This window comes from Oxyura jamaicensis, chromosome 8, assembly GCF_011077185.1.
Source record: "Oxyura jamaicensis isolate SHBP4307 breed ruddy duck chromosome 8, BPBGC_Ojam_1.0, whole genome shotgun sequence".
Classification (NCBI taxonomy): Eukaryota; Metazoa; Chordata; class Aves; order Anseriformes; family Anatidae; genus Oxyura; species Oxyura jamaicensis.
Window position 1 is genome coordinate 6127880 of NC_048900.1, and position 125863 is coordinate 6253742.

General features: G+C 39.1%; 5 long non-coding RNA genes across 5 annotated transcripts in view; 2 read left to right on the forward strand and 3 right to left on the reverse strand.

Moving 5' to 3' along the window:
* The window catches only part of LOC118170787, an 81672-nt gene extending 46843 nt beyond the window's left edge, over nt 1-34829 (forward strand). Inside the window, exons 4-6 of the long non-coding RNA XR_004752883.1 lie at nt 31171-31255; nt 32245-32416; nt 34067-34829. This is a non-coding gene — a long non-coding RNA (uncharacterized LOC118170787). The remainder of the gene's footprint in view (nt 1-31170; nt 31256-32244; nt 32417-34066) is intronic.
* A 28068-nt stretch (nt 34830-62897) lies between these two features.
* On the forward strand, nt 62898-89378 carry LOC118170425. Its single transcript, XR_004752709.1, has 5 exons — nt 62898-63006; nt 80426-80532; nt 84267-84439; nt 85347-85427; nt 89220-89378. It is a non-coding gene; the product is annotated as an uncharacterized LOC118170425 (long non-coding RNA).
* Nucleotides 67156-78136, reverse strand: LOC118170424. Its single transcript, XR_004752708.1, has 4 exons — nt 78112-78136; nt 77827-77962; nt 71607-71720; nt 67156-67891 (listed from the first exon to the last, which is right to left on the reverse strand). It is a non-coding gene; the product is annotated as an uncharacterized LOC118170424 (long non-coding RNA).
* Nucleotides 89379-93377: 3999 nt separating the features above from the next.
* On the reverse strand, nt 93378-106927 carry LOC118170406. The gene is made up of 6 exons (XR_004752702.1): nt 106641-106927; nt 105936-106042; nt 100779-100881; nt 95826-96039; nt 93744-93905; nt 93378-93610 (listed from the first exon to the last, which is right to left on the reverse strand). It is a non-coding gene; the product is annotated as an uncharacterized LOC118170406 (long non-coding RNA).
* Nucleotides 106928-107471: 544 nt separating this feature from the next.
* Nucleotides 107472-121375, reverse strand: LOC118170407. Its single transcript, XR_004752703.1, has 5 exons — nt 121233-121375; nt 116060-116318; nt 113169-113250; nt 109577-109714; nt 107472-107582 (listed from the first exon to the last, which is right to left on the reverse strand). It is a non-coding gene; the product is annotated as an uncharacterized LOC118170407 (long non-coding RNA).
* Nucleotides 121376-125863: the final 4488 nt, after the last annotated feature.

Genomic DNA, 125863 nt, shown 5'->3' on the forward strand with positions numbered 1-125863 from the left:
TAATCATTCCTTCCCAATATAAATAAGTTAACACTGGTAAATCCCAATAAAAATAATATTCCTAAAGACACTTTTTTGTGCATATCTAGATGAAATATCAAGAGTTTGAACTTTTGTATGCCTTGCAAATACAGAAACCACTTAAGGCCTGCAACACCACCACTGTTGTTTTGCTCATATTCATTAAGCAAATTCTCAGTTGCAATGTATTTGCCTTTAACCTCTTTTATGCTCAGTAGGAGCCATGCGTGCTGCTAACCAGTTCCTCTTTAGCATTTTTAAGAACTTCCTGATTTGGATGTGAAGTTTTATTATGACAAAAGTGGCAGGTTTTGTCTAGCCAAGTTATTTTCTTGCTATTTTTAGGAACAATGTGCTTGTGTTGTGCGCCACAGAGAGGCACTTAGATGAGGCTGGGATGAGCAGCTAATCAATCATACCTAGATAATAGACATCAGAGATATTGCTTTGCAAGGTTTACCCTCTCTGATTTATACTAGGGGGCTGTTTTTTTATAGGACTTTTAGAATATTTGTGACTGAATAATGCTTTTATGACCAAGCCACAAACACCTTGCCATTATTTCTTTTAAAGCCGTCGATCAACAGTTTGATTAAATTTGTACATAGTTTGAGTGCATTCAGGCTGGATGCCATCAAGTGCAATGAACAGAAAGTGCTTCTCAAATAGTGGTGTGGGGCCTGAATTGCTATTGACCATTGCCTTGTAGAGTCATTTACAACAAGGGGATGTAAAATACAACCAAGTCAAAAAGGCAGTGTTTATCAGGCAGCTGGTGCTCCTTTTACTCTGATATGAAAGTCTGCATAAACTTCAGCACAATGGGGACTTGAGCCAATGGCCATTAAACAACAAGGAACTCTCAGCTAAGACATTTCAATTAATTTTTTGCCTGCTTCACTAGTTCTGAAGTGTTTAAAATCTTCATGTAACTCAGTTGCAATACAATTACAAGGTTTAAAAACTTGTGAAAGTGAAAAAAGAAATGCACAGCCACAGCTGGTGTATTAATACATGTCTGTCTTTGCTATTTTGTGGGTAAGCAGTTACAGGGCGGGGCTGCATTTGCATCTATCTGCTATTACTTTGATGATCAGCAGCTGGTTACTTCATCCACTTTTGGGTCCTATAGTACAGGAAGGAATGGATGGACCTGGAGTGAGCTGCGGGCACTGGGGGACGTGTCCTGTGGAAGAGGCTGTGGGCCCAGTGTTCCTGCAGCAGGAGGGAAGATGGAGGGGGGGGCTAACAGCAGGAGACACAGCCAGGCCATCCCTGAGGTGCGTGGCAGGAAAGCAAAGGGCTGGCCGTAAATTGAAGCAGGGAGTTCGGAGTAGATATGAGGAAAGAAGTCAGTGTAATGGAGCAATGGAACAGGTTTTGGGGGATGCTGTAATGGCCATCTTGGAGGCTTTCAAGGCCCAGTTGGAACCTGGCTTGGGTTCAGTGCATTTGGGTTCACTGCTTTAAGCAGGAGGCTGGCCTAGAGAGCCCTGAGACCCCTTCCAGCTGGAAAGGTTCTGTGACTGTTTTTCCTGACAGGATTTGATGTTAAGTATGTCCTGGTGAATATTACTGAGGGTTTTTTGGAAATGTCAGGGGGGATCTGGATCCTTCAGGAGACTTTGCAGGTGCGTGGAGAGGGGGCTGGAGCTTAACTGAGCTGTCTTACAGAGACAAATTATTACCAAAGAGCTGTGTCCTCAGGGATCCATTCTCATTTCTAGTCTCATTTATCTGAAGGGCTTTCGTTACTTCAGTATGCTCATTAAAATACAGCCAAAGCATGCATTCTGCCATTTGATGGCAGTGTAGAACATAAAGCCACCAGCAGGGCAGTTGCAGCAAAAGCTGTCGGGATCTGTAGAAGGCTACTTCTGGGTGAATGATCAGGGCAAAATGCATGTGGATATGAGGAAGATGTGATCAAGTTCCCTTTAACTAGAGTTTGGGCTGATGAGACTTGACTACCCTGATAAGATAAAAACAAGACATTACAACAGAAGCAATGGAGCTTCGCCTGTAGCTTACAGACAAAATTAAATAAAATACCATCTTAACTATATCCTTGAGGGAAAACTACAATGTAAAGTGAAGAGAACTACATGTTCTTCAATGCTATGCAGAGGAGGCATCGTAATGAAAAATCTTATCTAACTGTTTGTAAACTAGTGTTTTGTCTGGAATCCACCAGTGAACAGGCTATTCTGATGCCCTTCTGTTTGCTTTGGTCACTCTGGTCCTCATGGACTACTGCTTGCTTCAGCTCCAAAGCACCCTTCCTAACTAGGACATTCTTATTTAAACCCAACATCAGTCTGATATCTTGGTAAGAACAACTGATAATGCTCAGTAGAAATAGACTGCAGCTTTACAGTGCCTAGCTTTATGACTGATTACAAAACATTTACAGCAGGTATGGCCAGTCAGGCTGGTGGAGAGGAGCAACATGCCGATTCCCTCACAAAGTCTATCAGTAATGTCTCATGCTTCCTTGTAAAAACCTTTGTATTTTAACATGTGAATTAATATCTCCTACTGTCTCAGACTGCATATCCCTGTATCGAAGTCCAAGAGCTATGCTGGGGAAAGACCTCTCTAAATAAAATAGTCCTGCATTGTAAAAGTGCTTCTGATTTTCCTCATTTGTTTATTATGCTATATGAAAGGGAGGTTATAAGCAAGTAGGCAATGTTATTTTGGGGGCTGTGGAAATAAGTACAATTACTCTGAAATAAAGCACTAATAAGAAACTGTCACAATGTAACAAGAAAAGCAGTGCTGTCAGTCCTATCCCCCTCATCTGGATCTCAGCAGCTTTGCCTTCAGATGTGGTGGATATAATGATCCACAGTGGGATGTGGAGGGATTTTCTGTATGGGTCATCAGTGTGATAATATGAGACTATTCAAGATGGCAGCAAAACTTTAACCAGAGTAGTGTTAGAGATCAGATCCAGTAGAACTACTGTTACAGTTTAACTTAGCTCAAATGCCTTAAACAAGGTAGCCTGGAAGGAACAAATAAAGTAAGATGTAAAGACCAGTACCAAAAATACAAGTACTGGAATGCTAGGCTGTGTTAGTGTGATACCTAGTGCTGTGGAGGGCACATCGCAGCAGTGAACTAAATACAGAAAAAGGCATAGATCTGGCTCTAATCTGTTGCATTATTGCAACAATTAGTAATTGATGCCTTGTAATGCATCTAGGACTCCTATACAAGATCTGATTTTTTTTTTTTTTTTTTTTTTTTTTTTTTCAGTGGAGCAGCATATGGTGATCATGCATAGAGATATCAGCATGAATGCTGCTAATTCGTGGCATTTCTGTAGTGAAATTCTGTAGTTTCTTGATTACTTTGGCTGCTACATCTCATAGCATCTGTGGTTTCATACAATACAACCTTGGTGGCTTGGTGATCATCTGGTGTTTTCCAGCTTAACATGATCCAAAATGAACGTAACAAAGTGTACACTCAGAGTATACACAGAGTATACACTCAGAGTATACACAGAGTATACCCAGCAATGGGCTGGGGCAAACCAAATGAACAGCAAATATCTTAAAACATAAGCACCTACTGAGCTCAAGCAGAACTCACAACTTTCAGATATGAATTTTTTGGCACTCTAAAATATACTCTTCATCTACTTATTGCTGTGAGCCTTTTGAGTTGTGTACTTTTTGTTAACTGGCCTTTATAGGTAGGTTAGTACAGTAGTGAACCATGTAATGTTACTGTACTTGGCAACTTTTTTGGTTACATCTGCCCTTGATTTACTATGAAGTGTTTTGGCATAGGTAATCTCCTCTATTGATATATATGTCAGTGTTTGCAAATAGTATTCCTATAAGCTTTTCTCTGTTTTTGTTTCAGAGGGTTTGAGCAGTTGTGTAAGGCACCAATTTGCATAGTACAACATAGTTCAGAAGTTGTTGGTTTACCAGAGATGTGAGATGCTGTATATCTCTGAATGCCATGATGTGACCCTGTGGTTGTGGTCTAAAATCATCCTAGAACCCAACGAACAAAACCCCCCTCAAGTTTCCATAGCAAACAGCTTTCGGTACTGATTTACTTTGTAGAAAACACTTTTCAGCAGACCCTGTAGCTGGGGCCAACTTCAGAACCAACTTTTTCATGGCTCCCTCACCTTAATGAACTACATACTAAATTACCTAGCTAGAATAATTTAATTTACAATTTAAAACCATTATACATATCTAAGGACCAAGTATTTCTCAGGGGAGAAGATACTGAAACAGACCACTACAGAACTTCTAATCCATTGTTGGTAGTGGAGTGACACCAGTGTTAATGTGATAACATTCTTTGGGTTTGTCTCTTATAGTCTCAAAAGAGAAGTGAAGCGGGATACAACCACTGCCAGATACTGTTATTCTTTTCCAGTCTTGCAGGTGTTGAATATCTCATTATGGGACTGATGAGAAGCTGAGTATCTTCAGATGCTATAGTTTTTTGCACAGACTCAATACATAGAACTACTACTCCTCAATATTAGCTATACAGATTACAACCAAAATAAATGCACAAAAAATATATATATGAAAAAATGGGATCTATATCAAATGGAAAAGCAGGAAACAAGCATGTAAGGGTGATCTAGACATTGCTTCTTTCGATAACAGTCAGACAGCTTCCTTGCTTGCTGATGAAAGCAGTGATATGGACAATGTTATGTCCAGTAATAAGCAATGATGTGAAAGGAGATTTAATTTAAAACATTTGATACATTAGTTTTAAAAGCAAGTATATTTTCCAGCGCATGTGAAGACCATATTGCTCTTGAATGTTTGCTTAGTAATCTGGGTGTAGCTATAGCAGGTAAAATTAACTTCATTAATTAAAAAAAAAAAAAAAAGTAATTTAGAAGTTCAGCCTTAAGCTTAATTTCTCATATCAAATCATGCTAATGTATAAGCTTAAGGTAGGATCAAGACTGTTTTAGTTAAGTTAAGCTAAGCTTGAAGGTAGGATCAAGTTAAGCTTTAAGGTAGGATCAAGATCCATTAACAAATAGCTGAAGATTTTGACTTGTTAACCTACAATATTACCAACTACAATTTATTCTAAGTCCGGAGTCATTTGAATTAAATTAGAAAAATAAGCTATCGTACTGAGTCCCCACATTACTGTGATTTCTAGGTCATGTCACACCTTGGTGTAATAGGGTGTGAAGTGTTTCAGTGACTTGCCTAAGATAGTACAGTGACCCTATGGCACAGACAAAAATAAAACTCTAGTATAGCTCCTGATCCAGTGACCTATTCATGGAAGCATTGCTGCTGTAGTCTCTCTGAGAAGGAAAAAACCTTTATGAATCACGAAAGATACAATTTTAAAACATGTTTAGAGGCAAAGGAGTATTGCTACTAGGTAATATCTACTATTATCTTTTTAGCCCCAACTCCAAGTCCATTTTGGCACAATACTGTTTTTTTTTTTTTTTTTTTTTTTTTTTTTTTTTTATGACTGATAACACCCTGCTTTGGATATTTGTGGAATAATATTTCAGACAGGGACACTGTTCTGTACACAGAGTAATTTACTACAGAGAATGCTGACTGAGATGAAAGTCATGGAATCTCCCGGCAGGCGGTCTGTGGTGCGTACCTTTGCATCACAGTGAAATAATAGTAACGGATTGCGTAACCCTGGGGTGGGGTCTCTGAGCTCTGGCGTAGGTCTGGAGAACTTCTCTGGGCTTTAGCTAGAAGATGGGTTTAGAGGCAATCAAGCCTATACTGTTACTGTTGACTAACAAGAATTACTAAGGGTCACAGTAACTACTAAGGGAGAGGAAAAGTGGCAAATCAAATTGCTACATGTAAATATATTTTCATATATCTACATATATCAACACAATACTTGAAACAGCTTTTTAGCCACAGTAAAGGACAACAAAGGGAGAGAAAAATCTCTACAGTGCTGCTGCTAGGAAAAGCAGTGAGGCAGAGCTTCTGAGATGCTCTGCTTGCTATGGAGCAGTGCCTCATTCAGCTCTTTCACACTTACTATATCCATGTCAAATGTCAGCTTGAAAAAGACAGGTCTGAGAGTATGCACATGTGTATAAGGTTAGATGCCAGCTGCATACCAGGCACTTGAGACAAAAAAGAAAACTCCTGACTCAAACAATGCTTCCAGAGCTACTGAGATAACAAACTGAAATTCTTAAAGTGCAGGATGTCCTGCTGCAAGAAGGGCTGTTAAGAAGAAGGTGGAAGGAAGCTGGACAATCCCAAAGAGAACCATTCACACAAGCTTATTTTCAAGACCAAATCTGAAAACCAAATGTGCAAGTAAACTGTACAAGAGAAATTATTGCAGCTGACAAACTTTGTCACCCCTTATTTTAAAGGAGATACGGCCAGTGTTGGCAGTTTCATTGAAGGCTCTGCATTTGTTCTTAGATATTTGATAGGTTTTCATAAAATGAAGGTATGCAATTTATATCCCCAAGCTAATAGAAAAAATAGCAGTTCTCATCTAGGCTTGATATACATAAATACGCAACTTTAGATACACAAAACAGCATTGAAAGAAGCCTAGGGTCTGCTCCTACTCCCTTCCTAACAACAAAAATTCAAAATGTGCTTTAGGTAAAATTTTAGCTTTTAGGATTTTTTTTTTCTTATTGTTAAACTGTTCTTTTGTTTCTTTTGCCCAGTCCTCCTATAGTCATGTGAATTGTTACAGAAGAATTTTACCAACAAGTTACTGTGCTAGATACGAACACCTGAATATGAATCACAATGCCTAACAAAGTTTGCTATTTGTGTGGATGTGTATATAAAAATGCCTTTAATAAAGTCAGTATTGATGCATACAAACATGTATACATACTTACAAAAGTGCAAACACTACAGCCATTTATTCTGCCTAGTGATCTATGGGGGGGAAAGGAGGGGGAAAATAGGTTTAGAAACACTTCAATGAACCGTCCAATAAAACTGAATTACTTCATTTAGCTGAGGGGGAGTTTTTGCAAGTAACAGCACAGAGTAATGTACTTGACAACAGAAAACAATGTTAGAAGACTGCAGTTTGGGGAACATAAGGAAACAGCTTGTCTTAGTTCATTAAGATACACAGGAAAATGAGAGAATATATATATATATTATTCCAATCAATATTCATACATCTGAAATCTTGTACACCCCCTGCCCCGCATTATGCTTTCAATTATGTTGGAGAAATGTCCCAAGCCGATTTTTCCTGTTAGATGAGTACAATAGGATGGAAAAATATTAAGCTGAAGAAAAAATCCTGGAACCTTCTCACTGGCATCCATGCAATGTAGTTCTCAAATATCAAATGGATGTACATGAAAATTAGCTCAGGCTTTGCCTTAGAAAAGCACGGGGGGGGGGGGGGGATGCCAAAGTTCCTATCCTATGATGCAATAACTGCTATTTTATTAGCAGAGCTTCAGTTTTCAGTTAAAAACAACCCAAACCTGTAATACATTCTTTATTCTGTTTGTGAGGTGACTCAATGCTTCTTCATGGAACAACTGATGCAACTGTTCAGATATTCCTTACGAGAGGACAGTTAAAAGAAAAAAAATACCAAGAGTGGAAATTCAAATACTTTGTGTAGTTAAGATTGATTTATACTAGCAAGAAAATATTTCAGACTATCCCATTGCTGGTTAAGCTTTTTCCTATTTATTCTACACACACGGAAAAGTAATATAATCTGTGGAACATCAATCATCCACCAGGCCCTGTTTCCTCTGCAAATGCTACTTTGTTTTAGATTTTCCATGCAAGCGCCCTTTGAGCAGATAATAGCGTTTAAGGTATTTGCTCATTAAGCCAAATGCACAAATGATTTTACTGTTGTATTCTCCCAATGTATGGAGTAGTCTGCTACATCTTAAATGTGATGGGCATCTGTGACATGCAGAGACACGTATTTGTTTTGCATCTATCTGTAGATAAATGTGTCAGTGCATTAGGAGACGTGACCTAATCAGGTTAAATGTCAGTTTGTTACCCACTAGGAGCAAAATGAAGTGGATGCTTAAAAATTGACTTCTCTATGTCAGTCTGAGATATGAAGGATTAATTATACCTCGTGTATCGAGACCAGAGCTGATGGCATAATTCAGGTTCTGCTATGGTTCTGGTTTGCTTCTACCATCAAATGGTTTGCTAACGATCACAACATTTTCAAGTGACTGTCATTTCAGGAACATTGAGAGTTAGCACGTTAATACTACAAAACTAATTACACATGCTGGTTTTCCTGACTTGCTTGGAGATCACTGCTTTTGAGGAAAAATGTGCAGATTTCACATTGTTTAAACTTGGACAGCTCTTCAAAATGTGTTTACATACTGTCTGGGTATCTCTGTCATTTGGATAGTCCTTTTCATGACAACTAGAAAGACCTCACATCTGTACAGGTAACATTTTTTGTTTGGCTTCTCTAAAAACACTTTTTCATAGGTTAAATACCTCCTGTTATTTAGAAATGCATCCTGTCTGGATTCTCCTGGCACTACTTTGAGGTATTAAGTGGCAATTTTAGCTATTCTAGTGATCTTGCAGTATCATTTCTAGTAAGAAATTATATTAATTAAATAAAAATTATATTAAAAACAAATTACTTTTAATGACTGACAGAATAAAATAACTAAGCCTCTGCTGAACCTTAAAGGCATAAAATATCCTAAGTACAGGGAGCCCACGCTTCAAGTACAAAACCGTTAAAAACAATCAAAACCTCACACTCTGGTAGTGGCCTGGCACTCCTGTTTTATTGTAACCTCAGTAAGTATTTTGCTTGCTTCAAGATCTTTATTCAGGCAAAAGATTAGTTCTGTTCAACACCTTTAAAGTTCCATGGAAGAGCTGAATGAGCAGCAGTACAGCCATCGCTACTGGGGCTATAGGGACTGCCTGACGGTGGTACATGGTGAAAAAAAGCTCTTCTGAATGTGAGCTCCTAAGGAGAAAAACCTTTTTCCTTATGTACATTTATATGTAAAAGAAGATATATGTGTTAGATATGTACTAAATCATTATATTAATCGCTTTTATTCACTATTTCTCAGAAAGGGCAGAGCCAGGCACTAGAACTACCCTGACCAAGCTTAGCTGTTTTTCCCTGTAGGATCAGTGCTTTACCACTAGACTGGTGAATTTCTTCTCTTTGGGATCAAATTCCTTGCCACTGTGATCAGGCAGTTGTAGGGGAGGCCATACACATATAGACTGCTAGATCGATTGTCTGTTCTACCTCCTGTACCTTTTAAATGCCAGACAGACCAGCATGCTTTTCCTTGCGCTCACTGTTTGTTGTTTTGATCCGGACTAGTATTCTTTTTCAGGCTGTAGCCAACAAGTGTTGCTCCTGAGCTGAATGCAGGAAAACACCCTGGCCAGTGATGGGTTACTGTGGCTTAAGGTAAAGTTTTTTCCTGAGGGCTGTTAAGAATTTGCATATGCTGCTAGACAGGAGGGTCACTCCTCCTGTCTGTCATGCTAGGATAATCTGCACTCTGAAGGTGTCCTAGAGAAGGAAAAATATGTTCTGGTATTATATAATTAGGATAAGGCAGGAGAAATATTTAGGAAGTGTTTTATTGCCCAAGGGCAGCTGAGCATTACAGAGAGTCATTACTGAGCTCTACCAAAGACTTTCTTAACTGAATATGAACCCTAGGAGCATCATCAGGATTACAATGATTTCCTCTTGTCATGCTGTGCATGCCGGGGAGAAGCACACAAGATTAACAGTGTGCTGAATGTAGGTGGTCTCTGAGTGCTCTCATCTACTGCTGCCCCCCCAAAAAAAACATTTGTAGGTGGATAGAGTCTCAGATACTTCGAACTGTGGCCTATTGCTAGCTCTTTTCTGCACTGCCCTTGACAAGTTTAATAAATTAGTTTATTACTGTCATGTAAGTGCAAGAGTTTTGGTATAACTTCTCCGTTCTCTAGTTCAGCTTTGCATCTGGATGGTTGTTTGGAAGCCCAGCTCTGCAGCACATCAGTGGGACAAAGGTGTTTCGTAAACTGACCAGCAGTGCAGAAGCAATAATAAAATGAGTGAAAGAATGAGCTCGAGGGAGAGCCTTCTTGTGCAAATAGGATCTCATGTGTAATAGTGTAGAAACATGCCACAACTTTTCTACCTTTCTCTGCTGGAAGCTTCGTGCTTGGGGGATTGGCTTCACACAACTGGGTTGTAAGTCTGCAGGGTGCCTTACTGCTGGTTTGCTTTGGCTTGTCTGGGAGGCACGTGTGTTTCAGAGTATGGCAGGAGATGTAAATTCCTCCTTTTTAAACATCAGGTTTCTATTATCTGTTTTGTGGTGTAAAGCAGTTCAAGTTATGGGTTTGAGAGGAATCTAATCATCTAATGGACCAGTTGAGCAGTTGTGGGACTTTTTCAGGATTTTATCCCTTGAAATAAACCAATTTTACAATATTTTGTGGCTCTAGGTGTATGCGCAACAGAGGGAATTTTCAAAGTGAAATTGGTATGTTTTGGTGTTAAGTTTAACAACTCCTTTTTTTTCATTCTGATTTCTCATAATCGCTGTTCCTTGTGCATTATTTTTTTTTTTTTGATTTTTATATGTGCTGATATGTGAGGTAGATGCTTATGCTGCCACCTGTGTAAAACAATAAGGCTGTGCAGCTTCAGGGATGAACTCATGGCAGGAGCAGCAGCATTTAAACTAGGGCATACGCTGAAGCATAATCTCATATGCCTTGATATAAACTGACCTGATATGTAGCTATTAAGAAACATGAAGCATGGACTGCTAGACCAAACCTTAGTGAAAAACCATCCCTATTTGGGAGACCTCGTAGGTTAGAAAAGTCAGAATGAGCTTTCTGACTCCAGCCTAGTGCCACTTGGGGTATGCTGCCTCCTTCCCTCTGCTGGCTCAGGTGCTGGCCTGCCACCCCTGTGCTCTACGGTTATCGGGGAGCAAGACAGGGTTGTCTTCCTTTAGGACAGAGAAATCAGTCTAAGCTGGAGAACAAGAAGGATCTGGCAGTTCAGGGAACATATAAAAGCTTTAGAATGATGTGAGAAACAGAGAAGAGCCCACGTTACGTGGGACTGCTGCTAGTCCCATCCGAATTATTACCAGATAAGAAAAAATACAATCAAAGGAACACCATAATGTTGCCAGAAGCTATGCAGTGCAGCACAGTACATGGCCGTAAACTTGATGGTTATAAGGGTTTTCCCTGCACAGTTACATACTGTATGACTGAAAGGGACTCTGAGCCCATCTGAAATCTTTTTATAATAAAGTATTAGAAAAAGAAAGGAAAACTGGAATAAGGAAAACTAGGAGAGCTCTTTGTGTTCACTTTTTCCTGAGCTATGAGGGGGGGTGTACCATGAACTCATGGGGGACAGCGATGGGGAACAGTAAGTCTGTGCCCCATAGCCACAGTCACACACAAAGGCAGAGACTAGCTCTTCTTCCTACGGTCTGTGCCAAGAAGAGCCAAATACACCAGCAGACAGCTGGAGACTGGGGCATTCCAGACTATCCAGGTATATGGATTTTCTTCCTAAACAGACACTTCACTAAATGCCATGTCCTGCAACTGAGTCTCACTCTGTCCTGCTCTCTGACCCCTTTCCTTTAGGAAACACTCCAGCAGTGTTCAACACCAGAACTGTGACTCTTGGGTGTGATGCCAGTAGTTCCAACACTATCTGGCAGGGCTCAGCTTTCTTTTCTTTCCTAATTCTTTCTTAGTCAATTCTTTCTTAGTCTTGCCTATCAATGGAGCTCTCTTCTTCAGAATGCATTTCTTTTTCTTTTTCTTAATAATTCCTTTGCTATAAAATTGTCATAAATCCAAAGCGTTAGAGGAAATCCTCATTCTAATTTTACTTAGGCAACTACTGAAATCAGTCTACGATTCTTTATTTTAGCACCAAAAATCACACTCATAAAAGATGTTGTAGTGTGCCAAGAGCTGAAGTGAGACTGAATAATAATCCCACACAAGCTGATGACTGGGTGGCGCTCTGAGAAGAGGTGATGTACTACAGCAATGTGAAAAATGCCCACAAGCTAAAAGTTGATGTAGTTTTACTTTAAATATTGTAGAGGAAATAAAAGAAGTCACAATCTGCTTTAGTGTAAATGAACCAACTCAGAATCTTCACTGGCAGTTTTAAAAAACTGCCTGTTTTACTTAAAGGCCTAATTTGGCTCTGTAAGAACGTACTCAATGCAAAGACACTGTAGAAGGAAGCTGCACACAATGCCTTATACTTCACTTCTTCTATCCCTTAAACTCTTACCAGGGGTGATTTGGCCAGGACACACACAGCGTAGCTAAACTTCCTTCTTCAGTATTGCACTTTTTTTCTTTTCCCTTTTAAACACGTGTTTTTTCTCTCCCTCTCATACAAGCAGATGGTCTCCAGTTATATGCAGGAGCTCCTATTCCCTGGGTTGCTACGCAACAAAATGCATCCTATCTGCATCCTTTCTGTGCTGTATCCCGTTTCCGTTCAACAACTCAAAATAACCAGCTTAGTGCTTCAACATGCTGCTTCCTCTTTTCTACAGAGTTGAATATCTATCAAGTATCTTCCTGGGCTTCCTATCTCTTCCTGTTACAGCCTTGAAAAAAATGTGTTTGCCCTGAATTGATTTTCCTCATCACTTCCTATTTACATCAGTCCGCTTAGTGCTAAGGCAGGCAAAACATACATAAATGAGTCACGCAGCTGCTAGCCCATAAAAAAAAAAGTGTCAGCCAATTGTGTGATGTTTGAAAGCAAGATTCTTCATTGTTGTCAGGTGTGGGGTTCCTGTTTGTCCTTTTTATCGTGGCTTTGTTTCCCTGCTGATACCAGAAAGTTGAAAACAAACTTTTTCCTTTTTTTTCTTTTTTTCCTACTGGACTTATGAAAAGAATTTAATGCTGATCAGACTAAATACAATTACTCTGTACCTTTATTAATTTTTTTAGGTGAACTTAATTCCCAGATTTACCTAATGTTGGCTTTCCCCATGGAAGGGAATGCCAGCTCTGGAGAACCTCTCTGCCTTATTGCTTATCTTACAGATAATTTAGTAGGTTAGAGGACAGTGATTTATTTGACCTAATTTGGGCACTCTGAAGTAGAGCATGTGGTGGGTCCTCAGCAGCTCTGCTTCCTCTAGTCAATGGAGAAAGAGAGGCACCTCCAGTAATTGAATTGCAGTAATTCGTTCCCTGAGATAGGTGGGATGAATTGTAGAGATGCAACTTCTGGTCTGCAGCTATAGAAAGAGTTTGGCTGATAGCTTGGCTGAAATGCCTTGTTCGTAGATTGCTGATGCGAACCTGGGTGTTAGCAGACTTCTTCTTTGTATCATTGTGAAATATTTCTCTGCATTTCTCCAAAATAACTTTAATTTGTTGGTATCCCTTGCCGCCATTTCCAGGGACAAAGAATCCAACTAATGTTTTGGGGAGGAAATGAAAAATAGCTAACGAAACTACAGGTATGAGTGACCACCCTGCCAGTCTGGCCTTTCATAATTGTTGTTCAGAGGTAAAGCTAAATATCACTTCTTTTTGTAGACTGCTTTTATCCTATGTAATAAACTTCAGTCTTATGTTTCTGGAACAGCAGTGTGCTTTAAAAGCAAAACCACACTTTTTTTCTAATGGCAATTCTTGTGTTCAGATAATGATGATGCTAAGACTAGGTGAGTTTCAGTGACTAAATGTTTTCTTCCAGCTTGTAGTTGCAATGAAGCTTTTGGTAGAGATTATTCAAGGCAGAGTTTCAGGATGATGCTTATCCAGAGTGCTTTTAAGCTATGTATGCCTCAGGAAGCTCAAACCAAGACTGCTGCTACTCTTCTTTGGATGGTGGTAGCCTGTGCACAGGCTCAGTTCTGCTGGAGCAAGTCCCAGGGCTACTGCTTCTCCTCCACCTCCCCAGTTTGCCACAGAGGTGAGGAGGAGATATGTATTTGCTGCTTCCTCCACTGTACACCAAAGTTTTGGTTGCAAAGTTTTGGTCGTTCTGCTCGTTCTGAGACAATCTGCACAATGTAACGACCTTGATTGATTTTTGCTTACTACAGAAATAACAGTAAATAATACACGATAACTATATTCATTTATAAAGTGCTACTTTCAAAATGCCGTACAATAAAATTAATGTGCAGAGGTTCTGTAATTGCATCTTTAGGAAACTATTTCAGTGACACAGAGACAGCATGGTTGCTGCAGTTCAGCAAGGCGTGGGAATTGCTGGATGCTATCTGAAGGGCCATGGGTGTGGGAAGTCAGCCTGGATGTTTGCTGTGCTTTCTTCTAGCTTAAATGTCTTGGAGACTGTTCGTTAAAAATAAGAGGTGAAGAATAGGATGGTTATAAGGAGGCTGGCAGAGGTCATCCTTTTAAGTACTGTGGATCATTTTCTAATATCATGAGAAAGGAGTAGAATTAAATTCAGGCGGTTTGAGGAAGTCCTACCTGATATGAACTTTCACTGTAAAGATAAAATTGCCCTTGCCCAACGATGATGGAAGGATGCCTCTAGACAGGTGTCAGTTGCCAAGGTGGGATGCAAACTGGAAGTTAGATGGTGGCCCATGTGATTTAAGAAGGAACAACAACAAAAGCAGTGCTAACCCATACTTCATTCCTTTATTCTAATGATTCTGCTCACAGCCAAACATCTTTTCTCACGTCTCAGGATCTATGCACACAGGTATTTTGGAAACATAGGGCCCCAGAGTCAGTAGATGTAGTTCAGGCCTTATTGTTAGGACTATTTAAGAAAGTCTATCTGGGAATTCATACTAACTTTACAATATGACTGTGTGAAAATCAATGATATATCAATATATGATACTAACGTGTAAACAAGCTATAAACAATATTGATAGAGAGGCCAAGTTCTAACTTGCTCTGCTGGAATTTATTTGAAATTCATGAAGAGAATGAGTCCCATTAAAAAAATAAAAAATAAAATGTACCTTCTCATGCATGCATACAAGTAGGGAAGCATTGTGCTGCCAGTTCAGCTGCTTCAGATGCAAGCTAAGAGTTATGGCAAGTGTCCTCAAGAACAGTTGCTCCCAGCCGTGGTGGAGTTCCTGGCAATCTTCAACTTGTGCAGATTGCTTTCACTTCTTCAAGACTGGAAAAGATGACTGGAAGCTGGGAGTTAAACTGGGAGCGTGACAGCTGTGTGGGGTGAGTGTGGAGTCGGGCTAGCCAGCTCGATGTCAATGTTCAGGCAAGGCCATGGTGGCCCTCTGAAAGCTTCAGAGCAGCTTCAAACTTTGCAGGGCATCATGTACACAGTATGTCCTTGGGTATGGTGTCTTTACAATTGTGTATGTCCTTAAAGAAAATGATTATGGTATTCTATCATAATGGTTTGATTATCTTAAGTGTTCTTTGTCCCGTTGCTGGAGATCATTTTTTTGTTTGTTTTGTTTTTGCTTGTTTTGCAGATTCACTAATCTGCACACAATTCAACCGCAATTGAAGGAGCAGTGTAGTTACACAAACATGTTACCTCTGAGTCCAAAGTAGTACTTCTCAGTATATGTTTAAAATATTTCTAATCCAAACTCTGTAGAAGGTGCTCACAAGGGACAAATAACTTAATACTGACATAGCCTTAAATATATTGAAAAGACATAAATCAGAATAATGAGATTCATAGATCTGTTAATATTAATAGGAAAACCTTTCGGGAAATGTAGAGTAAAATCAAAGAAAAAGATGAACTTGAGATGTAAGCAATGGCTCCAGTTAAATGAATAAAAAATTGGATATTTTGTTTCAATGCTTTCTGAAGTCAGAGAAAGTCATTACATCCTCTTGAAACTGTGCTTATGTCTTTAATACTGTCATAAACAGAACACAAATATTAGGAAAGATGCAGCAAAGGTATCTCCAGAAGCCTGCTAATAAATGAAAACCCTGGAACTATTTGTTTTTCGCATCATGGAATGAGGAAAGCACCATGAAGCCTTTCTTTCAGAAACTCTCCAGAATCGATAGACTGATTCTATGCTGAATTTCAAGGCTATAAAGCTTTATTAGCAAGAAGAATATGTATATTGTTATTCATCTGTTCACACTGCAATGGTTAAGGGACTGTCAGCATTTCCTTTAAAAAAACCCCTATAATTTAACAGGAAATTCTAACACACAAAAATGCATTCTAGGCTGCATTTGACAAAGGGGCTTCCTTAACCATGTTTTCATAATTAATTTTGTTTAGATGTTTTATAGCTTGAAAAAAACTGGACAGTCGCTTCCTTAGAGGTGCATGCCATCTTATACCCACTGCGAAGTATTCCTAACGTCAGCAAGTGCAAAAACAGTGCTCTTCATCTGTCCCCTACCTGGCTGAACCCCCTCTTGCACATCCACCACCACCACAAGAAAGTCCTTACGTTGTCCTCCTTCCACTTCCAGTTAGCATGTCCTTTTGACTTCTGTGTTATTTACCTTTTTAGGGCTGCTGCAAACCTTTACTACACAACACAGCGCAATGTCTTCTGTTAAAAACACGCGTTTTTGGCTCTTTCATGGTGTCGAGGGAGATCCTATATGCAAAGATCCTCGGTGGACTGGAAGCACTGCAGCTTCCAGTTACCCCAAATAAGATGTTAGAACTGCTGCAATGAGTGTGTTGGATGAGGATCCAGTTCTGGCTGAGGATGAAGCACAGATCCACTGAGCCCAAGGTGGTGCTGGGCTGGCCCAGCCTCACCTCCCCCTTGTACAGGCACTGGGGTCGACCCCATCCTCTATCTTGCACTAAATTCAGTAACTGCTCTGATGTGGAGAGACCTCAGCATGCTTGCAGATGCTTCATGGTCTCCTCTTCAGGTAGTTTACTCAAATGGCTAATCATCCCCTCTGCAAAAAGCTGCTTTCTGTCTTAGCATCGACAGGTGCTTTTTGATGTAGCAAGAAGTGTTTTATCACAAGTGATTTAAATAGACGCTCATTGCACACGTGTCTAAAGGCAGAATATTTCTCAAGAGTGCTTGGGAAAGACTTTATTAGCAAAGACAAGTTTGGCTGTTGGATCTAACATGCATTCATGCTTCAAGCACGTTTGTGTGTGGGGATACCATACCTCTAGGATATCAGATAAAACAAACTTCTGTACTCGAAACTGATAAACTGCACTTGTCAGTGTGAGAAACAAGATAGTTCAGAAGTTCTTATGTTTCCTACCCATATCATAAAATCTTCAACAAAAGTCTCAAAAATCTGTTTGATTAAATTTGTTGATTTTTATTTTTTATTTTTTCCTGAGGAATCTTAAAGTGCAAAATACTTGAAAAAAATCTCAGGTTTTCCATTTCTTAGTTGAACTGTCTCCATGCATAGGTGAAAGACCATAAAATACTGTTTGCCTCATCTTTAAAGTTCCCTCAAAGACAGTTCTCATTCATGTGTGGCTGGCTACCGTACATCAACAGTGTTTTCAAATCTCAGATCAATATCCTGGATGTTTTCAGAGAAATTAATTAGTCTCACTGAGGGGTTATTTTCCTAGGTTGGAAAAAAAACCCTTTTCTCGGTTTGATATTGACTACATAGTCAACTGGATAGACACAATATTTACCCTCCTAAGAGGTCAATTTAAGTGCTCCAGGCAATACAGTAAGTCTAAGAACACACTTTGCTGCTGTTTCATTTGTAAGCATTGAATACCCACAGTCTTTGGTTAAGTAAAATTGTTTCAGGCTACTGCTACTACAGGTTTGCCCCTGATATAATATGATTCTTAAATTAGTTGTTTTCTGTTTAGGGATTGTCCCTTCTCTAGCGTGAGTATATCTAAAGAGGTCTGTTGATTTCAGTGCACGCAGACAGACTTTATAAAGAGGAAGCTCTGTGATCAAATAAGATTCCAAAGTATTGCATATTTTTTAAAAAAATCTTACAGCATGCATTACGAAATCATTTTTGACTACAGAACGCACTTATATTTTCATTTTTTCACACCCTTGATTATATATTTGTAGCACTTTGCAGCATAGGACTGACGTAACATTTGTTAGGGAGTCAGAAGCTGCAGTTCACATTCGTAAATGAAGTGTTCCTGCAAGAACCTTCCTTGTCCACTGTGTAACTTCGAAAGATCCACCCTTTAAGGCTGCAGAGAAAGTACATTTGTAAGATGTTTATGCTGTATTTAGAGTAGGGCAAAATTTCATCAGAAATTGATGACTTAATCAGTTTCAGACTTTTCTAGAATTTGGACTAGTGTTGCAGGGCCCCTCTTCTAGATGTGCAGGGCCCTCTATGTGTCTGGAAATTGGAAAATTTCATTTTAATATTTCATAATAATTTCTTTGGTTTTATTTCTTCTGCCTTCCCTCCACAAACACATTCTTATATATTATATATTATAAGATAAATTGTGACCTGAAAATGAAAGGAAGCATGTTGAACTACTCCTGAGTTTTAATCACTAGTCTTGAAAGTCTACAATTTCTTTTAGCAAGTCATCAGGAAATGAAACTGGTGATTAAATCCTCCCTTTATATGAAAAGTCTCAGCACAGCTGAAGCTTACTTCCTGGGAGATATGAACTGCAAGACCACTAAACTCTGTTCTTTCTTTTTATTTCATTTTAAATGTTTTGGATCTTCCAAGAAACAATGAGACTTTCCTCTAGCTTAGTGTTTTGAATGCTTTCTGAGTTGATGGGAGGTGTGGATCAGCGTCCCCTTTTGCAGAAGAGGAATTCAAACCCATGCTGTTATCTGTGGAGAAGTACCCTTACCTCTGGGGTCCTCATGGCCTGGCAAGGTCTGCCTCTTTGGGATTGTTATGTTAGTCCTCAGTTATTTTCATTTTGTGACTTTGGAAATACCTGAATAGTTCTGTGCTGAAAACCACATTTGATGAACGCATTATTTGCTGAAAGAATTCCCTAACTCTGTATGAATAATCATGGGTTTAAGTAAATCCTCTCTGGAGAGTTTATCAGATCACTTTATTGTGCATAGAATAAAGTTAGAAACTCAGAACTTGTTCTGCAGTCAGCTTCCTGCCTGCCTATTAAAAGTGGGAAGCCCTGTTGGGTTTTCCTTCCTATGACAGCTTGCCCATAACTCTTTAATCAGTTTTCCATAGCTGAGAAATGTTATTGGTTTTGTTTATCACTGAGAACTACAAGTCTGTGTTCTCTTCTTGGTATACCCAACATGAATCATGGTTTATAAACATCCTGTTGGTATTGATGGAGTAACCGGGGCTGTAATAAGACTTTGATCTTTTCAAGCAGCTCACATGTACTAAGGCACAATGTTGGTAGAGTCTTCAAAGTGTTAACAAAAACTACAAAAAAATCTTTTCCATGAGTGCTGGATGTGCAGTGAATACACTGAAACATTATTTAATGTGCCACTAGTGTTTCTGAGAACACCTAAAAAAAAAAAAAAAAAAAAGACACATTTTCAAATTCCAGCATAAAACTTAAAAATAAATTTAATAAAATTATTCTGTAGTTCTGATCTAGGGACTATGACAACTGATTTGAAAATCCCCTCTATTTTACAATAATGTAGTCTAGAATTTCGATTCTAAACATAGACCATTCATAAAACAGTCAACGGTTATGAAACAGTTTTTAAAAGTATCTTCCACAAAAGGTTTTTTTTTTTTCAGACTAGACACTCCTTTAAAGATGACCCTGTGGAGTACACTAGATGGGACAAACAGTGAGAGACAAGTTTCAGATTGCTTTTGAATAACATCTGAAGCTTCACGGTGGCCTCTTTGATGTGACCCCAAGGGGACTGACCACCTCTGTTGCTTTGTGCAGTGATGATTTGTTAATCAGGAAAACAAGAAATACAATATGGCCTCCAGTGAATCTTTAAGTAATCTTAGATGAGATTTATATATGTTTTGGGGTGATTTTTACGTTATTCTTCACACAAAATAAATAACTTCATCAACATTAACTGCTCAATTCTGTGTATTTTTTTTTACATCTAGTCTTCCAAGATGATGTATTTTTACCATATATATATTTTACCATTTTCTGTAGGCTGTATAAAACAGGTTACATTTTTAAAAGGGACAATCAATTCATATGACCACTTATTTTGTACTGCTTTACAGATGTTGAATTTACTCAGGGTTTTTTGACTTCACGAGTCATTACTGATTTTTGAATACATTTAAGTCCCAACTACTATAGCATTATCCATCTATGCCCTTATTTTTCCCCCCTAAGAATAGGCAAATGAACAAACTGTTATTCTTTTACAGACATTTAGGAAAGACAAGGCAAAGTAAACTGTCTTTACAGGATAATAAATGCTTACCTCCACATTTTTTCTTGTTTCCATGGATTTCAATACTGATCAATGAGGCAATGAGATATTTTTCAATTTTTATACTGGTAGTAAATCAGTTGTGCTGCAATATTCTAAAGTGGCTGTAAATACCTTCCTCTGTAATTTCCCAAACATTAAAAAGATATCTATTTCTTCAGCTAGGCAGTTAATGTCAAGAGGATATATTGAATCTCAAATTTGAGTAATGAAGTCCTGGACTGGTAAGCATCCTGGTATTTAAGACATTTGCCAGTCATTTGTTTTCCTTTTCCGAGAGTGATTACAAAAGAAATAATGAGAGGATAATTCCAGGTGAGACTACGGAAATGTGAGGCTATCTAGCCTGAGCCATGTTCTTCTTCTCCAGAGAGCTCCAAACCATCATTAGTGTAAGGTTTTCTTCACCAATGAGATTTTAACTTAATTTTCATGATTTTTCTAGAACAAGTATCTGAAGGAAAACCCATCACTGTTTAGGTAAAATTATAATTAGAGAAAAAGTTGCTAGGGAGTTCTTAAACTATGGATATACTTAGGTGAAGAGCTGAGTGATTACAAAATGTCAGCTGTGTTCAGATGAGGGCACAGAGTTGGGGTCAGGCCTGTTACACAGTTAGAAAGGAGTTTTAGGTCCATGGAATTATGCTGGTTTGAGTGGTATGGGAAAAACTCAGTGCCTTCTGGACTCATCTTACATATTGCTAAACCACTACAGTGAATTAACTTTAATAGGACTTAAAGCTCTTCCTAACTCTTCAAGACCTGTCCTCAAATCAAACTTTTAGGATTTAACCCATTAAGTGTCAAGAGGCTCAGTTCTGTGACATGCTGAACATCCGCTGAAAGATGAATGTCATAAAATATTTCCAATTTCAGTCATCACCAGTGGAGCTATCAGAAACACAGGCACAGGCAAATATGGGAACACGTGCCCATCACACCTGTGGGTTTAGTTGGGTGAACTGCCTAGTTTCAGAGCAGCAACCTGCCTAAGAGGTGTGGTAGAATACAATGACCAAACACTACGACATCATTCTGTTAGTTTAGGACACTATGACATCATCAGATTAAGAATTCATCGTCATTTTGCATCCTGTTGTGCCACGTCTTTCACCTCTTGTTTTCTGACATAATGAGGTGGGGGTCAGGCTAACCGTCCTCTCCTCTGCTGTGGAATCCTTGCCCACCTGCACAGCAGTACCCTGCCAGGTCACAGCACGGGGCAAACCAAAAAAAATCACATCATTACTAGCAGCATCCAAATGCATATGCAGAAAAGGGGGAGTATAATCGAACTGCACAGGCTAACTTTTATTTGTCCTGCAAGTTTGATTTGTAGAGTTCATTTTTCTTTCAAAGCACGCCTTTGCAATGCAATGCCATGGTAAGGATCTGCCTACAGTCACCCAGATAATTGTATTTTTACCTAAATGCTAACGCAAACTCACAAATTCCACTTGGACTCAGTTCTGTTAAGTATTTTGAGATAGGTCCTTTCTTTTTCAAGTGAAGTGTTGCCTTTTTTGCCTTGCTTACTTCAAATCTACCATTGGGATTAATTTGGTTATTTACTCTCAATAATGGAAATAAGTCAAAGGGGAAATGTTTTTCACACTGAGCAGGCACCATGTTTTTCTGGTATGAGCATTCTTTTCCTTTGTTTTTGAAACAATCTTTTGATTTCTTAGGCTTTCCTTTCATGACATTTAGGAGAAAAGGAAACTGCTGTTGAATACGGGATGCCTGGGATTTCTGTTTTATATTATACTTTTTAAATATTTGAACTCTGCTTCAGGACGGAACAAATTAGAGCTGAAACTGAAGGGTGGGTAAGTAGTTTCAAGGTTTCTTTATTTGATTTTCAGAAGTCTATATTTACCCTCCTCCAGTTTATATGTGAAGTACCTTTCTGCTCACTCTAAACAGTCTTTTTATTGGTAACTTCTAATGAATAATTACCTACACAGCAGCTGTTAATCTTCTTCATTACTCTGTCTTTCCAAAAATAATAAAAAAGGTCATTCCTCTGCTGTGTATTTTGAAAGACATATGAAAGCTTTCCTCCTGAACTGTTTTATTTTTGTTTATTTTTTTTTGTTTATTCATCTGTCTGTTTCAAAATACAGTTTCTATGTCTTGATTTCAGTTTAAAACTCCCCTTAAAGTGGCATGTTTTCTCTTTCTTGGTAAGGAGCAGGCAAATCCTAGATCCGTATGTTGCAGTTCTGTTCGGTAGAACACATGCAGTGCTGGCACTGCAAGCTGGTACCTCCCCTGAGTCCCAGCTTGGCTCCGCCTAGGAATTAGTGCCCAGTTCATATCCTTTCAACAAAGTGTTGTATAATCTCCTTGTAATTGTATTGGGCATATTTGCTGTACAATGGAAACAAACTTCAGAGATTCACGTGTTCCATAGAAGGGCAATTGAGATGAAACTCATTTCCTAATATATTTTATCTCTGCCAGCAATTTGGTGGTTATTATATACAGTAAGCAATAAAACTAGTTAAAAGATCATTAAATAACTCCCATGAAGTTATAATAATGCAATAAAAGATCTAACCAATACCAAGTGCCGTGCATCTTGGAGCTTTTTAATCAGTCTTTTCCTGGGCTGCAGTCAGACCAGTGACCATAAATGTACCAGCTATCCCATCTCCAGCACCACATTTCCTGCTTTGCTGGGAGTTTTTGGGCCACCATGGAGAGAGAGCCAAAATCTTGTAATACTCACTATGGTGTGCCAAGCAACTGTTCAAAGCTAGAGAAATTGCTTTGAACAAGGCAGAAAGAAGTTCTGGTTTTAAACTTCCATATTAAAGTGGTAATGAACTGCATTTTTGTACATAGCTTTGAAAATCCCCACTGTGGAATCATGCACTATCAAGGGTCATTTTAATAACATTGATTGTTAAAAGACACAGCTCCCAGTGTAAAACCAGAACTCATTAGAATTCAGGATAAAGCTGATTACAGAGGAATACGTAAAATTGAATATTAAGAAGATTAAGAAGAGCTGGGCATCAATGCTATATTCCAAAGGGAAATCCATAATGTGCTTACTGTCCCAATCAGCGGTACCCAAAGGCAATGTGTACCTCTGTGAGTGTACCCTGCTAGAGAGGGAACTCTGAGAGTTTGGCCAAGGGTAACTATAAATATTAAAACCTTTATTATCAATGTTTGATAGAAACATAAAAAATTTATAGTTGTGTACAAATTCTTTTGCAGAGGATACGCATGAGATTTTATAATGCTCCTGATAAGTCACTCTCACTTTTTTCCTTTCAGACAAAATCTAATTATTTCTGCCCAAATTTTTTTCTTTCCTTCAATGGAGTTAGTGTCATCCGAAAGAAGCAAAACAGAATGAATAGCTGAAGCCCTGTATAGAGCTAATAGTAGATTCTGTATCAAGGTCATTCAGATGGGCTGCTGTGCTATGTTTTGTTTCTTCTTTTTCTTCTTCTTCTTTTTTTTTTTTTTTTTTTTTAATTTACAGTCTTGTAGCCCCTCTGCCTCCTTTTGCTATTCAGTAAGTGTTTGTCACAGACTCTCTTATTTAGAAACAAATGCATTCAGACATCTTTGGTACTTACAAAAGCATAGTCTCAAATTGCAGCAATTATTAACATAACAGTAACACACAAGAGTTGCTCCAACATATTGCAAAACCTGTGAAGCTTTCAATGCACTCTGTAACTGTATGAGATAGAAATGAAAGGCAAATATCTACCTAAATGTAAATTTCCCCCTCCCCATAACATCTAAATGGAATTACTTTCCACATTGTTGAAAAGATTCATTAAAGGGACACAGAATCTTAAGAATGAAAACCTCCTTGTTTTGTAGTGGGGAGCTATATGAGACGTGGCAGCCTTTATATATTTAAAATATGATTATTGTAATTGAAATGTAGAATTAACCAATTCTGCGCTATTTATGATAATGGAACATAAATACAGGCCTCCTGCACAATACAATGTGCCAAGAAACTAACTTAGAAGAGGTTATAGTAAGCCAAAGCAGATGTTTATTAATTTTCCTAGTAGCATTACAGGAATTAATTTTCTAGTTCTGTTTTGAAGTACACCAGAAATCAGGTAGGGCAAATCAGCTCTCCATGCTTTACTACTGTTTTCTGCCTTCTTAGTTGATGTCTTTTAAGAGATCATAATGCCGGGCTCACCAAGACCCTTTCCCTGCTCCAAGCATCACCTCCAGTGAGGCCCCAACTCTGATGAATTTCTGTGTGGCCCTCTGCAACACGTAATCAATAATCACCTCTTTGGTTGGTCATGTGCCCTGTGCAAGTATATGAATGTTGTTGAAGGAGCATTTGAGACACCGAAAATGAGAAGGAACCAGTCATTAAAATATCTTCCTAGGCTTCCTGTCCTCCCGTATCATTTATACTGCTATGCCAGCACAGCCCTCTGCGATATCGTGGGCCTGCAGAAAATAATGTGAATTGTTTTAGTTGTCAGTGAAACTAGACTTCATGGCCAACATGGTATGTGGAGCTGTATAAAGCTGTGTGGATTTTCATATATTTTGAGTAAAAGTGCACTAACCTGCCGTAGGTACAGGTTTAGACATAGCAATGTGTTCATGGTGGCACTACTATTGCACTGCTACCTTACAATGTTCAGCTCAGCTACATTGCTGTAAATTTATTTAATTTAGAATAACAAAAGCCATGATAGTATTAAGATAATCAAAACGATATGAATATCTAAAGTTTCCTTTGTATAAATCACTCTATTTTTGAATAGACAAGGACTATAATACACTGTGCTGCAACCTAGGACGAAGTACTGTATGTTGTAAAGAGTTTCAGTCAATGTCCATGGACCCTCTCAGCTGTAAATGAATGTTTTTGAATAACACCAGTAATCTGAAGGTAATTAAAGTAGTTTATGCAAGGTGCAATAAACAGCTATTGTTGTGTCTGCAGAACATTACTTTATGCTATTGTGAAGATGATGTCTTTTTAGCCTCCTAGCTGTTGTGAAAAAAAAATCAGAGGCCACTAGTCTGAAAGAAACAAGGACAAGATAATAACTAGAGACGCAATTAATGCCTATGCTTTGGAATAGTACAAATTGTTACAACAATCACAGAGCAAGCTGTACAGAGGTTATAGGAAGGCAAGTTAATGCAATGCTTAAAAAAAGAATTAAACAAAGAGTGTTAGAAAGACCTAAATTACAAGAGCAAAGAAATGAAAATACAACTTAATAAGAAACAAATGTCGCATGCTGTGTATTAACAGTGGAATGCTTGCAGAAAATATGGAAAAGTCTTTGTTTACTCAACCCTGACTCATGGGCAAAGGTTTACATAAACTGGGCTTCTTTCCTGATCACAAGTATGTGGGAAGTCCTATGGGGATGGGTAGTCAACAGGGCTTCTCAGTCACTTGAAATCAGGCACATGTTTGGACTCAGTCATTTAGAGTAAAAATGTGGTCCCATAATAGTCAGCAAAAAGCACCCGTTTTATTACTGGGGCCAGAGTCCTACTGATGTACCAGGCTCTTCCTCTGTTACCAGTACTGGCCTCGAGAGCAGCAGCACAAAGTCCTGAAGTCAGGATCAGCCTTGGGATTTCAGCCCTTACTCCTGTACATCAGCACATATCGCTGTGTGTATTCCCAAACAGTTTCTGGTGCTCTCTTTCATTTATTTGCAGGAATGAGCTCTTGTCTTATGTGCAAAGAATACAGATAGGATGGATACAGAAGGATACGGAGTGGCAGTAAACATTGTCATTTATGAACGTACAGAGCAGATCCTGCTTTCAGCTGTGCCCTTTCAGCTCCACTGAGGTTGAGGTCATCTTGCCTCTTACCAGGAGTCTTAAGCCTGCACCTCTTCCAGAAAGCCTGAGAGTCTTTGGGCGGATAAGTACCATGACCAAGGAAGTGGGGGTTTATATAGAGGAACGCCTGAGTGGGAAGGGAAAAGTCACCTTTAAAGGATGACAGCAAGTGATGTAAGCCCTTACTGCAGTCTGTGGTAATGAAAGTAACTCAGAACAAATAAGTATCTGACTCAGAACCAAGATGCAGCTGACCCAGTCTGAATGGGAACTAGATTGCAATTAACCTATTGCATCACTAATTTAACCTTCCCAAGGGAAAGGGATGAGAGTTACAGATTTTTTTTCTGCCTTTCAAAAAAAAAAAAAAAAAAAGCCTAATAATTCAAATGTCTAATGTTGGTAAATGTGCATAGTAACTACTTGATGGATTGAACTTATTCCCCCTTTTTTTTTGTGCTGACATCCTACACGCTGCACAGGGAGATTCTACAGATGTACAGAAATGCTGCACAGGATGGGATGTTTCTTTATGGCATTTCCGTGTGCTTTAAATCTCTGAAGAGTTTTCTGTGTGTGTGTTTTATATTGAGTCATTAAGTACAAAAACAAACTTATTCACAAACCAACTTTGATGTAGATTTCCTGTGATTTATCTCTGCTGTCTATAGCATGCACTGAAACCCTACCTGATTGTTATTAGCTCCCCAAATATTTATATCATTCCAGATAATCAATGCTTATCACAGTTAATACAGATGTTACAAGTTCCTCAAAGAAAGGCACTGTCAGCATAATAGCATTTTAATTATTGCAGCATATGTTTTCAAATGGGCCTTTTGTTTACAGTATCAATTAAACAGAGTAACCATATATATCTAATTAATAGATGGTGTTAAAATTATCGTACATGTAAATTACAGCTTTTCCCACAAAGTATAAGAACCAATGTCTTGGAGGTATTAATGCTCACTTAATTAATTTAAATCATGTTGCTAGTGCTGTTTTCTGTTCTCATTCCCTTGCGTTTGCACTCTCTACAGGATGTTTTTCATTCAACTGCTGTGTAAAACAAATTTGCTTGTGGGGGTTTGGTGATATAAAGTATCTGGCTGGCACCACTACATTAGTTATTCTACATGCAACTGAAAACATAAATGCAATGTTTGGAGAAGTAGAGATAGCAGCATCTACTGGTTAGAAAGACTCAGAAGACATGGGTTTTGTTATCGAGTGTGCTGTAAGTTCATGGGGAAGTTCAGCAGAGAACATGCTGAGCCCTTCTGTCCCTTGGCTTCCCGGCTTTATGCAGCCTCTTTACTCCCTGCATCTCTTTGAAGTTCTCCAAAGAGAAATGCAACGTGTTTTGTTGTCTTATTTATTTATTTAAAAAGAAATTTCAGAGAAAATTGCTGTTTTACCCACCTTGTAAGGAAGACTTGACATTCATCTATCTCCCTAATAGAATCCAATCTAAGAACTTCACAAGAATATTTCTATAGGCAGTTCGTTCATGCTTTAAAGAGGGAAATGATTTTTTTGGTCTCTCTCTCAAAAAAATGTACTTGCTGCAAAAGATATCAGGAGAAAATTCTGCATTAAAAATATTGTTTATTTACTGCAGTTCCTAGTGGGAGTTTACCATCACCTGCCTGTCAGAGAAGGACCTGGGAGTATTGGTTGATAGTCAGCTGAATATGAGCCAGCAGTGTGCTCAGGCGGCCAAGAAGGCCAACAGCATCCTGGCTTGTATAAGAAGCAGTGTGGCCAGCAGGTCCAGGGAAGTGATTGTCCCCCTGTACTCGGCTCTGGTGAGGCCGCACCTCGAGTACTGTGTTCAGTTTTGGGCCCCTCGCTACAAGAAGGACATGGAGGTGCTCGAGCGAGTCCAGAGAAGGGCTACGAAGCTGGTGAGGGGTCTGGAGAACAAGTCTTACGAGGAGCGGCTGAGGGAGCTGGGACTGTTTAGCCTGGAGAAGAGGAGGCTCAGGGGCGATCTTATTGCACTCTACAGGTACCTGAAGGGAGGCTGTAGCGAGGTGGGGGTTGGTCTGTTCTCCCACGTGCCTGGTGACAGGACGAGGGGGAATGGGCTAAAGTTGCGCCAGGGGAGGTTTAGGTTGGATGTTAGGAAGAACTTCTTTACTGAACGGGTTGTTAGTCACTGGAATAGGCTGCCCAGGGAAGTGGTTGAGTCACCATCCCTGGAGGTCTTTAAAAGATGTTTAGATGTAGAGCTTAGGGATATGGTTTAATGGAGGGCTTGTTAGCGTTAGGTCAGAGGTTGGACTCTGTGATCTTGGAGGTCTCTTCCAACCTAGACTATTTTGTGATTCCTTGATCACCTTGACAGAAAGGAACAATCCTTTTCTGGGAAAACAAATCAGTGTGGTGATCTTCCATATGTTAACTACATCCAACTGCTGCAATTTAAAATCTGCTTTACTTGCAATCTGAAAATTGCAGGTAAAAGTTACATTTTGCCATGAATTATTATTATTATTTTTAATAGAGGAGCCTGCCATGTCTGGATCTGAAGAGATTTTGGAAAAACTTAAAATATTTGCTAAGTATATAAGAGACATACCTTGCATTCTCAGGGACATGTTTTTTCTCCAATTAAATGTATATATATATATATATATATATATATATATATACTCTTTTTCTGATATTTGATAGCCTGGAGGTTTGAAAAAAAAAACAAGGAAGTATTTCCCAGGTACAAAGACTATTGACCATAGAAATGGTTTAAAGCCAAGAGAAAGACAGTGCAAATGGAGGAAAGAAAGACTCCTACCATGAGATTTCCCAAGGATCTGGATATTGGCCCCTTTATACATTTTAGCATCTTTATATTGACAGGAGTACAAGAATTGATGTACCAGCCATTTGAGTAGTCTGACCTTCAATGGCAACTTCATTTTGAGCTATAGTAGAAGTCTTATGTACCTGTCTTGTTTACTCGCTGTAGCACTGGATTACAATGCCAGACATTTCTAGTTTAATTTACTAAATACTTCAATAAAACATTTAAAATACTGTTTAAATACATCTTCTCATATTCTTGGTACTTCTAACTCACAATGCTTACAATATTCAAAGTTTTCTTCCAACTCCTGGCTTCTGGAGTCAATGGATTACTTGGAAATTTCAGCTACTGTCCAAAACACAGGCTTCAAAAACACCTGTGAAATAGGAATTTTTCAATTAAGATTCAAAAAGGATATAACATTAAGTTATCTGTGTATTTAGAAGGAGAGAATAGGCTGGCCAAACATGTATTTGAGAATTTATAATCTGGATGTGGATTTGCCTGCTATTTCTTAGCAGATATGCAGACTGAATATTTTACATGTAGCTCCGGGTCTCTTGACTATATTTCTAGACTATATTTCCAGTTACATTATCTTTCAAAGGCATGTCTTTTCTGCTGGAAAATGATCTCTTATATATCACATTTACTGTTGGTTAGTAGAGCTCAAGGAAGAATTTGGATCAGCTTTTTTTATTTTTTATTTTTTGAGTTAGGCTATTTTCCTACAGTTTATATATATATATATATATACAGGACCTGTTCAGAAACACTTTCATTGTTGTATATATTTTGGCTTTATGAATTCTAAGGGATGTATTGAGCTCACTTGAATGGTTTCAAGATCATTGACCACCATCATGACTATTTAAAGATGCAAACTAAAAATAGGCTAAGGTGAAGTTGACTTAGTTCAAGATTGAATGCTGAGTTTTATTCCTAGGGAAAAAATGCACATATATAGATAGTCTCGGATGCAGTGGAAATTAATCCTTTTTGTGATTCATTTGATTGCTTTTGTACAACAGCTCTGCTGAAGGTTTCCGGCTCATGCTGTGAGAATGACTGTCCCGTCCATGTACAAATTGTACCAAATCAGGGTTAACATTCGGTGCTCTGATATTATGTTCACTTCCTAGATGCATCAATGAGAATAAAGGTCTAGCCATTGACCTGGAAATGTAAAAATAAAATAAAATTGGGGGAAAAGTGAGAAGACAATGTTAGTATTGCAAATTCCATTTTAAGATTAAGGAAGTAGTCATAGGATGTAGTTTTGATCGTGCATGTTCCTCAGTTGATTTCTACTTGCTACATACCTTCATCATCTCTTTTACCCCTTTAAAAATATAGCGAAAGGGTTTTAACTCTGATACTTAACTTCAAGCTAAAAACCCTTATTCTAATGTACAGACGTGTATTTGTGAGCTGTATCCTCACTGAATTTGTCTACTGCATTGATCTCACTGAGCAATAACAGCAGGAGATTCAGGGCCACTGAACTTGTGTGCCCTAGAAGGGCAGTAGATTAACAGTTGATCCACTGTTTTCTTTCAGCATAGATTGGTTCTTCTCAAGTAAAGTTTTAGGTCACTTCTGGGGCATCATTGCAGGTAAATGAGCACAGATTTTATTAGCCTCTCTGGTAGATAAGAAGGTTTTAGTTTTAATGAATGCAAGATCAAATATTTGACAGAAAGTGAAAAGCAAAGACTGGAGGCATATATCTTAAAGTGAAAGAGGGAGGAGAATGAGTTTGAAAAGCATAAAACACATTGTTTAGTCAAAAAGAATGCTACAAAGGTCTCTGCGTGAATCTTGGGTTCCAGGAGTTTCTGCCAATTCCTTTTATTACTATTTCAAGTAACCAGGTACATATGGCATGTTTGTAAGTAAAGCAGTCAATGAAGTTAGTTACACCTCTGCATTTATTACCTTACCCCTGAGTATTATTAACTTTTACATTCCCCATAAAATATAATTTATCACTTAAATAATTTGCTTTGTGTCAGGGTTCAGTGTGCTCCAGTGCTTTCCTGCTCATTAAATGAGATATTTTTACTTAATGAGCCCAGAATGTCCTTTGCATTTAACATTAGAATTGATTTCAAACACTCCATTTTTATAACATATTTGTGTGTAATTTCAGAATGTGGACTTCATCCCACAATCTTACACTGAAGAAAAAATGAGCTACAAAGAATAATGATCCATGAATTCTAGAGAGGGACACAGTAAGTATGGGTGAATAATTTGAAAAAAAAAAGAAAAAAAGAAAAAAACTCCTCACTATTAACTACCTGTACTTTACATTCTTTGATCTAGTTTGAAAGTTTGACTTATTCTTTGGGTCGGATGTTGCAGTTATCACACACACAAATTTCCATCAGAAAGTGTTCTTTTTGAAGACAGTGAGATGCTGACTGGTATGAAATTAACAGAATATAAAAATAATCCTATCTTCTGATGTCCTCGTGTGATATGCCGTTTCATGTAACGGGTATTCTTTCAAAGATACGCAGTTCGCATAGAAAATACGTATTCATAGGATAAATGAATATCATGGAATTATAGCAATATACTTCTAATAGGGATCTGATTCAGCTCTTTGTGAATACTCACTTAGCAATTAATCAAAAAAATGTAAGTAGAGAAGTCATCTGTTGTGCAGTAAATCATTTACTCATAACAGTTACTAGAACAAAAAAGCAACCCAAAATTCTGAGTTATCTCAGGGATTCTAGAATAACTACCGTATCATTGCACTTTAAATTAAATTTTGCTACCAGCTAGATCTCAGGGAGTCAATAAGTAGTTGAATCATGGATTCACAACTGGGTGTTTTTTTTTAGTTCCATTACAACAAAAGTAGCTATCTACACATCAGCAGCACACCAATAAGGTGCCGAGTGCTAGTCTGATCAGTCAGGGGCTCTTGATCCATGGCAATAAGCATGGCAAGAAATGCTCAATAAAGGATAGTAAAGTTGAAATTTAATCCCATACCAAACGCTAATATTGTAATGTAAGTAATTTTTATTCTCAGTAAAAAAGTCAAAAAAATAGTAACTTAGAGAATAAGCAAAAATAAAACATTGGTATTTTTAACTGAAATTAGAAGTTTTATTTTCAGACTGTTTTCAGCCTCATATGTGTATTTATCCACTGTTGCACTTTCTTGCCTGATTAACGGCTTGGGCCTCTCACTCTGACTGTTCCGCAGGGCTAGGTGCTTTGGCTGGACTTCTTTTCCTATGGGGCATGTGCAATCATACAACTGCTGTGAGTCAGCTTGGTGTGGTGGAAGCTTATAGTGTGAGATGTGCAATGGTTACCATGGCGTAGAGTGAGCGAAGGAGCATAAGCACAAGGGAGCACAAGTCCCTTTACTGCAGGTAGGCAATCTGTGCCTGGGCGTAGCTGTTCAATACCTTCTTCAACACACCACCATTGTTGCCAAGGGAAATCTCAAACTTCTTATTCGACTGACAGTACCATGTTATCAGATACTAGGATTTTAAATAATGAGATAATAATACTTTATGAGGCCATGTCATGCCATATAAATCAGGGAAAAGAGGAACAGTTCCTTAACTGTGGTAATAGGAGTAGCATAGTAGTGTAATTATCCATACAGGTGTACTAAATATGAAATCTTTATCTTTGTCATGTAGTGACAGAAAAACAAACATAAAATGTAGAATCAACTGTTGATTATAATTTAGTGAAGGGTGAACACACCCAGGTTACTTATTAACACTTTCACATAATTGTACAAGCTATTAAGTAACAGGCAGCTCTGATACGGATTGGAGAAGCAATGTCATCAGATGGGTAAAGTATAAGGAAACCTACATTCTTCTTCTGGTGCTACCAGTGAGTGCATCATGTTCCCACAGAAAATCACTTTAGTTTGCTTCTTCTTACTGTTCTTTGTCCATTTTGTCTGTTTAAGCTGCAGGAAGTTAAGACTGGTGCATTTGAACCTGTAGCCCAAATTAAGAACATTTTATTATTATTATTATTATTTTTTCCTATTTTTCATTGTAGAAAGAGAGGGAAGAGTTCTTTTTATTTTTATTTTTATTTTTTTTTTGTTTTCCCCTCAAAAAGTAGTACTACAGTTTGCTCCAGAGAAATACTGAAATATCACTGAAGATACTTATTTAAATCCATAATATTGTGGCATATTTATACGGACTGAGCGGACCTCAAAAGATAAAAGATATCTTTAGTACAGAATCAGAAAAAAAAAAAGTGCTCTTCATTTCATTACAGTTTTCAGGAGAGGTACAAGGTATTTTAGGAAATTTTAGGAAATTAGGATTATTGCTTACTGCTATGTTTCAAACTTCAATGCCAAATAATTTATCTTTTTAAGAGAAAAAAAAGTGATTTCAGCAAAACAGCTAACTGAAATTGAAATCCATTAAAAATGAATTATCTCCTTTACTCTGGGCAAATGATAATTTGGTTGCTTAAAATAAAAATAGTGTGGATGCCTCAGTGTATACAGAATGGAAAATGTGATGATTTCACCTACTTGAGAAATTACTGTGATGGACCAGCAAGACTTCTGGGAGAGGGGTTTTCTTTGTCACTGAGTTAGAGTCAAGACTGGCTCAGGAGTTGCTATAAAACAGAAAGCTTCCTCCTCTTTAGCCTGTACCAGTCTTACTGAAAATGAGTTTTGAGAAAATGCAGGAATACTCTATAGGGGTCGCTCTGTCTGTTCCTGTGACTGACCAAGACTTTCCATTTTATTACCTTGTGTACAGCTGAACATGGTACAGATAATTTTTCCCACCAGGGAACTGCTAACACTGTTTTTTGATTGCTGTAATTTTTTTGGTCGCAGTGATTTGGCAGTGTGAGTTTAAGACTGGGTAAAAGTATGGTTTCTTGTAGAAAGGCTCTGTCAGACCAGACAAAACCTGCAACTTACTGCAAACCACACAGGTGATGTTTTGCAAAGCTGTTGTCATTGTCCCTAATGAAAATGGCCTGACAAGCGCCTGCAGCCCAACTGGAGGATCTGCATACAGGGTTATCTCAGGAAAGTGAGGAGTGCATCAACCTAGGCTAATACTCTGATATTCTTCTGCTATTCATATTTGCAAGTCTGAGACGAGAAATAGTTAGAGGGGAGATGGATGTCAGATGGGTACGTGTGTCCTTTAATCTGTATTCAGTGCCTGTATCAAAGGCTCCAATATGTGCATGTGTAGGCAACAAATTTCACGTAGATTTATATTTGGTTTATAAATCCACCATTCAGAGTTGAGAAATAATCTATGCAGTTTCAGAAGAAGGTAAGATAAAGGTGCTTATCAGATTCCTATTGGGAATGGCAATAAGTAGTTTATAGCCAGTTTCAGTTAACATAAGCTTTCCATAAATAAGATACATAACTTTTTACATGTGTAGACTAAGGCCAAAGGCTCCCTTCACTCTTTGCGAGCACTGACATTAAATTTTTTATTAGTACCCGTGATGAATAATGCACTTGACTACAGTTTTGACTGTACCATTGAGAGAAACTACCATGTATTTCTTGGAGATGTTCATAAACAGCCAAGTTTAATGCTGAAAAAAGTTTTTTTTTTAATTAATTACTTCTTTTCCAAGTTTAAGTTTTTTTCACCACTGATATGTGCACCCTTTCTTGCAGCACTGGTATCCCTGTTGCTGCCATCATATTGTTTGTGTTCCTGTGGCTGGCTTTCAGGCTGTCATTTCTTTATGTCCTGAGGCTATTGTGCTAGACTTTTACAAAAGAGTCCTGGATGTAACCTTGCTGCTGTCACACACTTTGCCCATGCTGCAAACACTCACAAACTCTTGCAGAGAAATGTACACTGCAGTTCTTAAATCTTCTAAACACTAAGGATTGTCTTGGTTCGCGTTACCTGCCTTGGTGTGTGAGTTCATTTTGTGGGATTTGTGCATTCTCCTGCTTTTATATCCCAGATTCTTCACACTTTGCTATGAGTCTATTTTGTTTGCAGTGCTCCCATATTGGTTTCAAATCAACTGGAGAAACTTCCCTTCATTGCAAAATTCCGGGCTTCATTTTAGATTGTCCATAGCCTCTTTCTGGGTATTTTGTACCAAACTGCAAACACAATCTGCCTTTTTGCCAGGAAGTTAACACTTCTCTCCCTATCGTGAGATCATTGTAGTTCAGGCTGAGATCAATTACAGACCCTTCTGTGTTTTCTCTCTTTGTATTATTTGTGTGAAACTGAATTTCGTGGATTGGGAGCATATTGCTTGTTGACTGATTCAAATCTCCTTCTAAGCACTGGAAGTTTTAAAGGAACCTGAAAGTAGATATTTGCTGAAAGCTGCGAGTAATACAGGGCAGACTTTTATAGTGTCCCAAGGTCCTGAGAAGTGAAACTGAAGTAAGAAGTGCTAGCCAACCAATACATTTGATCTGAAATTCTGAATTTTCTGAATTTTGATCTGAAAATTGTAATTTAATTACAAAAAAAGAATCTGTCAATGAAGCAAGTCCTGGTTTGTATCTTAAAACTTTGCCAGTCTGCACCTGTTTCCTTCTTTTACACATTAAGTGCACAATGACTTCATGAGGAAAATGGGCTTGATTCTCATTAGACATTGTACTGTAATAACGGCTTAGTCTCACTCATATTTTATTCATTAAATAATATTTGTCAATGTGTTTTTCTATTTTAAACTCTTACTGTAAAAGAGAGCATTATCACCTACAAGCATCTGATTCCTAGAGTGAATGCCAATACTATCCAGTCATGCCATAGTCTCCTAATTATGCTGAGGGTTTCTTTCCTAACAGCATTTATTTTAGGGTGTCAACAATACTTCAGTTAAATGTAGTGTAAAGTGCACTTATTTAGCAAACTTGTCCTTCAGAAAAGGGTTTTTTTGTCTTTAAAACACCACTAGATTCTTTCTTTCTGTCAGTGCAGGATACAGTAGAAATCTTAAATCAATAACACTTTTTATTCCTACGCAACTGATGCATAACATCCTTCTTCACACAGAGGTTTAATGTGTTGTAAATTAATTATCTGGAATGAGTACAGGGTCAATGGACCTTGGTATGATTGGGTTGTAATGTTAAAGTGTTCCATTTCCTACCAGCCCTGCTCAGCTCTCTTTCTGAGTCTTTTATATGTGTCAGTTATGCCATCTTCTGCAGTTTGTTCCCTTAAGTGTTGTTAATGCCCCTCTAGGGCTTGATCAATAGGAAAAATTTGCTTTACCATAAATTTGTCCAACAATTTTCTTTGTTCTGAAGACAGAGTATCTTCATTAGCTGTATAATGTTCTTAGTAAACTGCTCTGACTCTTACAGAAGCTTAAAAGAGTAGCCTTTCTTTTAAACCATATTGAAATTGCAAAAATTTTGAATAAGCAGATGCAGACTTAATTTTTGATTTTAGGTACCTAAAAATAAATCAGCTACGCTTGAAGTTTCTGACAGAAGAAGTTTTGCTTTACTGCTTCTATGCAGTAAACCACATAGCTGAATAAAACTGCTATTATCTCTGAAAAAATGACAAGAGAGATTCTCAACCATGAACAGTGCAATTAAAACAGGTGTTCACTGGGTTGAAAGTAGTCAATTTCCTTTAAAAATCAGAGAGGCCACCTCCATTTTTTTTCTGAAGGCAGCTTGGCTATTAGTTGCTAGGGTAACAAGATCCAAGATAGTGAATAAGGCCTGTCCACGCTGCACAGAAGTATGGGGGTCAAAGATAAAAACAAAATGATGGTAGGAACATTCAATTATAGATTGTTTCTATTTGTTTATTTTTTATTTTTTTATTTTTTTACTGGAAGAAGTATGGTCAAAATATGCATGTTCATAACTAAGAAGGTACCGATACTGCAGCATTGAAATCGTCACTGCTGAGTAACAGAATACACCAAAGTATTTAAGTAGCAAACACGTCTAATCTCACTGAAAAAAAAGAGATACTGCTTAAAACTCATGGCATGTTGGTGGGATCCATTTAATGTACTGTGCTGTGTCAATGTCACTTTCATAAACTTTTGCTGAAGTGCTTTTCCTACTGTATGTTGAATGATGTTGTCAGGACTGTGAGTCGGGGGTACGGTGGATTCGAGTCTACTTTACTTCCCTTGATGAAAAGGTCACTGCCACTTGTAAATCTGTTTTACTCCCTGCACAGTTGTTAGTGTCAAAGTCTGTCAGCTCTGTGGGATGTTAAAGTTATACAACTGTGGTAGGAACAAGGATCACAAATTCCCAGGTGGTACGTCCCAAGAAAAAGTCTCTGATCTCTGTGTAAAAGTTCTGTAGAAAGTTTTTCATCCAGGATTGTCAGCTCACTTTGGCTTGATTGCAGAAATAAACAACATTTCTGTTTCATGCCTCCCATCTGGTGGGCCTTCCCCGATGATAGCTCATCACAGGGCCACTTATTATGTCTGTAGCCCACAGTTGCAAGTGAAACAATCTCCTTTGCTTTATTTTTTAAGGCTACGAGGGCTCCAATTAGAGCACAATTAAATCTTGGCCTGCGTTGCGTTATGTGATTATGTTTTGACAAATCATCACAATAGATCAGCATCACAAGGCCTCACAATTATTCTTAAATTTGAAAAATACAAGAATTAAACAAGAAAGAAAACAACTGACCAATGTGGGGGAGGGGGGAAGAACCCCCCCAAACCAACTTTCTAACCAAAAAAAGTAACTCTTCTTTTTCCCCTTAGATCATCTGAGCTGTTCTGTGTGTACGTAAGGGAAAGCTATAATTCAGTGGGTAGCCAGTACAAGTGGTCATAATTTACTAGTGAACTGCAGCAAATGCAACAAGAGCAAAACCAGCTGGAGTGCCAACAGTGGATGTGTCCTGAGTTTGACTGATTGCAACATAAAGTGTTTTTGAAGTTTTGTGCTCTGACTGAACAGAAGATGGACATGAAGTTCTTTGCATGTGAAGTACGGCCAGCGCTTTTAGGTGGTCAACTGTTTGCTTAATCCAAAGGTCTCTGCTAAGACAGAGTCTTGAGTTTTTCACGCTGTGAGGAATTTCCATGTGGCCTTGCAACTAAATTGATTTTTGATCTGAGCAGAGTGGTGCGCTGCTGAGGAGACAGACTGGGACCCGAAAGGGGCAAACACTGAATCTTTTTGGCTTGACTTTCAGTCAAGGTAACTCACTGGGGTCCTGAAGGTGATGCAAGTAAACATCTGCCAAGTGAATCTCTGTGTCAAGGCAGCCATTGTGGGCCAACTGGGGTAGGCAGCTGTGGGTGCGTGTAGATCAGTGTGCCAAGGAGCTTGAGAAGGAAGAGGGGACACCAAGATTCTGGTTTCATTTTGCCTCATTTTTGACCAGAAAATGCTCTTCATCCATTCCTGGATCTGACTTTAAAGCTGCTCCATACATTCATTTCAATGACATGAAAACAGAATCCTTAATATGAAGGTTTTCTTACTGTCTGTGAATTTGAGTGACAGATGAGCAAACAAACAAACAAAAATCACCCTAAAGTTTTAATTACTGAGGAAAAACAATTCACTTCCATCTCTATTAATCACTTATTTTTATAGATATCTTTCAAAATGTCAGCCAATTTGCCTTTAAGATCACAAACATTTCTTAATTCTCCTTCCCTGGCTCCTGAGGGAATTAGCATATAAAAATTCACCTTTTCCCTTTCTTATCAGATTCATTTCTACTGTTTGAAATTGCTAAAAATCAAATCATAGATATTTGTACTTACATAATTAGAAAGCTGAATAGGTGCCTGTCATATCAGTGCTCGTGTTTACCAAAGACTCACAATGTTAGACAGAGGGCATGTCTGAGGAATGTAAACAAACATCCACCTTATCAGCACTTTTACCACTGAGAAATAGAAAATAACATTTCTTCCTACCCTTCTGCCCTCCATTATCCCTCCAGTTCCCTAGGATTTGCTCAATCTTCACATATTTTCTACTTTTTAATTTTTCTAGACACATGTAGATTAAGAACGATTAAGAATGGTAGGAGTGATTCACCTAAGCAGGGAGAGAGGTTCCAGACTCTCACGTCTTCAAATACCCAGAAGATGGGTATCTGGTATCTAGCTTTTTTATCACTCAGAAATAAAATGAAGGAATGCATATATGCTGATGTGTTTGTATACACTTTGGGGACAATTTAATCCTTTATAAAACTATATTTTCATAAAACAAATGCTATGCATATTTCAACAGAAAATTACATATCTGTTTTTGAGAACACAAATCCTGGCATCTGAGTAATCAGATTTAATTTGGACAAGTCATCTACATATATTTCTGGGCAAAAAGGGAATAAAGCCTAGGGCAACGACTCTGCTGGTATTTAGAGAGCTTTGGAAAAGTTGCTCATTGATCAAACCTACTGACTAAATATTTGAGATCATTTACAGACAACAAAATGTTTAGAGCCTTTTGTGGGACTTGCAGACTTTCTGGAGAAAAGGTGTGCCTATGTGTACAAGTATCCTGTAAAAATGACTTTTCCATCCCCTTAATACATTCATTTTAAATACTGATTTTTAAATGCTTATAAAGTAATGTGGTCCTTCTGATAAATGAGAAAAAGCCTAAGTGCTCCTTGAGTCCATGAGTCTTACTTAGCCATCACATTCTGCATGAAAAACTAATCTGAAATTGCCTTCTTGGATAGCCACTTTGCAGTTGTCTTGTTTGCTTTTGCATCTTTCTTGCCTGAACACCTGCACAGCAGCATCTCCCAGTTATTGCTGATGCATGTCTCTTACATTTAGTCCTCGCCTTTCTTCAAATTTGTAGTTGTTTCTTTACTGCTTCCTTTCATGACAGACGTAATTCCACCCCTGTGGACTTCCTGAATATCTTTCTTATGTCAGTCTCCAGAGCTCTGGCTATTTTCTCAGAGCCTGAGACTATTATTATGCATCCTCTCTCTTTTGTTGTATTTTTAATAAAGCTTTCAGCATAAAATGCACTGAAACACCCTTTCACCATGGTTTTCCAGCTCGTGTCTGCCTCAGTCAGTGCCATCCAAGCCACAGCCTCTTCTGTTTTCTTCTTCCTTATTCAAAGAAGGTATTAACTCTTTTTAACTTCTGTTCTTAAATCTCATCTGGAAACTTTCTTTTCTGTCTTTTCTTACCAGGTTAGTATTTTGGAGTGCTCTGTCAGCTGGACTTGCATATGCTTTATTTGGTAGATGCAGTGACACGCTGGCAGGCCGCAGTGCAGCTTTGCCGGGTACTGCTGTAGTGTAGGCTGGATGCAGTTCGAGGATATCTTTTCTTTTGGACTCTTAAGAGACTCCCCTGGGGGAAGACATACCTTTTTACTTCCTTATTGCGCTCTAGTCTCCAGAGCGAATATTGACTTGGCGGAGTCGAACTATTCCTAGTTTTGCCTGAGCTGTTTACATTTGTGTGAGAATAAAACCATTTGATATCCATAACGTGAACCAGCCTAGGTGTGAAGTTCCTTGGGCTGTCCAACCCCACAATGGGAACCTACTTACCAGTCCTAGCACGTGAATTTACGTAAAAATTCCCTGTGTGAATCCTTACTGGGGCAGCTCAAAAAAAAAACAACAAACACTTATTTGCGTGTCCAAGACTAAGGGACTTAATGCAGACATAAAAATTTGCAGTACGTTTGAAATACACATGGAGCATCAAAATGTTGTTGTTAGGCTGTATTTTTTTTGAGAGAAGTATGGATGCGTGAGACCTGCGTCAATGGTTATGGAGTGAATAGACATTTTTAGAAAACACGGTTCAGTTTTAAAAAGAGGCTCACACAGGACAAGAATGAAGTCCCTACTCTTTTGGGATGGGAAGCAGGATCTGATAAGGAGTAAAAAAATACCCAGGCCAAATCCTCCGCCATTCTCTTTCATGATAAAAGATCATCTTTCATAAATTATCTGTTCTGAATGGAGGCCCTCAGCTACAATAGTCATTCAGGCTGGGAATGAGAAAAGAAATGCTGATCAAATTATACTGAAAAAGAGAAAAATTTTAAATGTTCTTAATTTGTGATAAACTTTCTGCTCTGATAAAACCAAGACCAAAACCAAAAACTTATCCTTTAATTTGTAGAAGCATAAAGTCTTTAAAAAGAAGGTGTCACAAAAACCTGTAACACTTTAAAACCAGGTTCACCTAATTGCTTTTCTGCAGGCATTTTGAAGGAAAACAATTAAGATGAGCTAATGTATGCATAAGTGCTAAATATTTGAAACATTCACAGCCACCGCCACATGACAGCAACCCAGCCCTTGGGGTCAGGCTGTTCACTGGTAATTTCAGTGTGAGGAATCTCTGGCTAGCTAACCTGCTGGGGAAAACTGCCAGCCCTTCATTCCCAAACCAGCATATACTGTGCCACGTTCATTCAAAGAAGCTGGGCAACAAACCCATGTAAACTGTCTTTATTACTAAGATACAAAGCAGACTGCTTTTCCAATCTGCTTCTTCTGGAACCACATATCACATCAGTCTTTTTATTGTTTCAACTTCAAGCTTTGGGTATGGCCCTACATGTTCAGTGGTATTCTACATTATTTATACCAACATTTTGATGTATTGTTTTTTATTGCAAAAAACAGTGACACGAGTTCCTTTATAGAGCTGAAAAAAAAAAAAAAGAAGAAAAAGAAGAAAACAAAACCCTACATCATTTCCATACCCTCATCCTCCGCTTACAGTTGTGATCTAGGTTGCCCCTTTGGTTGGTATGAATAACAGTATGAATAACTGTGCATTTGCAACATGCGATCAGATTTTACTGCAGGAATAAAGCAAGGTCAAAATAATATCTAATGTTCAGGCAGCATGCTGGTTCTCTCCCCATCAGCAGACTATTCTTAAATAAAGGTAACAAATTAGCATTAAAAGCTCTCCGCAACAAGATGTGCTAATATCAGACTGGATGCTCAGTGACCTGTGCAGAGAAAAGCAAATGTAATACATGGCTTTCTAGTGCTCCCGGTCCCAACTGCTGGGGGTGTCAATTATGTCACTACAGCTTTTCAGAGGTGGAACCGTCATGACTCAAGAAAATAACATGAAAAAGAGAAGAAAAAATAAAAGAATAAGCTCCAGATGCAAGACGAGAGAGTGTTGCAAAAAGAGTGTTTTGCTCCAGCACTGGGTTTGAAGGGGCTGCCCTGTTTAGTGCAATGGGAACCAGCTTCCCTGCTGTGTCCTCTGAAGTGGCTCATTGCAGAGCAGTAATACTATATCTTAATAAGCATAACACTGTGAACTGAGGCATATTTTTAAGTCAGACACATGGGAGGGAAACAGAGCAGAGCAGACCTGTGTTATTTTTAATGGAGCATGTGTTTGTCTTGTAAGTGTGTCAGAAGAAAAGGAACAGTTCTCAGGTTTCTTCTCACCATGTCTAATGTGGGATGGGCACTCTGCCTCTCCAAGTGAGTTTAGTGGTCTTTGATATTACAAATGACACAGGACAGTCTGGACTACACTTGCACCACACATTCTTTTCTACTGTTTATGGATATCAGTGTTCATTTGAAGCTGTCCTTCAGATGAAGTGCTTTAAAAACCACAAAGATAGTTTTCATTAGATAAAAAAGATGATAATGAGACTCTGTCCTTTTCCCAGACTTATTTGAGTATGTGGTGGGGGATGTGTTCTGCAGGAAAACATATTTCCTTTTACATTCACCTGGAAGAGAGATCTTGCAGTGTGGAATTGATAGCTATCATGTATACCGTGCTGCGACCACTCACCTCTCATTCATAACATCAAAACCAACATTAGAGTAAAAATGTTTACAGTGAAATTCCAAAGGGCATTTTGAATTTCAATTAATATTGATAATGGTTTCTTTAAAAAGTCCTGGGTCAAGATGTATCTTATAACTCTTTCCCACATTGCACAGAAAGTATATTCTGTCTTTGTGATATGACTGGATCTAGTCTTACGTCCAGCAGCCAGCTGAGGCTGCTTGTCTATTATAGTCTCTTCCACCATTCCTAACAAATGAACAAATAGCTAGATGCCCTGTGAAACATTTTAAATAGAACTGTCTCCTGGAAAAACTCTTACTGACAGAGACAGGTTCGATCCAGATCAGGGGAACCTGCTTTGGGATAGAGAAGATCAATACCGGTCACTGGCTTTTTCTTGCTTGCTTGCTTTTTTTTTTTTTTTTTTTTTTTTTTTACTAAGAAGCGGTGAGGTAAGGATTATGATGAATAAAGTAAAGCAGAAAACAAGCAATCTATGAACTGAAGTGCATCCTTCTTATTAAACCTTATTGTGCTCTTAAAGCAGTAGCAGAAGCTGTTGCTATGAACTCTATCATGCAAGAGGCTTTCAAAAAAGCATTTAAAACTATATATTAGCTAGAAACCACTTTGTCCACAAATTCTGAAAGAGCTGAAAGTAGCTTTTGAAAAGGAACCAATGTATTTGAAAAGGAACCAATATATTCCATGGCAGAGTAAATTAACTGCTATTTTTTACTTTTTGAAGTGTTTGATCAAAATCCAGTGCTGAGCACAAGTGTCTTAAATTAATTCTATTTAGTGTGCTTCTCTGTTGGTTAGAACCTGGATCCTCTGACCTGGATCCTATATTACTAGCTGCCACACTTTCCTGCAGTCTTCTCTGGTATATGCATGAGAATTACATGTTTCCAGCACCAGCTGGAGGCGCTAAGGTCACGTTTTTATGTCTGGAAATAATGCACAAGTTTGTGTCAGCTAGACAGATCAAAATTATGATTGCTTTCTTTTATTCTATTTAAACAGCATTATCTACTCTGATTTCACTTAACAATGAAGGTGCTGATTAAGAGGAAAGAATAGTCACCAAGACCAAATCATTCCAGTAATGGAAGATTATAAAACAGAACTAGACTGGTTTTACAAAGCAATGCTAGCATTATAGCCACAATATTCTCCATAGCCTTTGGCGAGGTCCAGGAATTCAACCTACAATATAATCAATCCTTTACAATCCACAAGCACTAAATTCATCATTAAAATGTTGTTCTACCCTTCCTAAACCTTCTACGTAACAAGCATCTGAGTAAGATGAAAGGCATTTATTACTGGTAACAGCCTTAAGGAAAGCAAAAAGAGCAAATCTGGAAAACATATGCATATTTTTCTGGAAATGGGTACTGTTCATAAAACATTTAGCGAGTTCAAGGTCAACTTGTTCTCTTTCTATATACTATTCATAACAGGCATTTGACAACTCAGTGATAGTCAGTCTAGGAGCTGAACTGAATATATTGGGTCATCCAGTTTAAATAAAACCTAAATCTCCATCGTAGAATGATCATAACAAAACCAAGAACAACAAAAATATTTCCTGTTTCTGACATTGCAATTAAAATCTAACAAATCCAGTTACAAAAGAGAGGAAATAGATCTAATGTCAGTAAAAGGGAGCTACTTCAGCAAGCGTATGTGTAACTGACAGGAGATTATGGTCCTTCACACCATAGTGTGAGCTTTCTTCTAATTTAAGTGAAATGTTGTGATCCCTGAGAATTCCACAGATCATTTTATTTTGCAGTATACATATGAGAAAGGGCACCATGCCAATAAGACATTCAAATTTTGCAGTTACAATTATTCTGGACTTGCCTTCTCTTTTCACTCTCTACACAAGACCACCCTGAAGCCTATTCCCAGTATTGACTGTTTCTCAATATGCTCTGTTCTTCAATAAAAGGTATTGGTGACTCTTGTCCTACTGAAAAGTAACAATATTGTCTTCATTGGATTGGAATCTTGAGATTTTCATCTAATTTCAGAGCTGGTGAAAACAGCAGCCTGGAGAGCCAGCCAGACATATATTTTGGAAACCTCAGGCATCTTTTGGATCCATGCAAATTCTGAGGCCGAGTCCTTTTGTAATTTCCATATTATTTCTCCCTGTAGTTGCTGTCACCATCAATCTTAATTTAAAGAATTTATTCTCTGTCCATGTATGGAAATGCATGGCTTATACCCATCTTTTATAAAAAAAACCTCCTAACTAAATAAACAATAATCCGATACAGTATATGTTGAAGACAGATGGTCCTAAACAACGAGCTCATACTTTCTCTCCACCACTTCCAAATTGCAAAGCTATTTCTAACATAGTGAAAGGACATCATATCACCGATTGCCTTCTCTGTTTCAACAAGATATACAATAAAAAACAACTAGCAATTGTTTTGTGGGTGGGTTCGCAGATTAAAGATCAACTATAAATTGAGAAGAGTATCAAGTTCACAATATACTTTGTTCCTTTTTGGAAACCATTACCTGGTTTTGTTTTTAAAGCTGCCACAAGTTTTCAACAGGATTCTTACTCTAAGAGCTCCATATCTTTCATCAGCTAGCACCCACTGAATGACTACCATTGAAGTTAGTGTCAAATTCTTCTGCAGACATTCAGCTGGACTCTCTGCAGGGATTTAGCGGAAAGGACTCACTGGAGGAATGATATTCCTAACAGTCCCACCTCCCCCACCCTGTGTCTTTCAAATATCAACTGTAAATATTTTGAATATCTTCATTATTTAAAATTTTAGATCTCTTCCCCAATTTTGTAAGGTATTTTTGAAGTGGCTTTCTGCCTACAGTTATAATGTATGCCTGCAGTCCAGGAGGACAGCTGACGAGCACAGTGAATCTTGCTCTATATTTGGAAACATCTGCTGTTTCATTTCCATGATGCACAGTGACGTGCTGTTTCAAGAGGAAGAACAGTCAGGTACAGGAGGCATTAGTTTCTGGTTATTTAATATGATGCTGAAGCTGGGATTCCTCTAATCTAACTCTTCTAAATCACCCTTTGCTGGTACGTCTCCATTGAGTAAAGGACTCCCAAAGAGCTGCTTAATGCCTCTGACTGTCAGACCATTTGGCAAGGCAACAACTGCCACCTCTAGTGAGCCTGCCTTTTCTGCTCTTCTTCCAGGTTGTTTTCTCATTCTCAAAAGAGAAACATGCAGGCAATGTAACCCCGATGTGGAGGCAAAGCAAGTAAATTGACTGGTGGGACTTGTGTTTAAGGAGTCTCTGGATTCAAGGTGACGTCCTAGGGATATAGGAAAAGTGTTCCTTTACTACGTGTTCTACAAAGCAGTCACACCAAAAACCAGCTGTTTTCAAACACATAAAAACCAAGATGCATATTAAGGGAAAATGCCCTTTGATGAATCAAGAAAATCTGGCAAAATTTTGTTCATGATAGTGGCAGAGGAAATACTGTTTTTGAATAGTCTATAAAATAATCTGAGCTGAAAACTGTTGCACTACTTTATGGGTAGGTGAAGCAAATGATTACTGTCTTTGGTAGTAGGGATAGTTTTAACTCTTATCTTCAGCTGACTGAAAAAATACCTATTTCCATGGTGATCAACAGCTGATGAGTGCTGGATCCAGGATGGTAAACTTGCTACCCGTGTGGTCTGATCCAGTGCTATTATGCTTACGGACTTTTGTTCCCATTAGAAGACTGGAGTTGAACTTTGGAGAGGTTCAGAATCAGACCATATTTCTTTTGTTCTTTTCAGTAATGATTGTTAACGGTAAATTTAAATTAAATCCAGAAGAGAGCATGAGTGCTTAGGAAAACCGGGCACTTTGTGTGGTGCTGGCTGGGGTCTGGATAGATCTCCTGAGTTTGTCTGTCTTCAATCACACTGAGTGCACAGAAATTTTAGACAATGTTGAAAAAATATTATTTTGAGACCCGTTTGTACTAATTTGTATTTAAAACTCCCTCATGCATTCATTATGTAGAAGCTTTACAATATATACATAACTTTTAGAGCAATGTAATTATGTAGGCCATGAATTCTTTAATTTAAGAGGCTGGGACGGAAAGAGCTGCCTATTTCTACAAGGAGGGTAGACTTTCTTTTCCTCTTTAATTTAGATATTGGTGGAGTCTTTCTTCAGCGGAACGAAGGAGGAGTACATTTTGATCTGATTCAATTTGATTTGTCTGACTTCAGAATCTCTGTGATCAAAACTACAAAAATCAAACTATTCTAGAAGCTGAGCTGAAAGAAATACAATATGGTTTAATATAGCAACATTTTTTGGTCCTAAATGTTATGTCAAGGCTGTCTATCAATAATTCAGCTCCTATATAAAATATTCTTGCAAATAAGATACAGTACTTCAAAGGACAAATGATCAGCGCAGATATATTTTCAAAAAATATCCGTCTCACTGTTTACTCCATTGAAGAGTGAAAGAAACCTGAGGGTGAAAAATAAAACAATGCAAGGTTTTGTGCTTGGAAGGAAAAATGATTCACATTTGGAACAGGTAGACTTCTAGCATGGAATGTGTCTTAATTATTCTATTGCCTTTTCTAATGCTGTAAAAGAACTTACAGCAGATAAAAAGTGCCAAAAGAAATTAAACTCCTTTAATGGCAAAAAAGCTTAACTATGGAAGAAATGTATTACAAGTGTAGTGTGAAATAATGAAATGGGCTGTGCTGAGGTAATGAACTCCAAAACGGAGAGCTAGAGATGAAAAAAAAAAAAAAAGAATTATTTCTTAAATCTCATTTAGAATACACAAAAGAATCAATACTTTGAAAAAAATCTATGAATTTGCCCTGAGGTGAAATGCTAAGGTGATGGGAAAAGTGTTTATTGTAAGATGACTATGTAAAATCCCTGCATTCACAGAAGCATGTTTCATGATTTTTTTTCCAGCTTGTTTCATGTTCACTTACATTATTTAGCAACGGGTTACATCTTCAACTTCGAAACAAGCTGAAGTGGCAGTCTTCAGCTATCCATAAAGGATGGAGTGACTGCTTAGACCAGTGATTTTTAAGAGGTATTTTTGTTTTTGGAGTGATAAAAGTTGTATCCCAACACCTGCAGCACTGCCTTCCTCCACTTTAATAAGATATGATTTAAGCATCTAGAATCATGAGACTGGCTTCAAAGCCGTGGGTTAGAATTTAAGTGAGTACATTTGGCATGTCTAACCTTCCAGGCCTCGTGGTTTTAGAAGTTACATTCTAACTTTTCCCCATGATCATGAGTATAGATGATTTTCTTCAGTAAGTACCAAATTATTTTACACAGTCATGTGACTCTAGAAATTGATGCTGAAGTACGCCCACCATAAGAAATACCGATGCTACAGTAACTTGTGGTAGCGTATTGTTTTAAGTGTCATTTTGAAGGAGAAGGTTAAAGAATCAAACAAACAAAAAAATGAAATACTTTCTTCCACACCTGTTTTTATTTCTTTCAGAGATTATCTCTGTAAGAATGATTTTTTCCTCCAGGCCTTTTTTTTTTTTTTTTTTTTTTTTTTTTTTCCTTTCTTTCTTTTTACAGCCAGATCCCTGTTAAACAGGGACCTCTGGCTGTTCCAGACCTCTGGCTGTTAAATTTCATTTTCATATCTGTATAAGGAACAGTGAAGATGAAACCTCCTGAAGAAACTACCAAAGCTTGCTCTCATCCTGCAGGGACATTTTGGTGGGTTTCTGCTGCAGGCCTTCGCACAGCTGGGGAAATGGGTATTTATCCTGGTTTCCCTGAACCTCTACTAATATGTCTTTTTATCCAGACTTGTTTGTTTCTCCAGAGATCATTAGCACTATTGGTGATACACAACTTTATATTCCCCTAGGCAGCTAGCCAACTTTACTGACCTAAGCAGTTATGAACCAAGATTTCCATGTGGCCAAGACTAAAAAGGGAATATCACCTACGTCACAGAAAGTTTCTGAATTGGGAGAATGATGGGGCCACCTCACAAGTGAGAGATCATACATCATTTCCAAGGACCCCATCAAACATTCCAGGGGAACAAGACTTGGCTGGAGAAAAGGGCAACTATCTTGCTTCCTCCCATTCAGGTTACCCCATGGTCCTCATGTGCCTTTCAGCCCCCACGGAGCCATAGCATTTGAGGTAGGCTTCAAGCTACATGTGCTTACATTTTGAAAAGTGCTGTACATGCCTATGATCAGAAAATGTAGATGATTTCTTCAGGGAACTGCATGCTGTGATACTTGAGCGTACTCCAAGGGAGGCAATGCAATAGTACAACTAGAATGCATCTACTATACCTATTGGATAGGCTCAACCTTGCCTTGGTAGTTAGTAAAGATCTTAAAAACCAATATTGATATGATGCTAGTGTAAACTGTGAAAGTAATATTATCCAAGTTGCCTCAACAGCCACAAAACAAATAATCCCAGCAAGGGATTGCTGGATCCAAAGCAGAATAATCAGTGTACTGGTGAAATACAGGAACTGAATGCACCAGTGAGTACAGATGAGCCTCCCCCTTACCCCTTATTATTCCAAATAAGAATGGTGAATTTTCAGGTTCATAGTGTTGCTCCTTTCCTCCTCTTGCTTCATCTCTTTACTCCTTCCCTCTCCTACCCTTTCAGAGTGGCAGACAGTATCACTTCATAAGATGTTTTGGTGTGGGTATGATGCTGAAATGGGATTTTTGTTTTTTCATTCTTTTGGTAAGGGAAGCTGAACAGACTCATACAGACAGATGGGTGAAGTGAAATAGAATATTTCGGAACAATCTTCAACCTTTGATGAGGAAAATGAGATACAGGATGCCTAATGTGTCATTGACATCCATGAACAAAGACATAAAAACATCCAAACCTTACTGTGAGAAAGAAAGTTAAGGGGACCCCATGATGACCCACAGCTACAATTAGAAGGGTGGCCCTAGTGGCCATCAGGACTACAGGGATCCCACTTAAGTATCCCTGTGTGGCTGCAGGAGAGGCTGTGCCTGGTGCACGGGGAGCTGCAGAGAGTGTTTGGTGAGTTCCCCGACCGATGTTTTCCTCTTGTTTCTGCACAAGAGGTAATATTGACTTAAACAAAAATCATGTAAAATGGGTAGAACACAACTCCATGTTTTCTAATTTCTGTAGTAATTTCATGATTATGTTTCTAAAAGAAAGGACGCATCTTTATTTTCATAATTAACAGGAAATACATGTTATACATTAAATGTGACACAAGAGAGATGAATTATGCAGTAAGCTCAGTGTGTGCTGATCAGCACAAAGCCCAAGGCACATTCAGCAGAGTTTCTATGAAGATCTGTAATGAGTTTCAAGTACATCATTTCCTGATGGAGGGTAAGAAAACATCCATCAATGCTAATTTTCCCACAGTTTTTAGCTTTTTATGAATACTTTACAGCTTACAAAAAAAAGATGAATTTCTAAAGTGCAACTTGAGAAAACTCTTTTAGTAATTAGAGAGCATTCCTAGCCAAAACTAATGAGGTCTGGTTCAAAGTTGACAAACCCAACCTCTGTTTTCTTCCAAAGGCTTATATCGAATCTCCAAATCTGATCGTGGATATTTTGCTTTCTTCTTGAACTCTAAACCAGGGTTGTTATTGTGCCTTCAAAAGGTCATTTCAATTTGAATATAGGTGGTAGGCTCATTCCTGATTCTGTATTAGTGTTTCACAGGATTACGGATTTTAAATGATATGAAAAAGTAAGCTTCTGCTTTTGATTGGAACACCTATACAAAGCTTGAGGGCTCTGTGAAGTAATGGTGACTTCAAGTTGTGCACTTGGTCATATGCACCAGTTTTCTCTTAAGCTTCCAGAAAGCTGTTGCAGCAAAGACATTCAGACATATTAGGAGTAAGATACTAGATTTTAGATAGCGACAAGGAGAAGAAGGCAACTTTTTGAGTTAGAAAACTGTCCATTTCTTATTGAATCTATTTGCTTAGTTCCAGACTTCAGAGAACCTAAACCCAAACCCTGTTAATATTTTCCAGCTAATGTATGCTGCTTATTTAGTGAGGAGACATTAAATACTTTCTCTTTATATAAACACAATATTAAACATATAGTATAAACATAATATATTAAATATAAAAATAATTCCTGTTATAGCACGGTAATTGATCCTTTAAGATCCTAGTGGTTTTGGAGAATTTAGAGGTGCTTGGGTCAAGAGTTCTGAAGAGCTTTCAGAAATAAGTGCTAAACTGGTTTATATGGAGGATACCTCAGAGTCTGAAATGCCTATATGGTTGGACCATGAGCTTACACTAATAAATGCATCAAAGCAGAGCAGAAGGCCATGCTGCCTTTCACAGTGTGTGGGGGACAATTATAGAAAGATGAAATCAGCATTCCCCCTACCAGTTATGCCATCTTCCTTCTTCCCACACCTCAGTAGCAGCAACAAGATGAACCACTGTCCTCTTTGCTCAGTAAAACTTGCCCTTACTGGAAGCATCTTGTTGTTATTTGACTGTGTCTGTCTCCTGCTTACGTCCCTCCATGATGTTAAATGGAAGATCTCTCAGGTCACCACTCTGATTTAATGATAATTTAAGATGATATTTTGCGAAGATAGAATTAATAATGTTTAAGCTTCTTAACACCGACTTCTCTCCATCATCTTTCACTTGAACTAGAAGGTTTTTCTATATGCACTGAGTAGACTTTATCTGATGAATCACATAATCAAAAGGCACGATCTGTTAAAGCTAAGAAACTGAAAACACCAAACAAAATAACTTCAGGTATACATAAAAAATGAAAATTTGCTTTTAGTAATTAAAGTCACTTGAATTCTGCAAGTCAATCCTCACTTTTCAAATGTGCTTCAGTGGATATTCAGAGAAAGCAGGCTATAGTTTCTCATATGATATTAGGAAAAAAGGCTAATTTAATATTGATGAAAGTATGTAAAAAGAAGTCGTTCAACTCTGGAACTAATACAAAGGTATTTTGTGATGCAATAGGGAATAGAAAAATATTATTGAATATTATTTACTTATCTTTCAAGCGAACAAAACTTTTGTAGTCTAATATCACACTCATTGCCCTGTTCAGTAGTTAGTATGTCAAGTGTGCACACTGGATCCTACATTATGCTGAAAAGCTCAGGAGTATATCAACATTTGCAGCATAAAAATGTCTTCCCTTTGATCATTCAAGCTTTCCATCACCCTAGGTGGTCCTAACTAATAAGGAACTGTGATCCTCTTTTACTATTTGATTCCAGTAGCCATGCAACAGACCACATCCAATTAGTGCTGGCCATTATTGTTTTAGTCAACTGCTAAAACACTTGTCTATGGATTCACGATCTTGTCTGTAAATCAGTTCCTTTTAACTGCATATTCATATATCATGTCACGATATGAATGGGAAACAATATTTCTTCCTCTCCTAAGGATTTAAAAATTCAATGTCTTTTTCTTGGAGATATTTTTTTTTTCCTCAAGGCAAAAAAAAAAGTGTGCAGGTGTTTTAATATATGTAATGTATATCACTGAGTGGGAGCCATACTCTGAAGTTCCATGCCAACACATACTATGAACAACATAAATCTTTGATTTTCACTGGATATCTGTATGAAGTTCTTGATATAAGAATCTGGTTTACAAGTCTGATATGCCGGTGTTATGCCCAGGCAGTCAGTGTTCAATCCCATGTCTCTGCTTCAGCAGTTCTGTCCCTTGTCTACCTTCTTATAGCTGCTGGGCACTAACATCCCTACTCACTTTTTGTATTGAGAATTCAGAAAAATACACCTGCAGAGAAGGAATTAGCATCCTCAGAATTAAGTACCCGCTCATGGTAGCACTCTTGCCAGACAGCTATTCTGTAATGGATTTAATAAGGTGTAGTGCATGTTCTTGACATCTTTGAATGCAGGTGATCGCATACAGGACATCAGGAGTTAAGGAGAAGTTATGACAGCAGGATCACAATCACATTGAGCAGATGTCCAGCTGTGGAACAGGATGCTGTGCATGTTTTGTTTAGATATTAGGTTTTAATGATAAAGGAAGAGGGCTTGATGGTAAAATTCATTAGCATGGTGACAGTTCCTAAATTTTTGAGGGAGTTTCAAGCAATTGCAACCAGGTGGGTCCTCTACTAATTTCTTTCCTGTATTTAAAATAAATAATTAAGTAAATTGAATTTGAGACTATTGAGAATGAGGAAGTTGCCAAGGGGAAATTGAGGAATGACCTATAGGTATAGACCCAATCTCTACAGAAACCTTAGACCTCCTCTTGCTTAGGTTATAGGTTGCTTTCATTTGCTGACCTAATAATTTTGGAAAAAGTGTGTTTGTGATGAGATCATAGCAGGGTAGATGTTTCAGCTATGTGAGTTGCAGAAAGCCCTTTGGATGCATAAATATTTCCCATATTTGAAGTTTATGATAGTGACCTCCTCTCCTCAAATCTCATGTAGGTAGCAGTATGCACCATGATCTCCCAGTACATGCCATGCCATGGCTTGTGACTTAGAAGCACCGGGTACTCAGTGGTTCCTGCTGTAGTGTCTGCAGCACCTATGGCTGACCTTAACCTTATCCTCAGCTCAGTTATTCCATCAGGATACTTTATCAGGCTGAATTATCTGACAGTAGGTCTTCCCAGTGCTCTGAAGGTCTCATGTCAGCAACCTGAAGCACTAAGTGCTGATTTTCAGCACTAGTCAGCTGAAAAAAAAGTCAAACCTTTATAGTTTCATTGCTACACAGTCCCTTAATTCCACATACTCCATAGAGTTTGGGTTAAAACCTCCTGCTAGTGGGACATACAGATTTAAGAATTCGGTTTACTTCCATTTTAATATATAGGTGTAGATTTAAATATATACAGATGTGTTTTAAATATTTGTAAAAGAAAAAGACTTAAAAGAGGGGAAGTGTCTAAGAGAGGAGTGACAAAATAGATTTGCTCTGAACTGCCTAGGATCATTTAAAACCAATGAATTAAAAATCAGATAGTTGGTGAGGGCTATAATTTACACTACAGAGGTGATAAAGCCTTTTGTGTTCATATTTACAAAGAAAGCATTAAACTACTGTGATTTTTGATTTTTTTCTCCCCACTAGGGAGAAATGTGAAACTCAATTTTACCCCCGATTGGTAAGGTGCTAATTTGTCTGACAAGTTGCTGGATTCTCAGCATGTTTGAGGTATCCTTGATGTATCAACACCTTCATGCTGAATGAAGGATTCCTTTAATGTGTAAATGTTTAGTACATATCCTATATCTCATTAGCCAAGAACAATACAAACCACACACAGGCAAGAAGGGTCAGAAGCAAGGTCCAGTCAAAGAAACCATCTTTTATGTTCTAATTAAGTGAGCAAACATTTGGAATACATCTAATTTGCAAATAGTTCATCAAAAAATATGCTTGATCTTCATGGCCTAACGTGTGTCATAAAGTCCTGATAAGTCTAATATTCAACGGTGCATCCTGAATCAGTGTCATGTTGTAAAGTTGTTTTAAAGTTCTTACTGCATGCAATATTACAAAATATTTATTAAGAGTAGTAGAAGCAGTCAATAACCAAAACAGAAAGGTATACTTCGCCAAATTATTTCTGTTGTTCGTCTAAACCTTGGTAAGTTACATGTAACTTTAGAAATTCAGTTTCATTGGCTCTCTTGTGAAAATGAAAACATTTCCTAGGGCAATACCATCTCTGTATGAATGAAAGGTGGAATGGAGATTCCAAAAGTGTAACAACATTAAAAAGAAGCCAAGCCGGTGAAAAACAGATACTTGAAAGAAAAACTGGTTGCTACCATAAATTTTTACAAGGAATAGGAGGCACAGTTGAGTGGCACAGGCTGCTGAGCATGGCTAGAACTCCAGTGCAGCCCAAATGCCTGCTGTGGAGAGGGACAGGGAGACAGTGGTCTCCTGCAATCCATGGTCTAAGGTCACAAAGTTTGCTACGTTTCTCAGTTACTGAACTAGAGTATTAAGAACATGGCTGTAGATGTGCTATATCACAAAGGGTTTTTGCCAGTTGAGCTATAGCTACAGCTCAGCTGACCATCTGACTAAAATATCCTGCTTCTCAGCAGAGCTAAATAGTCTGTACAGACCCATTTACTGGTACAGCTACACTAATTATTAGACTGAGCAATACAGAGTATGAGTTCGTTGCAGTAGGTGAGTATTTCTGGGAAGTATTCCCAGCTTGTGGATTTTTTTATTTTTTTAAATCCCTATTTGACAATCCTGGGTACATGTTTCCCAGGAGAGGAAACATATTTTTAATACTGTGATTGAAAAATGGGTTTTGTTTGTAGTGCTGGTGAGATGCATAAAAATTAACTGCATCTATTTGCTTGTTATGCAAGTTTTGAAACTTGGTATTTAAATAAATCCCCATGATGTGTTTTTGATATGATTTTGCAAATTCCTTTTTCCAAGTTTAAAATTTTTAGAACAGCTCCCTGTGTCCTGCACCAGAGGTGGAGCAAAGTATTGGTCACCTGCCCCCTCTAAGGAAGGGCACTGAGGTCTGGGACATGGGGTCAGAGTCTATCCAAGGTGGCCTCCTCCCACCTCCTGGGCACTCAAGGCTCTCAGCCCAATGCGCCCCCATTGCCCTTCCCATCCCTCTGCCTGCCAGCAATCGGGTGGTGCTGGGAGGCTGCCCAGCAGCCCCCAGCCATCTCCCAGGCACTGCCGGGAGTGTGGCCCTCATGTGGCCCTTGCCAATACCTGCTTCTCTGCAGACCATATGAGGACTCTGATGTGCTGCACACTTCTGGCTGGCTGTGTTCCAGTGCTGTGTGAGAGACCAGAGAACCTCTTTTAATTGCTGTTTATCCCCACTCCATGAAATCAAATGCCATTTGTCAGTCAGTTGCAATAGTGTCCTCATCCTGCACATGGGTTCATTCCTTCTTTCTGCTTCTCTTTTCCAGAGGTTGATCCCTTTGAACTGCTGAAACCCGATGACTTGCAATCAATAGTCTGTAAAACAATAAGGGCAGCAGTGTGAAGATTCGGATTTTCCTGCCTCTAGAAGTGGACCGCTGTGCTGGACCAGTGAGGTGAGTCTGACTTTAGCTCACTGCCTGATAGAAGAACAGTGCGAGGAAAGGGATTAAAAGTACTTGGAGACGCGTTGAGCTGTTAATACAGTATCTGTCCCTTCTTATATATAGATGGGGGAAATATGGCTGCATAACCTTCAATAGGTGTGACTGATAAATGTCATTTTCTTGTTCAATATTAAATCACTGACGGACCCTTTGACTGGAGATTTGTTTTCTAAGGCCCACATTCTACACTGTAACCTTGCAAAATGATTAGGGGCATTTACCAGCCCAGTCATAAGATTGGTCTTTCCAATGAAGGTGAAACAGCAGTCCAGTTTTATTTATTTATTTAAAAAATGTTTTCTTACCAATAAGATTATACTTACTTGTTCCACGCAAATAGAAATTTTAAAGAATTGCATAAATGGCAGAAACGTTATACGATGTCATGCTTTGATATGAAATACAAGTTTGGATACAATTCCTAAGATGGCCTAAATTCAAGCTTCTAAACTGGATCTCAAAATAAAGCTGGCACCAGCAGCTCTGGGCAATATAACTTCCATGCACGGGGGGGCACATGATGTAATCATAAGTAGCACAGAAAGAACTAGCATCATACTTACCTACAGTCCAACCTGCCCACCTCTGGGTTGATCAGTGCTGGCTCATACATCCATTTTAATCTGGCTCCCCTGAGTGCAGCAGGACCTCACAGTAGCTTGGCTACACCCAGATTCATGTTGTACTCAAAAAAAAAATATTAAAAAAACAAGAAGTAAGGATCAGGCAGCCAGTCAGCGAAATGATGCTAAGAGAGAAATTTTCCTCAGATTTGACAAACTGGCATATACATGGCCTCAGGGGGTGCTGAGGTATTCAGAAATGCTAGAGACAGTTATGTCCACACCAATATGGCTGTTATTCTTCATCTAAATAACAGAGAGAGTATCTGCAAGATTTTTTTTTAAAAAAAAAAGAAGAAGAAGAAGATTTCCCTAATATGTGGGCAGGGCTGGGATCACAGTCCTGCATTGATGGAATAGCAGGGAGTGCCCGGGGTCAGGGGGTGAGTGGCAGAGCTCTGTGGGGATGGTTGCAGGGGGCCAGCTCGCGGCACTGCCCCAGCCCACGGGTTAGCAAGGCAGGGTGAGCTATTCATAGTCAAGAACTTGCACACACAACACAGCCCTTAGAAAAAAAAGAAAATAAAGATTTTTTTTTTGACTAAAAGGTTGAAGTTTATGAGGTTTGAGGCTATTGTCTGATGAACAGTTTGTCCAAGAAGTTATTGCTAAAGTGATTACTGAGTGTTGAGGCAAGTATTCCAATTTCATCAGATAAATCATGAGCAAACCAGCCACAGCAGCTGGGTGACATGTTCCTGTGTCTGATTGGCTGATGAGAACTCTCTGGATTAGTTAACTGTAAAAATATTCATGCTCTCAAAGTTGCTGTAGGCTTTGCATAAATTCACTGTGTTGGTTTCTAATACTACTTGGAACTAGTAGAAGTTTCTACTAGTCAGTTTTTTAAGTACTGTTAAAAAATTATGTGACATTAGTGTTTGTGGCTTAAATCAGAAAAGCTGCAAGAACTAACCAGCCTTCACAAAGTTCAGTTTCTGCCTGGCAGAAATTATCTTGCATCAATTTGAAGAAAACCTACTGTAATGAACTCTTCTTGTTGAGAGTGACCAAAACAGACCATAGGAAGGAGCACAGCTAATAAGGGAAAAAAAAAAAAAAAAAGGCTTAGGAAGACAGACGAGGTACTTGAACAATTTTTTCATGGACACTTTTTTCATGGTCACAGAGTTTTATGTCACAGTAGCAGTACTCTTAATAGGATCAAAATTCTGTCTCTGACCTAATAGAATAAGGACAAGCATTTACATATTTAACTTCAACTTAGCTGTCCGTACTGCTAGGAGTGAGAGGTAGAAGAACTTAATTACACTTAGAGATCTTGTGATTGTTCTCTTCCAACACAATTTTTCAAATCCACAGATAAAGTTATGTTTTTGTTAGGGTACTGATCATAGATGGTACACATATCATGGATCAAAGTAAATATTCATTTCAGATCTGAATCTGACTATCAGATGCCTACACATTTATTGCTGCAGATTTTGAAAAGATTTAGTGGAGTGCATGTGTAGAATTGTGAAATCAGACCTGGGTCCTTGGAATTGCTCATTGGCCATAAGCTTATGGAAAGAAGAGCACTGCTGTTTTCCTCTGGCTCATTTTTAGTTTTGGGATTCCAGTAGGCAATGCTAAATGTGAATCCCCTCAACGCTGACCCCTCCTGCATTCCCATATGCAGCTGCACATTCTGAATGCTGCAAAAGCACATCACATAGCACAGTGGGATCTGCAAACATTTATACAGTAGATGAGCCACAGTAACTGTTCTGGTTTGAACTGGGTATCTTAGATAGTTCATGCAAGTTCATGTACAAAAAGCCATATGCTGAAATGAAAATATAAAGAGGTAGGAAAAGAAAAAACGTGCCTTTGTTTCTGTGCAGCATTTCATAGCATCACAGAATGATAGATTATCCTGAGTTGGAAGGGGCTCACAAGGATCATTGAATCCAACTCCTGGCTCCACACAGGACCACCCAAAAATCAGACCAAGTGTCTGAGAATATTGTCCAAGAGTTTCTTGAACTCCAGCAGGCTTGGGGCTGTGACTGCCTTCCAGAGGAGCCCGTTCCAGTGCCCTCTTCACCCTCTCGGTGAAGAACCTTTTCCTAATATCCAGTCTGACCCCCCCCAGCCCTGGTGGCTCCTGGGTGTGCCTCAGCTGCTCGCTCTTCCCAGATAACGGGCACTGGAATATAAAATTGCTCTGACTCCTTTTCTTCCCATGGCATATCAGGGCATGCAAGTATTTAACATATACATTCACAAACCAGCAGCCTTAGCACTGTTTTCTCTTTTCCTAGATTACCTAGAGCTTCAGCTCATTTACGGCACTGTAATTCATTGACTCAGCAGCACAGACAGTCAAGGATACACCCCCTGGGTGCTTCATTTTTTTCCAGAGAAGTTCCCAGGGTGCCGAGGGTCATTTTCAAGGCTTGTATCTATCTAAGGCATTTGAAGGTCAAACCCAAGTGGTCTGTGGAGCTGTTTCATGCTCTGAAATCATGTTCTTCCAAAACGGGTATCTCTTGATATGGAAACAGTATTCTGGATGTGGAGATAACAGATTTTGCCCTTGGGAGCAAGCAGGGTGACCTTTTCACTCCTGGATGGTGGGTCTTGGGCACAGCCTTCCTACCAAGGAAGCCACAATCAGCCAAACACCCAGGCCTTACAGAAGGCAGCCTGGCAGCTCAGGCAGAGCCAAGCTAATGTTGAGCAGAACTTAAATTACTTATTGTAGTTCCATTCAAACTGAAACTTCGTGTGTACCAACAGTATTCAAAGCACAGGATTTTGTTTCAGTTTTTTAAATTTCTAAACAGAACTTTGGAAGTAAAGCAGAATGTGACTACTGGGCTCTGAGCCTGTGAGCAGCGTACAGCCCCTGCTCTGCCCAGCTGCCCCCTGGCACAGAGGAACCGCTCTGGTTTCTCAGGGACATTTGGATGTTAAATTCATTTCTCGCAGTGGCCTTTCCCTCTTCTCCAGTCTTCTTCAAAATGACCAGCAGAACCAAAATCACGTTTGATTAAAAGAAAGAGAATGAGCTGAACTCCTAGCAAACAAACAAAAACAGTTTGAAATTTTTACTTCAAAAGCACGGCAGTAGTTTACCAGCACGGACTGACTTCATTAATATTGCCTTGTTTGTGCTGTTACCATTACAGTTTTTTGGTGTTGTTGTTCAGAAACATTTTAAAGAGCCAACTGTTGTAGTGCTTTGAAATCTCTCTGCCCAGGAGTGCATCTTTGCATTCATTTCCAAAACAATCAGCTCTTCCATGTGGAAGCTCTGCAAGCTGATGCAAGTCCATCAGTTGTCAGAGACAAATAAAAAATAACAGGCTTCCTTATTCTACACCACTTTGCTTTTCTTCTCGTCGTCTCCTTCCACGTTTCCATATTTGCTCTCCAGCAGCAGCTACAACAGGCATGTGATGGGGTAGCACACACACACATGCATTCACGCACGCATGTCAATAGGCTGAAAAAAATAAGACCACTGCCTTATAATACCCCTATATATTACTCTCGTATCATTTTTCCTTTCTCCTTATTATCCTTTCTTCCTTTCCCTGTCCTTTATATCTGTACATCTTCTCTGCTAGCATTTAATAATGCTGTTAACTGCCCCGACGTTGTGAATCCAGGGCTAACGGTGACCCCAAGCTGCTGCCATTTCCAGGGCCTCTTGCCGCTGCGTGCGGGCACTGCTTTTGTGGTGCCAGACCAAATGCAGGAACCCGACATCGGAGCTGTGCAGGACACAGGGAGCTGACCTCCGTGAGGTTACCCTGAAGTCCTTCTGCCCAATTAGATCCAGAACCAGGCCCTTATATCTTCAGTGTACAGCAACTGAGACCTGATCTAGAAGAACGCCAAGTAAGAACGTGTTGAAGGGCGATGAGGTGAGCAGGCTTTTGTGCTGTGCTCTGGGGTCCTGGCAGGGCGCAGCACTACAGGAATGCACCCAGGCGAGCACCCAGGCGAGCCCAGCTGCCTCGGCATCGCTAGCGTGCGCTGAAGTCAGGTTTCACTGCTTGTGTGCACAGGCTGCTTGGGTTAATAACGTGAACAGACAGCAAGCAAGAAACATTAATGCAATGTTGGCAGCGAAATGAGCATCATTTCCTTGCTGAAACATTGTGTACACCACAGACACTGCAGTCTGAACAGAAGTTTCCAGTCCTGAGCGTTTATGTAGCTTGCAAATACTCTGTTTTACAGTTGCAGTTTTTTGCTGAAATGAAAGAGTGGAGGTAAAGTAAATGCGGATGCAGATGTCATCACAGCAGATCCGAGAGGCTCCCACTTCTGAGTATGCTCCCACGAAAGCCTTTTTGGTGAGTAGCCCCACGCACGGAAGAACTTGGGATTTTTCAGGGTGATGGTGCGGTTGCAGGTACCGCCCTGAAGGGACGGGAGGAGCCCAGCGGCGAGCACCGAGCGGGCGCAGCGCGCTCCAGCCCCGGCTCCCGCCGCCCGCCCGCGCCCGCCCTTGGCAGCGCCGCGGCCGCCACCTAGCGGCTGTGCTGCCCCTCCGCCCTGCCCTGCCCGCCGGCTGCCCTCCGCCTAGGGTGGACGCACAGCGCGGCTTGCCACCGAGTCCCCTGTTTGGACCGTCTCGATGAAGTGCAAAGTGGGAGGAACTGAGCCTTAAGAATCCTGCTGTCCCCCGCCCACCCCCCCCCCCAAAAAAAAAAAAGAAAAAAAAAGAAAAAAAAAGGAAAAAAGAGAAAAGGAAAAAAAAAAGGAAGAAAAAAGAACCCCGCCACCAAACAGACTAAAAATCCCTCCACCAAACAAACCAAAACAGCCCCCCCCCCCCCCCGCTGATTTCCTATTCATTTTCATTTTTGCTGCTTTTCCTGTAGTCATTTATACTGTATTATTGAGACCCTCATACTCTGACACCATATAGCAAGATAAAACTAAAGCAGGTTTTTATTTTTATTATTTATTATTATTATTATTATTATTATTATTATATTCACTTTTGCCAACTTGGTAAAGCTACTGAAAGCAGCAGTAAGGGCACATGCATTTCTAAAGACAGGCTTTGTAACTTAAAAATGACAGCGGCTCTAAAATACAGAGCTGTTCTATAGAAAAGCAAGTAAAATAACAAAGTACACTGCAGTGCGGTTGTTACACTGCTGCCGTCAGTCAATGTAATTCCTACCAGCTAACAATAAAAATGTTTTGACATGCAATCTTGTACACACTTCAGTAATAGTTACCTAACAGGAACTTTCAGCCATGGAAATATTTCTTTTTCCGCTGCCTTAGAAGCATGAACATTTTGATGTACCACAAGTCCTGCTTTACAGGACAGCTGCCAATGGCAGCAGCCACCAGAACCAGCTTTGTGACTGGTATTGTACAGAAGAGATGTACAACACAACGGTTATATTTCCTAATAAAAAACAGCTTATCATCAGGGACAGAAGGCTTTAGTTTCTTACAGAAAAATACCACCAGATCAGACGGCGCTTGTAATGGGAAATGGAGGCTCTCCCAGTTGCCTTTGGCTAGTTAAGTTCCTTTCAGGCTCCAGCCTGAGCCGAGGGGTGAGGTGATTACGTGCTGGGTGATGATGGAGCTAAGGGGTGCCCAGCTTGTGCTTAGCCCCATGGGCATTAACAGCACCCAGCAGAAGTAGAGGCTGACGCAGTGATCATGTCCACGACTCCTCCGTCCCCAGCTCAGGAAGGCATAGGCACCCACAGCTGCTGTGACGGTCACTCCCGCCGTGCTCGCAAAGTAGCTGGATGGTGCAGGAGTGCTGCTGTGCTGGGCTCCCCACCACACTCCTTTTGGAGTCACGCAGCACTGTGGTTTCCTCTCCCCATGGAAGAGCTCTGTAAATGATTTGAAGGTTCAGAGTTCAGGGGTGGTTTGGAAAAACACCCGGCGGGCTGCAATGCCCATGGGGGAGCGGTCTTGTTAGATAGGTTGTCTCTGGGTATTTCTGGCATTTCACCTCCTGACTGAAGTCAGGAAAACTCAAAGAAAGAAAAAAAATATGGAAAAATACATCCAGACACTTCCAAAATTGGAAACTACTTTCCTACCATTTAGTCAAAAGCACAAGTCAGTTCTTGTTTTAACCACCCAGTCCTCCTTGGAATAGAAAATATTCAATGCAGTTTCCTTTCAGATATCAGATAAGCAGCATAAATAGCCACCCAAGAATCAGAGGTGTGACTAATTCCCATTCATTAGAAGTGTGCAACATAAATAAATACTTGTTTTTCTACTCATTAATTATACTGGGATGCCTCCAGTTCTGTCACATGTATCCATGTCTGCTTCCACACTGTCGCCTGTGAATAAATTTGCGTTGCCACTCTGCAGGTCTGTACCAAGGAAGGGAACCAGGAAGGTCTGTGAGCCACAGGCATCTCCCCCACTGCCTCTGCCACACTGATTCCTGGGGATTGAGGAGGAGAAGGGCTCCAGAGGGTAAGATACAGCCACTAATTTTGTTACTGGCATAACATCATGTGTCTGAGGTTCAATTCCCAGATGGCTTTCCTAAGCCATCAAATTGCAAATACTGCTGGGGAGTTTTGCAGTTCACCTCAGCAGTATATGTAAACACTACTTAATGGATGGCTTTAATGCTGTCTTCCTGCTCCCAGGATTTTTCACTGCAGTGTTGGAGCTTTCCCTAGGGCTGTGCACAGTTTGCCATGCATCCAGAGACTGGGGAAACTGTGCCATTTCAGTCCAAGTTATGTTTTTTAACTGAATTATTATTATTATTATTAAGAACTTCAAGTAATGAAATCTAAAACTTCCCTTGTATCAGTTTTGAGGGGAAAGTTTCTCAAACAGGATGAAATGTCTGTATAGGAAAAAAAATTCAGTGATTAGGGCACTTGCATATGGGAGCCCTGCAGTCAGCAAAGAGTGGTGATTTATGAAATAGTAAGCCAGCAAGGGAATCAAGCAGAGCAAGGATTTGAACCTGCTTTCCAGACTAGTTTCCCAATCATTGGTTCATGGTCTCAGTATACCCTGTTAGTGCCAATCCATTTTGTAGAGCTAGCTAAATATCCATTAAGTTTGGGATAAAAAAACGTAAGACAGCAGTTACAGTAGCTGCATGAGATATGGGCCGATCATGCTCAAGCCCTTGATTCACGCTGGTCAGAGGAAAGGCTCGTGCACAGGTATCATCTCGCATACAGTGAGCTTATGCAGGACATGGCTCTCCATTCAGCATCACCCAGAAACCAACACAAATTCCTCACGTTTTTCTCTTGATTCTGCCTACCCCAATGTAATGGAAATTAATAAAATTAAAAAATGGGCTGTACAATTAAATTCCCATTTTCTGTCCTACATCTCATCACCGTGTAAGCGTGATTTTAAATCGTCCAGAGTGTATTGCTGGCTATTCCAGGATTACCCTGCAAGAAGTAATTTTTTTTAACTTTGAAATTAAAGCTGGTGGGAATGGAGATATAAGGGAATATAATATTAATTATATTAACAGAAAGTGATGGTGCAAGGTCAAGGGGAAGTGCAGAGCCAGAGTGCTCAAAATATCATCAGCTATGTCACGAAAACAGATGCGCTCTGGTGCTCCTCCTTTCTGCATATGGGGAATTTTCTCAAGATCACGATCTTCTTTGATAAGTGCCTCAAAGGTTTTTGTCCCATTCTTCTACTTTCTACCTTTCAGAAGGGATCATGTATATTTTTCCCTTTTCCTTTTGTTACCTGTTTTTTAAAAAAAAAAAAAGAAAAAAAAAAAAAAAGAGGCCACAGCATGGGGCAGTGGCCCAGCTCTGCCTGGTGCGGCAGTGCCCATTGACAGCAACCTCACGCAGAGGGCCTGGTGCTGAGAGGAGCAGCTCAGCATCGCCTGCTGCACACCTACCTGCCAGGGAGACGTGGTCAAAGGAACCTTTTCAGGTAATCTGCTGAGCTGGATGGTGGCAGTAGCCCTTTAACTTGAGGAAGACAAGGAGCAGTGAGGCCTCCCAGGCTCCTACTTGTGGTATTTCATCTGCTGGATGCTGCAGATGCTGTAGGCTCAGCGAGGACCACAGGAGAAGCTAAGATTAGTTTTTAGCACAATTTTATGTTTTTGTGTTCTGTTCTGGGCTTGTGCCAGATCTTAGTGTTACTCTAATGATACCTGTAGGGGATGTGTACACTTGCAAACGCACTTTATTACAAAAATCAAAAGAGAACAGACATTTACAGCTGATAATCCAAAATGTAAGTGATCTGTCTGTTGACAGAGAGGTGTTTATATGACCAGAGATTCAGAAAACACCAACAGGTCGGCCGGCCTGCCCGCAGCAATACCGTGTGAGGTACCGTAGCATGCTGCACTGCCTAACTCCTCTGACCTGAGCGAGACGTGCCCCACAGCCGTGCTTCTGTGCTGACTTGAAGCAGAGGGAGCATGCGCTGCTGTGCTGGGCTTTGTTCCACAGGGCTAGGCTCGCTATCTAAACCATATGGTGAATTATGAGCGTGTAAGTAGGAGGAAAACTAAAACATATTTCACTGGATTCTAGAAAAGCTCTGAATGGCTGTCATTTTTATTGAGGTTTTGTGTGTTCTGCCCAAACACCACACAATTGTGCTGTAGCATCAGAGTAAGGTGAGCTACTGCACTACACGTTGAGGGGTGACTGCCTCAACTGCAGTGGGTGCAGCTTGTAGCCCTGACTCTTAGAAATCGAGGCTGATGCTCAGAGATGAGTTTCTGGGTGGTGGAGATGGATTGCTAAAGTTGGAGCTAGACAGTTCCTTTTCCTATGTATGATGGGTTATTTCTAGTGATTTGTAAAGCTGTCCAGGATGAGCTTTTGAGATTCAGGTAGCAGCAACACAATGGCTCCTACGTTTTTCAGCTGCACCTGCAGGTAACAGTTCTGTAGGTTGGCTTCACTGGTGATTTGAGGGATGACACCTTCTCCTGAAATGACTGTTCACAATGACTGTACTCTGATAATTATGTGGCATTTATGGCCAGAAACTTGAAGCAGTGTTAGATGATTTTGAAGCTCTGTTAGTGCTGAGAAAGAGTGCAAGGGGAGTTGGAGCTTGGATCGCAGCTGTAATGCCCTACCTGCCCTTGATTATATTACTGAAGCTCTGTGGGATGCGGTTCCCTTGAAAATAGAAAGTGGTGGCATTTGCCTATCACAGAACAGCACAACAGGCTATTAACTGAAGCGGCTTGTATATGTGAAGATACACTGAAACTGCTCAAAAGCTCCACTAGCTAGCTGAGTTTTAGCTTCGCTGCATTCCAGTGTAACAATTGCAATGGTTCATCTTTAATTCTTTCTTCTAGTCTATGCACCAAGCTTGCCAGCAGTATCATCAGGAAAGGAACTCAATTGTCAGGGTTTCTGACAATTTGGGCTTGAAATCATTGTGGGAGAGCTTGCAAGATTTTGCTGTCTTCAAACCAGAAATGCAGTTTAGCTTCGGTTTATCTTTGAACCTAACTTCAATGCAAATCTTAGCTTCACGTACTGCAGTTTTGACTTTACCTAATAAAAAATACACATAAAACAAGTAAAAATAGGAAGAAAAGACCTACTTTGCAGAAAAAAATGGCTTGACAGTAGAGAATAAGGGAGCCTGACAAACTTGAGGTGTTTGTTCTTGTTCAGCTACAGTGAAGGCAGAATAGGGATAAATTACTCAGTGAGCAAATGTCTTGTTTTCTCAGTAACTCCACCTCTTTTGGGCATCCTGCCCTGTCCCCACCCCTTGCACTTGTCTGCATGTCTTAATGGCAGTATTCATGCAGCTGGTAATTTATGTGTCTGAGAGAGAAGATTTACACAGAGCCTTCCCTTCAGTTATTCAGAAAATTTGAGATACAGTATGGGATTAGAAAACTCTAACTTAAAAATCACAAACGTCTTGAGGGCTGGACTTGAGTGAGAGAAACTTTACATGGAATAACTCAACCAGAAGTTAGTTCCTAGGCCTTCACTTTACACCTAGTTACAAAAGTTTGTCTTCAAAATAAATACAATGCCTATTGTAACATAAGCACACAGTAATTTGGCTCCGACTGAAGCAGTTCGATGTGCTGCTCTGGAAGACAGACAGAGCTGATCCAGTTACTGAAACCTACTTGATTCAGTTGGTGTCTCGTGTCATAAACACGAATTGTTAATTTCATATTACTCATAACAGGCGCACTGTGAATGTTTGCAGCGTTTATAGGATATCAGTTACAAATGTGATTATACCAGCCATTCCTCAGGACTGACACCAGTTTCAAATTAGAAGCTGACAGGCCTCACCTGCTCCTGAGTTCACCGACAGGTCACCTTCTTGTCATTTTGGCTGTCCCCCCATCAAAATGACATCTGTGTTCATAAAGGGACAGCGAGGGACTCTAAGTTGTTAGAATTGTTGAAGAATAAGAATAAGGTGTCATCTACTCCAATAATGGAGTGCTCAACTTTGGCCTTTCAGATGGCGTGATGCTTGTAGCACCTGACAATGTTTCCAGATACAAGAATAGCTGGTTCGGAGGGGCAGCAGTTGTTCCCTCTTCTACCCATGGATGCTAGGCATTCAGCTCAGCCCTAGCCACAGAGTATAGACAACCCCAGAGACGAGCAAAAGGCTTCAGAATACCTTTACTTTTTACATAAAGGAACAGTACATTAGCTTAAATTGAAGCATTCAGAGGAAGTTATTACACATTCAGATTTTTTAACAACCTATGAAAGGCTAAAGGCAAATACTGTTCAACAAACAACTGGATAAAATACATTCTAAACCTTTACAATTTGTTGGACATTTGCATTAATTTCTTTACATGCCATTTATGTAGATGCAAATCATAAATTTATGTGGAATCATCCTGGCTAATGAGAATCCATTCCTTCATACTTGCCCAGTTAATGTAATGCAGTTGAGATAGGGCAGTTCAATTCCTATGTCCTGACACTTCTCAAAATTAGGAAAAAGTCATCCACCTTCAAACACAGACTTTGGAATTACTTTGTTTCTGTCATTAAACAAATGGAAACGTCAGATCCAAACAACTTCAAACTTTCCAGGCTAAAGATCTGGGCTCCCCTAGATTTCCAGTTTATTAAATAATGACATGCAGCAATATAGGTGTGCCTCCTATGGAACAGCTGTACATGTGTGTTCTTAAGGGATGGGTTTTACGGGGAGTTAAGCAAATGTATAGATATAATCCCATTGAAATTGCCTGCTCCGTTGCTGCTGTGTGCAGAGGAAGGTCTCTGGGTGAGCTCCCCGTCAGGGGACATTAAAAGCTTTTCTCCTTGCAGCTCCATGTGTTGGACAGGCCCATTCTTGCCTTCAGCTCATGTGTATGCTGGTGGGAAAAGGGCACAGACATATTCGTGAGAGGGTAGGAAAGGATGGAAAGGATAAACAAGATGTTGAATTGCACTTTGCCAAATGAAGGGCTCAGAGCAGCCAAGGAAAATCTTTTTTCTTTTCCCCTCACTAAATTAGACCTTTATTTTTGTCTTAGACACTGTGACTAGCAGAGCTGTAAGGACATTCACAGTTATCATAGCTGCCATCATTCTCTGAAATCTGTCCTTGATTTTATTTTCTGCTCCAGGAAATATTATAGTATTGTTATTTTATCTATCTTAAATAAACCTAAGGCCAGACTCCTCCTGGTGTAAACAAATATGACTTCAGGAAAGCAATGCTGATTCATGCCATCCGTGTGCCTGATTCTTAATATAAAAGGGAACATGTTACTAGAGAGTAAACAGAAGCAAACCTATGTAATAGAAATTCATGTCATCAACATAGACAACCCCCTCCAGTGATCAGCAGGAAAAAAATACCCAAGGTAGTTTTACAGAAGCCACCACTTTTTTTTTTTTTTTTTTTTTTTTTAATGATTTGGATATTGATCATTTTTAATCTTCTTCTCAGAACAACCGGGAGATCTATTATAGCTTGAGCCAGCCATGAAAAGCGGGTCCGTTCTTTAACCTGCACCAATTCACTTGGACATATTTTATATCTCCAGGGATTCAGCCACAAAGTCCATTAGAGCATCAGATGCAGTGAGGTCAAATCAATTGTCCATACTGCAGACAAGGTAACCATCATTTACTGTAATTCTCCCCCGTCATGGTAGAGGAGAGGAAAGGTTAAAAGCTGTATTACCACGAGGCTGCCTCATCTATCTTTTAGTATATTGGTAATACCTAAACATTGCTTAAAGAACTGAATGTACAATCTTAAATCTGTGTTAAACTGGATTTCAAGGTTAGATTGCCAAATCAAAAATTTGCTAATGATATTTTCTTCAAGGAAAAGCAGGAAAAAATACCTTTTTTTTCATGAGAAAAAGCAAAAAGCTTTAAATATATTGTCACTTCTGACATGACCCATCCAAAGCAATACTGAACATTCATCTCAGAATGACCCGAATGGCTGATATTTATCCTTCCCTATACATAGATATATTTACCTATGAAGTAATTTGCTGTCATCTCTTTAAGCTGGAGATGCTACGACAGTCCAAAAACAAAAGAGGAAGTAAATTCAGGATGTATATTTTGCACTGTAAATCAAGTCCTTCTGTGTTTGCACTCTAGGATGGGCAATAATAATTGACTGAAGCAATCACTGCTGTGGGAAAACAAACGTCCTGGCAGTGTCGCATCTGAAGGTCAAGCCTGATGACATAGTAAGCACCTGAACTCTCACTGACTCCTGGGGAGGTGGCGGTCGCTGAGCACCTCCCGGAGCTCGCCTGGCGTGGACAGATTTACACAGTCATTGGGGCTGGGGGTGAGGATGCTTTTTCTCCCCCACCTCCCTCTGTTGGGGCTGCAAAGTCATTTATTTCCATTACACTGCCATACTCTCTGGCTCCTCTGCTCTGTGTTAGCTGCATGAAACCAGAGAGAAAATGCAGTTCTGTGCTTCCAGAGACTGTATGTTCCTCCTCCTTTGAATAACTGTGCTGTCCCCGATTCACTTCACATGAGCTGATGTGTTGCTTGCATGCAGGGGAACCATGCCCACCCCTGCCATGCACGTGAGAGCTGTAGCACTGCAACCCAGTCCTTGTAGGACTCTGTTGAAGTGGGAAGCAATAAATCCAGCCTTTTCTAGGTTAATCTTTTCTCTTTCCCTGGATTTCTATAATCCTGGTCTATTTTCATTGAGAAAGTGATTGAATGAAGAGCTACTTAGATTTTACATATTATAGAAATATTTTAACATCTGTAGAAATTAGTCATTTTTTTCCTGCTGTCTCAGAAGCTAAGTTGCAGAGCAAACATAAATGTGCATTTAAAGTAGAGCCAAAGAAATGAGGAACAGCAAATAGTTGCTGTTACTAGTTGCATATCAAATATATTTCTATGGCTGACATATTTCATGGTATTTGGAGACAATGGGATGAATACAGTGGGAGTGGAAGAGCTGATGATGTAGGTTACAGATGAATAAATATTTTTTATAATGAAGCTTATTTTTAAATGTTAGGGTTTAGTACTCAGCATAGTAAACTCTAATTTCAGGTAATGTGGGTATTCAGTAACCATAAAAAGAATCTGCTATAAGTTTTGTATGTGCTGAAGGAGAGAAAAATGTGCTTTAGATTAGGTGTTACATACCATTCACTTCGGTGCTTTTCCTCTTCTGTTTCCTCTTTTTATCACTTACCTTAACACTGACTCTCTGTGGTTCCTTTTTCTTAGTTTATTTTACCCATCCTTTCTGAATTCGTCTCAATGCATGTCTACTCACAGGTCTTTCACTAATCCTCAGAGCAGTGCATTGTGCCGTAGAATATCAGTGCTACAACTATAAATCTATAGTGGGTAACTCCTTACGAAGTTAAGTACCAGAACAGCTAATGTTAATCATTTGTATTTTAATAAACAAAATATGAAATAAATACATAAGGAGAATGTAAGGCTAAGAAAGAAAGAAATTCATCCCAGAGTCTGAAAAGAAAGGAAAAGTGAAAAATATACTTTCCCTCATAACAGCACAAAATTAGGACTGCATGCAGTTTGCATGGTCTGTTGCTTTCCTTGTTCCGGAGTACCTCTCAGATAGCTCGCAGTTTAGCAGTACCCTCACTGCTGGTACGTATTCTGCAGTGCTAATTCAGAGAACGGTCCACTGGGTTATTTAGCTGAGACTGGAGTCTCAAAAGACTCATCAGACAAACTTTGCTGTTCTTTGGCTTCAATGGACATCACAGCTCTGGCTGAACGACCACTGAGCTTAATAGAAAGGCTTTGGATCTGGAAAAATGCTTACTGAAATCAATGAGAGAGAGAGCTTTAACTCCAATGGTTAACACTTCATTCTGGACCTTTTCTCAATAGATACAGACATTGGCTCTGCAATGCCTAGTCATTTTATAGGATCAATACGACAAACCTGACTTGTCCAATGGGTGTGTGTTTACTATGTGCTGTGTTAGCATTACAAGTCAGATCAGACTTTCGAAAAATGAGTATTTGATTTTACAATAATTCCAGCCTGTGCAGCCAACAATTTTTTTAAGGAAATCTGTTTAACCAGGAAAATCACTAAGGAATTCCTTAAGAGTTATATATAGCTCTTACTTGACAGACTTCCTTAAAGAACTCCTTTTTCTATGTCTACAGTAATTAAAATAAAAGTTGTCCTTTGAGTATTTGCTGTTGGCAAGATGTATTTAGTTTAATTTCCTCCAAATGCTAAAGAGCTTGCTACAGTTACAGAGTAGTTTGGTCTTGTGAACATGAGATTCAGATTCTCAGAATTTGTCATAAAGTAATATATTCAAGCAGGCATTTTTGATTCTCCTGGTCACTCTGACAGAGTGCAGTAATTGCCTGCTCATTGCATCAGTAGTCACTGTCCTGGAAGCCGAGTTAATGGCACGGCAGCTGCAGCATTACAGACAACATCAGTGCAGGGTTTGGGGGACAAAATTCCTCTTCAAGTAACCAAAAAAGGCAGGCCTGATTACAGAAAATGGTGACATTAGACAGAACTGTTCTGAAAACATGCACGAAACAAGCAGAAGTGCATTTGAGAGCAAGTCTTACCCTGGGTGCGGCTTGGGTTATGTCGCTGCTTGACTGTTTCATGTTAAAGATGAAACACAAGAGTTCCAGTAGGAGGTTACCAAGGTCATCTCTTCCTTTGAAAAGTAACATACTCTGTTAAAAGTTGAAATGCTTATTAATGACAGACATCGTGCATCTGTATGCAAATGTTTCCTACAGTGCTATATAGGCCACCAGGGAAGACTTTAATTACAACTTTAATTCCTGCTGAATTCCTGATGTTCAAAACATGAAAAAAGGTGACAGTATTTGTAGCCAAATGAAAAACAAGTAGCTTAGAAAGACACACACAACCACAAACCAAACCTAAGTGCTTAATTAAACATTTTGGTATTTGCTTTGGGATTGGATTTTGGGCTGAAATTTCTTGTAACAGTTCTTCAAGGGCTAAGGGAAAAGCATGGCAACCAGAGTTCTTGCTTTACACAGATCCATCTACTTTGCTTACGAGCTTGTTGACTAACTGTCATAGCTGATGATTAACAGAGTAATGTATATTTCTCCAAACCAGCAAAATGGTGAGAAAATGGATCAAAATGAAACATTATGGTCAACCATAGAGTCAACCGGAGAGGTCCCAGATGACTGGAGACTTGCTAATGTGACACCCATCTGTAAGGGCAATAAGGAGGAGCCGGGGAACTACAGGCCTGTCAGCCTGACCTCAGTGCCAGGGAAGGTGATGGAACAGGTCATCTTGAGCGCAATCACACAGCATGTGTGGGACAACCAGGTGATCAGGCCCAGTCAACATGGATTCACAAAAGGCAAGTCCTGCCTGACCAACCTCATCTCCTTCTTTGACCAGGTGACCTAACTGGTGGATGAGGGAAAGGCTGTTGACACAGTCTACCTAGACTTCAGCAAGGCCTTTGACACGGTCTCCCACAGTATTCTGGAGAAGCTGGAAGCCCGTGGTTTGGACAGGTACACTCTTTGCTGGGTTAAAAACCAGATGGATGGCCAGTCCCGGAGAGTGGTGGTGAACAGAGTGAAATCCAGCTGGTGGCCGGTCACCAGTGGCATTCCTCAGGGGTCGGTGTTGGGGCCCATCTTCTCAGAAAGAGTGGTCAGGCATTGGAATGGGTTTCACAGGGAGGTGGTGGCGTCACTGTCCCTGTGGGTGTTTAAGGAAAGGCTGGATGTGGTATTCAGGGACATGGTTTAGTGGGTAGTATAGGTGGGAGGTGGTCAAACCAGATGATCTTGGAGGTCTTTTCCAACCTTAATGATTCTATGGTAATCTAAAAGATCTTCCACTTTACCACATGCCCAGTTTAAACAAATTTGTCAGATTAATTCAAGGATAATTTTTCCAAGATTTTGAAAGATAGCAAAGCAGTAGAAATATTTCCATGAATTAGACAAAGAAATCTATTTGGTGTTGTCCTCAATGCCCTCACTTCCAACTCTGAGTTCAGAGTTAATATCCTTTGCTGCTGAATGGAAATCTGAAAGAGAAATTGGCTTTAAACAAAAGTGAACATAACCAATTTATTTTCATTACTGAAGTTGAGGAAAATGCAATATGTGTGAAAGGAAAAAGTTATGTTATTGGAATAGGAAGCTTTTTTTTTTTAAAGTAAAAAAAAATAGGAAAAACAAAGAAATTAGATGGCTTTAAATATAATTTTTAAGCAGGCAAGATATCCCCAGTACAGTGTGGGATATAACATTAATCTTAATCGTCTGTGATCTAAAAAACTGTGTATGTTTCCTCATAAAAACTTTCCTCATAAGACTTTGCTGCATTACCTCATTTTTACCCACAGAAGGCAAACTGCTAGATTTTTGGAGACTACTAGCAATGTTTTTATTCCTATGACAACTAGTTCATTACTAATCTTGACCATCTCCCCAACGAACTCATGAAGAACTTTAATATTAAGAAGCACCTCATAAATCATTTACAATAAACCTGAAGGAATATTGAGCATTTGTAAATATGACCTCCTTTTGCAGGATTTGTCCTGTCTTTTTTTTTTTTTTTCCTTAACCTTTCCTCTAATTATCTTTAAATCTCCATGAAAGTAGCCAAAGAAACTGGAACTGAGATCTGTAGTAATATTAGTCATTTTACTAATGGATATTCTATAGCTTGTCCGTTTTTCCACTTCCTCTTACCTGGTCCCTTCATAACTCAGACAGTTAGACAGACTCTTAATACCCTTTGGTTGGAGCCAAGGGGTCTTACGAATGTAATTTATACAGTAGTTGTTGATTTAAATGGCAAAACCCCAAAATCTTATGCTTTTTAAAAATGTAAATCTATCTGGATCTCATTAACAGAGGTTCTTGACTACAGTAGATACTCTTTAATTTTTTCAAAAACTATTCATTTTATTCATGAGATTCAGCTGTTGTTTTCCCAAAATACTGTGGAATCTGTTGGTTTTTGTCCAGTGGATTCAGCCTAGAGTAGATTCTAGATTAATAGAATGTAACAGTAGATTTATTTTAATTCTGAGACCGAGAAACTTCTAAGAAGCAGCTATTAAAAAAAAAAAAAAAAAAAAAAAGATGGTTAAAAAGGGTAGCTGCATATTAGAGACAAAACTTTGCCCATGAATAAAAAGCTTTGCTACTTCACCATTCCATTCTGAGTGTATGGAAATCAAAACACAGCATGTTTGCCTTATCTGTAATATCTAGAAAACCGATGTGAATGAACCTCCATTTGGAGGTTCAACAGCTGAGGATCTCTGATGCTAAAAAAAAATAAATTGTGTGTTAATTCGTGGATAAAGCTATTCTGATAAAGGTTGTCACACTGTTTATTAGTGGAGTCATAACTTGAGGAGCTACAAGGTTGCACTGACCTACTTCCTGCATAAATTTTGTCACTACTCTTTGAACGTCCTAAATGAGAATTGACTCATACTGGTGGTGAAGTATGGTACAGGTTTATTTTATTTATTACATTTTTGTAAAATCCAACAGTATCTACTACTTTACTTTCGGATTTGGGATATCTGAGAAGTATGGTAAAGCAATGCAGGTGGTGTTTCTTTTTGTCTCCTGCTGCTCTGTTTAGCACATTTCTGCTAATGAGACATAAAATGTGCAGGTGGGCTTCAGGAGCTCCTATTGATATTTCAGATCTCTCAAGACATGACCGTCTACCAGATACTGTTGTCACACCTGCCACCTATTTGGAAGGATACGGGTTTTCTTTTAAGAGGTTTTACCAGTTTAATGCAGAGAAGTCCATGGAAACTGCTTCTTCAGCTTAAAGGATCTAACAAGATTCAAGATTCTACTTGGTTCCTCTCCCTGTTATGTTCAACAGTTTATAACCGCATTGGAAGTGTTCATAAAGAAGACCATAGTGCAGTATAATCGGTTCAGATATAGATTACTGTCTCTCATAGTGGCTAAGGTTGAAATAAAAAATGAGGTATGTCTTATTTTGCACCTACGTATTTTATGAGCAAAGCATGATTTTATTACCCCCACAGAAACCCCTTGCGGATATCCATACCGTGTCCTGCACTTGGTCTTGCAGCACCTTGCTTGCATATTACTAGTTAGTGTACATCTTCAGGTTTGGCTGAGAAATTCTGAGATATTTGGATAAGCCCTGAAATGAAGATACAGAGCACCAGGCCTGCTCTCTTTTGCTTTTTTTTCCTCGCTTGATCATATCAACTTGTTTTAAAATGATGTATTTTGAGGGCAGTATAACAGAGCTCTGAGGTAAAACATATTTTTATCCAAAGAAAGATACAAAATCATGGAAATGATACTGACTCTGCCTTCCTTCCTTCTTTGGTCTTTTTGTCTTAAGCATCTGCATTATTGGAGGATGATACATTAATCACACAGCTCACAAGCCAGAATTGTATGTAGCTTGATCAGTTTTGGGGTAAAATTTAGCTAGACTGCCTAAAAATGCTTATTGGTCTCTATGGATTTGTGCTGAATTTATTTAATATAAAGTGCAATATAAAAACCCCTCTCTGCAGTTAATTAGCCTCCAGGTTATTGCAGGCCCAAAGGCATTATATTTGAGTTGTCACTGCTACTTGCAAAGATCAGCAGTATTTAATTTTTGTGCAGCACAAAGTAGATTGCATGTGCTTATCTGGCTAATGTTAGTTCATTGTTTTCAGAATCTAATTTCATTTTTAGTTTTCTTGGCCCTTCAAGTTGCTGCCAAGCATCATGAACTTTGCTGAAATCAGTTGTGTTCCACTGAGATAGTAGCAGTTGAAATGACAGCAGCAGTAAACCTGAAGGTTCCTCCAGAATGATGCTTTTGTAGCTAGCGGCAAGATTTGTTTCCGTTACGTTATAAACCTAAAACAAATAGGGCTCATTCAGACTCCTTTGGGATTGGGCAGACCTAAGCTTATTAATTATTCCTGTTTCCTAAGGAGACAGCATCAGCTTTCCTTCATTTGATAATCCTGTTTTCTCAGAAAACGTTTACACATGTTCCAATACCAAGTTAACAGTGGCAGGAACTCTTTAGTGGTTAGAGAAGTGGCAGAAGGTTAAATCATCTGACTTTGATGCTATGTTGATTGTTTACCCTTAGTGTACAGTAACATCTTAAAAAAATGAAGCAAAGTGGGTGTATTCATTACTGGGCAAACACAGCTGACAAGTTAAAGAATATGCGACTCTCTTAAGCTGAGACCAAAGTGCTTCATTTATAATGGAGATTACGGTAAGAACCAAATGAAGTTGTCTAAGGGAAAATGATGTCTCCTGAGCCTTCATTCTGGTTTGGCCACAAGTTAATAACACAACCAGCACTTAACAACAAAATGCGGGACTGTATTATCTTTTAGCAAATGCCAGTCATGTGCAATCCAAACAGGTCAATTACTAGCAAATCTCCGAAGATCTCCTGAAACCTCAGAAGAGTTAGAGATGCCAAGAAAATGTCTAGATGCACAGAGACACAGGAACAGAAATAGGGCACAAACCAATTTGCAGAAATGGAACTTAACCCTTAGAGGGAAGAACCCTGGCTGCTACATATTCATTTCCATTTCATTAAATATTTATGAGGAGACATGCATGTAATGTGATTCTAAATTATGGAATAAGCAAACGGGATCTGTGCTGTTTCACTCATGTTTAATCTATTTCTTTCAACTTTTCTGTATCTTGCAGGAGTAATGGACAAATGTTCTCTTTGTTTCTGTTTTTGTTGTTGTTTCCCACTAGCATGCTAGATATTTGAAAATTAACACGATCTCTTAAATGATTCTAAATCAGCACACACAAAATAGAGTGTAGAGGCCAATGATAGCCTATTCTTCAGCTCAATACGCATGTCTAAGACCTATTAATATTAATGAAACCTCCACGCAAGCATGTGGGGATAATTGACCCCATTAAATTCCACTTACTCATGAACTACTTTGTAAGGTTTGTTCCTTAGTTATTGTAGGTTTTATCAAGGATGAAAGTTGGAACAGCATGTATCCCAACAGAAGACTATTTCAAAAATAGCTTTGTGAAAATGAAATGTAAGTACCACAAAGAAACATGTTTTCATCCAGACTTTCACTGTATAATGAAAATAACTTTATCTTCCTTTAAACAGGATGGTAACATTAGATATTTTTCTCTTTCTTTGACTAGCTTTCATACTAAATGTTAGCATATTGCTAGTAAAGTAAAAATAAATAAATCGTAAACCCAAGTTTTTATATAACGTGATGATTTAGTCATGTGCCAACATGCTCCCCTGTGAGATACCGGCTAATCAGCACTGGCAGCTCCAGTGGGAACTGGCAGCTCCCACCCCCTAGCACTTTTCTGTTTACCTAATTGTTCTGAAGCTAGCCACGATGCACAAACATGTATTGTGTTTACAGGATGGTGCACCTCCCTTCACCACAACAGCTTTGGGATGACGGTCAGTGCAGCCCCATTCATGCCTCTGGGTAGGATGAGGTCTCACACTGCCCATGTCCCTCGGCACACGGAAAGGAGACATTCCTACACTGATGGCTGACAGTGTTGTCTTAAGGATTTTGTTTCCATTCAGACATTTGATTTATGTGAATGTCTCAACTGCAGCATTGTGACAAAAAAAAACATGCTCAGAAAGCACTGATAGAGGAATGCCATTAACTGCATCTGCTCTTACCCCTTCGGTAACAAACTCATGGGAAGAGGGGGAAGCACAAGATAAGTGTCTTCCCGGTGTTCATTAGAGAGACCGGTAACATTTACTGACCTGATGTGCTCAGCTGAGATCACCAGAAAACTTTACTCTTCCTCACATAATCTTCCTCACATAATCCTAGTCACAGAGTTCCCAGGACCCAGGGAGATTCACAATGCCTGGAGAGTTCAGGTGTCTCAGTCCATTCCTGTGGAGCAAAACACTGGTGGGGCTCAATTCTCCGCCCACATTTCCCTCCACCATACATACTGTACAGATATAATTTGGGGCTGTGACCTTCAGAGGTAGCTAAGGAAGGGAAGGATGGGAAGGATGAACAGTATTTCAAACACATACCTGGAGATCTGGCCCTTGAATTTTTTTTCTGCCATTCTGGGAATCTTATCTTCACTGAGTTTTTTTAAATGTTTTTTCCCATTCTGTCTGAAAAGGGGAGTAAACCAAGAGAGTTATTCTGTTGTCTGTTTCATGGCTTATCTCTAAATGTATGAAGTTCACTCGAGAGAATGCGTCTAGCATCTCTCCTGATTAGTGCTAGGTGGAATTTGACACTGTAGACAACCATATAAGAACTACTATTGTCTTCTATCAAATACATGGTATGTTCTCCCTGACCAGGAATGGCTGATCTCTTTCAAGCTGATCTTTTCTTTAGAAGAAGCAGTCTGTGCCATACAACTGGTTTTGCATTTACGTGCAACTGTAATACAATCCTCCCAGACATGTAGAGGAAGAAGGAATGCTAGTGATAGAACTAGTATTGATGTAGCTAGTACTTTGGAATATAATTCAAAAGAATTTTCCTGACAGTATTGTTACTATTTTCTTGGTCACAATCTCAAACAAATCTCACAAACAATAAGATCAAATCTTTCCCCAAAAGAGCACTCAGACAACATAAGTTGTTGTACTCCTTATTCTTTGTGCACAATACAGAAATTAGTATTTTTACAGTCTTTCACCTGGTGTACCTTTTAAATCCCCTTGCTCAGAGCTCCAGTGCACCTGAAGAAAGGCCCAAAATCACGCTCATCTTCAGCTGAGTCTACATAAGAAGCAGTGTGTCCACAAGCTTCAGACACAATGCTACCTGCACCAGACCCAGAATGAATAATCTCCAGACATAGTTACTGGCACAATTAGAGCAAGAGCACAGCTGACTGACATACTCAACAAAAGAGCTTTGGCAAAGGTTACAGTGGAAAAGCATATAGAGGAAATTCCCTCTTGGCGTTGAATGTACCCTAGTAAAAGCAGGACCTACTACTGATTAACAAGCTCAGACTCTGCAGACCAAATACCAAAGGATGAACAATGGCAATAACATTCTGTTATGTCTCTCTACGGCATGCATGCAATTTATCATTAACTTATATTCCATGGGCAGCTCCAGCAGTACATTTTCACAGTCTAATTGATGCATATGAGATTTGGCTTGCAGCTTTCAGAAAAAAATCACAAGCAAAGAGAATTCAGTTCCATCCAGCAAGGAAAGCAAAGCCCAGCAATATTAGTTACAACTGCGGTTGTGTCTCCAAGGGTGCACATTTAACTGGGCAGCTGGGGTTTCCTCATAAAGCATAGTATCTTGCTGATTTCTCCACAGAGCTCTACTAGATTTGGGAAACATGACTGTCTTTTACAAGAGGCAGGAGAACCCCTCTCTGAGGAATGTATTTTTCCCATGTCAATCAATTTGATTCTTTTTCCACCTTCTATCGGTGTGTTTGCTTCAGAAGTCAGGCTTACTAGTTCCCAGTTCCCAGGGTCACCTCTGAAGCCTTTCTCACAGACTTGCATCTTCCTTTTCCCTACCTGTGGTACTAAGGTCAGTGCAAACAATTGCTACTGGCAATTTCACGAGTACATTCAGAAATTGAGAGTGAATGCCTCTGCTTCAGGTGTTGTACTTGTTTGACTCTTCAATGTGGTAAAGTCCCGAAGACACTTTTGGTCTGAGAGGAACCTCCCTGTCCTGATTACTGATACATTTACTTTTCTTGAAATTGCTTTCTTTTCCATAACTGCTCTTTTTACACCTCTGTCATGTGTTGGCACCACCAGTTCACTGGTAGCCTTCTATAGGCTGAGGAAACTAAATACAGTTTTATTATTATTAGATTTCTATGTTTAGCAAGACACTCTTAAAAACATTGTTTTTATTTATTTATTGTGGTTTTAGTTAACTTCTATCAGTCTATTTCTTCATTGGACATGACTTACTTTCGTTCATGGCTTTTTACTTCTCAAAGCCTTAGTCTCTGCTGTTTTGACAGGATAACTGCTTTTGATATTTGAAGAGGTTGTTTAATGATACACATTGATGCTGAATCTTTATTATTCCTTTAAGGAAACTCTGTAAGGACTGTCCTAGCTGCTCCTTTATATATTTGACTTTGCCATTTTAAGGTAAGTTGCTGCAAAGCTGGTATTTCTAACTTTGTCTTTCTGTGAGGAGTTAAATTTGAGAATGGCAATATTAGTACATAATTCTTTCCCTTGTAAATAGAAAGTTGGCACCTTAGCTCTGCTGAGTGTCTAACCACTAAGTGGTATTGGCATCCAAGTATCTCAGTTAGTGTCTTAACATCGTCCTTCACTCCTCACATAAGCCTCAGCCTTCTTATTTTTTGTTATACTGTCATTCCAGAGCTGAATGCTGCAGCTGCTCACTGGAGTAAATGGACTACTCTGGCATGCAGCCACGCTATTCTACGGCAGCCATGGAACAAGCTCCTCGGGGTTACCCACTGTGAGGTAAGATGCTGGGCACATGTGCTAGAGGAGGCATAGTCCCAGTGGAAGGAGCTGCAGACACAGATAGTAGCTTGAGTTTCCAACTTCTCAAGTCCAGTGAGAAACAAAGTAATTTATTATTTTTTTTTGGTGAAATGCAATGTGTGAGGAGACTTCTTCTGAACTCAGTACTTTCATTTTACACTTGACCTGCTGGTAGGGTAACACAGTATGCCATTATCTGATTTCTCCAGTCCTTACAGAAAAAATACTTCATAATAAAAGCATTCACATTCAACCATACAACTTGAGAGTTTGCAGAACTGTTGTGTTTCTAATTCTGCAAAACATGACTTTATTTAGATAATAAAATAGCCATAAATAAAGAGTTCACAGGAGCAGGCTGACAAACTTTTTATATGCTTGGTATGTGTACGGTGATGTAGTTTGTAGTGCCAGCACATTGCTCAGAAGAGCAGGTGGTATCCTGCTTCCTATTATACCACTGTCAGCCCAGAGAATTTCCATTGTCTATATTTCAACCAGTTCAGCTAAGATAAAGATCTCTATGCAGGATTTCACAGCTTCCTTTTTTTCCACTGTATAGTATTAAAAAAAAGGAAAGTACTATAGGAGCCAAATTACTTTCAATATTGTTTCTGATAATAAATAAATGCACTGCAAATGGTTTAGTGTTAACCATTAATCATAAAAAAATCATAAAAAGGGCTGAAATAGATTACAGTAAGGTATCAAGCCGTCCTCCTGCACTATTATGAAATTTAGGCATGTGACACAAGATGACTTCCTATCAAGACGCCTATCAAGATGACTGTCACTGGAAACCAGGCAGGGTAGACATGCTAGGTCTCACGATGAATGGGACTTTGGATCAAGGCCCCAGCCCTTCCATTATTTGTAATAAGAATAAATAAAGATGGAATTATAATAAAGAAAAGAGAGAGGGCAGTTCTGGGGGGCAAGTGAAACAAGCATTCAAAAAGCACATATACAAGAACCACAAGAAAAAAATGGGTAACTGTAAGCTGTGGTGGGATGGCAGAGAGGTGGGATGGCAGAGCAGGGTCTGGGAACAAGCACAGGCGTGTGTAAATGCAGGCTTGGACTCCCAGCTCTAACCTGCGGACCTGAGTAGCGCAGGCAGATGAGTTGGAGCCCTCCCAGCCCCGGCAGTGGGGCCCTGCCTGCCGTGCTGGCTGGACCCAGCAGTCCTCACCACGTCTGTGTTCCTGTGAGTGCAGCTGCCTTTGCCTGAAAGGGAAAAGAAAGCATGAAATATATCACAGGTTGGGCGGGTACAGCAGGTGATGCTGTAGCCTGTGAGTACATGCCAGCCCAAGCCCCATGAGGGTTCAGTTACCTGGCAGAGTAGAGCAGGTAAATTGAACTGAAAGCCCACAGACAGCAACAAAAGTAGGGCAACATCCGCACATGAAGCTTGTGCAGCTTAGCTTACACTAATGGAAAAAGGGATTTGAATAGCTAAAACCTACTACATCAAACTGAGATGAAAACACAACTCTAAGTATATAATTCTGGACCGCAAGAGGACTGGTAGAGAGGAGAAATGATACCCATCTTACTCCTGTCCTGGACAATTTGCTTTTATACCCCATTTTTTAATAACACAGAGAGATGCTGTTATCAAATCACATCTTTTTGTATGTAAACTCAAGAACAATTGGAAACCTGGTTCCAGGCTTAGGAGTGAGATGTATATATGTACCTTCATGGCACGTATCAACAGCACACACATACTTATCCCCAGCCCCCATGTTTCTCTGCTTCCAAGTATCTGTATTTCATTATGCACTCTCACAGAAAGTGATGGCAAACAACTACACAGAAAAAAAAGTTATTAAAAAAATCAAACCTGGTACAAGCTGTTTCTAAGAGATAAATATAAAACTGGTATTATATTTTGAACTCTCAATTAATCAAATACTGTACATGAAAGAGCAAAGGGCAGATTCTGCTCAGATTTGTAGCACTGCAAAAAATCTGAAAAATTTGCTATTACTCTGTTCATAAGTACCACAGAAGAATCTGCCATTTTCCCGTAATGGAACTGTATGAAATAATAGAACTTTGAATTTCAGGAACTTGTTTCTCGGTGAAGATTCTCATTTCACAACTAAGATTAGCTGAACTCTTCACCCACTCCCACAAGGGAGAGGGTGCCCTGCAACTAGACAGATGGCTCCTGCAGAAGGTCAGCAGAAATGTTCATGCATACTTATTTTTGCACAATATTCATTGATTCAAACTGCTTCTGAGCCTCTCTCCCCCCGTTTTAATAGGAATTTTATCATGTTTTTAAATCTTTGCCAATATCAACGTGGCCAATTTAATTTCACACAAAAAAGTGTGGGAGCAGCAGTCTCAGTTCCCCTGGATAAACACTGCCCTACGTGCTGTTTGTGTTTGACTATGTCAGCCATGAGCTCTGTCAGTATGAAGTCCTGCCAGGCAAGACATAAATCTTTTGTCAATGAAAGGGGAACATTATCAGCTTCTCAGCTGTTTCTTTTCTAAACAGCTACCTGAGGTTTAACATAAACATTCAACATAGTTATATAAAATAAAATAAAATAATAGTAAAAGAACACTTTCTCTCATGCACTGAACATTAATGGCAAATCAGAGAGAGCAGGAATCAGTCTTCACGGCAGGTCCCAGCTCAATCTAGAAATGTGGTTGTGCACATTTGGACTTCCGAAGAGGTAGAGACTTTAATAACACTTTGGCTGTAACACACTTCATGCCTCTGGAGTCTGTCCCTTGCAGTGAAGGTGCCAGATTAAATCCTGAGAAAACTGGGTAAAACTGCTGGGTTAATGAAGCAATCTCCCCAGGAATACGTTCAGTCCAAGCATGGATACTGGAAGGGGGTATGATGAACAGGGATTCCTATTCTCAGTGAAAGTATTGTTCCCAACTATCTTCATGTCTAAAACTATGAAGAAATTAAACTGCTGAACCACCAAAGACCAACAGCCTAAAGGTTCATTAATTTAGTAGCTCTCCCTGAATCCAGTCAATCTCTACTCCATTTTCAACTCCTGTAGATGTTGAATTTGGAATTCTAGACCCACTCCTGAAGTAAAGTAGCAGTTACAAAACCCACAGAACTGTGGGGAGTACAGAGCAAACAGGATCCACATTGAGATATGGCTTCTAGCCATCGGGTGCTCTGACAGCTCACTGAGAGCTCTACCAAGCCATGCCGGGTACAGAGAGTCAGCTGTGCAGGATTAAGGCACACAAAGGAAAATAGCATGCAACATGCCAAAATGCAGAATTGTGCCTTAATCTCAGATTTCAAATTTGGATCTAAATGTATTCAAAGCTTGGGAGAAACATCACTAAATGAGGCTGGAGAGGGACTATGTTTTCAGGAGGTGCCTTTCTTTATGTTTACTAAGACCTGTGCTTTTCTCCTGATGCCCAAGAAGTCTGATATCAGCATGACGAAAATGATGGATTATTGTCCTGCTCTAAGGTGCTAGTATCACCCATGGCTCCTCCCAGGTAAACAACCCATCCCTAATTACTTTTTCCCAATAGTTCCAGTTTTGTTACCTCCATGCACAACTTTGGTATTTGATACCACTGCAAGGGGAGCTAACCCTTGTGATATGTGCTAGGCACTGTTGGCCTTATACTAGCCCAATCCCCAAAACGTCTCCAATGCTTGCTCTTAGATTTCTGTGAAGTTCGACTGGTTCTCACAGAATGTCTCCTTAAACACCTGTGTAATTCCTCTCAAAACCATCTTGAAATGTGCCAGCTTCTTACCCTGGGATCTGTTATCCTGTTCGGTTCGGGGCACCTCAGGCTTCCATCACCTGCCTGCAGCCCTGGGAGTCAGCACTGCAACCTCAGTCTGCTGGCGTGGGAGAGGAAGGTATGTATTCTGCTGGGACTAAACAGTCCTAACTGCAAAAAATAAAAAGAAAAACTTATAAAGCTTGTGGATTGCAAGTGACGGCCTTTTCTCATGCTGATTAGTTTCTGATCACTTACGGAATGAGTTATTAAGTTGTAGAAGAGGATGTGCTACCTCGTCACAAATAAAGGTAAAATGAGAGCTTGAAAGGGTCATAAAGATGTTTGTGATCAGTCTATGGAACTGGGGTTAAGAAAATTACAGTTCAGGAGAAATGTCTCTGAGTGAGGAAGAACAGAAAACTAAGTGAAACCACAGTGTTTGTAGGAGCTGTAGATAAGATTATACGCATTGGATTTACATAGGTCCTCAGAGGAAAATAAAAACATCTCAGTGTAAAAACATCGGCTACAATAGCAAAGGGGCTAGGCTTGCAAGCATAGGTCTTTTTATATGCAATTTGGAAAAACAAGTTATGCATACATGATTTGTTGTATTTTTGTTGTAGAAGGCTTTAACCCATTTTTATGATTTTAGGATTAATAAATGTTATCCAAGTCAAGCATAAAACAAGCAGCACCTCATTCAGCACACTCACTGGGATTTCCAGTGTATTTATCATTTTCTACTGGGATCGTGGTTATAGCAATGATTAGAAAACAATATGGCAGGAAACTCTTGATGTTAAACATTCGAGTTATGTATCACAGATTGTCTCAAATTCTCTGACTTTTTAGATTTAAATCTCTTCAAAGTTTTCCTGAAGCTTTTGGCACGTTTTCTGCAAGATATGTACATGAGAGACAGAAGAGTCATGGAGGACTCTTGCTTTCTGTTATTGTTTAAATGCTGATGCTTAAGGTTTAAATTTACAGAGAACAAATCATTCTACATCAAAACTAAGGTGTTGCATGTTTATTTACAGACCAAGCTCCAGTAGTAATGTGCATTTGTCATGGAAACTGATTTGAATTTAATTCTAAACCCTGTTTTGCACCAGGAAAATGTGAGTTTCATTTTACTCGTCTCTGTTTTCAATTATAATTTGACAAAAGAAATAACTGCATTACCTATTTGATTTGCCAGAACTTTATCCCAGCACCACCTGTTGAGCCCTCGGCACTCGAATCCTGACATATAGCAGAGAACAAAATTATGCGGTTGGCATACTAACTAGTAAGGATGCCAACAAAAGCATAATATAGCCTTTGTACTCAAAGTACAACAAAATATATATTAAGCTACCAACTGCAAAGGTTTAAGAAAGCCACATTTAATTATATATGAACATATCTTTCCAACAAATAATTCAGTAGAAAAATGGTATGGAAGTTAGAAAGGACCCCTTTTGTATGATTTGCTTGGTAAATAGTGCAAGCGTAAAATAAATAAAGTTTCACAATACCGTAGTAGATTTACATTAGAGATGGCAAGAAGATAGCCAGCTAGTTTATACAAATAGATGGGTTCAACGCTATCAGCTTCTCAGTTTAAACAAAATGCCCCATGTTCATTTCTAGTGGGGGAGCTGATTAGCACAGCCCTGGTCTCCCAGGAAGGTAGAAGAAGGGGCTCTCAGCACTAGCCCCGACCAACACCTCTCTTCTGCCAGCGACTGGGACCAAAGGAGTAAGGATCAACTGCGTCTCTGAGACTGTGTCTCTTTGCCACAAAAGTCATCACGATTGCTTTCCTGGCACCAGAACTCTTCTGACCCGAGGTCTGCACAAAAGAGGGGGTAGAACTTGAAAGGAGATAGGATGGCCCAGGAGGGATGAGGCAAAAAACACCGCTCCCCAGTTCTGCAGAGGTCAGAGGAGCTCTGCATAGGGGTCTCTAAAGTCCCCTCGTGACAGGGGGCTCACGGACTCAGCCCGTGTGGGAATGGGCTTTTAACCAGGATGTGAAGATGATGGGTTCAGTTTTCCAGGGCCCTGACCTTCCTGTGATCTTTCCCAGACAACAGCTGCATCTGCCCCTAGGATGGGCTTTATTTCCCCAGAGTTTGCCCAGAAATGAGTGAGATCACTACAGACTTCATAAGGGAGCGTTTTTAAGTACTGATGACAATAACAATTTACATATTTTTGTCACCCTCAAAAGCCTAAGGACAAATTAAATCTGGAAATTTGACTGTAGCATTGCTACTTCAAAGAGACTGTTGGCCAGAAAAATGACTTTGGATGGAAATGAGTATGTTCCAAGGTAGGAGAAAATGAAGAACGGAGTCTTGCTCCTGTTCACCCAGAAATCACCGCAACTCCCCTCATATGGAACCAAGGATGAGGACGGGGTGAGACAGAAAGAGCTAACTGACACACAGGGGAGGGAAAAGTTTGGGAAGCATAAAGACAGGTTAATTGCCAGTTTCCCAGTGTTGCAGCGATTCTCCTGATGCATTTGTGCAGGGCTGAGCACTAAGGTTTTGATGTCAGCTAAGGCTTTTGTCAATGTTAGAGTATAAAGTATAAATGAAAGACCACTAAAACTTTGCATAAGAAACCAAAATGCTGTAAGTTAAATAAAATACCTAGAAAATCTTTGAGAGAATTCATTGTTGAGACAATGAAGGATAGCTTTAAAATAGCATGGAAAAAAATAACTAGCTTTGCAAACAAGCAAAACAACAACAACAACAACAAAACAACAGCAGTAAATCACAAAGTAACCAAAGGATTTTACTTACTAAAGCAACTTTTGCACTCTAAGCTATTTAGCTAATTATCACCTAAATGGATGAAGTATCTCCTGCTACCTGCTGGCTATCACCAGGCACCATGTTCTGATGTACAATTCTTCAACAGTATATATGCAATCAAGACAGTTTAGTAAGTGAGAAAAAAATCCAAGAGAAAGTGGAACTTTTCAAATTGTACCCAGAAATCTGTAGATATGAGTTTGCATGTGAATTAGTTTCGTACCAGTATATTGCAGTAACCAGCATTCAGCATAGATGTGGAATCTCTGCCTTTGGAGGGTTCAACCTGGCTGGACACAGCCACGAGCAACCTGATGCAATGAGACCTGCTTTGAGCAGGTGTTGGACCAGATGACCTCCAGAGGTCCTGTGCAGCCTAAATTATTCTGTGATTCTAAAACTGACCCAAAGATAACAGATTTTTTCCCTTAGAGATGTTATTAAGTTAAAAATAACTGAAATGCAACTTTATTTCTTAGTTATTTCAAGGTTGGAATTATGTATTTACTATTAATAATTGTTTATAAATTATATCTTTGTAATCCATAAATGGTCCTACTAATGCACAATGGGTGCTAATGGTGTAATCCCAATTAGACAATAAGAAATAATTTGCTAAAACTCTAAAATGGTGGCTTGAAACTTAGACCAATATCTTAATTATTCTACGCTAAAAATGTAAAATGACAGCTGTTAATGAGAAAAACTTCTCCACAGAGTTGTAATAGCAACTGTAAAACGCTTGCTAAGAGATAGACCACATTTAGGAAAGCCAAATCTAGTTGATCTTACCTTCTCGATTCCAAATATCCTTTGTGGTAACTACATTTCATTTAGGAAAATAAGACTACAGGAAGTACACACATAGCAGTCAGTTTGGCATCTGCCACTTCCAGATTTCTCAGATGTTTAGCAGCCAAGAAAATGTTCCAGCATTTAATTAATTTCAGATAGCTGATCCAATATGATCTTTACTCTTGATGAAGTCTTTAGATGAAATATCTGGATGGTGTTCCAGTAGGGCACTAAATAAACCTCTTAGAATAGAATCCCTCATCTTCTCCTAATTTTTCCCTTGTTCAAAATAACTACAAATTCTGAAATCACATCAGGGAGCTTTGATAATGTTTCTCATAAACCATTAAGAAAACTCATTCCAGAAAAGCATGTCAATGTTTGCTGCCTTCTTCGGTATCTCCAATAGATAGAACTCCCTCTCCCTCCTCCCCACCCCCTGCCCCTTTTTTTTTTTCCCTCCTTTTCAAGTAGCCTCTCAAAGACACTGAAAAGACACTGAAAATACCGGGACACTTCGTTGTCTGTCAGAGATGCAAGGAAGCTGCGGGTGGGTACATCAGAGCCTGAGAGCTCTACAAGGGACTTTTTCAGGCTCAACTGAGCTGTAGGGAATGTAATGAACCCATCTGGAATATTTGAGGATATCATTTCAGCTTTAAATTGAAAATTTTACACATAAAACAATCATGAAAATTGTGAAAATTTAGAGATTACAGTGAGCTCTGCAAAAGGCAGCACCTTTTCAGGCAATCTTTGAAGTCTGCTCCAAGTAACCCAAATGCCCCAGATATGCTCAGCTCCGTAGTCTTTCAGCAGGTTATTGCTTCTAGTCCCGGGTATCATTATGTAAGGTGGGATTCACTATTGAATTTAATCCCATTGAAATCTGGACCACTTTGGAGAATTAATAATTCTGGAACTAAATATAAATGTTTCTCATATTGAGTACTCTGATAGCACACGCACTTAGTTGAGTAGAAACCTGTGACCTCGGGAATCCTTTCACTTTAAGCTTGAGTTTGCCTGTCAGTGAAGGTGACTGAGGTCAGCTGGCTTAAAATGACTAATCTATAATCTACACTTCCTGAAGGGATAAGTAAATCCAAAGAGAGAGTCTCATAAATTCCTAGAGAGATCTTGGTATCATAAAAATAGATATGACAACACTCAAAATTTGTCCTCTGTCTTGACACACAGGAATCACAATCAGTTTTGGTGAAGTTCCTCAACAGGAGATACTTCCCAACGTGCAGCCTGCACCCTCCTTTTCTCATGACAACTTGTCACTGATCCTTCTGCCAGCTTCCATTGGTAGTGAGGTACCACAGCTGGGCGAAATAATAGATGTGGGAAAGAAAAAGAGCAAGGTGTGTTTTCATGCTTCCCCGTCTACTTCACTGCATCTCCTCCTTTACATCATCGTTTTTGAAGATGCTTCCATAGAACTGCCCTGGGGGGATGCCGGGCACAGGCAAGTATTTTTATAGAAAAATCCCAACATTTGAATAGGATTCTCTAAATACCTCTCTAGGAGCTAATGTATTTAGGAATTAATCTTGGTATATATATATAGATTTTTTGATCTAGCTACTTAAGATCTACATCAAGAGTAATATTCGCTATTGCATTCTGCAGAGTCTTTGCTCGAACTTGTCCTGTTCTGCTTCCTGCCCATCATAATCACATTGTTTCTCCTGCAACCTGAGCCCTTCTCAGTTCTGGAAACTGGTTGAGATTCACCCAATACTGCTTCCCAACAGAAAGCGATTTCCTGTCTCAAATGACTCAACTGTTGCATTTAGAAGAGAAGGAATTTAATTTCACTGTCATCCTCTGAGCTAGCAAGATGATTCATCGGTTTGCATACGTACTGAAGGCTGCCAGTGAGGAGCATGCTTTGGTAAGGGGCACTAAAAAGGGTGATGATTTCATTTGGCAGCACCTAGTACTGACTGTTTACACTGGCACTTACCCATTTAGGCAGCTATGTAGACTAGGGAACTTAAGAAACAGGCATGAAATTATTACCTCAAATTGTCTTCAAAGACTTGTCTTGATTTATGATTGTCTTAGAATACATAAACACATTTTACCACAATGATTTTACCCGTTTCAAGGGATACCCAATACACAAGGGATTTTTTCCCTTCGTATGGCTGTAAAAACAAAACCACCGTGGCTCTTGCCAAACTTGCTCAAAGTTTACATGGATTTGGTTGGACAAATGTGGTGGAAAACTATATCCAATGTTTTGAGTCCTGGCCCATTCACCTCCTTATATCTCAGTAGTGCCTCTTCCAAACTTTAATGCAGATTTCTGACTGAAGTTTGTTTTTGTTTGAATTACAATATTTAAAAATTAGGCTATATGAAATAGGATGTCATTTTGGCTCTGTAAAATGCAGCTCTTCCTGACTTTTTTTTTTTTTTCCTAATTGGAAACAGTAGCCAGTGATTTCTGCTCTGCTTTTCTTGGATGATGCTGTTTTAGGGTTATCCATTACCTGTAGGAGCAGTTGTTCCTCACATGCTATTGAAATAGATCATCCTGTGATGGAGGTGGAGGTGATGCAATGTTATACTCACGGCATCTGGTAGTGGCAAAAAAACGTGGGGCTCATCCTGTCTAACTACCAACTTCGCTGAATTTCTGTGTGCCGAGTACCCAACTGAAACCACTGCTGGACTTTGTGGTGCATTGTGATGTGTGTTATTTTCAAGAGCTATACAGTAACGGAGAAATTCATGTTTCCCCTTAAGTCTCGGAGTGATACAGGAGGAGAAGGGAAAATAACTTTTTCCCAACAATTAAAATATACGTTTCAAATATTACCTTATTGTGCATAGTTATAAACAAGTACTTTTTTTCTTCTTTTTTTCTTTTTTTTTTTCAGTGTTTTTGGAAACAATCGCAACATAAATAGTTGTCTGGAAGGAAAGACTGCAGACAGCAGGCTAGGACGTTTGCTTGGTTCTTTTTGGCACTCCTGATACTTCAACGCGGGCTTCCCGGCCCGTTGGTAGGTGCGGGGCTCCTGCCGGGCGGTGTCAGCAGTGCCCACCTGTTCCCGCAGCGGGTCAGCCCTCCGAGGCACAGCTCAGGGCAGCGGCAGGCTGGCTGCCTTGAGCCTCTGCTGCCCCAGGAGATGAACCCGAGGCCGGGGCGGGCTGCGGAACCCGGCGGCGGTGCGGAGACCCCCGCGGCAGGAGCGGGCTCGTTCAGCCCGCCCCGAGCCCAGCAGAGAGCGCTGCAACACCGCGCCTGCCGCCGCGCCCGGCACCCGTCTCTTCATTTATGTTAGCCGAACGAATCGCCGTTCTTGCATTTTTTACACATCTGTGGCTGAAGATGGTCTGTCTAAAAAGACTGTCCAAAGAAAGGCTTTGCATTTCAGCAGTTTAAATCTTTTTGTGCCTTTCCTCTCATTTTTTCCCCCCTCAGCTGAGAACTTTTCTCTTGCTCAACCTCAGGGCTGCGCTGGGCAGAAAGCGTAAGCAGCTCCCCAGGCGCACAGGCTACGAGGGGCACACATTATCCAGCTCCTTCTGCTTTCTGGGTGATGCCCAAATCTTGGAAACTAGCACAGGTATTTCTAAAACCTCTCCCTGCAATATCTACACCTGTAGAGAGGAAAGTAAATTTGGTTTATTACCTGGTGCTTCCTCTGCTTCCTGGTGTTTCGTATTGCGTCATCTCCAGTGCTTCTCTGAACTTTGTTTCATAAATACCTACATAAAAACAAACAACAAACAAACAGCACATGCAGAAACCCCTGGGTGCATTTATATTATTTCTCTACTCTTGGATTCCTTAATATGAAATAACCTGAATCAACCATTTCGTTTTACCTTTCTGTGCTTAAAACAATAATGAAATATGACAGTTTATGGCTTCTCTCCTCTGGATGGCAGTAACTCCTGCTTAAACGTTCATGACCCATGACTGCAATATCCCACAGCAAGGGATTTCCTTTTCTTCCCAGTGTACGATCCAAAAGAAACATTTTTTTATTTTTTTTTTTAATCTAAATTTGAAAGCTAAGTAAGCTTTCAGATCAGGAATCTGTTTAATGTAAAAATCAAATTGCATGAGCTCAATGTATGAAAACAGAACAGGAATCAGAAGAAAGGAATTGATGCTGGGTATTTCTAGCTATTTGTATCCGAATACCCGTTTCATAAAACTTAACAAATGTTCCTGAGAAAATCAAATTCCTTTGGCATTAGACAATGAAGCAATACAAAAGGTACAAAGATGTACTGGTCTGAGAGTGTACTGTAATGCCTGCCACTTCAAAATGTTCTCACTGTAACAGAGCACATCTGGATTTCTGGACTGCTCATTGCAACGTGAAATTTTGAAACAGAAAATACATACAGTAAAGGTAATTTCCAAACGCCCACTGAGCAGACATGTAAGTTAGTTTAAACAAGAGAGAGAAGAGGGAATTTAAGCCCTCCTCCCTCCACAGCTGACCAAATAACAGTTTTTCAGTACCGGAGTGACGTTTATGTGTACGACTGGGGTCCAGGACTAGCTGCATTGCCTCCTAGGGCTGGTAAAAGCGATGCAGTTCAGAGCAACAACTCCCAGAGATGAGAGCCTGTATTTATATGACCGAGCCCACACTACAGGCAGGACCAGAGTCCCTTGACATCCTCCCGCTGACACTGAGTGGCTGAGGTCTGACCTGCAGCCAGCCAGCCTGATTTCTGGGGCTCTCCAGCTGCCGGCTCAGCAACAGCCACCGGTGCGGCACCGCCGTGGCATGAGCTCTGCTTTTTGAAGTCATGGAGGTGCATTGGAATTGTTCTGCTCCCAGCCAAATTCTGCTTTGGCTTTGCTTTGAACTTGTGCCTCAGCAGCTGGCTTCATCAATGCTACATCACGTTATCATGCTCTGTATCCTAACGTACATTGCTAAAGCAGGGAAAAAGTATTTGACCCTACATGAGCGTTCGGTTCTTGGCCTGGAGGCTGAGATGGGCCATGGGGGTCTAAGAGCGTTTTTGAGAGGTGGGCAGAAAAACCTGGTTTGTAGAACTGAGAAAAACCTTACTAACCACATCTTTTCAGTGGAAAAACAAATGCCAAATTTTGCAAGTTTGTTATTTTTTCTAGAATCAAGGCACAGTTTACATTCCCCCTCCCCCCCAAACTGCTGGTGCTCAGAAAAGCCACTTATTTATACCGATGTGTCTCTACTACTATTGTCCTGATATTCAATAACACAGTAAGGTTTTGTCCATTCTGCTATTTTTCCTACATCTCAAAGAGGGAAGCAAAACAGTTTTGTGTAAACAAGCCTGTCCCATAAAGGGTCCTACCTAAGAATTGGAAGTCCTCTGTGGTAACAGAAACATCAGCTCAGCACTGAAACAATCTCCTTCAGGAAAACACGGTGTCTCCTGGGATTCTTTCATACGTAAGGGAGCAAATTTTGTTACTGCCCTCCTGGAAAAAGAATGGCACCTACTAGCTGACATGAATTCAGCCCCAGAGTGTGAAAGGCAACAGAGAATCAGCGGCACACCAACTCGGCCCTCTCCTGCCTGATGGTCCAAGGTAATTTGCATTGGCAGCATGGCAGAGGTGCTCAATAGGATTTAAAGACTAAAGATATCACTGGGAGATAAACTGCAAATAACTCTAAGCTCTTGCCCTGGCCTATTTATCTGGAATGCCAGAAAACCTGAAAAATAATAACGTGGCTGCAACTAAGAAGGTGATAATAAAGCTTGCCACAAAGCTGAACTTCAGCCTTTCAAGAGATGAATAAAGGTAAATAAATCATCTGTTACAGCAGTTTTACTGCAGGTCCATACCTTTGAGATTCTCTGATCTGCCACAAAATTTTCTCTGAAGACTTCATTAAGTTCTGGTCCTGGCACCAGTTTGTCAGCAAATGACAAAGCACTCTGAGACACCTTCCCCAAAGGTTCCTCTAAAGCACATTTGTGAATGCCTGTTACTGTTCGTACTGACTTCTGAGCTCAGAAAAGAAAGAAACAAACAAAACAACATAAATCCAAGTAAAGAGAAAATACATGAATGTTGGCATATAGAAGTTCTTTCCTGTCCTATCAAACATAGCTCCCTCTCCCCACTTCAATGTGTTAGTTTGCCTCCCTTCATTCTGGTCGCAGGTGAAAAAATGTCAGACATAAGTACAGAATATTAAGTGGATGAAATGGTCCCTGCAGATTTATTTTTACTGTATAATTTTCTAGCCATATGATTTGTTCGAAGTGTGGGAAGGAGGTTTCTGCCATATAAAACATAGCTGGGCTATGTAAATCTCTCAGAAAATGCACCTTGCCCTATGAGTAATTTGAACAGCATTCTGTACAGCCTCTTTTTTGAAAAAGATGTGATTCGTTCATCTCCTCTTTCCCTTAGCTCCAGTGTTCGTACCCACTTCCTGGATGGTGATATGCACACATGGCATATCAGAAGTACAGAGAGAACACATGCCACAATACATAAGTTTTAAAATTGTATTTTTCATCTTCCTGAAACACTAAAATGCAGGCCAATGGAAAACAAAACACTTTCCTGCACAGTGCAGGGTGCCACTGTGACAGCTGAGGTCAGGAGTAGAGAAAGCATGCAGAACGTTTCAGGCTGAGGTCCAAAGCCGAGAAATTTCAGGTTTATTGTGAGGACAGAAGAGCACTGTGCACTTGAATTTCTATCTGTTGGCACTATAACTAGAGACAGCTAGTCAGAAGGTTAGGTTGTAACTAGAGCGCAGTTTGAAAGGAGATTTCAAACTGATTGCAAATTCCTTTTCGTTACAAACTCCTAAATTAAGTGAGATTATCTGAAAGATAGGTTTATTTTGAATCCTGAGTCACTCTTTAAACTATCAGTTATGGGATATGGTCATTTTGAATTATAATTTAGAAAAATATGTATGGGATTTGTGCTAGCTGACCTAATGTCAGAAGTTACAGAATTGCCAGTAGTTTGTCCACAAAAACACTCACTCTGGACTCATTTTAAAATAAAGAAAAATAATTCAAAAATCTGCTGGGAACAGCAGTTCCGTCTCCCAGACTGGAGATGTTTTGCACCCCTAGAACAGAACTTAACTGCAAGATGCCTTGTTCTCTAAGAAATGCAATGTTTCTTTGAAATATTTCCTCCTACTTCCCCAAATTAATTAGCAAGAACAGAAGTCCACAGCCTTACAACAAGACATCAGCTTTCTTGCTTTCTCATGCAAATGCAGTGGTAGTGGAGACTTACAGCACAGTCCTCTTGCTTGGAAGGAGGGTAGGCTTTCCCCTTCAGTGCTAGGATAATATTGAACATGCTTTCTGCTAAGTAGTACATTGTTATTGAGTTCTCTGCAATGTTATATGAAAAGACAATACAAATAATATCACTGTTACAACTGCTTTCAGGTTTGTTTCATCTGAGCAAGGTCTTTTGTTGGCTTATCTTTATGTGCAACATCAACATGATGATTCTACCTTCAGGAATCAAAGAAAAGAAGTTCATCTGCATGGGATATGCACTTGTTTTTAAAGAGCTGTTTCTTTTTTTTTTTTTTTTTTTTTTAAAAAAAAAAAAAAAGACTATGGGTTGCTGGTTGCTGGAGTTTCCCAAGGCAGTTTTGCCATTGTTGATAATGCATTAATCACAATACATCAGCATGCCACAGAAAGAGATTTTCCAGGGTTGGCTATGCCTTTTGTATAGCACTAAGCAAGAATGACTAAGGCATAAAAGGGCATACTGTGGTGAGGCACTTTTGTGAGTGAGGAGTGCAAGGGCAGAGAAGACACATGTAAAACTAACACCTTCTGCAAGCCATGAAGAAGTCAGCAAGAAAAGAAGTATAAAGGGGGAAGCAATGTACAGAGGCATGTACAGAGAACAGGCATGCATCCCAAAATCACCTGTAAACAGAGCTGGGAAAAGCCTGAGGAACCAGAAAAAGGAAACTCTTTTTCATGTGATAGCTGCAGAGATCTGGTTACTTCAACGTCCATGGGCTCCCTTGTGCTGAAGTTGCTGAATCTGAAGAATTTATTGCAGAACAATCTGAGCAGTATCTTGAATCTTGAAACTCAGTTTCACACAATTAAACCGCAGCACCTCAATGCTCAAGGGCTATAAACAAAAAGAAAGGACAGAGTCAATTTGCAAGAAGTATATGTCCTGTGGTAGAAGTCTAACTTGTATTTGAACTCATTTGCAAACTGGTTTCTTTGCAAATCAGTAGTATACAATATTTCCTTCTGCTCCTGTCCTCCCCACCTGTACTGTATGTACTTACACTATCTGGTTTGATTTCCTTTGCTCTGCCTCCTACTATACTCTATATGTTAAGGTCCCAAAGGAGCCTTCAAATTTACAAAACAGTCCCTGATATAGTTGAGTTGTAGTGCTACTTTTCTGTGAAACTCTAATTCATAATTTTTTTATATCCCCTCCATTTTTTATACATCCCCAAAGACCCCTCCTCTTCAGGTGGGTGTACATATTGGGGTGTTCTGAATTGCACCCAGGTGATCAAGGTCTCAAGCAACCATTTCAAAGGTCAAAAATTGCCAAGGTATATAATTCTTGGCTAAGGGGACTGCCAACGCTTTGCTTCAGTAACCATTCAATCTGAGGGGGCAGGGGCTGCTTTAGCAATCTAATGTCATCCATCAACTGCCTTTTAGGACGTATCTGAGAGCTCATCTGCATTCTACAAAGCAGCTGCAAAAAAGGACCAGTGAGGCTAAATCACAGATCAACAAGCCATTAGTGTATCTGGCACATACTTTTCTTAGATTTTATCCAAGATTAAGGGTGGGTTTTTTTGGCCATCTTTGTTGGCAGTACAGAAGAAAGAATGTCATTTTGCACGAGTTACAGAAATACTCCCTTTTGACTGATGGGAGTTGTTTGCTTTAAGCAAACTACATAAGATTTACATAATAAGAATTAATACAGGAGGTTTTTTTAATCAAAAGTAAAAGATTGTTTTTGATTTCACCTCCTTAAATAGCATTAAGCCAAACTGTCTGATGGCTTATGAATAATAATAATAGGAATAAATATGCCTTGTGTATGAGCCCCTGCTGAAACCTTGGATCAGTTATACCATTTGGGAAGAGACAATTGCAGCTGAACATTATGCACAAGACTTATCCCCACTTCACTTCTGATCTGGCCTATTTTCCTGTGTTCTCATCCTCAGAATCTAGATAACGTGGTTTATTGAAGATAACACCTGAAAGGTCTTCCAAAGAGTGCACGTCTGTGCATGCAAAACAAAGCAGCTCAAAGCCCTCTTTCTTGCTCACATCACCAGAACAGACACAGAGGGAAAAAAACCTCTCTACGACCTGGTGTTTCCTTTGCTGCATCTGTGTGTCGGTGTGTGACTGGCATGAATAGCAGGAGGGGACAGAGTATGGCTTTCAAGCTTTAAAGCTTAGCTCTAGACAGGCTGCCTCCAACAGGTAAGTGAAATGAAGGAAGAATGGGTCTCTTTTTATATTGATAAATCCAGCCTACTCGTGAGCATTCTTGAAAGTGTGCAAAGTTCTGATAAGAGTTTTATCAAGCGTGTATTACATCAACTGGCTGCTACACCAGCCCTCTAATCAGCTGTTTTCCTAGCAGCAGTCCCTAGACAATAAGCTCACGTCTATTGAAGAAGCACTTCACTGTCAGAGAAGATGTTGTTACAGTAATTCATGCTTGAGACCAGGTGGACAACCAGAAGGACAACCAGGCCTGCAGGTTTAAATATGCTCTGATGCTGGGGGAACTGAGAATCTTTTAAAAATCATCAGTTCTGCATATCTGAGAGTCCCTCTTCGTGAGGAAGAAAATGTATTTACTAAGTTAGTGGAGGAGTCAACAGAAATAACTGTTAATAATTAAACACAAGCCTGTGAGAAATGCCCTTTCCAGATGCTCTTTTTTAATACAACATGGGTTTGTAATTAAGTTTTAACAAGGTTTCTTCAGCTCTGTAATGGCTTTTCATAAAAACTTTTGTGGAAATGCAGAGGAAAGAACTGATCTAGAAAAGAGAAAAAGGCTGATGGATATAGCTTCTTTTGTTACACTGAGACTGTTAGCAATTTCTTGGATTAAACCAAGACAGACTTTGAGAGACTCCAAAGATCTGAGCGTACTGAGAGACTTTGAGCATTCAGTTTTTCATCACTAGCAATATTAAAATCCCCACATAAGATTATTCTTTGTCTTGTACTTATATAAATAAGGACTAATTCTACTTAGGAAATGTAGTAGCTTGATTTAAAGGGAATGATTTCTGACCATTGAAAATGGTAACAGAACATGTCTCACACTGAAAATAAAAGCCAGGCCATAATCTGCTCTGCCCAGAGAACAGTAACGTATGTTGCAATCCATATCTGTGCACCTCATCTGAAAGAAATCTGATGAGTTTTCCTGAGGCTATTCTGGGATAATTGTATCTTTGTCCATTATAAATTCACTTATATTTTTATAAGCAAAGCAAGGGTCCCGTTGGCACTATTAGAAATAATCCCTTAAGAGTTTTCCAAAGATATGTCTTGCTTAACTTCAACAGGGAGTTAACTAAACACTCTACAGAAATTTTATTTTTCCTCATAAGCAACAATAGATCCCTGTAAATGTAAAGCAAGCCATACACAATCAAATATGCTGGCATAGAAGTAGTCATGCTCTCACTCCTATAAAAAGTAAATAAATGGTGCCAATAAAGACATGCCAACATGTAAGAATAAACCTTTTGTTTAAAGCGTATATAACTAAAGAACATTTTATAAGCTTTTAAAAATTCATTAAGACTCAGGCCTTGGCTGTTTGGAAAGCTTTCTCTGTGACTGGATCAGCAGAAGACTGGGGTGAATTCTCTGTTTTCATGTATTGAGGCCACAGAGCAAGAAAAAAGCTCAGTTTACTTGAAACCGGGTTCTATACTCATTAAGTTGTCACAGAGAATAGAAATAAATTGTCCTGGCCTGTCCTTTCCATGCAACCCTATCCACTGTAGCTACAATCAGGGAAGAGTAGTTTTTCCATCTACACCCTGAGCTTCTTTTTGCTGTCTTGGGCTCACTCCAGGGGTGCAGGGAACCTTCACAAGTTTCCTGAAGTGCTGCTTACTGACCTCTTACAAACTTATACAGAATGTAATGGCTAATGCATCTGTGGTTATCTGCCAAACTAATGAGTATTTTTTCACCTAAGAAGTATTAAAATGTTTTATGACATGTGAACATGAAATTCACATGACAGCTGTTAAAGTGGAAGTGTCATAGGAATTACCATGTAAGAACAGCTCAGTACCCCATCTAAAGTGATATCCTCTCTCCCAGTGCAATCAGCCACAAACATTTCAAAGAGCGGGCAGGCAGTAATCAGGACATGGGCTAAAAAACAAGCACCGGTATTTGGATCCATTTACAAATTTTCCCAGAGAGCACTGGCATACACATTTCAGCGCAATCTTTGTGTTCTTAACACTAAGGAAGGTGCAGTCATGCACAGAGATCTCCTAGCTGACATACTCATGCACAAACATTTTCTACACTTTACAGTTAGGCAAACTTTGTAAGGTAATTAAGGGCTTGGGGATCGCTCCTTTACTGTACAGTGAACTTGCATGCAATACATCGCAGTCATTACAAGTAACTGAGATGTCTGAACTGCAATGGTGCTTACAGCTGGGCTTGTTCTAGGAGATAACTGTGTTACAGAAGCAGCCCTGCCCTTTTTCTGAAGACTTTCAAACTGGCAAAGCTGGGATGTTGCATGAGACAAGACAAAGACTAGTATCATCACTTGCAAATGATGACACAGGATAGAAAGGTGCTTCTGCACCTTAAATTTAACTGAAATAAATGCAAGCTTAAGCTGCCACTCCTACAGTTAGACTCATATGGTTCTTCCAAGGTGCCTGTTTGTACCAAGTGTAAATGTACAATACCGTGATTTAATAATGAAACTGAGTTACAAATAATAAAAAGAATTGCATCAGTCAAATTTGTACCCTTTCATTTAGTATCATCAAAAGTGCATATACCATGTAATACCCAGATGGATTTGCCAAGCCACCTGAAGGATGTTCATTAATATAAAAAGGTGAGTGTATTGCCTTTGGTAGACAGTTCACTACTTTGTGAGTTAAGCAACAGTTGCTTCAGAAAATCAAACAAAACCCATGACCAAACAAACCATGACTGCTTCCTTCATTTTCTGACCATCTGCATCCCTTTGGAATATTCACATAAAAATGACATATTTGAAAAGATTTTTTTTTTTTTTTTAACAGAAACATTTAATTCTCATTCACAGTTTACTGTGAACAAAAACTTCAACACTTCTAAGAAATTATAAAAGAAAGTGATGAGCACATAAGATTCTTGCTACATCTGTTATGGAGCAGAAAAAAAAATGCACAGAATCCTAGAAGCCTGGGGAGAGGAACAGAAAAACTGGAGGAAAGGGCTGTATCCCAGGGACAGGTACATGTGTGACTGTGTGGCACAAGCTCTTATTGCAATTAAGCTCAGAGTACTTTATAATGAGACAGTAAATGAAGCACAGGCTATACCCTCCTAGTAAGAAAATTTCAGAAAACTCCATTGAATATTTTCCTTCTGAAAGACTTTTCTTTCAGCTTGTCTAGTCAAGGAGAAGGATCTAAGCTAATATGTCTCACTACCACTAACTGAGCATAACATGTTGCTTAACCTTCAGTGCATTAATAGTATCTGGTATCCAACTGATAGGAGGCAACTCATATTTCTAAGATGACAGAACCCTGTGGGTCAGTTGTGAGATTCCAGATTAAAAGATTTACAGAGCATATAATAATTGTAATACACTCTTACCTAGATTCCAGGATTTTCTTCATGGTTTCAGTGATAGTATTTCTCTCCCTGGTATTACCTGACAGTAGGTTCATTGTTTGGCGCTGTGAAATTTCTTGCTGCCCTATTTAGCAAAGACAGATTTTAGATATTTTAGTAAACAGTAATATACACTTGATGTATTGGCAAGGGATATGTGGATTTGTTCATCTACGTTTTGTAGGGTGGTTATATATAACGGTGTCTGACACACGGAGCTGTGGAAACCATGGCTCTTGGGCTCTGGAGCATTCTTTTCTGCCTGGGCATTCTTTGCAATGCTAAAATCTGATAATGTGTAGTTGCATGTTAATCCACCTTGTCAGCATTTCTGAAATAATCTAGCCCAGTTGTTTTGACCTTTTTTGATTTGCAAGCCTCTAAATGTTTTCCAAGGAAATTATGAATCCTCTCTGCACTCTGAATTTAAGCTTATGGGTAATAAATAGTCTTACTTTCCTTAGTTACTTTTCAGGGATTGCTTGGAAATGGTCCCTTGCAGTGGTTTCAAGCCAGGGGTTGAAAGCCACTTGTAATTTATGGCCAAAGTCACAGCTAGAGTAACTTGGCATAATTCCACTGATTTCAAAGGAAAATCTTTTGATAGTGTCAGTTAGAATAATGCCCAGTTTATTGAACATTAGCTGAGGAACTTCCCCTGGTTTTAGTTTTCATCTGTAGCTTTTGCTGCAAATAAGACTGAGCTCCATTTCAATGTAATTACACCTCCTTTGGGAAATATTCCTTCCTTACTGCCCAGACCAGAACACATCAAAAAGCCCAAGAGGAATCTTAAAAAAAATACATAGGAAAGCTCATCAGAAAATTCTTAAAATTTTATTTTATGCTTGTTCTTAGCTATATCCTAGATGTCTAATTTTTAAGATGACTTCAATCAGCTAACACCTTTCGCCTCAGTGGTGCCGTGTAACACATACAACTCCTATATAGGCTATACGGTTAATAATATGATTTTTGCTTGGATTTCAAGTAGCTTTACTGTTAAAGTCTTGAGGTCTACTTGTAAGGTCATGGTATCAATGTCTCTGAATTGAGTTATATCAATTTACACCAGATGATCCTATGCCCAATTAAATTAAGATGCTCAACGTTCCTCATAAGTGCAAAGAAAATAATGTTGCTGCTTCTTCTGTAAAGGAAAAGCTCAAATAGGAAGGTGGGTATTAAGAAAAGTAACAATTAGGTCTGAAATGTTAATAACTGGATATCTTTTCTGAAGATAGTTAAAAGTATTTACATTTTAAAAGACAAGAAAATCTCTGAAAAATTAGAGAAAAATGGAAAATTGTCTTTTATGCTGTTACTGCCTAGCTCACTTTGCAGCTCCACCACATGACAACGAATAACTAAAGAAAACTATTATTATGCAAACCACTCTAGCACAAAAGGGTATTACATATCTGGTACAAAAGGGGATTTCTTTAAAAAGCACAGCACATTCAGTGTTTAGGGTTTGCAGTTGAAATTCATGGCCTTGCTTGCCAATATTATCATGCAGCTGCGTATTATGCTATTGCTTTACTCTGAGGGGAAAAAATCACAATAAAGATATTCAAATGGGTTCATATTAAACTGTTGTATTCTCTTATGTTGCAATATCAGTTTTTAATGATTTCTGGCATCTCTTCTCTAGCACAAAGGTCACAATAAACACTAGCCATAGAGACTTCGAATGCAAACAGAAAATGCCAAAAATGCATTTTTTAAAAAAAATTATAATTGGAAAACAGTGTTAGGCATTATTATTAGAGAAGGCTTCTGACAATATCTTAAATTGGTGCTGTAAATAAAAAGCAGGGTTAAAGGTATTAATTTTTTTTTTTTTTAATCATTCCAGAAATTATCTCCTATTTAAATAAAAGCAAAATCAGCTGACCAAAAACTTTCCTGGTGAGTAAAAGATTAAATCTAGCCTCTCAGAAATCATAAGATCTTTATGACACAAATATTTGAATATGAATTTGGTTAAGTAATACGTCAGGGTTAAGTGCTTCCTGCTTCTTCTGTATACAGTCTTAGTCTCATGACTATTTTGAACGACCTTACTAAGCATCAATGATTTTTCTTATATTCTTTTTAAGGAATGTTTTGTAAAATTCCATATCAAGTCACTCAGTACAAGTCAAACAATTTAAGAGGAACAGCTTAAACTTTTTTTTTTTTTTTTTTTTTTTTCTTTGCTTATGTCATTTTCCTCTCTTTGGCTCTTAGATACATATATCTCTGGGCATCTTCAGCCCATTGTTTGCAAGTCCGTCATGGTTTTGTGTTCTGTTTGTCCCTCTGTTGCCTGAGCCTTGCCGTCACAAGGCTGAATGATACGCACTCTGTGGTGATTTAATGTACTGAAAAACAAAGGAATGGCAAAAAAAAAAAAAAAAAAAAAAGAACATTTTGGTTCTAAATTGTATGCACATCATCAGTTATTTAAATTCACTACATGTGATTCTGATTTTCTGCCTTCTTACCTTTTCCTTTTAAGCAATTTATTAAAAAATACAGTTCCAAGCTTGTGTGTCAAACATAGATCAAAAATAAATACGCACATTTTGTGGTCACCAGTGTGACTTATGTTCTCTACATCACTGCAGCCTGGTTAATCAAGATTCCTGCTTTCAGAAACCTAAGGAAATAAGTGTATGTGATCAGCAATACAGCTCCGTGGGTAATGCAATATTTCCTAAGTTACTGTGTGCAGCAACAGGACACCATGACATAAGCCCTTTTAAAAGAGGTAGATCTCATTATCTTATTTTCTCCATTTTATTGATGGAAAGATTTATTCACAGAAGCTTGGAGTAGTTCAAGGTAAAGCACCTCTTTGCAACGCCAAAGCTACTCTACCCCCATGTGGAAGGTTTGCACTGTTCTGATGATTTTGATGACTGACCATTGCACATAGTGCAAGCTTGTGAACTTGTGACATTGGCAGTGCTGCGCAGAACCTCCTGCTAGGCTAGCTGGGAAGTGTTCATATGCATTCCTGTATAAATTATCATTTACTCATGCTTACATTTAAGTATGATACTTTTTTTTTTTTCTTTTTCTATTTTTAAAGAAATTGTCAGGCTTTATGGAATAACCAGGAAAACAATACATAATGAATACAAAATGAAGAAAATGCACTAAACAACATATACTAATTGTACTAATTGCTGGTTGTAATTAATTAGTAATTATAAGCCCCCCCCCCCCCAGTCTCAACCACTAGCGAATAATTTACTTTCATGAATTCAATAAAACCAGGAAAATTTCAAAATATCTTAATCATTATTATTTTAATTGACAGATAAGGTCATTGGTTGTGATTGCGTCCAGAACTTTTATTTTTTAAACTAAGAAGGGACACAAGTAGGGTCCTGTTCTTAGACTGATAAGAGATCAGAAGCCTAACCAAAACCTGTAGCCAATACGCCGAATAGTTAGTCGTTATTGTCTACATTTTGCTTTCAGGCTCTTCTCAGCTGAGAGTTGATCTGATTTAACTGGCTGCAGCAGAGGGGAGTATTTATTGCTATGTTTTCTAGCATTCTTCAGTTCTAATGACAGGAAGCATGTCAGGCAGTATGACAGAGTCCTGACCATCTGCAAACCCCTCGTGTGATGGCTTTCTAAGGAATAAAGTCACAGAGGCTTAACAGCATTATGGTCCTGGATATCCCTGGTTAGAAACTAAGGGGGCTCCTTGTGCTGCACAGGTAGAATTGTACTTCTGTCTAGTGCAGCATCATTCTGAGGCCAAATGCTCTTACTGCTCCCATTTAAGCTGTATCTGCCTTACATTTTTTGTCTCAAAATACCCTTCAAAATATTTCTTCAGATTATCTAGGCTGTGTTATTAAAATGTCTTGCTTAATCTCTGTTAATCATCATAAGTTCTGCTGAAATGTGAGGGTCAGTTCTTACAAAATAGTATTTGCAATTACTGTCCCACCGTACTGTTCCACAAGCTGAAATTGACCATAGGCTTAAAACCAGGACACACAAGTGAATCGTGTAGTTTTCCTTCAGTTAACCCATCAGCATGGCTTCAGAACAAGATTTTAAAATAGCACTATCTAAAAAAATAATGATGTTATGAATCACCACTTCTTACAAGACCTTTTGAGGTTCTCCCTTTTCCTGTTTGTAAATCCCTAGTCTTTGCATTAAAATTTTCTCAGACAGGAAAACAATAACAATTGATTTACATGGACAAAAGCAGCTTTTCTCAGTTTTCAGTCCAGCTTCCTCTGAGATCGCATTGACCTCCAAAGTTCAACTTCTTCCAAGAAAGTTTTCTTTGGGATTAATAGCCTTCAGCATCAAGTCACTGTTGAGTGCTACAGCCATTTTCAGTGCTATAACTAAGGCTGTATCAGCCTTTCCACGTAAACTTTTATTTTCAGAGATTTATAGCTTGCCTACGGGAGATCTATAGCTTGTCTCACTCCTATGGGAGTGATTTTACTTTTTATTTTGGGAAATTTACACAAATCTGTGGTTGTTTTTAGACTGAATTCAAAAGAGACCTTTACTTGCTATCTACATCCTATTGGTGCCTTGGAGAAATCTCAGCCTGGCTTTCTAAGATTACAGATCTACTGATAAATTATGTAAGGGCAATAAAAACTCCATAAAATGAGTTCTTAAATGGTTATTCCCTATACTAAAGATTCCCAGATTGAATCTAGTCACTTATTCTCTAGAAGACATTTTAATCACTAGAAAATTCCAAGATTTATTTGCAGGTTTTAGCCAGCCATGCAGCAATGTGATACCAACAAAGTGCTCTGCAGTAAACAAAGAAGTCTGATGTTGCTGTTAACATCCTCATGCAGACTAACTGAGCAGCATTTTGCCCCTTCTGCAGTTAGAAATGCTGATGGACTCAGGGATGAAGACACTGTTGACTACACAGAAGAGGCCCAAGAAAAGCAGAGGTGAGGAGCTTGGGGAAACCGTGGCCTCCTGCCTTTTCAGCACCCGTGACAGTTCCCTGGTGGCCCCGGGGACACCAGGGCACCAGGACATCACTGTGGCAGAGAGGAGGAGACAGGCACCTTTCCCTCCAGCATCATGAAATAAATCTTCATGAAAATTAGAGCCACTTCCAGCAAGACAAGAAGAAATACTTACACAACTCTGCTCTGCACAAGCCCTTCCAGAAGAGATTTGGAGGCACCATCTGCAGGTAAAGCTGACAGAGATTCCATGGAGTTTCCAGTTTCCTTTATAGGTAATTCCTGCAAAAGGGTGATTTAGTCCTGAGTCATTGCTATTAGGGATGAAAATACAAACATGACACAACACACAAACATGTTCAAGGCTACAGGCTACAAATTTAATTGCTTCAAAGAAAAACATAGCTACGATGATGACCCAGTGCAATACAATGGTTCCCATGACTACTCATTTATTCCACAACAGAAATCTGAACAAACCAGAGACAATACCCTGTCCCCAAATCCCCCCCAATCTGATCAACAAAACTGAAAATGCACAGGCACTCTTTTCTGACAAGTATGGGATAATTTCTAATGTATGTGTCCAGCTACAGGATCACTATTTCACTTCATGAATACAAATCATATATTTTCCATTTGATCACCTGCCATATGAAGGGAAAGGCTAAAGTCACCCCTTGGACCACCCCTTGTTTCAGAAAGTCAGTGACTATCACATTTGCTCATACAATACAGAGAGATCACCCTTAAATTAATTCCATTGTTTTCAAGCAGAACTATTTTGGCCCCCCAAAACAGCAAAGCAACATCCCTTGAAAATGAGGCACTGGTTACCATAAAGAACCAACAGTGCTGCATCTGAGTAGGAGATACTAACCTTCTTATTTCTGGGAGTGATCCATTTGAATTTGATCCAGAAATCTTTTTTGAGGGCTGCTCGTTATAACTAGACAAATGCAGTCCAAACTCTGAAACTTCTTTTGAAGGCATAATGGCAGGAAAACTTCACAGATGGGATTAGAATTAAGATAATGAGGTAGCTTTGCAGAAGTCTAAAGGAGTTTTTTCCAAATGTAAGGAATGGCATAGGATAAAGCTTGAAACTGAGTGACTGAAAGTCTAAGAAGTAGATGGAGGAGGCTGGCATCATGGGCTAATCAGTGAAAGAAGAGATTTCTTGATCCTGAATGAGAGATGATAGGTAGGATGAGGTGAAGCTATGAATGGCTTTGAAAGGGAAGACAAGCTGCTTATATCAGATAGAAAAGGAGTGTTATATTTGACAGTCAAAGTGATGGGCTAGGAAAATGATCTCTGCAGTGCTATGTAGTATAAAATCATCCCAGCAAAATTGCATTTGTCAAAACCAGATGAATGGATATTGCAGTAATCAACTAAGCTTGGTGATAATTTACATATATATTAATTCATGCATAATAATCTTCATATAGTAAGTTCTATAACTCACTTCCCTACAATTATTTTTAACAATTTTTGGAAACTTACGCTGAAGCATGTGCGGCATAGTGGACATTTTGTTGGATATTTCTTACAAGATTCTTGTGCAACATTCTTGTAAAATTTCTAGTTTTCTAAAAGAAAAAAAAGACAGTCAACATCTTTTTTTTTTTTTCTCCTTTCTTTCTTTTTTTTTTTTTTTCCCCTAAAGTCTTTCATTTAAATACAATACCTGAGGACAATGCTCATATCCAGAGCATATTACATAATGACTTTGCTGGTGGTCTTGGTTTATTCCTCTCTGGTAGCAGAGAAGAGGTTGCCCATGACAACTTGGAGATGACTCTGGGAAGTTTGTATGCTGGATAACACAGAGATAAGTCACTAGCATACCATCTCCTAGACATGCAGATTTAACAGCACTTCTCCACTTTGTCTGGAACAGTGTTAGGTTATAGTGGTCCTGGCTGTAATACACAAAGAAATCATTTTATTCCCTATTGTATTATATCTTTTGCTTTCCCCATACAGAGACTGACTGCTGCATGCACATTCTTCCAGGGCTTTTCCTATTAATAGACAACTTGGCTTCACACGCTGAAATGAAGGAACAAGGTTTCGAGTGCCTGCCTAATTTAAGCAGACCATATGTCATAAGTTATAGTATCCTGTAAGTAGAGAATGAAATAAAGCAAGATTGAGAGGAAAAATAGCTTCCTACCATTAACTGGCCTCTCTGACTCTAATTTTCAAAGACATTTATTTAAGTGTGCTCAGACCTATTTACTTGTTCTATGCATCATGTGAAGTTATGCATATTTCTAATGTATTCTTAATGGGGGTTCTGTCTCAGGAGTAGAAATTCTGACTAGAATCAGTACTAGAACACAACTAATAAGGTAATGATTGTGATTTTTTAATTTATTTTTTTATTTTTTCTCCTGGAACTGCCTTTAACATTTTTTAGTGTGGCCAACTTCACATTTTTCTGCTTTGGCTTTCCAGCTTGCAAGAACTGGAGTGGAGTTGTTTACTATTTATTCAGTGTTCCACGACTGTAGGATAATGCTACAAAAGCTATTGCAAACTTTCTTTTGCTGCTGTTAAATACACTATTGGATGAAGTTTATTTTTTTTTAGCAAATTAAATTAATTATTATTGCTTAACCAGCCCATCTCTGCTGCATAGTTGAAAGAAATGTGCTCTTTCAGACTCTGAGTGGTTATATAATCAGCATTCCTCACAAATATTTGTCTCATTAGGACTAGCAATCCCATTTTCCTGGCAAGTTGTCTAGTGCGGGGGGCAAACAAAATCAGAGAACTAGAAAATGTAAAAATGAGGATTTCCATTTACTTCCTCCCACTCATCTCACACATTTCTACTGTATTATTTCTTCTTTGCTTTGTCTTTCTCTAGATATCTCTTGTGAAGCAACATTGCCAGATCATACCTTTCATGTCAGGGAATGAATAAGAGCATGGCCAGCTGACAGGCATGCATGCTTGCATATTCTCAGGTTTTTAGGAAGTGCCATTCTGTACTTTCAGTATAAACACAATTTTCATTACCTTTATGATCCAAATTGGCATTGTCAGAGGTTTATGTTGGTATGAAAAACAGAAAAGGAAGAAGTTTCAGAGCAGACATAGCTAAAAATTTCATTGTTTTCATATTAGTACTACTTGTGACCAAAGAGAAGAATAAAACATTTGTTGTCTCAAATGGAAGAGAAAAATCTTTGGAGAAGAAAATATTTAGAGAGAAAAAATTGTTGGGAATGAGGAGGATTTTTTGTGCATATTTTCACCAGTCATCATCTGGCTGCCTTATGAATTTGTAATGCTGCATATTGTCTGCAATTTAGATACTCAAAAATGAATAAAATTTAACAAATAAAAGCCACACATGGGAAAAAATATCTTCCCAATCAATTATTCACACTTGAAAATACTATAGTTAAACCTCACTTAATTTAGTTAGTAACTTAGACTTGAAGGTGATGTCTAAAGCTAAAAGAAAACAGCAGTTATGGGAATAGGGAAGGCTGATTTTAATCAACAGTTAAACTTATGCAATACAAAGATCTAAGATGTGGCACACTGTCCTTGAGGAAACAATCCATGGCTCCAGTCCTACAAACCCTTCTGTGGTTTATGCCTGTTTTATTTCCATGAGGACCAAGTTCATATTTGTGTGATATCCAAGAAAACGGGAAAAAAATTGAAAAAACATCTTTGATTGTATATTGGACAGACTGGTCATCCTGCCCTATTTCATGATAATGCATCACCCTAATGCAATTATCTGTGAATTTCTAGCCATTTGGAAACCCACTAAAAAGGTAGACTCACCTGATATTCCATGCAGAGTTACAGGCCAGGAGTCTGCCCTTTGCAACCATGTTAATCTTAATCTGCTGCCTAACTGTATAAACTCATCTGCATCCATACAACAAGATCTGCGTGTCTGGGTCATGATGTCCTTCATTTCTGCAAAAGAAAACCAGGTATTTTGGTATTTCAGTTTTAAAGCGCTGAGAAAAACACTTTTATTATTATTATTATTATTATTATTATTATTTTAATGCTTCCCCTTTTGCTTAGACTAGTGGAGATGTAATTTAAGGAACCATGTTGGCACATCTCATAGACAACATCTTGGAAGTTTCCTTAGAAGCCTAGCAAAAAAGTGCCTGGAGTTGTACTGCTGAATTTGCTTCAGCTTGCTCAATGCAAAAGAGAAACTGAAAAGTCAGGCTTTCTCTGTGTTCCGTTTGAAGAAAGAATTGTGATTGTTGGCAGAGGAAGGAAGGAACTAGGACAAAACAAGGGAAGGAAGAAGTTGTTTTTTATTTTTCACGAGCCAGCTCCTTAATTTTTGCTGCCAAGAGCATAACTCTAATTTACAAGACAAACATAAATCTATTTAGATATTATTTAAATTTAACTTAAATTACAGAAAATGACATGTCATTTGGGATGAATTCTTTGAGTATATAAAGAAGGGAAAACGAAGAAAATACACATATGAGACAAAGGTCATACTGATGTCAACAGCAAATGTTTCCAGTCAAAAATAAAGTTTCTGTTCACATTTAATGTATTTTTAACTCACTGTATATTTGTTTGTTTTTAATATTCTCTCTTATTACAGAGATATGGTCAGAGATCTAAACGTACTTAGGTGTTTCAGTCTATAAACATTTAAACAAGGTATCCTCGAAGCTCAGCACTGAAGGAAGCCTCCCTGTAGTCCTCCTTGAATAACGTGTATATATTTTGGACATAACTAGGACCAAAAAATGTAGAAACAAAATAATTATCTAGATAAATTAGTTAATTGCTGCAATTATTTAATGTAACATCTTTTAAGATTCATGATGATGGCATAAAGGTTGATGTCATGAGATAAGTTGTGAAGATCTTTCCTGCAGAAACATTTACTGGAAAACATTACTCCAGCTATTATAGGCAGATTTTGAATATATTAATATTATTTACTAAAGCCCATCTGAAAGATAGGCAAAATCCATGTTTTTGGTGGGGACACCCTATTAAACCACATTTTGTAATGTGACACCCCATTACAAAAATTGGACACTTAATTACATGCCTTAAAAATGACCTATTTATCCAACCTTCACTGAAGAAATGAATGAAAAAAAATGTTTACAAACATTTAAAAAAAATCATACTACCTTATTTTTTTGTTTGTTTATCACATTATAGCTACAACTCTGACCACAAAGAGAAGCAAGAATATAGACTTCAGTATAAACAGCCTCCAGAGTAACAGAGCACTTCATGAGATTCCAAGAATCACTTTTAAGCTGAAAGATGGAAAAAATCCATTTCTGCAAATTATGTACTTCATAGAGTAAGACTTCTATAACACATACTTTATGATAAGGACAGAGTGTGGGAATACAGTTAAAGAAATCTGCAGCAAATTTAGTTAGATCAACAGCAAGGAGGCTATTTAATTTGGTTTCCATTGATGTAATGCCTTACATTTACTGGGGGACTAATACCTTCCATACATTATGCTAAAATTTGACCTTCCATTCATTTTACTATGTACTTTATAAATATATATATACATGCGACATACTACATGCTGATTCTAAAAAAATTCTTTTCACTGTCATTAAGGAGCATGGGTGGAGTAATGGGACCATGCCTAGAAATATAATGTGAAAATTTGTGGAAATAAAAAGCATGAACATAAAAGAATAAAGCAGCGTTTCAAAGAAATTAAAAATCAAACAGCCAGACTTTGTCTTTAAAAATGTTGGAGTTTTGTTAAATTAAATCCAACAGAATTATATATTCAACCAGATTTTGGATCAGCGTGCATAGTCAATATTTAAGCTAAAAAAAATTTATGATTATAAATGTAGTTCAAAACCTTATAAGAGTGTCATCATAAATGTTAAGATGTCTCATAACCAAAGTCCAAGTAGAAAAAAAATCATGTTATGCAAATGACACATATTAATTGGAGTCTTCATTTCAATTGCAAAATACCCCAGCTATAACTTCTTTGAATGGCGACTGAGGATGTGCAGCACTTCTCAGAAATTCCACCCTAATCAGGACTAAAGAAACAGCTGAAAACATCCAAATAGGCTTCAGCTTGGTGATGTTTTATTTCAATTTGGATCTTAAGTTTGACCAAATTTCATAATGACAATCATCTTCATTTTTTAAAATATGGAAATGACTACGATCATCAAGAGGTAAGACACTGATTTTATTTAGTTTGAGTTTCTATGGGGACTTTGCAGGTGCTCTCTTCCTAATGGATGCTGAAAGACAATGGGTGTTTAGTGTTGTGTTCCCTTTCTTTCTCTCTCTCTCTCTCTTTTTCCAATATGATAACTGCATTTTAACGTAGTTGGAAAAGTGGTGATATTATTTCAGTGAGTGGTATTAAAAGAGATTTTGAAGCAAGAATAAGCACTTCTACTTCTGGGGTGTTTCTTTCCAGATCCAAAGAGGACAATAAGCTCACAAAGCAGAAAGGGACTAATGGCAGTGTTCATTTGGCTTATGGTCTGTCTGGAAAATGGTCACCTAGCTGTGCGATCTGGGATTTAACTATGGAGTGTTTCCTTTTTTGTGGGAAAGAAACAGCCTTCCACGGTAAATTAAGATATAAATAAATCATTTTCTCAAAATATTCAAGGATGCAAAATTCATAATAAAAATATTCAATGTTTTCTCTGATCTTTTTTTGGGCAAATATCTCATGTGTGAAGCCAGGATCTGGTGCATGCCTTAAAAAACTATACAACAAAAAAAAAAAAATAGGAAAGGCAGCAATCTCTGAGAAACTTCCTTCCACTTTTCAGCTGGTGGGACTTGGAATCACCTAGGATGTCATAAAAGCCAGGTAGTCCCAGAGGAAAGCACCGTGATGTGGAGAAAACAGGGTTACATTTTTGACATTTTCCTCCAAAAAGTTTCATATTTTAAATTATTATTTATAGTCCATTAAATTTGAAATAATTAATTTTTAGACAACAGTGTTTTCCAGCACAGCCATAAGCATCAGAAAAATGGTCTACTATTAGAAATGGCATTCCCTCATTCAGAAATTTACTGATACCCACAAAAACTTGCAGTTCTGTAAATTTTCCTCAGCCACCATTGTCAAATGGAAAACCTTTGCCCTAATGTAGTCTGAGGTCTTAGTATCTGATATGGAAAGATTTTGAAGCTAACATCCAAGTTTTCAGTGGCTCTGCCAGAGTCACTCTTTGTACAAATATGTAACCCTCCTAACTGTACAAAATATCAGTCTTTAATGGGAACACCAGCGCTTGTAATGCCTGTTGCATTTCTTTCTCATTCCATTCAAAATCTAGACCTGCATTTCACCCTAAATCTGTCTAGTGTATGGAAATGTCTGAATGCTCTTCTCTTGTACCCGGAAACATACCTGTTGAAGGCTGAATTAAAGCATTCTTTTACTTCTAGCTGTATGAAATTTTGTCAGAAACCTTCCTCTGCCATACACAGACCTATTGGGAGAGAGTTTAAACAATGAAAAGTTAAAAAATGCTTACAACATACAAGTCGTTAACAAATACTCCTTTAATTCACTAATAAGGGGAAAACTTACATTATGAGCTTCACAGGACTACATTTCAGTATTTTGAAGTACTTGTCATTTAGTAAATGTCATTTAATGTGCCTGATTGGGCCTGAGCCCAATCAGGCACAAAGTCATAGTGGAACTACACTGCTTGGTATCAGCTGCAGATGAAGGGGTGGATGGGCCAGTCATTTCCGACCAGGAGAAATGACTATCATCAAAAAAAAGGGAATGAAAAGCAGCATACAGAATGTAGTAGACTAGCAAGCAGGGCCTGTGCTTCCACACTGCACTCTTCCTTTAGAAGCAGTGAAATAGTAGCATTTTAAGGACATTTCCTGGAAAGATATTTCCATTTAAATACACATACATGCCTACAAAAATATGGACTTAAAATATCTTGAAAAATAACCATTAGTCTAATATTTGCTTATTTTTTGGAAGCTATAGGTGAATTTACTGTTGTGACATGTTTCCTCTGAACTCTCCTATATCTTTGACAGTAAACCATAGGAATTAAAAAAGCATTGCTGCACTTTCTGTAGGGGGCAGTCTGATCAAAGTTTTTATTTTGTTTTCTACTAGGAGAAAACATTGAGAAAAACTATTTTGCGAAACCAACGTGTAGAACTTTAATGGTCAGTGTCCAAAATGTTTTCAGTGCTGGTTAACTAGAATTATTTTAAAATTTGTCTAGTGGAGTATTCAGAATGAGTCATGTAGAAATGAATATTGATGCTGCCTCTGACCTCAAACATTCATGGTCTTGCACAAGGTCATATAAGGAGACCATGGAAAGCTTCCACATAACTGACTTGATAATTTCTCTCCTTAGTTCAGCAAGCTGTATATGTGATATATACCACATGGTTTTCAGAGCATTCAGAATCATATTAAGTTCTCATAAAATTCATTTTGTAACTATTTAATTGTGAATGATGATAACTGAAAATATACAAGGAATGTTGGGGCAGGGAGACAAACTGCAAGGGATAGCATTTTGCTGCTGCTGCTGAGGTTATTTTTAAATCTGGCAACAATTCTGTCACCATTACACGCACTGTTTTTCCCAAAAAGATATTCTGAACACAGCATAAAATTCCAAAACCAAAGACTAAGAGTTTTTGAAAAATAAAATGCAAAAGCAGCTGCTTTGCTTCGTGAAATCTTTCTTGGACCTACTAAAATTATTTTTTTCTAGAGCTACTATGCTTCTGTGTGTTCCAGACATATTTAAAGTTTTCAAAATATTTCTTATGCAGATACAAATGCACATATTAAAGAGTATGATTCAGACCAGAAGGAACGATGAGTCAGTCGTATATGCAGCAACATAATGAACCAAATGACAGGAAAAAAGGAAATGGCAGATTAAGGATTCCTTAAAGGCTGAATAAGAAAAACTCAGATCACACAGAAAATTATGTTTCATAGTGCAGTTATTTAAAATGTGGCAAAGGAGGCAGAACCCAGAATGATGAAATTCCAGTACCCAAGAACCCTAGGCATCTCTGGAACTGTGTGCAGTGCTTAGCAAGAAAATGCAAACATTCAGGGCCCAGAACTTTTTTGCAGCACAATGTCTTTCAAAGAACAGACTGAAACAAAACTGTCCGGCTGCAGTGTGAATCTTCAAAAGTACATGACTTTGCCTAGAGTAGGGATAATAGAAGCACCAGCAGAAATAACATTTTTGGATCAACAGGACATTATGGAAAATATAATGAAAATTAGATTGGTCAGGAAAAATTAGACGAGAGTTGGAAAGGATAGAAAACCTACATTAGGTTGGAGGACAAACAAGAAGGTCTTTACTTACTAGGTCCCATTATGAATTTGGTCTGTTAACTTTAGGCCAAAGCAACAGCAAAGCAACAAAAAAGTGTTTTTGTTTTGTTTTGTTTTTCCTTGAAAAAAAAAAAAAGAAAAAAAAAGGAAAAAAAAAAAAAAAAAAAAAAAAAGAAAAGAATTGGAGTGGAATGGTTAGAAAAGGTGAGTTTGGGTGGTCTTCACTTGGCAGCCCCAGTGGATAACTACACTCTATAGATAGTAGAGATTGCGGGCGATTTTCTGATATTCTGCCAAGAGTGGCAGCCACAGATCAGGGTGTAGCTGTGTCACTGCTCTCATCTTCTTCCCTCTACTGCAGCAGCAGCATCTCAGGGCTCTGCTGGGCTATGGATGGGCGTGAAGCCTTCCCTCTCTCTTCCTAAAACATAACCTGGGAACTTTTATTATTCTCTGAACAGCTGCTCCTTGCCTTCTCCAAGAGAGGTTTGTTATATGGGGTAAAAACTAATTTTCTTGATAGAAAGTCCTTTTACAGATGTGAAATGGATCCCTAGGAGGAAAAATAAAGGAGGGACCAAATCCTCTCTCTACTGAAGACCATAACTAAGCTTCTACTCAGTTAAGCTGCAAAAGGGTGAATTACAAATGGTGGGTTTTACGCAAAACATTTTTATGGCTGGAGAAAATAACAAATAAATATTTAAAACAGTGTAAGATACCTCATTTCTATTTAAAAGACTTCTGTCTTCGTATAGTTTCACAAGGCCTGTGGCTATCTACTATCCAATTATATTGTGACTCTCATTTGTATTTGTTATACCCTGTATCCTGGTTGTGGGGTCTAACCTCTACCTGCGAAATATTATGCAATTAATTTATACAAGTGAGATAGTTCTCCCAGCTCATAAAATCTATTAGCTATAATGGCTACATTAATTACTTACAAGAGTAAGACCAACTTGAGGCTTCATTTGGCATCAACTTTACTTTTCTAGGAAGAATGTTGCCAGTTGCTGACCTCCTGGAACACTGTTTTTTCCTTCCTTGATTTCCTCCTGCCTTTATCACTAAATCTTGCACGTCTCCACAGATCCAGAACATGAAATGCTAGTGGTCCTGTGGGATGCTCCTCTGGACGGCAGTTCTCTGGGACAACATTTCCAAGTCTCCCTTTTTGGCTTCCTTTTAGAGAATCCTACAGATCTGTAGACATGAGCACTTTTATAAAAGCTTACTGAATTTAGGAAAATATACTAATCTTCTAAAATTGGGTCATTTCACTGAAATATGCTTGTTATGGAGTTATCAGATCCATCTTCCAGGAAAATTGTCAGCTCTCAATAACAGCACTTAGTCATGCTCTTTCACAGCATGACTCCTGTCCTTAATCATCATCAGTAAAGCTAGGACTTGCCTGTTTGATTCTACTTGGGAAGTTATTAAAGCATGTTACTTCAGCTGAGCGGTATCTTAATGGGGAAATACCACAAAATGGAAAACTTAACTATGTCCTGAAAGAAAGCTTCTAAATCAGAAAGAATGGCCCCCAAACCAGTCAGAAGGTACAGTTATTGCTCATCCATTCCTGTCTGTTTTCAACACAGAAGAAATAATAAACAACATAAAATGCTGAAGACCTACCTGAAAACAGAAAGGGTAACATCATTATTGTCAGACACTAAGGAACATGACTTTGTCAATTAATGCTCTTATCTTCCACAGTCTAATTGGGAGCTTGCATGAATAGTTAATGGCTGAGGCTGGATAGCAGAGAAGGGCAAGTCAAGATCTGTCACGCTGGGATCGCTTGCTGTCAGACAGGCGAGGCGGCGGCTCGACCGCCACTGCTCCCCACGCGATCTGGCTGCGTCTGCCAGCATGGGGGAGCATGCTGGTGCCCTAAGGCGAAATTCTACCCAGCTGATGAAAACATGGATGGGTGGCTCGTGCTTTCTCTGAGATATTTTCATATCATTAGTTTTAATGATGCAGTACCCAGCACCCCGTGCACGCCTTCACTCAGCCCTGCCCTTTGTGCCTTGGTACACATCATTTCAGGCTCTCAACCCCGCACATTCTCTGATGCTTCATTTCACCATCCTTAATCTGGAACAGACACAGGACTTAAGTGTGGATCTCACGCAAGTGGATGGCCTACTGAAGGGCTAATGCAAAATGCTAACATTCTAGTTTCTGGAACAAATGAGCAAAACCAAACCAAACCATCCCCGGGGGGCCGCGGGTCCACTTCCCCCAACAAACAAACAAAAACAAACCAAAAAACAAAGGGGAGGCCAAATCTGGCTGAGCACCAGCACTGACCAGAGATGTGGCATCTAATCAATGTGTCTCTAGAGCAGGAGAGAAAGGTAAAACTGGCTGACCTGCAAAGCAGTGTGGGCTGACACTGTCAAACAACTACATAGTACGCAACCTGAACAGTCACATGAATATCACTGAGGGTCTGCCAGCAATGAAAACAACCTGCTGCATCAAACCGAAGTAAGGACAAAATAATCCTACTTAATGCTATAGAAAATTACTGCAGAAACTCAGATCTGTTTAGGCCAATACAGCATTGTTTGGTACAAGAGAAACACCGGTGTAGTCAAGTCTTAAATAATACAAAGTAGGGACCGCAGAAAACAAGACTGAATTAATTTGCAAACCACACGGTTCTCAGCGAGGGCATATATTAATATGTTTTAAGAAAATATGTTTTTAGACACATTCATTATCTGTTAAAGGATACCAGATAAAAAAACTATGTTTGCTGTTTGTGTTATTAAAGGCATGTTTAATCTCTAATTTATATGAGGATTGGTGTTTGTGGGCCTATAATAAACACAGAAGGAAAAGAATTATTGGAGCGTTGTAAAAGTATTTCAATTAACTTTTAATTGTTATATCTTCAAACATGTATTGTAAGTCCCGTCCTTTATCCAGAACTAGACATTCACAATAATTATCTTGTCATTTATGGCAAACTCTTGTTTTTAAGAAATATATGATGCTTGTTTAAATGGACTCTAGGAGTGATTAATAGAAGTTCATTTCTTTAAATGGAACTGTGATTTGCTGTGTGTATTGCTAAAGGATGCAGTTGCTAAGACACTAGTTAAATAACTGGAAGTTGATTGCACATGTAAATCCATGGAGATTGCATTCTGTTATGAATTTGTGCAGTTTTTAAAGATCCCAATGAAATAATCTTGAATGCTGAGCAGGCAGAAGCTGCACAGATTTAAACAGACAAGTTTTCATCATTAACTCAAATAAAAACAAGATAAAATTAAAATTAGCCAGGGAGACTTTATGTGACCAAGCCATGCACCCTTCCCCACCAACTCTATTTTTAAGTTTAAAGGTTTAATTTTTTAAAAGTTATTATTTTCTAGTGATATCTTATGGTAAAAGACACAGATATTCTATGAGAAACCAGAATATAACAGCTTTCCAGCTTTCCCCTCCTTCCCTTCCTCTCTTCAGGTGAGTGCCTTGAAGAGCAAACCCTAGTCATGTTCCTTCTTGCTTGCTCCCATCTGTCTCAGTTTCCTTCCTGCAAGCCCCACTCAGTACTTAAATAAAGAAGTCATAAGTACCCACACCGAGGACAGGACTTTGTAGCTCGAAAAGTTGAAAGGTTCTTCCTTCCAGCTTTAACTGAAGCCAGAATTGTAAACTTCTCTTCCACAGGGGTAAAGGGAAGATATTTGCTTTTTCTTACCCAGGTTTTCCTACATACGAAGACATTTTTTCCTCAGTGTTCAAAACCAGAAATACAAGGGAAAAAGCCCAACTACTATTTTCTGTCCTAGCATTTGCATTCCACTTCCAGTATTTGCACTGGGCATGTTTAGACATGTCCAGATTTGAGTGTTTTTTTTTTTTTTTTTTTTTTTAAAGTTTCCCAAGTTAATCTAGAGTAACAACATTCAGATATTGCATCAGTTGCATTCTCTGGTTGAAAAAACAAATCACTACCTAAAATCTGAACAGGCCTTTTTATCACTTGGTTAGATACAGCTAATTAGGGTAGCTGATCTGATTGATAACAAAAGTATTTAACACTTTTCCACCCAGTTTACTGTGTGCAGCTAAAGAAGTTTCTAGGGGCAGTACATGAAGATGATTCAGTTTGGAATGTGAGTGCAACTTTGATAATAATGTTCAGCAATAAATCATTACGTTTTAAGTACAGCTGTTGTACATTTAAAGCTTAATGCTTTATATTCATACTATCTTTAATAAAAATAGCTTAAATCATTTCAAATAATCTAATGCATTAATATTAGCAACCAGATATGCTTTTGGAATTAAATATTACAAAATAATATTAAACTGGATTTTATATATTAATCAAGGCAAGTCTTTGTCTCTATCCCTGATGACTAGATAGCAAGAAAAACACGGCTGGATGCTGTTTCCTTTAGAGGGCTACAGTATAAACAGGGATCTGGTCATTGTGATGAAAGGGATTCTAAACTCACAACACACTGTGCAATCAGAATGAGATAAATTGGTAGCTGAATTGCACACTGGCTCCACAAGTGAGCAGAAGTCCTCCTCCAAGAGCAAAATAAATGTACAGTGCCTCTGGCAACTACAGAAGAATAACTCCAGTATAATTTGTTTCTGGAGCAAAACCAAGCGCTGCCAAAAGGTGCCAAAGACTGGGACCCACGAGCTCAGCCTGGTGTTAGTACCAGCGTGCTCAGACAGAAGATTGCATACGCTAAGCAGGGCGAGGGAAAGGAAATATTACCCGTCCTATTTCACAGACAGAGGATGGAGAAGCTGTAAGAGAAGCTATCTGCTGCTACTCGCAGTGAGCACAGCTGCTTTTAGTAGCCAAACTAAATGCAGGATGGCACTGTGCCACAGACATCTCCTAAATGACTTTCTTAGGCAGGGACAGAAAATGAATCCAGTCAGATGGTCGCCAAAGCCACTGCCTTAACCACATTTCCCTTTCTGTTGCTCACTTCTCCCTCCTCCTGCTCTCTCCCCCTCCACGGAGGCAGCTTGCACAAGAGCATGGGGAAAATGGTCTTGGCCAAAAGATCGTCCTGTGCAGCTCCTTGTGCTTTCCTCACTTTTGGGTCATTGAAGTGGTGTGTTCAAAACTCAGCGTTTATCAAATTTATCACCTTCAGTCATTCTCTATTAGACCCAGTAGCATTTCTCTAAACTGCTGAATGTCATTTTCCACTGGTTCCTTTATATTGCACAGCTTGAAATAATAGATATTATATGTAACCTGCAATTGCAGATAATTGGGTCACATCCCCAGAAGCCAATTAAAAAATAACACAGTTGGTGATTTTTTTTGGATCTGAAGAGGACTGGTTGTGCCATCTCACTTTAGTGAGTTTATATATATATATACATCTCTATACGTATGGGAGTTACTTATGGAAATAACCGTAGCAGACCTGAGTGGTAAGCACTGTAATTCAGCAATACAGTATCACTGTCACTTTCTGAACTCTGGACGAAAAATATCAAAGAGCCTATTTGTGCCCTATTATGAAGTAATGAGTATATACAATTTCACGTCTCACAACTAGAATAGTGCCTGTCAGAAGATACACTTTGATTTTTGTTAAGTATAAAATCCACGTTTTCTTTCTTTGCCTTTCAGGCATACAGAACCATAGGATCCATTGGGATCTTTGTTGTTCTGAGAAAATCATGCAAAAAGAGAATATTTGTGTTTTGGGTGGTGGGTGGAGAGAAGTTTTCTCCTCAATGTTCCAGGCCTGATCTCTTACTTCATGTAAAATAGACCAGAGCCACATCCTTGTCTCTTCCCTGCCCTCTCTTGATAATATTTGCATGGGACAGGAAAGGAAACGCAAGTGTTTCCTTTTTTTTTTTTTTTTTTTTTTTTTTTTTTTTTTTTTTCTGCTGCTTATATCGACCCTGAAGTGGCTGGCAGCGGGCATTTGAGGTTCTTTTTTAACTGAGTAAATGGCAGTAAAGGGAAGTCAATAGTCACGGGGCCAGAGTACACCCCTGCCCTGACTCTTTGCTTTGTCAGTTAGATCCCTGTGGGCTGGTGAAGTCCATAGTTGCTGCAATGTAATGGCTACCAGCCTGTTTTCTGAGACTTACCACCTCTTGGGCACCATTGCCACAGCATCTTCTTGGAGAGTTTGGCAGCCAGGACAGGTGAGAGTAGCTGTTCTGGACAGGGATACTGAAGCAGGTCTCTTCACTCCCTCCTTCCTTCCTTTCTCTCCCCTCAGCATTCTAACCACAGAAAGTCACTTGTATTAAGCAAAACTTTATGTTAATTAAATTTCAAACAATTAGACAAATGTAGTATTTCATTTCCACAATTAAAAAGAAAAACATGCTTGTCATGAACTGACAATCATCAACTTAGTGCTTTGGTTCCTGGGGAAAAATCACTTAAATACATTGCACGTGACCAGCATTTCTCTTTCTCTGCACTTTAATGTGTTGGTCATAAAACATCCAACAGAGAGGATACAGGTGCTATAGATGATTGCATGTATAGACAGGAATAGGCAGGAGCTCGAGCATTATATTTATTGGCTTGGCTGTTTATCCTTTAGGCTAAGGTCGTATGCATTAACCTAGCCACTTCCTAGGTTTATTTTAAAAGGAAGAATAAAATACATGCCTAGTAATGCTAGAATCTAAATGGTTCCAGGTGTGGTGTTCAGTGACCATACAGCTAGGCCCCTGTAAGAGATTTAATTTCATTTAGGCCCCCGTGCGGCATGATGACACCCTTGAGCTATCTATGCTGGGAGTGCGGCTCTGAGGGCACCATCCCCAATGCCTTCTGAGGCCTGCACAGCTGGCAGCAGAGTAGGTGCCTTCATGTGACACTGGCACACCACGTGCTCAGCCTCAATCTCTTTGCTTTCCCAGGCCATCCTCTATAAGTTGCTCAGCTGTCTAACAGTGATGGCTTAGCATTGGTGACTGCTGACAGCCAGGGTGCAAACTATGGGCTAGGTAACACAACTGGAGGAGGCTACCCTTACTAGGAAAGTGGAGGCAATAGAAACCTGGTGCTGATTTGGTGTGTTGAGCTATTTGCAGTACAAAGATAAGTGTTTTGCAAATCAATACCTGGGAAGAACACAAAGGAAGTAAGGGAAAGAAAAGGGATCAAGAAAATGGATCAGTATCTGAAGGCAGTGGGAATTATAACACATATTGATAGACCTTTTAATGGATAATTCATTAATCTGTTTTACTCACACTTGCACTAGACATTTAGAGGTCACTTAACACCTCACTAAATTATGCTATGTACATCAAAAATCATCTCTGTAGGGAGTATGCCAGCAGCTGATCACACTTCTAGCTTCCTGCCAGTCTTACATGCTTGGAGACAGCTTCTGCTAGGTTGGGTTAAACATCAGCTGTACAGTCATCACCACGTAAGAGAGCTGTACCTGGATATTGGGGAAAGAAAGAGAATGGAACACGGAAAACATCAAAGGGAAACAGCGAGTATTTTAGAGAAGGTAAAATTATTGGGTCCTGAAAAACATGAACAATATTCTTTGACTAAGGTCCTTCTGTCAAGTTCCCCAGAGCTGTAGCAGTTTTCCATTTCTGCCACCAGCTTCCAGTGTACTTTCACAGGCCACTTAATCTTTGAGAATATATAAAATATATATATTATTAGTTTCTAGAAATAAAAATATGATCTCCAGGGTCCTCTCCTTCCCAATACAAACCCCATGACCTTCCAGAGAATAAATCTGAGATTTCAGTATTCTGAAGCGCTCTGAATACAGCTGCAGATCACCTCAGCCTCAGTTCAGAAGTATGGGGCCAGCTCTTCCATCCAACTCACAGCAACGCAAGAACCGTACTTAAACCACGCTGCTTTGCTGCTTTCAGTGCAGTGGACAGAGCCTCCTCACAGCCATCCTCTGAAACAAAAAGGGTGAAAGTAAATTGCATTTCCTTAGGTGTGGCTAAGCCACATGTAATATAAACAGTTCAATTTTCTCTCTGCTTTTCATTTATCCCCAAGAAAAATACTTCCTGGTTATATTTAGCATTCTAAACCAGTCTTGAGAAGGGGCACTGGGCAGGGTTTGTGGTTTCTGCAAGCAATCTGCTGATCACGCCATCTTGGGTAAGTCATCCCTCACACACAGCCATGGACACGTTGTGTAGTGAGTTCTTTGGATTTGCTTCTTTTGTCAGGTCAGTAAAACTCCTTTCCTTTGCTTATCAACAGAAAAGCCTTACCCAGGAGGACAGCACAGCATGCCTGGCAGGTGTGTCACTCCCGTCTCAGGGTCCTCCAGGGAGCTTCCCACCTGCCAGGCCAGAGCACGCTGGGGGCACATCTAGCTCTTCTGCCAGCAGACACCAAAGTTTGGGACAAACCCTCTCTCCTACAGCACACCTGGGTCAGCTGTATGGGAGGCAGATAAATGTTTTTCCCCAACCAGTGATTCGTCAGAACTGTTTCCCATGTGCTGGGGAGCTGCAGGAGGAGCACTATGCCACCCGGTGATCCTTCTAGGGTGAGGTGGCTCACACCTCCACATTAAGTAGCACTTACACACAAAAATGTACTTGTGAACATTTAGTGCCATTACTTTAAATACAGAACTAATGCCAAAAAAAAAAAAAGACAAAAGTTTTGTCCCTCCTCAAAAGCCTGAGGTTACTTCTAATACACTGTGGTTCCTCAGGCTGGCAACTCCCTAGCAGGAGGATTCCTGGCCGTTTCTATCAGCGTATCTCTCCCGGGGACTGGCCATCACTGCAACAGTTTAAGGGATTCACCTGTAAAACCACAACAAAGCCTGCAGAGAGATAGGAGAACTTCAAGAAAAACTGTGCATCTGTTTTCCTTTGCAGTTCAAGATAAGAATCATATTTTTACTTTAAGGAAATGAGTGTAATTTTTAAATAGCAAAGAACAGTGTGAACATTTTTCTGACCAAAGGCAAACAAAATATTTTTCCGATGTAGTAGACATGCTGATTATTACAGGTAGTCTCAGTAATCAGTACAGGGCCATCTTAATTTTCTCCCCTGAAGCAAAAAGAACTTTATTATCTGTAGTTGAGATGGAATTTATTGAAATGGAGCTCAATAACTATTAAATAAACAGGCCAAAAAATGAATGAATCTAGGGGAATGAGCTGAAATAGTGAGATACATCATGAAATGTGATTAACGACACCAAGGGAAATATAAAATAACATGTTTCCCTGGAAATGGGCTGTAAGTGCACAATGTCTGCACAATATTGTGCATCTGCAGTTCTCTGTCCTGCCACCTAATATCCAAATTGTCTGCCAGTATAAACACAGCTGCTAAACGTCTTCTACAACTGCAAAAATAATGAATCTCCACTTTCTTCCCAGCTATTGAAGTATGTTTTTACAGAGACAAATGCAATGTTTACCCTTGTTCAACAGAAGACAAAGTTGATGCCCAACATATATGTCTTATTAACACATTCAGATTCAAATACCATAGATCAAAGAAACAGAATGGTTGTTTTGGAGTATCCACGGATGAGATGAGATTTAATGATTTTGGCTTGAATAATTTTTCATCTGGTTTCTGCATAGATATATGCCTACCCTTCAGTGCAGGATCACTGTTTTAATTATATTTGACCATCACTACAGCTTTACTGTATCTAGTGGGATTGAGGGGGAAGGATAAGAGATCTCCTTTATGTAAACTCCACTTTCCGCATTGTGGATTGGCTTGCAGACTCTTCTGGATAAGTACTGTGATCGGTTTCTCCTCAGCCTGGAGACATAGGTCTGCAGCAGCCGGGGGCGTGGGAGACTCCAAGTAACAATTTTCCTGTTATAATACTAGCCTGGACTGTAAGAAGCAATTTAAGATAATTTACTATGTTGCATTTACTTAAACAACTCATTTTCAGAAAATATAACTAAGGCAAACCCAAGTGAAATGGAAAACGATAGTCAAGATTTTCAAACACCATACTCTGCTTGGTCTTTGCCTAGATAAAGAGAGCATTAATAGGGGGTAGGGGGACAGGAAAGAAAGAAAGGAACAAAGAAAAAAAAGAGAGAAATAAAGCTCCATAACCTTAGGAAGGGTACCGATCTATTTATATGCTTCCTGGAATGCTCAGAACATTTAGTCTTACTGGCCACAAGAAACCACTTTTGTCGTGCAAAAGGTTTCACACATGAACTGAAGCCAAAAACTTTTTTCATAGTACTGTGGGAAGAAAAAATATTACTGTAGAGTTTTGTGAACTACAGAGAGAACACAGTCTGTTGACCTGATAAAACTTGTTGAATTTAAGAAAACACAGCCACCCCCTACAGCCTCCTTCAAATCATACTCCTGAAATTCACCTCTTCTGTTATACGGAGAGAAAACTGGCACCTAATCATAATCAGGTGTACAAGCAAAGAACAATTACATCTCTAGATTAGCTAAAAACTAAGCACATAGTATCATTTTTTTTTGTCAGCCTCTCATTCTTATCAATCCACCAACTCTTCCACTGGGATCCTGTAGGGAAAGGAATACGCCTTTCTCTAGACTTGCACATGAACCAGCTACACAGCTACAGCCCCCTTTTCTACTGGCTGTAATAGAAATACCAAAGAATTGTAATATTTTCTTTTTTTTTCCTATTAGAAAACAAGACAGATGATGAATTCTAATAAAAGTAAAAAAATAAAAAAATAAAAAAATTCAATCTTTACATGATACTTAAATCATTAAGACATGTT